Here is a 144179-nt window from a genome sequence, read left to right as displayed (position 1 = left end):
TTCTATGGGAAATCTTTTCTGTCCTGTTACATAGTCTCCATAGTTATTCTTTTTAATGGTAGTACAATAGTCTGTAACTTACTTAACAACTCCCCTATTGTAAGCGTTTAGATTGCTTCCAGTTTTCTACTAATGAAGACACTCCTGCAATGAATACCTGTGTGCACATTTCTTGTTGCTTCTTCTGTAATATTTCCTTAGGATAAATTCCTACAATTGACATTACTAGAGATTGAGGGATAGAATAAGCTTTATGGCTCATCCATGCTTTCACCAAATGTTTACTGAACACTTACTATGTACCAGAGGCTGTGCCAGGCACCAAGGATACAAAAATGGAAGAGCCAGTTTCTGCCATCTTGGAGTTCACAGGCTGGTGGGGACATAAACGCATAAATGATACAGTTCGATCAATTCCGCTATTGTGGTAGAGACCGAGCTACGGACCCCCAGGAATTGATTCTAAGGAGCTCAGAAAGAGGATTATGGTCAAGCAAGCCCTTCTGGAAAAGAATTTACTTGCAAATCCTTGAAAATTGTAGGACATCTCAACCTGGTAGATAAGGTGGGAAAAGAAATTTTGGACCGATAAAACAGCAAGATCCAAGTCATGACAGCACAAGAAAACCCAATATATTCCAGGACCTGCTAGTGGGTTGATAATGTTGGAGCATAGAAATGGTATGCAGAAGGTTCCCTGAGGCCGGGAGATGAGACTGAGTAGGTAGATGGGGCAGCCTGTATACCATGCTAAGGTGTTTGTGTTTTACCCTTCAGGTAGTGGGGAGCCATAAGGGATTTTAAACAGACGCTTGTGAAACATTTTTCCAATCTGCTTTCTAAATTGTTTGTACTCACTTAAAACAAGAAAACCTCTTCTAAAGTTTTCCTGTTCTAATTCTCCTTGGGATTCCTCAAGGCTCTATCTGCCATAGAAGGAGGGTGGGGCAGGGTAGGAGGAAACAAGTGGACTCAGGCCTGAGGCCATTATGGTTGAATGGAGACGGACCTCATCCCAGCAGTGGAAAAGGGAGTTGAGGAAGATCTTCTGGGACTAGAAACAGAAGCAAAGAATGGGATGTACAACTCCTGTCGCCTCTCCCAAAAGCCAGGCTAACAAAAAAATCCAACTCCTTCTAAGGTCTCCTAAACAAAGGCCTCCTGGTCCCCTCACTTTTCCCCCAGAATCTTCCCCTTGGTAGTGTGGCTTAGTCACATAGACCAGTGTGGGGCAGTGGACGCAATTCCTTTAGCCCAGGAACCTGGACACCTCTTGAATGCCTCTTCCATCCCTCTGCCACTTGTCCATGGGTGCCCTAAAGGGGACATCAGCTACTAGCCTCTCCTGGCTTCTTCTCTCTTGCTACTATATCCCCTCGTTTCCCCCCAAACATACCATGCCCATCAACTCCAAGGCTTTGAACAAGGCTCTTTCTTCTGCTCGGATTGCCCTTCTTCTCTCTACCCATCTGGCTAACTCCGCCTTGTTTTCTGGGTCTCACCTCAGAGGCCACGCTCTGTGAAGCCCTCTGAGCCCTCTAGACAGAGCTGGGCCTCTGCTGGACTTTGCACATATCACTTTCACTGTGCTTGTCAGCCGCGCTGAATCTTTGCGGGTGTGCCTTTATCTCTTACTAGACTGTGAACATCCTCAGAGCATGGACCATGAGTCACCCAGAGTCTGATACCTGTAGCTGCCATCAACTACTGTTGAATTTTCTCTACTAAATTTGTTCATGTGACAAATAGACTATGTGAAAAGGGAAAGAAGGGAGGAAGGGCAAGCTCCCAGCTACAAAGGGCCCTGCACTGGGTCATCTTATTGGGAGGCATAAAGGATAACGGAAGCTCCTGAGGGTGCTAGCAGCTATTTTCCCCTTTTTCTCTTGCCTACATCTTCTCTCTGCCTCCTGTTATTCTTCCCCTCAGCTTCCAAAGACACAATTGGGCGTCCACCGCAGGGGCCTGCCTGCTCACCTCTCTCCCCACCCCTGGGCTGAAGTAGGGAGGGAAGCCAGGCCAGCAGCCATGCATTTCCCTGCCTGACTCTAATTCCTTTCTCTTATTACATTCAGGGCTGATCTTGGCTGTGTGAGCTTTCTTGGACCACCCGCTATCTGACCAATTCCTTTTCTTTTTCTCCCCTGGTGACTAATAGCTGCTCTTTCCTTCAGAGTCTCCGAGTCTCCTTGTCTCTCTTCCCCCCCCCCCCCCCCCCGCCCCCGTTCAGAGGCAGTCGAGTCTTGATGCCTTCTCACCCACTTGACTCCCTGAACTCGAATCTGGGAAGCAAGGACAAGCCCTCCAGGCAGCTCCTTCAGGGTGGAGTTCCTCTCTCTAGGGAGGTGCTGCTGTGGAAATGAGTATGGCTGGGAGGGGATGGAGACCTGGGGAAGGAGTAGGAGGACTAGAGACGCTGGGCCGCAACTAGGAGAAGCTTCTAGAAAAGGAGACAAAGCCTGAGAAGGACAGAGGGCCCAGGACGGATAAAGGGCCTGAGAGCAAGGGAGGAAGGAACACGGCAATAAGATGAAAGTGTGAACAAGGATGCTGAAGAGCGGGGTGGAAGGAGGCAGTGTAGTGGGCGAATCCAAGAGAGACAAGCGGCTACAAAACAGCTTTTTCACACTCGAGAACTTGCAGCCTCCTGTCATCTTCAGAGCTGGGAAAGCACCTTGGAAACAGTGCTGGGGCCCTGCGTAGGGACCCCTTGCCCGCGGGAGTGAGCAGAATGGGATGGAGGGACCAAGGCCTCAGCCACAGAACCCGGTGCCAGGCAGGACCTCCTGGAGGCTGAGTGTGCTCACACTGACACACGCGTGTGCCCAGGGCATGAGCCTGAGGCCAGTTGGAGGGGTCAGTTCATCACTCTAATATGGTCCAGCCTGCAGGCTGGTGGCTGCAGAACCTCAGACTGTGCTGGTCACCTTGGCCCCAGGTGAACAGGGCCGCAGTGAGGCAAACATCTGACTAGGAGCTGGGAACCCAACATGTGAGTCCTGACTCTTAGCAGTGTGCCCCTGAACAAGCTACTCAACATCACAGAGCCTCTGTTCTCACCCGTGTTCACAATCCCAGCTCTGCTATTCGTCATAACTGACATGGAAACTGATGAAAAACAGACATGGAGGCATTTTGCAAACTGTAAAGTGCTCCAGAAATAGGAAGAGTGTCACCTTTCTAGTCAGGAGCTCACAGGTGGGACCGGAAGGAGAACGTGGATGATCCCAGGCTGCTGGCCGCCTCTGTGTTCGAGGATCTCTGGCACTCCGGCTCCAGCCTTTCTGAGCTTCTCTCAGTTCCGGACGCCGGGCAAGCTGGCTCTCTCCCGCTCACCTCTGGGCCTTTGCACGTTGTTCCCTCTGCCTGGAATGCTGTCCCACTTTCTCTTTGCTTGGCTAACTCCTACTCTGCCTTCTGGTCTCACTTTGTCACTTCTTCCAAGAGGCCTTCTCAGAACCACACGTTAGTTTAGTGTTCCTTTTCTTTTATGGAGCCCTGTATTTCTGGGAGTGTGTGCGTGCGTGTGTGAGAGAGGGAGAGATGGAGAGAGACCGTGTCTGCGTGGGTGTCGGGGGGAAGGTGGGTGTGAGTCCCTCACGATCCCAATTATAGCCAACTCCAGAGCCCAGGACCACTGTGGAGAAGAAGCATGGCCGAGTGTGGGTGCTCTGCCACCTGTCCACCAGCTGCCACTCTCTTCAAACTCTGAGGGAGAAGCCACAGGCGTCTGAGGCATTTTCTGGGTCACTGCCTCGCAATTGGTGAGCTCGGCCTTTCTTCCCCACCCTCGTCTCTCGCTGAGGAAGCCCGGAGCCCCCGCACACACGGCTGAGCAGCCGCTTCCTCCTCATCAGGAGGAGTCTGTTGCTATGGTGTGAGGGGCGCGTGCCAGCCCAGCCGAGCCGGTGGAAGCTCTGGGCTCATGCCTGCCGTCAGGGATCTCAGGCACACCTACAGTGGCATTTCTCCTTTTGGGAGCGGCCGTTCTTTCCTAGATGGGGTCTGCGTCACGTGTGGGGTGGGGCTCATCACTGGGTCCAGCTCTGCCCGCAGATGTGCAGGGGGCGCTCTGCGGAACCAGCCTTCCCTGGGGTCCACATCACTTTTCCCCATGAGGTTCTCGCTCCCCTCCCTAGAACCAGGTTGCCTGGCCCTTAAGTGGGGCCCAGTGGCCAGTCCCTCACCTCATTCGGATCTCTGCACAATGGCACCTCCTCAAAGAACCAGTGACCACTCTACTTAAAACAGCTCCCCTTCCACTCCCAACTCTCTGCCTGCTCTGTTTTTCTCCACAGCGCTCATTGCTATGTTATTGTACCATCCCTCTCTCTCTCTTTTGGAGGGAGAGGGGGGTTATCTATTGTCTAGTTTCCTGGTCCATGAAAGCTGGAGGAAGGCAGGGATTTTGTTCCTACTGTGTTGGCTGTTCTCCTTTTGCTCCCTGCTCCACTCTGGCCCATTCTCCACCCTCCTCTGCCCTGCTCTGGCCTCAGGAGGCTAACCTCCAGGCATTGCACCTCCCAGGCACTCTTCATGCTGATTGGGTGTGGCCAATGCAGCATCAGAGAGATCAGAAGGCAGGCGGAGAGGGAGGTGGGGTGATTCTTCCCTACTCCCTCCAGGCTTTGACACTGGGAATCTGGCAGAAGGGTCCCTCCAGGGCCACAGCTCTTGCCAGACAGCCTCTCCCTGTGATTCTAGTGTTCTCGAGCTCCAGGAACTCGACCTCTTCTGGCTGCCCTGTTTTTCCTGGTTTCGGATCCCTCACCATGCCCGCCCACGTCTCTGTGACTAGTCTCTCCTTTAAAGCTTCTTCCTCTGAACTCTCTGGGGTGAAAACATCTCCTGCTGAGACTCTGATAGCATGATTCAACACAGCGAATATTGTTGAATGAATGAGTCAATGAATGGCAGGTGCCCTGGGCTGACCGCCCTCTGCTCTGGAAGGATAGGAGGGCAGGCAAAAGGAACTGCAAGGCAGACATGGGCTCTCTAAACAGGACAATCTCAAATTCTCCCCAGACCATGAGTGGCACTCACATTTTTAAAGGTTATAAGTAAGAAAATTCCAGAGTCTCCCCCAGTGGCCTATTCTTATAACTCTCCCTGGCAGAAATATCTTCCTAATGTCTAACCCAAATCCCTTTTATTATTGTTGGAAACTCCTTCTTCTTGATCTAAAGATAAAGGTTGTCTCTCTCTGTTCCAGTTCTAGGAATCACTAAACTACATTAGCACGGAGTATTCTAGCATGTTAATATATTAAATGGGAAGTGCAAAGAACACAGGATTTGAGTCCAGGAAAGCTAAAGTATTGGTTCTGACACGTTACGCTGAGTGACTTCCAGCAACTCTTTTAACTTTCAAAGTATCTTTTTGCCGTCTGTGAAGTGGGAATAATGGCGAGCCTTGCCCAGCACATCTCCTGCCCTGCATTTGTGAACAACAAATGAAAAGACTGTGTAAATTGCAAAGCATTCTATATCCAAATGTTAGCTGATAGTCTCATTCTCTTCGGAATATTTAATCCCAGGAGCTGGGATTGTCTTAAAATTCTCTTTTTCAAATCCTCCTGAAACTGAACCAAATTTTCCAAACGGCTTTTCCTGGTATTGGATATGCCTGGGCCATGGGAGGGAAGAGGGACCCTAGTTTCTCTTCCATGGTCTTATTGTATTTGTGGCCCAGCTGAGCATGGTGGGGAAATGGCAGCCTGATAAGGCAAGAGCCTGGTTAGGCCACTTGATCTCCTAAGAGGATGCCAATTCCACCGCCCACTTGGTAGATTTATGAAGGATGTGTGCTGCCTTGTGTTGACAGCACAGAATGCCAACACCCCACACCCTCATTGGGAAACATAAACTCGAATTGTCTGCTGCTGGCTGCTATGAAAAGCCCAGTGCAAGAAATAATATTCATGGAGGATTATCTGAAGGATATGCAGCCCATCTCCTCTAGAGATGCTAGATTTTATCCCTGGATCAAGCCAGGCGATCAGAGAGCCTCATATCTGGACCAGATAGTTTTGGCTCCTTGTGGAAACAGATTATTGACCTGTGTTTAAGCATACGGTTTTAAGTTTGCGTGGAAGAAATGCTTCAAGGGAAAGTTACGCACCTAGCTATTACACATAACAGTAGAGTGGTATTTTTTAAATTGCCTGTTAGATCTCTGTGTTCCTGTTTGAAGTCCCACATAGGAAATTTCCCTTAGCTTCAGCTTCTCCAGAGAAACTGGTATAATTTTGAATAATGGACAATGCAAAATCTGTCACTACTGGCTTCCCTTTTGTCTTTGGTTGCTAGGAAGCTCAGATTTTATGGCATGAATTTGTATGTTCTAGCTTTTCCTAGCTCTCCTATCCTATTCCTCCTCAATTTCACTTTATCCCAATCTATATTTCTGTTTTATTGTAGTGTATCAGTATCACAAGCTACCTCAATTTCTTTTTGCAGTTCTGTGGGGAAGAAAAAAGACTAGTGGCTCAGATTATTGTGAAAGGTTGGCCAAGGCGTCTGAGCGGTGTAGACAAAAGCAAAATAAACATATGTTTCTATTGAGAGATGGACACCAAAAAGCACTTCTTCGTTAATTTGTCACACATCCATTGTGATTTTCTGAATGTTTAGGATGATACAAGGCCCTAGGGATATAAAAGCAAGTCATATTCATTAATTTAACAAATATTTATCAGGACTTGCCAGATGATAGAAATATAGCAAGGAACAACATGGCCCTGACCCGTGCCCTCATGAAGCTTACAGATGGTGGAGAAGGCAGATGATTTAACCAGATACTACCCTGAAGGGTGACGAACATGTTCGTGGAGGAAGCACTGGGTGGTGACCTAGTCCTGTCTGGAGTCTTAGGGGCCTCCCTTGGGAAGGGCTGTTTAAATTGCTATCTGAAGAAGGATAAGGAGTTAGGCAAAGAGGAGGAGAGAGGGAAGAATGTTCCCATAAGAAGGAACAACATGTACGAATGTCAGGAAAAAAAGGGGCCATGTCATCAGGTGAGTGAATAAACAAACTGGTTTTCATCCATAAAATGGAATAGCACTCAGCCATAAAAAGGAAACAACGATTGATACGCACAACAGCTTGGATGGATCTCAAAGATATTACACTGAGTGAAAGAAGCTAGCCTCAGACAGTCACATACGGAATGATTCCATGGATATCACATCTTTAAAAGAAAACTGTAGGGGGCTGGCCCGGTGGTCTAGTGGTTAAGTTTGCACATTCCACTTTGGCGGCCTGGGGTTTGCAGGTTCAGATCCCGGGGGTAGACCTGCACACCATTCATCAAGCCATGCTGTGGTGGCATCCCACATACAAAATAGAGGAAAATAGAGGAAGATTGGCACGGATGTTAGCTCAGGGCCAATCTTCCTCACCAAAGAAAGAAAGAAAAGGAAAAAAGAAAACTGCAGTGATGGAGAACAGATCAGTTCATATTGGGGATTAAGGAGGGGGACAGTGTAACCACAAAGAGCAACACAAGGAGGATTTTTCGGGAGCAATGGGACTGTTTCGTATTCTGATTGTGATAGTGGTGTATATATCTACATGTGTTACAATTTATAGAACTGAACACTAAAAATAGAATTCAACTTTACTGTTTGGTAATTTAAAAAATAAAACTTAAAGTTACCAGAAAAGTTTATAGCCGAAGACCTCAGAAAAGAAAAATGGGGGTGGATAGTGGTATTCTCAACAGTATCTGCAATGTTTTGTTTCTTAAAAGATGTGAAGAAAAAAAAACCCAGCCATGCCAAGGCTGTGTTTGCACATTGTCCTGATGGCAGTGGGGAGCCATCGAGGGGTTTTAAGCAAGGGAACAACATACCTGAATTTGCATTTTCAAACAATTCCTTTGGCTACAGTATATAGAGTGGAATAAGGGAGCCCCAAGTGGCCGTGGGGAGGCCACTGAGGGGCACTTGGGGAGGTCCAGGTAGACAAAAGTGGCTTCGAGTAGGAGGATGAAGAGAAACAGGTTCACACACAGCAGTGGCCTCTGCACAGGTCCAAAGGGAATGTAAGGGAAGGAGACTGGAGACTCCGGGTCTGAGGGACCACGGAGGGTGACCGTGGGCCAGAGGCCACTCTGAGCAGAGCCCCGTGGCATCGCCCATCTGTGGAGATGGGATGCAAAGTCCTCTTCCTTCTCTGCTCACTTCGTTACAGCCCTTTGGCTCTCCTCGTTAGTTGTCCCATCTCCCCAGCTTTGGTTAACAGCAACCTCGTAGGGCTGATGGACACGCAGGTGCAGGCAGTGCCCCTGGCTTGGGGAGAGGAGCAGCCGTTCCCTCCAGGGTCTCTCATCTTTTCCCTCTCGTCCCCTCCCATCTCCTTCTTCTCTGGGGCCAGTTTAAATTGGGGAGAGTCAGGGGTAGGAGTCCAAGGGCCGAGAAGGGAGGAGGAAAGGCAAGTTGTAATACTGTTCCCTCCAAGTCCTGCTGAGAAATGGCTTCCCAGAGCTTTATCTGCCCTGGATATCGGCTGCAAGGATCTTATCAAACTGTAATTACCCAGCCTGGGTCTGTGCTAATTGGTTCTCCCGAGTAAAGTTACCTCCAATCTGTGTGTTATGGGTGCACAGCAGGAAGTGATTTGAGCCAAGGATTTGTCTGTGAGGATATGTCAGGGGATCACTGTGGTGGCTGCAAGAATGCGGAGCTGGGACCCGGCTTAGCAGGAAGGAATTGTTCCATGGGTCCCAATGCAAACCTAAGATGACCAGCCAGCCTCGAGTCATCCAGTGCCCAAGGCCCTCTTAGAAGACAGCCAGTGTGAGATAACTTTCCTCCGTTTTAAAATGAAAGAGAGATGAGGGGGGCGGGGGGGGGGGGGGAGGGGGCGGCAAGGAATGAAGGAAAAAATTAAGGAGGGAGGGAGAGAGAGAAAGACAGAGAGAGAAAGACCAGTGGAGGAGGAAGAATTGAAGGAAGGAAGGAAAGAAAGAAAGAAAACAGAAAAAAAAAAAAACCCTCTTTGACCACACTGACTTCCCTAGTGATGAGATTCTTGACAATTATCTCAATTACAAGGTCTCCAGCCGCAGCCTCATTACCTTATTGTAACCTGGCTTCTTTCTCAATCTGCAACAGAAATCCCATTTGCAAAGTCCTCCAAAGACCTGGGAGGAAGGAATCTGAGGATCGGCAAGGATCTTAAAGATCATCTGGTCCAACGTGTATCTTCTGCGTGACACCCTCACTGAGGGGGTGCCCAGTTCACGTGCCCTCAGACGGGAGATCATTAACCCATGGGCAGCACATGCCATGCTCTGAATCGCTCTATTAGAAATGTTTTCTGCTGATTTTTTTTATATTGAGCCCAAATCTGTCTCCATAGAATTCTGTCTGCCCCTTGGCTGGCACTAAGCAAGCATAATGCTTCTTCCCCCTGATGCACTTTAGCTAAAATATCAGGGCCTGACACCACCATGTATCCTGTGCCTCAAGACAAGATTCTGGGTGTCACACGCAGTCCCCCTATGCTCACCTTCCATGTGCATAGAGTATCCTGTCAGCTCTCTGCCTCTGAAGCAGGTCTTCAGTTCGACCACTTCTCTCCATCTCTGCTGGCACCGTCATCTCAACAAGACCCCGTGATAGACAGCACCCCACTGGTCTTCTGCATTTCCTCCCTCACGAAACCCCGCAATCTATTCTCCACACAGCAGCCAGAGTAATTCGTTTGCAATTTGTTTTTTTATTGTGGCAAGATATACGTAACATAAAATTTACCATTTTTAAGTGCACAATTCAGTGGCATTAAGTACATTCCCAACGTTGTGCAACCATCACCATTGTTCATCTCCAGAACTTTTTCATTACCCCAAACAAAAGTTCTGTACTCATTAAACAATAACTCCCCACTGCTCTCCCCCGGCCCTTGGTAATCTCTGATCCACTTGTCTCTACAAATTTGCCTCCTCTAGGTACAACACAAGTAGAAGTATATGATATTTGTTCTTTTGTGTCTGGTTCATCTCACTTAGTATCATGTTTTCAAAGCTCCATCCATGTCGCAGCATTTATCAAAATTTTATTCCTTTTTAAGGCTAAATAATATTCTATTGTACATATATACCACATTTTGTTTACCCATTCATCTGTTGATCTGTGTGGTCTTAGGATGGTTACTTGATCTCTCTGAGCCTTAATTTCCTCAACTGTAAAAATGAAATGAACAATTTCTTCTTTTTAAGATGGCCATAAGGGCTAAATGAGATAGTATATCAAAAACACAATTGTATGCAGTAGGAGCTTAATAGATGAGCAGTATCATTATTATTACATTTTATTGAGGATTCCATTGTCATCTTCAATGCTTTAAGCCCATGAATCCCTCAGTACTCACCCAGCGCCAACCTTGGCACATAGTAGGCAGTCAATAAATATTTGCTAGATGAATGAATAAGTGAAATTCAACTAGCTCCTAAATGAACATAACATTTTCCTGTTCCTATCCAGCTTTCCCACTACATTTCTTTATTTTTCTGTCACTGCCATTTCAGTTCTTCCAGTTAGTCTCTCATGACCTTTTAGTCCTTTTTGATCTCTCAGTATCTTTATCCTCTAAATCCAAAGAATATGTAAAGAGGTCACTGTCATGATGCCTCCCTTAGAAAAAGCTCTAAGGCCCTCCCTACAGCATGTGGGGTATCGCTTCTTATCATGTGACTCAGATTCTGGCCCCACCCCACCCCCACCCGACCTCCAGGCTACAGCTGATTGGACGAGCAGTGGGCACCTGAGCTCAGACCAGTCAAGCCATGGGTTGGCTGGAAACCTATGATCCTGTAATGTAACCGGTACGGAAAACTGAGTCAATCAGATGGCCTCTCTCAGAAATGTGAAGAGGCGAGTATTGAGCAGCTGAGTCACACAGCAGTGGGAGAGCTTGCAGGGTGTGGTCAACCTGGAAAAGCTGAAGTTATTGAGGGAGAGGAAAAGGTATGTGATCAGAGAAAGCCAGTGGGTAGAGAGAAGAGAGCGGAGAAGCTGGGCAGGAAGAAAGATTGATTCTAGGCTCCAAAGAAAGACCAACCTTGTGGCCCAAGAGGGAGAGAGACACAGAGAGAGAGAGAGGAGCTGGCCCCCGGGTGTCCCTGGGTTTCTCAATGACTTCTAGGTTCAGTTCTAATTCTCATCATCTGCATCCTTTCAATAGCTACCCACCCGTCACCTTTTACTTTAATCTGTGACTCACTGTTGAATGGTTCGACTGGTCTGCAAGTTATCCTGATTCTTCCTTCTTAGGGTCTCTTACTCCTGTCCATTTCATTCCATCCTCCTTGCCATCACGTGGCCCTGAAATCCAGAGTCTCCGGTTCTCCTGGTTATTCTCGCTGGAGGCTCTTAACTCCAGCTGCCTTCTACTCTCTGCTTCATACTCTCTAGTATCTGTCATCATGCTACTTCCTTGCTCAAAAGTTTTGGTGGCTTCCAGGGCTTATTAGATAAAGTCTAAACTCAACAGAGAGTCATGGCCTTCATCTTTTAGTTCTCAGACAAACCTGTAACGTTGCCTCTCAACCTCACAAACCTCACCCCAGGCAGTCGAGACTCCTGCCCACCATTCATGCTCTACTCTTCCCTATTCCGCATCTTCCCTTGGCATCCTAAATTATCTCTTTTTCTCCCTCTATCTCTTCTCCTGTGCTTCTCTAGTTCCCTCTTTTCTCTTTCCTCTTCTTACCCAAATTCGACTTCATCTTTGAAGGCTCAGGTCAAATACTCCCTCACCACCCCCGACCACTTACTTATATTTCAAATATGTTGACCTTGTCCTCCCCACTGAACTCCAAGCTCCCTGAGGGCATAGACTTTGTATTCCACCACTTCTCTGCCTTCCAAGGCACCTAGCAATGTTCCATGTGCTCAGAAGATATTGAAAACACTCTTGGTCAATTAATTTCACTTATAAAATTAATGAATGTGGGTATGAATGGATTCCTTATTTGAAGAACTGACTAATATTGGAATGTCAAGTGAATTACTGTTTGTGTGAGAGAAGGTGGGGGTGTAGCTTTTGGCATCTCACAAAGCGTATTAAGAATTTGGTTGTCTACTGCTCTGGTGCACATCAACAGTCCTGTTTATAAAGTTATTCTGCATATTCTTCAGCAAAACGTAACTTCAGAACCCACTTTTTAAAGATCTCTTTAAATTAAGGAACTATATCAACTTCTAGTCACACAAATTCAATTAAAATTCAAAAGCATTTATTGAGCACACTGCAGGAAATACAAAAATGAATAATAAGACCTAATGTCTTCCTTCAAGATGCTCACAGTCTGGTTGGGGGATCGGACAAGCGCACCAATGACGGTAGTCAAGGCAGGGTAAGACCTGTGTTATAAGAGAGGCCAGTGCGCTGTGGTGGGTCCAAGAAAGAGAGGCGATATAACGTAGGGAAGGGTCTGCAGAAACGCTAGAGGAGGAGGCAGTTGTGATGGGCAAATGAATGGAGGCACAGGCCACAGGAGGCACGTTGGGGAACCTTGAATGGTCCAGTCAGTACTCCGTGCCTGATTATCAGATCTCTGCCATTTGTGAAGGAGGAAAGTTCCCATGACCATGAGGTCTCATCAGTACACAGCCACCCAGCATTGTTGAGCACGTGGACTTGGGCATGACAGACAGGGAGAAGGCACCTTGTCAACCCATCCCTCTTCAAACTCTCTTGACGTAGAATAAATGGTCCATCTTCTCCTTCACAAAGGCACAAGAGCAAAGAAGAGTGTTTTCCCTTCAATGAAAGTTTGAATATGATTATTACATTTTATTAATAAATGTTCATTAAATACTGATATAAATAATGAACAAAATTTCTGTATTTTATTTTTATCTCATGTTGAAAACAGTTTCCTTTGCTCCTACTCCATCTCTGAGATGGGCAGAGCTAGACACTTTTCTTGGTACCTGCCATCCAATTTTAGCTTTAACAGCTGGGATATGTATTTACCTAGACGGGGAGAGAGATTGAAGGCATTCTGGATGGCCATCACATTATCATTCGATTTGATGATGGAAGAGAGCTCATCCAGTGCTATGCTGGAACCATGTCATGCCAGCTCATGAGCGCTGAGTGTGGGCATCTCTTCTCAATTCCTTGTTCAGTGACATCAGGTTGGCAGCTTGACTTGGGCCATTGTGGGAGTATTTACACCACGGAAATTGGCAAAAGCTATGATTAAGGGCTTTTCCTTCCTGGAGAGCTGGTTAAATATTTACCAGTATACCATGGATCTCATGGTACAGAAGAGGACACTGAAGCAGAGAGGTGATCTTCTTTGTCCAAGGTCACACAACCAGTGGGTCATGGAGCTGGCACTAGTCGGGTCACCTGATGCCGATGTATTATTCCTTTTTTCGCTGGGAAGCTGTAGTACTTATTAGGACATAGAGGGTGCTCTAAATAGATCAGAATGTAGACAACAGCACAGATTATTATACAAAAGAAACAGATGCCATGGTCTTCAAGTTAATAGCTTGCCAGGGCTAAAAGAGGAACTTGCAAACCTCTCTTCCCAGATGGCTCTTGTGTAGCCCTCATACTTCTACCCTCCTCAGGGGAGGGGTTCCTGAGGGTGGAGCGGCAGGAGAGGAAACTTCCATTTCTTCCAGCTTTGCATTGGAGGGAGTGACGAAGGCATTTCTCAGCCAAGTGCCTTGATGCTTTGGACTCCACTTCGCTCTGTAATTAGTGTCTATTTGTCTCCTTAACTTAAACTGGTTTTCAGCAATTTAGAGCCAGGGAGCCCATGTTATTTCAGTGAAGTGATAAAAAAAATGGATATGTAATTGAAATCCCGTTCTGCTCCTCTGGGAGCCTGGTATGTTGCTTCACTCAGCTGAATGATAAAGATTCGGGGCCCTGATCACAGGCAGATAAGGAGGCTGGCTGATTAGGATGAATCCCACAGGCAATCCCTAATCTACTAGTCTGTTTGTTAACTATCTGTCTTTTTAGGATATTTGGTTTGCATAATATGATAATATAATAATGCACAAGCTCTTCAAAGGTGGAAACCAACCCAAATTGAGGACAAAACAGCCACAGCTGGCGTCAGCCCTCCCTGCTGCCACAGATCAATTATCAATTAGCCACAGGTTTTTACTGAGTACTTATTGTCTGCCCAGCACTAGGTTAGGGAAGAAGAGGTGTCAAATGTCCCGTTCCTGGCCTTCAGGAGCTAGCAAAGGCAGCAAGGCATGCCCACAGGAAATTAATAAATGCTGGAAGAAAGTGAGTGCTTTGGTACTAAACGTGTGAAGCAGACCAAAGGAGCTGCTGTAACAGGGAATTTGGATCTTGGTGGGACGGAGCCGTGCCATTCTACAGAACTTCACAACGCCCCCAAATCCTCCCTTATACAAAGCTCTGAAGCATCTGGCCCAGGGTCAACCTCTGCAGTTAAATGGTATCTCTTCACCCCAATGTGCAGTGCTCCCTGCCCAGCAGCTTCCAGGCACATCGAGAACCCAACTTGGCTCCTCCCTGCCCTCCAAGGTGAGACCTGTGGATGTGGCTTGATGGGTGACTTTTCTGTCTTCTGTGTTTCCACCACACTTCAGTAACTATACCGAGAATGGCCACCACTCCCTGAGCTCCTGTGGCAGCTGACTCTGTGCTGGGGGCTTTACTCACGGAGTTCCAATGTCACTCCCACAAATGCATGAGCACATTCAATGATGAAGCTAAGTGAGATAAGCCCGACAGAGAAAGACAAATACTGCATGGTATCACCTATATGTGGAATCTAAAAAACTGTCAAACTCACAGGAAGTGAGAGTAAAAAAGTGGTTGCCCGAGGCTGGGGTGTGGGGAAGATGGGGGGAGGTTGGTAAGAGGGTGCAAACTTTCAGCTGTGAGAAGACTAAGTCTGAGGATCTAATGTGTAATGTGGTGGCTATAGTTGATGACACTCTGTTGTATAATTGAAATTTGCCAAGACAGCAGAATGCAAAAGTTCTCACCAAAAAGAAAAAAAGAGATAAAAATGTGAGGTGATGGATGTGTTAATTAACTTGATGGGGGGAATCCTTCCGCAATGTATACATGTGTCAAATCATCACCATGTACACTTCAAATATCTTACAATTTTATTTGTTCATTACACCTCAATAAAGCCGGGGAAAAAAAAAGAAATTAAGGCTCAGAGAGTTGGAGGCCCTGTCCAGAGTCACCCAGCCAACATTCTTCCTCCAAAGTGCATGCTTTTCCCATTAACCCCATCCAGGTGATTCACTAATTCCCCATCTAGTCACATATCATAATGTACAGGTGCTGGGGCTCCACCCCAAAGATGCTGATACTCGAGATCTGGGGTGGAAGCCAGGCATCTGAATTGAACCAACTTCTCAGGTGCTACTGCCCGCCAGGGCACAAGAGTAAGTGCTGTTAGATATTTACGTGCTGTCAGCTATTTACGTGCTGTCTCTTGTCCCCTCTCTTGCCCAGTCTAAGAGCATCTCAAGGTCAGGGATTGGGTCTGAGGCACCTCTGTCTCCAGCAATTAATGTAGAATCTGGCACAGTCCAAGGGCTCAGAGTGTGTGTCTGTGGAAACCTGAGGAGCGCTGCGTGGTTTTGCTCCCTTGCTGGAGTTCCACAGGTAGTGGCTCATCACACCTGCTAGCGGTTCTCAAGACTCAGCTCACATGGTGTCTCGGGGGGCTAGTTTGCAACATGTGCACGTGCCAGCACCTGCAGCATGCTCCCAATTACCCACTTGAGGCTCCCTCTCTGCCAGATCCCCTGCCACCTGCCCTTCCCTCTGTCGGGTGTTGCCTGCTCAGGGAAAGCTGGCTGAATGTCACCTAACCATAAAAAGCATAGCCGGGAAGAACGAGAGACAGACTCAATAGGACATTCTGAAAGAGCACCGCGTTGACTACTGGCCAATCCTTGTTGTGGGGCTGGATGCCCCACCCCATGTGTGGGGAATTGTTGTGTGAGTGTCATGGAGGCACGGAATGTTTGACAGGGAAGAACCCGAGAGACTCCTTTGTCATATGCACCCCAAAGCTTGTTCCCCAGAGCATCACCCTCCACAGGACGTTAATAAGGATTCTGCAAAACTTGGGCCAAACCAAGTGAAACAGAAACAGTTCTCCCTATTACAGGCCTTTTAAGAGATGCATTATGCAAATCTGCACTCTGCTTATATACTATGCAGCATTTCTCTAACTTTTTCTTGAATTTTTTTTTTCTGAAACTCCATTCTTTCTTGAAATGTTTCCTAATGTTCTAGGAATACAGTTTGGAAAATCACGATCTGGTACAATTCTCTTTGCTCCAATCCCCGATGCCCATTTTGCAGCTGAAGAAACTGAGAGTCAAGAAAGGAAAAAGGAGTTGCCAAGACCTCACAGCTGGTTGGAGCCAGGTGCAGGCCAGGTCTCAGGGATGCTGAGTCACTTCTGATCCCGGGATCTCACCTGAGATGACCACGTGCCTCCAAGATGATCCTTGCAGTCTTGATCAATGCTGGCAGCTTTAGACTTTAAGCTTCTGGAGAGCATCCTCTCCCCAGTGTCCAGCCTTTCACTACGCCCAAAGGCGAGAAACAGGATGAACAGCCATGGAACACTCAATCCTTTACATTCTACAGCTGGCCAAACTCTTTCTCACACAACGCTTCCCAGAGCCTCTCCATGGCCCAGGGAGGAGAAACACACGGGATTCATGGGTTTCAAGGAATCAGAGGCTGTGAGAGGTTAAGGAATATGTCTGAATCATCAGCTAGTAAAATGACATACTTGAATCCAAGGCTTCCGATTTATCTGCCATCCTCCCTTTGATGACAAGTCCATCACTGGTGCCAGGAAGCTAGCTCTCAGCTCACTGTGTGGTAAGTGAACACTGTACCTGGCCTGGGCCTCTTAATAAGCTGAGAAGCTCTTTGCTACCCAGCTCAGGGCAGGTCTTGCTAACCTCACCCTCCAGGGATGGGGACCGAGAGTGAGTGATACATTCCCCCTGGTGTGAGTACGTGTCTAATTCCTTCTCAGGGCCTTCTTAAGCCCTTGGCCTCAATTATGTTCCACAACCAGCAAGTGACACAAATTAATTATCTGCTGGGAAAAGAAGGGCTTTCTTTTATCTGTCTGAAAGTAGTCACCCTCTCATTTCCGGGATTGGCCTCATAAATTCCAAGGAAGGACAAAGAAGATGGCTGCCAGTAGGAGGGAGGGAGGGGAGAAGAAAGGAAGAAAGAAAGGCAGATGGAGAGGGGAAAGAGAGGAGCGTGGGGGCAGAGCATGTCAACGTTAAAGACATTATGATAGAGAAATTTGGACACCGGTGGGGTACAAAGGAAGGGGTGCTTAAATCTGCCAACAGTGGCTGGATGTCACGGAAGACTGTCATACTTAAGCTGAGTGTTAAATTGTTCAGAAAGTGTAAGCTCCACGAGGAAAGGAGATGTCTTTGTTTAGTTCTCCACTGTGTTCCCAATGCCTGTCACAGTGATTGGCACACGGTAGATACTCAATAAACATCCATCTGTTGAATGGATGGATGAGTCAGTAAACGTTGGCCAAGCAAATGGAGCAGGAAAAGGCATTCGGAGAAGAGAGAGCAGTGTGAGTGAAGATAGTCGGAATGACCAGCGTTTCTCCACGAGTGAAGACCAGTGTGTGTGTTGAGGGATGGAGCGACAGATGCAAGCAAGGTTGGATGCAGGCAGGAACTGAAGATCTGGCTGCTCTGTGCTGGGGGTCCTTGACCAGAATGAAATAACGGCCAATTCCTTTTACTACACATAAAATCTCATTTCATCCTCACGGCCACTCTGTGAAGGATACAAAGAGGCTCAGAAGGCTTACAAGATCACAGAGCAGGAACGAGTCCTGATTCTGAATGCAAACCCTTTGCTCTTTCCGTGACAAGGGCTCAGCCCTCAGGTATCTGCTCGGGGACAACACACATCTTCATGCTTTTCCTCCACCTACTGATTGTCCTCTGGGCTGGGTTCAGAGCATGGATGTGAGTTTTCATGGAAAATAAAGTGGCAAATATGCTTAAAAAATCCATATGATTCATTCCAAAGGCAAGTAGGTGGTCACTTCTTTCATCATACAATCTTTCCAACTCCTGTGTCCCTGAAGCTCCCCTCATTTGCTCAAGGGCGGGTTGTCCAAGGGTAGCTATAGACAAGGGGATGGGAGCTCTGTGTCATTTCCCTTGGTGCCCCAGCCTAAAGGGAAAGAGGAAGAGCAAAACTCTCAATAAGTCCATACTCAGGAACTGGGCACTCACCTGGGCACAGCCCACCAAAAAGTCTGTTGAGGACAGGGTGCAAAAGGTGTGGAGGACACCATCTCTGGCCTCAAGAGACCCACACCCACATGAGGCAGGAGGCTGAGTGGAGAATGGATGACATGGGAATAAATTGTTCTTCATGCGTGCTTCCTGCTTGGGCATTGGGAGGCAGCGATACAGAGGGCTGGGAAGCCAGATAGACTTGGGTTTCATCCAGGATCTGCCACTTGCTGGTTAGATGAACACAGCTCTCATAACAATATCAAATGCACGTAGAGCCCTGTACAGTTCAATACACAGTCTCATCTGGACTGCATAGTACTGGGAGATAGTGTAGGAGCGAGCACTTGTCCAAATCCCATTTTCTAGATGAGGAAACTGAGGATCAGAGAACGATTTGGCCAAAGTCATCTTGAAAGCAGTAGATCTGACTTCCACACTGCAAATCCATGGCTCCCACTGTGCCACATTGAGCAGGAAAAGCCGAGTTCCCTGAGCAGCACCAACAAGGAAACTTAGCAAGAACCAGACATAAAGCCGTGGTATGGATTTTAGACCCCCAAGGTCTTGTGCCACGGGACCTGGGGAAGGGAAACTGGGGCCTCATTAACATAGAGGTGGGGACCCCAGGACTCCCAGGATACCTTCCCAGGTTCCTCGATCCTTTGCCCACTGCCCTTCTTTCCCAGGCTGCTGCCTAATTATAGAGCTGTTGATGCAAATTATTCTAATAACTGGTGCTAATTTATACACATTTACATATAATTTGCAATTCATTTGCTGTCCACATTTAGTCAAACTTCACTAATTCAGACCAAAGTGGGGAAGCCTACTCTGAAATGAAGAGTCTAAATTCTATAATAATTCAATAGTTTATCACAGGAGAGTCTCCTTTAAAGTCAAACACACAAGGCAAGAATAAGTATTGTCAAAATTCTCCTTGGAAATCCTTAAAATCTCCAAAACATGGGCTCTCAGAAGTTCAAAAGCCCAAAATTAATTCCTTTTATTTATCTTTAAATATGAGCTATGGAAGAGAGGACAATAGGTAAATAAAGCTTCTCTCTCTCTCTCATTTTCTCCCTCCCTCCCTCCCTCTTGGACTTTTTATGATGGAATTCGGGAAGTTGAAGTTCAATTTTGTGATGTGGTTCCACCTACTGCCTCAGTTTGAACTAGTAAAATTTTCCTAGTGCAGAATTCTCGAGCTCTCACAACACGTTGATTGGAATTACTTAATTGAGCCATGAGAAAGCATAGGGTAAATTGGGCTTAGATGTGTGTGGGCTATGCAGTTAATGAACATGATTCAGGGAGTGCAAATGTGACAACAGGGTTTGTGAGGTAGACACTGGATGGCAACATTGGAGAAAGAGGTATTGTGTTAAAAGGTAATAAATACACACAGACATGATGTATATATTGTCTTAAGTTGGGTAGGAAGCAGACCTGAGTAGGAAGTCTTGCTCAAGTGATTTATTGCGGTGGATCACTCGTAAGAGTGAGGGAAGTAGGAGAGGGCAAGGAAGGGTGAGGAAGCTGAGTGGAAATGTTGTCTCAGCTGGGAAGTAGCTTCAGACTGATCCCGGGAGAAGCTCAAATAGAGAGCACTAAATGCTCCACAGAGTTAGTCCCACCTTGAGGACATTTGTTCCTGGTGCCAGTCGGTCGTTGGCTGAGATACAGCTCCTGGGTCATCTTGAGATCAGCCTGTCATCTCCCAAGTCAGATGGCCAACACTCACAGTGGATAAAAGGTGTCTGGGTTGGGCACAAACAGCATCTACTACAGTCCACCTTTGCACAGCTTTGATCCACTTACTCCTCCCATTAAGTTTATCTCATCTGGACGCTGTGTCTCCAGGATTCTGATAGGTCACAATTTCCAGGAAAACATACAAAAGGAGGGTTGATAGAATGAACCACAGCCCTGCCGCTTGTTCCCAAGGCCATGACTACTATTCTTTATCTTCTACCTCCACCACTCATGCTAGATTCCCCCTCACACTTAGCTAGCACTTCTATTGGTCTAAGTGACTGGCCTGGTGGGTTGACCTAGCTTGCGCTATCCAGGCTAGGGGCCTTCCAATGTCACCTGATAGATGGGTTGTAGCGGCATTCCCAACTGTGACATATGCTGCCTCCAAAATCCAAAGAAGCCTACTACATGTTATGCTTCTTTCTTGTTGATAGGAGGTACAAGGATCAATAACTTGTCCTGGGGAGGGAGTCTCCCTAGGCCATTAGCCCCCTAAAAATTTCAGCAATGTAGCAGAATCCTGTTACTAGGGTTTATCGCCAAACCTCTGGAAAGCATGTACCTTTCCATGGCATCCAGAGTATCTGTCACTTCTTCTCATTGGGTCCAAGTGGACCATTCTGATATTTTGTGGAATGCCCAGATGGTCTAGGATGCTTTGGACTATATTATGAACAGAGAATTAACATTCCCCTTAAGACAAGATGGTGAATATACACTGTTGTCTGTTCCATGTGAATGCTAACTGCTTTTGATCCTTCTTACTTATGGATATGAAAAAAAGAATGTATTCACCAAATCAACAGTGCATACCATTTATCCAAGGTCATGCTAATCTGCTCTAGTAAGTATAAGATGACTAATATAGCAGCTACAATTAGGACTACTACCTGGTCAAACTTGCAGTAGTCTACCAATATTTGTCGTGATCCACCTGAGTTTGTCAGGGGCCACACTGGCGAATTATATGGGACTATGACAGGGAGCCACTACTTCAGTATCCTTTAAATCAGTTAGGGTGACACTAGTCTTTCCCATCCTCCCTGGAGTGTGATATTGTTTTTGATTTACCATCCTGGTGGAGGGAGGGGACTTTCAGGGGGTTTTACTGGCCTTTCTTATTCAGTAAGAATAAGGTCAAAGAACCAAGTAAAGATTATATCTTCTGCTGTCTATGTCTGTTCCAATTATACTTCAGCAATCAGGGAAATGACCACCAGGTGGATATTTGGAGACACTTCTGGGCCAGAACTCCATTTATTACCTGGCCCCTCCTTAGCTAACAAAGGCAACATAATTGTGCATTGTGTCCCCAGGTATCAGTGTCAACTCAGACCTTGTCTCCAACAGACATCAGAAGGCCCTGGGTATTCTTTATTCCCAGTTATGCAGATAAATAACTCTAGGTCCTTTGCAGAAGAACTGGAGGAACCATTACTGTGTACATATACTACTGTATACACTTGTCATGGAGTTGTAGGATCCTTCTTCATGAGAATTGGCTTCTCCCTTAGTAAGTATGTTCTGGGTTTGAGAACTGGCTCAGGTATGGAAACCAGGCAAGGGATCATGACTTTCTGGAGTGGCTGAACTTGGCCTTATGTTCATCCATTCTTGCTCATCCACTCATATATATATAAGTATCCTTACTGGCTGCCCATCTATCTTGCCTCTGGGAACACTGTGATCTATGTACCATTTCCAGAAACCCCTGCTGGCCAGGCTCTTCTGGCTGCCATTCCAACCTTGTTGCCCATTACGTAATTGTGCCCACCTTGCCTCTGACAACTATGTGCTACCATCTGGCCTCTGCTAATCTGGGACATCTCCATTTCTACTAGGGAGCCCAGTTCTGTAACAGGATCTCCATCAGTCCTACCACTGAACCCTCTGGTGATGTTGGTGCCCCTTATCACCTTAGTAGTCACAGTGTCATCCAGGCCCCCCTGCGGAGCACAGTTAGCTGGTGGGTTTTCCAGATCATAGGAATGATCTGTAGGAATGGAAGTTCTCTTTAAATGCTGCAAGTTTGCTTTAAATTGTTAATTAATAGATCTGTGCCTGCCATTTTCTCTCTTGACAAGTCAACGGTGCTCAGCAAAAGCCACCAATTCCATAGTCTTTACAGTTGTTGTTTTCCCCTACCTTCTGTTGTGGGTTGAATTCTGTCTCCCTAAAATCTATATGTTGCTGTAACCCCCAGTGTATTTGGAGACAGGGCCTTGAAAGACGTAATCAAGGCTAAATGGGGCCCTAATACAATATGAGTCATTTCTTTATAAGAAGAGAGAGAGAGAGAGACACCAGGGATGCACTTGCACAGAGCAAAGGCCATGTGAAGACACAGCAAGAAGGTGGCCATCTACAAGCCAAGGAGAACGGCCTCAGGAGAAACCAGATCTTCTGACACCTTGATCTCTGACCTCCAGAACTGTGAGAAAATAAATTTCTGTTTTTTAAGCCCCCAGGCTGTGATATTTTGTTATGGCAGCCCGAGCAGACTAATACACCTCCCAAATTCTCCAGACATTGACCCCGCTAGAGCATCCCCTTTCCAGTTCAGCTAGGTAAAGACCTGAGCCATCACACGACTCCAGCCTGCCAGGGACAATCAATCCACCTACTACACACAATGGGGTCTCCATTGCAATCCAATTCCAGAATCCCATACTTAGTCCCTGCTCGTGTTTTTTGTTTGTTTGCTTGCTTGCTTGTTTTTTCAGGACCACGCTTGATACCAAATATATTAGGTCAGGCTCTCCAAAAAGCAGAGCCTAAGACAATGACTTTTGTTCAGGTTATTTATTGGGGAAAAATACTCAGGAAACGGGTATTGAGGGAAGCAAAAAGGGTGAGGAAAGAAAAGCTGAGCAGGAGTGTGCTCCTTGCTGGAAACTAGCTTCAGTTGATGTCATGGGGAGCTCTGCAGTGCAAATTCTACTGCAGAGTTGGTCCCATCTTGAGGCATGAGGGCTGCCCTTTTACCCGCATGCCAGTCAGCCAGTGGCTGAGGCCTGACACTGGGGAAGGGGAGATGGGTGCACAGCCTCCACGATGAAGCAGCTCCTGTTTGGCCAAAGGAAATTCTCCAGAAAAGGGTGCAGCTGTGAATAGTTATGAGCCAACAGTTACAGCTACTGGGAGATGGGTACACCAGCCAGCAAAGGTGACCTGGGTGGGGCACCAACAGCATAGATAGATAGATAGACGATAGATAGAGAGAGAGAGAGAGAGAGACAGATAGGCAATAGATCACAGGCAGGTTGGTAGGTAGATAGTATTTTGTAGCAGTTACTAGAGCATGAGAAGTCTGGAAAGAATCATATCGACATCTCTGTTGGACGAAAAATCATAAATGGCCTCATCGCATTGTGCCCCTCCTAAAATGCCTCTTTTGGCAACATAGTACAGCACACTGCCTGTGATGGCCACAAAGGATACTACAGTAACACAGAGGAGGGTCACTGTTAGCTCCAGTTGCCCTGCGATCAGACCCTGATGTGGAGATTAGCATGTAGGAGGCTTATTAGGGAGTTCCCACAGGATCAAGACCTGTGGGGAAGGGAAGGAAGTGAGACTGGGCAGAGGGGGGAGTTGGGCTGAAATGCGGTCTCATGAAAGGCTGCAGCCAACTCCACAGGAAAGTGAAGCTAGAATGGGATCTCAGAACCATACCAAGCTGAACGGAAGGGCCGAGGCCTTGACAACTCTGCATGGACCAATCATTGGATGCAGGTGGCCCCAGGAAGGGGCATGACTTTGGACAAGATAACTCTCTTCAGCAAGGGCAATGCCTAAGAAGGGTTAACAAGTGGTGGGTCTGCTGACAACCTTCCCAGCAGCTAGCAGTGTCCTTCAGTTTTTCAGAAGGTCCTGGACACAGCGTCCACTATAATCACCTAACCTAGTCTAAGGGGCAGGAGGCTTCCATGATGAGACAGCATGTGAGCTGGATCTTGAAAAAAAAGTGGGAGTTAGGTTGTGGGCCCCGCACAACTCCACTCAGTTCTTCAGTGCCAGATTAGGAAGTACTCAATTAGGCTGTTTTATGCTGAAGATTTTTCGGGAAAGAAACAATTAGAAACCATTAACTAGGATACCTGTTCTCTCTCTTTTGTTTTCCCTTTTAAAAACAAGCTAGAAAATATGCCTTAATTAACCTGCTTTTCATTTGGAAGACAGCAGCAAAGCTTCTGAGCATGTCAGCTGCTTAAAGATGAAATGGAAGAGAGCTTGTCAAACATCTCTCTGCAAGGGCAGGAAAGCGAAATCGGGAGGTGAAAGGTTGGGTAGGCGGATTGCTCAGACTCAAGAAACGATCTGCAAGGCACTAATTGGGCTGCCAAAATGTGCTGGGGCAGAGAGGAGCGATGTGGATAAACAGTTTTGCAGCAAGGGGTCAGTGATGAGGCCAGGGAAAAGGTACAGCAGGACCCCCCACAAAGCACGGTCCTGGGGACTAAGTTGGGTTTCAGAATGAGGCTGGGGCAGCTCACAGGGGCTGATGCCCATTGGATGACCTACTTCAGGCTCAGGTCCAGGCCACATTTCTCCCCCGATCCTACCTGCACCCTACTCATCTGCAACATCACTGGGGGAAACTGATGGGGACCTGGGGTGGAGGTGGGGGGGGATTGCTGAGTGTGGCGTTCCCAACAAGGAGGCTGAGGAGGAAGCTCAGGGAGAGCAGACTCCTGGAGGCTCTCCAGAGGGCAATGCCAAGGTCATGGAAGAAGGGGAGGGAAAGTGGCAAATGCTGCTCAGGGCAGGCAAAGAAGGTCACTCATAGCTTTGAGGCAGAAGAGAGAACTTAGGGCAGAGCACAGGGTATGTGAAAGTAAAGAGAAGAGCTTCTTTTCCCAGCTCATTCTCTGTTTGCTCTTTTCCCACTTTCTACTTCTCAGTAGAGCTTTCTTAGCAGGTTAATTGGGCCACATAAGGGGGTACCTCCCATCCCCAACCCCACTGCTCCCCACTGTTGCCCTCTGGCCTCTACCCAAAGTGAGTCCCCAGAGGACAGCAGGCAAAGCTATAGATCTCTTCAGCCTCCATGGCTAATTCCATGGTCTTCCTGCTCCCTGGTTCTTTCAATGAGGGAACTCCCTAAAAGCCAAGAGTGCATTTCCTTGATGGCCTGAACATTCTAGTAGAGAGAAGCTCTGTCCAAGGGTCTGGTGTCACTCATTCATTCACTTATTCATTCATCTTTTGTGCATTTATTAATTTCTCAGACGTTATTCAAGCACCTAGTATGCCAGGCATCATGTTAGAAATGAATACAATACAACTCCTACCCCTTTGAGCTCATATCTAGTGGGAAGGATAAAGCCATAAGCCGGTATGCATGCTGAAAGTGATATCATGCTGTAAAGTGAATAGAGAAATCACTTTTGACTAGGGTTGGAGGGTAGAGAAGGCTTGATAGGAGTTGGGGCTTTAAGGGTGAGGGAGGCATTGACCAGACATTAATGGAGATGACGAAAGAGATTTTGGGCAGCAGGAACAGCATGTACAAAGGTATAGAGGCATGAAAATATGTGCCATGTATGTAATCAGAAAATGGTGAATAATCTAGTAATGTCAGAGTATAGCCTGTACAGGGAAGTCATGGAGGGTGATGTGGAAGGCTGTAAATGTGAGCCTAATGTTTTAGATGTGCCCTAGTCTGCTTGGACTGCCATAAGAACATCTCAGACTGGAGGACTTAAACAACAGAAATTTATTTCTTACAGTTCTGAAGTCTGGAAGTCCAAAATCAAGGTCCTGGCGTGGTCAGTTTCTGGCGAGGCCTCTCTTCCTGGCTTGTAGGTGGCCACCTTCTCACCGTGTCCTCACGTGGTCTTTCCTCAGTGTGTGCATGAAGGCCGAGAGAGCAGGCTCTCTGATGTCTCTTCTTACAAAGGCAGTAATCCCGTCATGGGGACCCACCCTCGTGACCTCATCTAGACCTAATCACCCCCCCAAGGTCCCGTATCTGAATACCATCACTTTGGGGGTTAAGGCTTCAACTCATGAATTTGGGGGGCACACAAACATTCAGATGTGAAAAACCAATGAAGACTTTTAGGAAGATGTTTAGGAGGTGATATAGTTACAATTGAATTTTTAGAAATACCAGTCTGTCAGCAGAGGGGATAATGAAATAGAAGAGGCAAGAGTGGAAGCAGAGACAAGTTAGGAGGCTGTTGAAATAGACAAAGCAAGAGATGGTGAGGGTTTCGCAGCAAATTCCAGCAGTGAACGAAGGTTTGTCCAAAGAGCACAGAGTGGGCTTTGAGAAATTTTATGGCTATCCCCAAGCTGGAGGATGGGTAACAATGTTTGTAATATTGATGCTACAGTCAAAAAAGAGAAGTGTTCAGTTTGTGAGCTTTCCCTTCCCTTATATTCATTATTTGGGTGCTCTCCCTCCAGGAGATGGGGGATTTGGGAACACAAATGGCAAGACGTTACGGTCTGGATGGCACTTGCATTAGACGACCTCTGATCTGTGACTGCCCCTTCCTCTCAACTTTTTGGTGGACATGAAAGGCTGAGCTTGCCCCTTGGGAGTGGGAATGAGAAGAGAAGACCTCATAGAAATCACAGAAATAAGTCAGAGCTGACATATTCCTTGCAGACTGGCAACCACCACCTACCATGTCACCCACACACCTAAATAATACATGATTCTCACTGAGGTGACCACTTCTCCTGGTTCACCCAGGACAGTCCCCGTTTACACTTGTTGTTCGGGCATAATTATTAATACAGCAACTTTCACTCAAAAGTGGCCCAGCTTGGATGACAGATATAAGTTTACCTTATATACCAACTGCAGACTTCTTTCCCACCAAGCCCAGATGCAATGTCAAAATGCTTCTCAACTCAGCCTACTTTCAGAGAAACAACTATCAATCAATCAGGTATTGAAATCTACTTGCCACCTTCGATAAAAGAAAAGAACTTTGGTCCAATGTTTGCTGGGCCATCTCAGGCGTGCGATTTGTCCTCTGGGAGCCTCTATTTCTTCATCTGACAATTGTAATAACAGCATTACCTACTCACAGGGCTAGTGTGAGCAGTAAATGAGGTAGTTCGTGCAAAAGTGCTACCCAAATGGTGGTGTTTTTATGATTATTCAAGGGCAGGAACAGCTGGCATTGTAGAGTCTCAGGGGTCTTGGCATCTTCCTCGCTTCTGCTCTAGGAGGAAGCCATGATCCTCCTTAAGAAGGATGCTGCTGAGGCCAGCAGCTCCTCCTGGAGTTTAAACCTCTCCTCCCCGAATCCTCTCCTCCTTTGGAGACAAACAACAAACCCCTCCATCACCCCCGCCCCTCAGATCAACTCCATCAAGAAGCGAGGCTTCTCTTTGTACTACAGCAAACACATATCCCATATTGATTCTCCCCTGGGACCTTCCGTGGCAACACACAGCTTTGAAGTTGCGAGTGTGTTTAATGTGCGAGGGTCCTGTCTCGGTTCAAGGACAGTATTTTAAGTCCCTGAGAAGATGGAACAAAGTTTTGAACGCAGAAAGAAACAGATTCTTAACAGACTTGAATGATGATACTTCACAATCCCACCCCATTGCAGCGGCCAGCTCTGAAGAGAGAGCAAAGGAAGAAACAATTGATTGGGAAGCCTGACTTCCTTCCCAGCCTGGAGCCAGATGCCCGACTGAAGCTGCTACCACCTCCTCGACTCGTGATAGGCACGGGGCTAAGCAGACAGGATGTGGGCTGCTGAGGACAGCGAGCAGAGCGGCGAACCTAACCGAGGTATGGAGGCTTAAGACGTGGTGTAGGGAAACGACCTTTGAAAGATTACTGCCTGGAGGAGGTGCCACCTGGGAAAATCATAAAAACCCAAAGTGGGCAGAGCTCATCACCTGACACCTGACCTAGACACATCGATAAGAGCATAGGCATCTTTTCTCCTTTTCAAATGAGCTACATTATTTCAGAAACAAACCATAAATTTAGCTGCAGGTGCAAAGGGAATCCAGGCTTCAAGAAGGAGAAAAAGAGTTAGACTTCTGGGAGCTCCTGGAAGAAAGAAATATAAAGCAGACAGCTCCTGAGACTATGGTCTCCCCATGGATTCCAGAAGGACCTGGCCTAGAACCTGAACGGGGAACAGGCTGAGCCTCACCAAACCATCTTCACCATCTGTGTTGCAGGCAGAGGACCTAGGAGATGCCTGGGCAGGGAGAGAGGCCGCGTTGGTTGGTGAAGGTGAGCTTAGTGGTACCTGAGATTTGGGAAGTGCCTGTTATTCTGAGGGAGTCAGGCCACAGGCTGGGCTCATGAGGGAGGGGTAGATGGGAAGATCATTTTGTGGTGTCATCAGGAAGTTTAAATCAAGAATGTAATCCCCCTATGTCTCCCAGGGGTGATCTGGTGCTAGGGAGATGGTTTACATTGAGTTAGGAGCATCTTATTCATCTTCGTATCTGCTGGAGGCAAGCACAGTGCACAGCATACACGAGGTCAATGATTTCAGCCCTGCTGCTCATTAGAACAGCCTGGGATGCTTTATAAAAATATTGGTGCCTGGGAGCCACTTCCAGAGTCTCTGAATTAATTGATCTGGGGAAGGGCCTGAGAGGTTTTTATAACTCCCCAGGTGATCTAAAATGGAGCCAAGGCTGTGAACCATGGCACTAGGTCATCCGTGAATGGGAGCTGAATGAATGAAAGAACCAACCAATGAACCAAAGAATTGGAAGTGAAGGCCAGCACTCATTCACAATGGCAGCTTCCCTTCTAGGATGACTGGCACTGCCATAGGTGTCGGCTGGTGAATAGGTCTGCTCAGGAGGCCAAATTATCTACCAGAAGACTCTTCAGAGAACCCAACATCAGCAAAGGGAAATTGGCTGTTGCTGAAAGAATCTTCACAACAAACCTCTATAGCTGGGTGTGTTATCCTCTCCTGTCTGCCAAATTCTATTTGGAGTGCTGCTATGCATCTCTCTCCATTTCATTCTTATAACAAACCAGGGTCACAGGCAGGATAGGTGTTTTTATCTATCTTTTAAGGTGAATAAAATGACACCCTCTCACCAGGATGATATAGGTTGTCCCAGGTCACTCAGTTCCCTGGTGCAGAACCAAGGATTCTTTGCACTGGATTGGGTTAACCTGGAAGCTGACCTCTTCTTCCCAGCATCTAGCCTACCCTTTTCCTCATCACACAGGTGCACACATGGGCTGGGGCAACACAATCAGGCATCCAATTAGGCAGATATCAAACTCATTTCCTCCATTGTGACCTTGTAGAGATGATAAGAAAATGCAGGAGCCCGAGGGTTGAATCACACATTTAGTAAACTTTTCCACCATTGCCTGGAGCCTGATTTCTGTCAGGGCCCAATGACTTCTTGAACTAACTTGTTGAGTGGTTGCAAACTTTCTTTGAGAGCCTCATGGGAGATAATGCTCAATGCAGGCTGAGTATTCGCACAAGCACAGGCTCCCTTGGATGGGTACCCTAGCTCCTTTTCTCTCTCTCTCTGTCTCTCATGTACGCACGTGCACACACCCTCCTCACAACGCCATAATGTCTATGTAAATTGGATCTTTAATATCCTTCAGATAAATGGCTTCAGAAAGAACATAGATACAATAGCCTGTCTCTGAGTTAACGTGATAGGCTCTGCCTCCCAAATTGGCTCAGAGAAATTAGCAGGAAGGAAGGAAGGATCAGACAAAATAATAAACCTGCTTACCTGCTCATTAATTTAATCTCCCCCCACCCTCCCTTCGCCTTTTGGTTTCACTACCCATAAAATAACTAGATAACGTCGAAGTCCTAGATGAAAGGGAAACTAGGTCTGGAAGCTCTAAGATTAAAGGAAAATTTTTAGGATTAGTCTTTGATTTTCTCCTTCTCTCTCTTTCTCCTTCTCTCTTCTTTCATTTTCTCCTTTTTATCTCAAAGGTGACTGAGGAGGCTTCCCCTTCTGTTCTCCTCTCTGCTGAGCTGGTCAACCCAAAGCCTCCTGGGCTGAGCTCACAGGCCGTTGAAACCTGGGACAGAAGGTGCAGGTGGGGCTACTCTTGGGAAATTGCCCACCAGAGGCTCACTGGAGGGCAATTTGTGTCTGTTGTTTGGGTGACGCGTGGCTGCAGGGTACTGCTCCCACCTCATAATTTGGGTGGGACTCCATCTTGCAGATTCTTGGTCCCCCTTCTCTATACCTCCCCTTCTGGGTATCTCTGGCTCTTAAAGGGCCTGAGATGAGATAGGAGAGACCCCCACCCATTTGGCCTGCTGAATCTTAGGAGATTTCGATGATGTTGTGATGTCTGCCTAATCATGGCAGCGAGACTGGACATCTCCAACATTGCTCAATGGGATGTGTTTCAAACAAGTGTTACCTAAGTCACAAAGAACCCTCCCAAGGTCAACCCCTGCCCCTCCATATAACTAGCAAAGATAAAATAGCCCGCTCCTATACTTTAGCTCCAATTCAGAGAGTTTGTTCTCTGACTTTTCCAACCCTCTTGGGAGCTCCTGGCATCTTGAGTAGTGAGCACCTCCCTACGAGTGCTGAATAAGCAGGTCTTTATTCATTACTCTTGCTCCAAGGGTATCTCTCGCATACTCCCCAAAGTCTAGCAAGAAGAAATCAGACAAGGTGCATGGATGCTACATTGAACTGGGAAAAGGTGAAAGCAACATACTTAAAGACAAAAGGGAGTCCAGATTGTCATCACCAGGCTCTGTTCACTAGATGGGAAGCCCAGAGTGATGAAGGGAAGAAACATGAACCAGAGCAGCCGCATGCCCTGATGCTCACATGGGGTGTCCCCTAGTTTGACAGAAGCCCCTTCATACAAGCTCATCCACTGCTCCCTTTCAGGTCAGACTTCTTCAGAACAACAGAAACGTCTCCACTGTAAGTGCTAGGGTTCAACAAAGGCACAGGCACGTGACAACATTAATAGAGGCAAAATTCCCTGGAATTTTGTCGTGCTGCCCTGTGCTATGCTGTAAGAAATGAAACAGGAGACGTTCCTCTGCTTCTTTCTGAAGCCTCTCCGGGCATCTGAATGCAAATATTTATGAATTTTTAAACTCCTGATACAGAGGTGTCCCCATGGCTGAGACACCACAAGGTCCCACCTGCTCTTCACTTTCAAGATCAGGGACCTCACATTTGGAAGGAAAGTTACTCCAATCTAGAGCAGCAGCACCCAGGATTTTTGATCTTAAGGCCTCTTTATAATCTTAAAAATTATTGAAGACCTCAAAAAGTTTTTGTTTACATAGGTTATATCTATCAATATTTACTGTACTAGAAATTAAAACTGAGAAAATTTAAAAATATGTATTCATTCATTTAAACGTAACAATAATAAATTCATTACATGTTAATATAAATAATTTTTTTTATTTAAAAAAAATTTTCCAAAACAAAATTAATGAGACCAGTGGCATTGTTTTACACTTCCATGAGTCTCTTTAATGTCTGCCACACTAGAAACCAGCTGGCTTCTCTTATCTGCTTCTGAATACATCCTGTTGTGATATGTTGTTTTGTTATATGAAGAAAATATGGCCTCACACAGATATGTAATTGGAAAAGGGAGAAGCATTTTGATTGTTTTTCTGATAATTGTGGATATTCTTGGAAATTACATCAAAACTCAACAAACAGTTGTTTCTTAAAATTTAGTTGCAGCCTAGAATTGGAAGCCTTTTCATTCTTTGTTATATTAAAATCTATGGGTCTATCTTCTACTTTGAAAGGAATTTTTACGTCCTGCATTGATCACTTGGAAATATTGGTCCACTGAGTTACGCAGGTCTCGTAAATGTCAATGCATTTCACTATAAAATTTTGGGAAATCACATTCATTAATATCACCTCTGATCTCATCTGAACAGTCTTCAAACATTTGGAAGTTCACAGTGCAAGTTCCACTTGCACTTTCAGACCTCATTGCAGAAGGTATGGTTGCGGCCCACTGGATGGTATGGAAGTTTGCTGAGTTGCCCAGGACCAAAGCTGGACCATAGATGGTGGGCTGAGCTGGCAAACAGGGAAGTGGAAAACAGGAATTCCCCAATGGGCTGCTGACGAAATCTGCAGGGAAGCCATCTATGAGGGTGTGATGAACACACTGGTAAGCCATCTGGGGAATCTATGGAACTCACCAGAAAGCTGTCCTCTGGGATGCTGTCTATAAAGAAGTGCCACACCAGCCAGGGCAACTCACCCTCTGGGGTGCCAAAAGAAGACACCTATGGGGAGGTGCCAGGCTGCTGGAGATGAGCCCTCATTATCATTTTATGTATAGGTTTTCGGACATTAACTTTATAATTTAGTCTTTAGGTATTATTTAGTGGTCTTGTGGCTCTGTTTAAGGAGAAGTTAATATAGCCAGCAAGGAATACAGTGACTGCTGGCACTGTGCATCTCCTTATTTGGGGAAGAGGTAAGAACTTGACTTGTTCAAAGAACAGCTGTATCTTATTAGGTGGAAAGAGAGTTGTTTCAGTGTTGCTCAGAAGTCCAACTGTGTGCAGAAGCTGAGTAGGCAAAGGGGTGGACTGTACCAGTTATCAAGTTATTGTTGCTCAGCTCCAAGTTCATCCCTGCTTGTGATACTGGAACATTTCTTCCTTGCCACTTGGCCAATTAAGCTTTGTCAGTCGACAGCACTGGAAGGACACTGGAGGAGGGAAGAGTGTTTCTTCCTGCTTCCAGTGATCTTCTCAGCTTGCTCCTATGGCACATGGTGGCCAGCAGTGCAAGTGACATTCAGTGGGGTCACACCCAATGGTCTGGCGGCTCCCTGTTAGCAGCTTCCCTTGCACCCCAGTGGCTTCCCAGGAAGTTCTGCCCACCAGTGTGGCACTTGCCTGTGGCCAGCCTCCCTGGAACCACAGAGAGGATCTTCCTGGTGAGTTCTATAGGTGCCACAGCTGGCTTTCCAGCATGTTCCGCATCCCCTACAGACAGCTTCCAGCCAAGTTTCATTGACACTCCCCAGGCAGTTTCCTGCCTTCCAGCCCTGGCTCACTGGCTGTGGACCAGCTACAGCCCAGGACAACTTCATCATCCAGTGGGCTACAACTATATCATCTCCTATGAAGTCAGAACCCCGGCCTTGAGGAAGGAACCCCTTCCCAAGTTTCCTCCTTCTTTGGGTACCTTACCTTGGTTATAGGATATTCTTCAGGTTTCTTTTACTCTTATAAATAGTTTACAATTCTTCATATTTCACCTTCCCTATTCAAATTGTTATGTGGTTTCTGTCTTCTGACTAAACTATGACTGATACAGTACAAATTCAAATTTTCCCAAATTCTAATATTCTTGAAAGCATGAATCTTGTCATTGACAACAAATGCCATTGATTGTTTTCCTTGAAGCAATAGTCTCACTGTGTTCATTTGCAAAAATCCAGGTATTTGGATTTTCCAAATATTCAAGTCTGGATATTTATAATATCTGTCAGTCATTCTTTCAAGTAAAATGGTGTTTTATGAAAAAGTGGCTATAATTCAGCTCACAACTCAAATAATGACACGTGTTTTTCCTTAAGACAACATATTTAGCATACGTGATTTTTGCCTATTTCCCATTCTATTACACAAAATGTTAAATAGTCACATATTCAAGGGTCAATATTTAATAAAATTACATTTTTATTGCTTCGTCAGGGCATTCTTAAGTAAAGTAGCTTTTTTTTCCTGCAATTGTGTCCTGGTGAAAAATACAATGTCTAGTAGTACAGTATGATGGCTCTGCCTTGGTTTGGGCTAAGAAGCTACCAGTTTTACCCACTATTGATTTTGAGCCATCAGTGCAAATGTCAGCACAGTGAAAAAAGGCAAATAACATCATGAAAATGGTTTTTTATCTCAGAGAACCCTGTAAAGGATCTAGGGAACCCCAGGCATTCATGAGCCACACTTTGAGAACTGCTGGTCTTGAGGTTAAGCAATCATGCTTTAGCGTGAAATGGATCTGAGTTTGAATATTGACTCTGCCAATTTTCAGCTAGATGACCTTGGACAATTTGCTTAACTTCTCTATTCCTTGATTTCTTCATATGTAAAATGAGATTAATAGTATTACCTCCCTCACAGAGATAGGTAAGGATTAAATGAACTAGAGTATGTAGCATAGTTCCTAACATATAGTAAGTTCTCCATAAAGGGAGATTATGGTGATGGATAAAAAGAGAACAAGGAGTGGAAGGAGAGACAATGTGGAGTCCTGGTTATCTCAAAGTGGGGACACTGGGAGACAATTATGGCAAAAGCGAGGTTACAGGGCTGTGGTAGCTAAATCTGGAGTCCTGAGTTCTCCTACCTTGTCCTCAAAGATTCCTGGAGAAGGAGTAGCCAAGTGGGTGAAGAAAGCAGGTTTCAAGGGCGGTCTGCTCAGCAGCCCACCCACTTTTGGCTCCTCTTTAGAAGGTAGCCCCAGAAGGGCTGTATGTCCCCTCAGAGAATTTCCCTTTGCTCTTTAATAAAGACAGACAGCATGTGTGTGTATGAGAGGGAGAGGGCAAGAGAGAGAAAGGATGACTGAGAGACGGGCCTGGTTAACTTGGGACCTGTAACGAAAGTGCTTTGTGTCTTCACTAAGGTGCAAAGCTGGTGTCAGGGCAACAGGCTGGTTGCATGAAGTCTCCTCTTCCGTTCCGCGGTATCCCCTCTGGAATGCCAGGAGACACGGCACTGTTCTCTCGGAGAAGTCAGGGGAGAAAAACCTACAGCACAAGGCAAAGACACCTAGTTCAGACTCCAGAATTACATCTTACCTCTTCAGGAGTTGCTTCCATATTCGCCATGCGCAACTCCTAGATTTTAGCACTGTCTTATAGCTGCATGACAGGCTAGCCCACCAGCCTGTCCCTTTTTCTTCTTCAGTCTTCTGAGAAAAGGACACTCCAGGGCAATAAATGTTACTGTTATCAATTGATCCTTAATAATAAATATGACAAATAACCCTTACTGAGAATGTGCTTCATTCCAGGCGTTATGCTAAGCGTTGCACATATCTTACTTCTTTTCAGCCTCAGAACCACTCTATGAGCCCATTCTAAAGACAAAGAAACTGAGTCTCAGAGAGGTAAATTTACATGTCAAATTTGCATAACTAGTTAATGTCAAATTGTGTGTCTGTCTGAGCCCAGAGCCTGTAGTGGTACCACTGAAACGTGAATTTTCATAGCAGGTGAATGAATTTGCTCCTCCTTTAATCTGATATTTGGGGTCACAATCTTCTTTGCTAGTTTATCTTGCTTCCATACCACCTCAAAACTGAGTGGTTTCTCTCAGTGCCCATGGTTCCTTGAGTAGGATAGTTTTCTATATATTCCTCAAATCAAGTCTTACCCCGAAAGTCCTTGGACTTTTCTCGTCATTGGCTTTCCTGGCTTCAGCTGTTCTCTTGTGAGGCATCCTCCACGCTGCTGCCATGTCAGCATTTCTAACATCCTTCCCCAGCTTCAATGCCCTCCTCACTGTCCCGTTTCCCACCCGATAAAAACTAAGTTCTCCAGCGCGGTGTTCAAGGCACTTCATTGTCTAACTCCAGCTCACCTCTCCAAGCTCATTGCTTCTTCTTGCTGTCTTGTTTCCTATGCTTCAGAGTCTTGGATGGATCCTACAGCCTCCACAACAAGGATTGTGTCTTGTTTCTCACTGTGTCCCTGGTGCCTGACACCATTCTTGGCACCTAATAGCTGTTCAGAACCTGCTATTGAAGGAATGGATGATGGATGGCTGTGGAGACGACTTTACAGCAGCATTTCCCTTCTGAGTCTTTGAAGCCCGCTCAAAGAACATTTCCTGAATGCTAACCTCCAAAAATTTTGGATTCACTTTATCACTGATCTGAGCACCCTGTTTCCAGATTAATAGCAAGGGCCTGCCAGTCATCTTCTCCCCTTCCAGCTTTCCTAGGGAGTGGGTAGCCACAGGCCCTCTCATCACGACAGCTCCTCATGCGCTCTACCCCTGGCTTCACATTTCCCCATCCCAGGAACCCTTCACGTCTCCCTATACTCGGACTGGAGCAGGTCAGGTTGTAGAATGATCACAGCTTTCAAATTCTCTGCCATTGACTTCTCCATGGAGCTCTCATCTCCCTGCCAGAGGCCCCCAAACCTCCCTTCCCTCAGAGACACTCCTTTCTGAGTCATCATCAGTTTGAAGGCAGTTTTAACACAGTGCACATCCACAGCTTAATTCCACTCCAATCCCTGGGGCTCCAGCCAGGCTGCGAGTACTCCCAGGTCCACTTAGAAACTTTGCCTTGGGTTGCATGGAGGGAAGAGCAGAGAGGTGTTGCTGCAAGAAAGGACTCAGTAAAAGCCGCAGAGATGCAGAGAGCGGGCAAGTGACTCGTCCACATCGCACTGTTTCTTTGCAGAGTTTTGGCCAAGGCCTTTTCTAGAGGCCTCATGGCAAGGGCATTTCTAACCCAAAAGGTTTCCGCGAGCCTTTTATAATTACTTGGAATGCCTGTCTATCAATCAGTCAGCACCTACCACAAGCCCAGACCTGTGCTAGCTTGGGGGTGGGGATGGATGAGGAGAACACCAAAGTGTAAAAGGGGTAATTCTGTCCCAGAACTATCCAAAGTGAAGACTTCGCACCTGACGTGAGGCAGGGAGTCAAGCAATGGGCATTATTCTAGGAAGAGCGAGACCACTGTGACCCACGGGGTGTGGATCTCCCTTCCTGACAGAGAGTCAAAGAAAGGGCATCGCATGAAGGGCTTGCATGCAGGGAGGGCGTCTGTCTGGTGTGAGCCTTGGGTATGCTCCAGCAGTAGAAGGTCAGCTTTATCCAGTGATCACAGCTTTCATTCACATTCTCTTCGGAGAGATGATCTTATCCAGTCTCACTGGCCAAGATGCAGCTCCCTCTCAATGCAGCCCTCAGACACCGCTGGCAGTCGTTGTGAACGCCAACCTGAGATGGAATTTATTTACAATTCTTGAACCCACAGCAACAAGAACAGAAAAGAAGGAGAATTTGGAAGCTATCTCAAGAGTCGAATAAAGGCAAGTGAGAAGGCGCATCTGGGAGGTGAAGGAGTAGATAAAACAGGCCCCTCCTCCTTTTATGCCTCAAGGACTCAAGACGTTTGCCAAACAAAATGTTCTAACTGTTTATTTTATGCAGTTGCTTGCTATTTCACTTAACCATAAGTCCTTCGAGGGCGACGAGTGTCTTATTTTTCTTTCTATCACTATAGCAGTTAGCACAATGTCAATATCAACAGACAAATGTCAACGAACATGTATCGAATGAACAAGTGAAGGAATAGATGAATGAATAATTGATGGTTCTCAAAAAAATAGTGGTGCCACTGACAGAAAGGGGAGATGAAGAGCTGGGCCAGTGTAACAAGGAAGTTGTTAAAAAAAAAAAAGAAAAAACAGGTCTTATCTCAAAATAAGAAAGAACTTTGTAGAAGCCAAAAGCTTCTAAAGATGAACTCTGCTTCAAGAGCTAATGATGATGAGAATGAAGATAGCTACTGTTTATGTCACGTTCATCTCATGCAAACTGCACCACAGCCCAGTGACACAGGAACAGTGACCACCCTCCTTGGACAGATGAGAAAACCTGGTCTCAAAGAGGTTCCATAATTTACCCAAGCAACAAAGCTGGGAAGCGGTAGAGACAGGCTTTCAAACCCAGGCTCATCTAATTCTGGAACCTCAATGCACTTACTGCCTCTCAATGGCAAAGTTCTGTTCGCTGGGGATGCGTATCTGAGGAGCTCCATGCCTTAGCCCAACACTCCCCACCCTAGTGTTTGTTGACCTTCCACCACAGTCGGCTTCCTCTCTCAGACTTCTTCCTTGGAGACCAGCGTATCCCAGATGGAGAGGGCACCACAAGGCTTTCTCTGGGCTCAGATGCTGGTGCTCACCCCAACCTGTCCCTGAGGAAATGGGAGGGGCAAAGGTAACTGGTTTTTTCTCAGGCAGACCTACACCTCCATGCCCTCTGGGGCTGCCCTCCTAACACTTCCTTGGCTTCCTCATTGGATTGGATATCTTTCTAGGTAAGAAACGTTTGGCCCTTGCCTCGCTCCTGGGAGGCAACCTCTAAGCCCTTGGAATGTCTGCCTGGTAAGAGTCTTTCTTTACCTGGAGGCCGTGGGCCACTCAATAGCAGCTTGGCCTCTGGAAGGGCTGAAGACTAAGGCTCCCCAGGCAGGCGTCCCATGACTACATGACTGACCCCAATAAAACTAGATACCAGGGTGAAGGTAAGTGTCCCTGGTTGGCAATACTTGTGAGTGTTGCCACATTTTGTTGCCGGGAGAAGTAAGCACTGTCTGGATGACTCCATTGGGAGGGGCCCGCTGGAAGCTCGTGCCTGGACCCTATCTATGTGCTTTTTTCTGTCGCTGATTGTAATTTGCATCATTTTGCTGTGATAAACTCTAACTGCAAGTTTAACAGTTTTGCTGAATTCTGTGAGTCCTTCTAGTGAACGATTGAACCTGAGAGTGGTCTTGGGAACTCCTAAACAGCATTCCTCTTGACCCGCATTGCTCCTGCCTGCTCTCTCTCATCACTTTTTGCTTCAGATCTCGACCTGGCTCTCTACATGTTCCCTGGGACCTTCCCCGTTGAACTTCTTAGTCTCCAAGTTTGCATTGGCCAGGGAAGGAACATGCAGCACCCAGGAATCAGCCCCAGCCATGCCCATAACTCATTCTTGCTCCTAGAGAACCCAGCCCAGGCTGGAACCCTGAGCTCCTTCCTCCCCAGGGAAGGGATGTCCCACAGCACCCCATGGAAGCTGAGCAAGTGTTTGGTAGAGGCTCCACAGAGACAATCAAGGGCAGGAGGTGAGAGATGAACCAGATGACCTTTAAGCTTCTCTCAAATCCTAAAGTGCTGATTGTTAGATGTGTCCACTTGGTTTGGATGCCTTCGATTTGAAGCAATGACAAGATTTTCAAGTGGAAATGTCCTCTTGAATGCCCATGGAGAGGCAGACAGGTGTGAGTGGGAGAAAATATTCTCAGGACTGGGACCTGCTTGGGAGGGGAGAGGCAAGCAGGGAGCCCAGACTGCAGGCAGAGTCTTGGGAGCCCAGGAAACAAACTAGTCAGGCTGCTTTTCAAAGCCCAGCTTTGGCTTTCCAGAACTTGCTGGGGAAGCCTCCCCTTTCCTCCCTGCCAACTTCTCTTTCCCACCTGGCACCAAAGGGCCTAGCCTCAAAGTCACAATTATGAAAGCTATGCAAGGATGCTAATTGCTGTGTCTGACCTCCCTTCAGATAACAAGGGAATCGCTCTCCCTAATTAGCCCTGCTGCCGGTAGACCAGCAAAGCCAAATGTTTATTATGGGATGAATGCACTTACTGTAAATTTTGACATATGCTGTGGAAAGATGTTGGATAAATAAGACTTCAGAGGCATGGGTTGTTTAAATAATGAATACCCACTGCTGCGGGTGATAAGGGTGGAGGGGAGCCAGGCAAAAGAGAAGCAAAGGATCCTGGAGCAGGACTCAGAGCCTAGGAAGAGACTGGGCTGGTGAGGAGAGAAGCAGAGGGAGGTGTTCTGGGGATGAGGACACGAGGGCTCAGGGACGGAGGAGAAGGATGCTGGGCATCCTCACCTCACCCCCTGGAGCCTCAGTCTCCCGATTTCACGCAGAAACCCTTTCCCTGTGTCACACCCACTCACGCCTATTGATAGGCCCTAGGAAAGGGTTCTTGGGAACAATGACAAATGGTTTCTGGAACAAAGAAGAGGAAGGGTCAGGAGAAAAGTACCACTCTTCCCCCGTGGACTCAGAAGCCAGTGCCTGTGTGGACAGACCCTGCATTTGTTATTGTTGATGTCTTTCTTCTTCCCAGGGAAGAAGAAAGTGAGTACATGAGAGCCTGATCCTGTGCCTGGACTCCCTGGGCTGGGCCAAGCCAGGCGGAGAAAATCGCTCCACCCAGTCAGGAATCCCATCCTGTGACATTTGAGGCATTTAGGAATGGAGCATGATGGTTTTCTGGGTTCCCCTTAACTCCTGTAGGCCTAGTCCTGGTGGAGCAGACCACATACTATGAAAGAAATATACCCATGCCTTGATTAAGAAAGAGCCCGCACCTCCCTCCATCCCATGGGGCTCAGGCCCAGAGGGCTGATCCAGAAGCAGGTCTCGCAAAGATTGCTAAGTGTTTCTCTCAGTTCAGTGTGTTCCATTCCACCAAAGAAAGAGACATCCTCTCATCCCAGTGGATGTGGGTTTGTCGGACAAGTATACTCAGGGGGCAGGGAGGTAGCAGGACTGCCAGTGACTGCATAGACAGCCAGCCCCATAGAGACCGTGACCCCCGCTTGTCAAGTCTACACCTTGGTTTCTGGGCCTCTGCAAATAGGGTGACTCACGTCCTTCACCTCTGCTTCTCTTTCTCTTTCCCTCCAGACTACGTAACTCTCAGTTGGGTCTGAAACTGAACTTGCAGGGTCTGTACGCAGCCCTGAAGGAGCTGGCTTTTCACCAGTTGGTGGGCCCTGGAGAACCACTGAGGGTATGTAAGAAGGATACACATATCAGATCAGTAGCAGTGAGGCAGCTGAGCCAGAAAGGGTGACCCAGGAGACAGAATTGCCCTTAGGAAGCTGTGCAAGTGCCCAGAAGAACATTCCTGAGGGTCTGAACTCAGCTGTGCGTTGGGCAAAACAGATGGTTATGCTTCTGAAGGGAACAAGCTCACATGGCAGAGTCTTACAGACAACAGAGGTTTACTTCTCATTCATGACACTTATTCCACATGCGTGGGTGGAGGTCTCTGCTCCACTTGGTCACTCGGGGACCCAGGCTTTGGAATTTGTCACCCCAGGGAGGAGACAGCTAAAAGGTCATTTGTTCGCTCTTCTATGCTTCAGCCTTGAAAGGCGACATGAGCTGCTCACGGCTCATTGAGCAGATCTAGTCACATGGTTTCACCAAGAGGGTGGGACAAGTGGAGGAATGTTCAGGGAGCAGCGCTATTTATTTATTTATTGAGGAAGACTGGCCCTGAGCTAACATCCACACCCATCTTCCTCTATATAGTGGGTTGCCTACCACAGCATGGCTTGCCAAGCAGTGCCGTGTCCGCACCGGGGATCCAAACCGGCGAACTCCAGGCTGCCAAGAAGCCCAACGTGCGCACTTAACCGCTGCGCCCCCAGGACGTCCCCGGAAGCCTCAGCTCCTGTCAGGGGGAATAGCAGAAATTAGCATTCCTAGTAATGCCTTCAGCCCCACCTCCCTCCATTTCACATGCCGGCACAGGCACAGAATCAGAGACCCACAGAGGGTCACACCTAGAGAGCTCCTCCATTTACAGATGGGGAAACTGAGGCCGAGAGAGGGTTTATGATGGGCTCAGCTTACGCAGGCAGCCCCTCGCTGGGCCGCCTCGCCAGCTGCTTTCCAGAGCTATCCCCCCATCTCTCTTGGTTTGTTCACCGGCTCTTTCTCTCTTGTAATTTTTATTTCATTCTTCTCCTCTCCTCGTTCTGAGGCGCTTCCAAATGTCATTCTTTCTTTAGTTTTTCACCTCCACAGAGCCCTCCTTCTCTTTGTCTCCCTCCCTCGGGCCGGCTCTTGCGCTGTGAAGGGTCTTTTTTTCTCCTCCCACGGAGCACGCTGACCTTTTCCTCTTCTCGGCAGGACAAAGCCCGGCCTGGCGCGCTCCGCACGGAATTGGCTCTGGAAGTCCCCGTAATTGCTCCGTCCTTATTACCGAGTCTGCGGAGCCGGGTTTGGCCAGGGCGGCCCCCTCCCTGCTAGGAGCTCACTTGCTAGAATCAGGCTGCAGAGGGGCAGCTAACGAGGTGACCAATTAACAAACGCTAAATAACCCCCAAGGACATTTTCCTCCCTGGCCTGATTTCCAGGCCCCTTTGTTCCTCCTTGGGAATCTGTGCTCTCTGACAGGACCACAATGGGACTGTTCCCAAGCCTGACCCTGTGAGAGGCTGACCCACTCCATCCACAGTCACAAGACCCCATTCCCCGACTGTTTGCTTTGCAGGGCATGGGAGCAAGGAGGGCTCCTTCCTCTCAGGGACAATAATACAACCACCCACACTACTCACCACTCACCACGTGTTTAGAATCCTCATGAACTCTTTCATTCACTCATTTATTCAAACGACATGGATTGAGGACTACTGATGTGCCAGATGCTCCATGGGGCAGTCCTGACCTGAGACCCCCGCAAAAGGGGCCTGTCCCCCAAGGCCCTGGGCTTTGGAGAGTCTTCCTGTGACTTTTCTGAGTCTCTCTATGGTGCCTGGTAGCTGCTGGAGCTGGCAATGCTGTCCAGGTGGGAAACCTGTCTCCTACATGAGCTCCATCCCTATTTCTCCCCTTCAGAGCATCCCCTGAGCTTCCAGCCCACCTCCCCACCCGACTCCCAGACACGCACACATACATGGGGTTGACCAGATGCTCCGAGGAGACTCACCTATGTATGGAATCTCTTCCAGGAGTGGGCACTGGTGAACAGACCCCTCCCTCCAGCCGTGGCAGTATTTCTTTCATGGAGTCCCACATGATGGGCCTGCCAGAATGGTGCTGACACACTGATTTTGTGTGACTCAAATTGATTATATAGACAGAGGCCTCACAAAGAACATTTGCCTAGGACTCTACAAACCCCAGGGGTGGCGCCGACACTAGAAATATGGTTGTGAGCAATCCTTGTCCCCATGGGAGTTAGAGTCACACACATTAATTAAATGAGGACCAGAAAGAAGAACAGAAGGTGTTTGAGACTCCACACAGGGACCTGACCTGCTGTATGAGGTAGGTGCTATTATCAGCTTCATTTTACCAGTGAGAAACTGAGGCACACAGATGTTGGATTCCTGCCCCATGGCATACTCCTAGTAGAACCAGAAAGAGATTGAGGAACTTGCTTGCCTGGCAACCCATTACATGTAGGACTTCCCACATCTGCTGAGGCTGAAGGAGGAATGCTCTGACCTGGAAGCGGGCAGATGATAGTGGTGAGGACAATTCTAGTAGTAAGTGAGAGAAAACCAAGCACAAACTGACTCAAGCCAAAGAAGGGAATTAATTGGCTCCCAAGAGGCCCAGGAATGTTTAGCTTCAGGCATGGCTGGGTCTAGGTGCTCAAATGATATCATAAGATTCAGTCTCTTCCTTCTCTTCACTATCCTTGGTCTTAAATTGGAGTATAACTTACATACAGTAAAGGTACTGAAGTGCACACATCAGTAATTTCCTACACACAAAGTCACCACCCAGATCAAGATATAGAATTTCCAGCACCCCATAAGGCTTTCTTTTGCCCCACTGTAATCAATAACCCCTTAACAATAGCCACTGAGCTGACGTCTATCACCATAGCTTAGTCTTTCCTATCTTGATTTCATGTAAATTGAATCACACAGTAGGTGTTCTTGTGTGGCTGACTTGGCTCAGTCAAGATTATGATCGTGGAATTCATGCTTCTTGCTGTGCGTAACAGGAGTTTGTTCTTTTTCATTGCTGTGCAGTATTCCATTATATGGATATACCACAAATTATTGTTGATAAACACATAGATTGTTTCCAGTTTGGTCTACTATGAATAAAGCTGCTATGAGCATTTTTGTACACATCTTTTGGTGGACAAAAGCACTCATTTCTGTTGGGTATATATACTCAAGAGTGGAGTTGCTAGAAAATAGAGAGTATGTAGGCTGTCTTAATAGATACTTCAGAATAGTTTTCTGAGCAGTTATCTCAACTTACACCCCCACTAGCATTTTTTAATTGGTTTGTCTGTCGTTTGCTTACTGGTTTGTAGGAGTTCTTTATATATTCTGAATATTGTAGTCCTGTTTCTGATATATAAGTTTCAAATATCTTGTCTCCATCTTTGGCCTGCTTCTTCTCTCTCTTCACAGTATCTTTTTGTGAATAGAAGTTCTTAACCTTAATAAAGTCTGATTTAACATGTACTTTATGTTTAGTTGTATGTGTGTGTGTGAGTGGGTGTGTATATCCTGTTGAAGAAAATTCTCTCTCAGAGGCATGAATATATTCCCCTTTGTAAGAAAACGTGATTGTTTTAGCTTTCATATTTAGATCTATGATCCTTCGTGCATTAATTTTTTGTGAATGGCGTGAGGCAGAGGTCAAGGTTCATTTTTTCTACATGAATATCCAATTAACCCCACACCATTTATTAAAAAGGACATCCTTCCCCCCCACTGAATTAGAGTGGAGCATTTGCTGTAAATCAGATGATTGTATATGTGTCTCCACTTTCTTGGGTCTTTATTAGCCACTGTGGGGTCGTTCCATGTGGTGTCAAGATAGTCAAGTGTGGCCGCAGTCTTACCTGTAATCAATTTGGCAGCTCTAGGTAGAAAGAACGCCTCTTTCCCATGAGTATCCCAGCATTGCGCTTGGGTTTCCACACTGATCCTTAGATAAATCGCTATAGTCAAATGTTGATTGGCCAATGTTTGGTGGTACGTCCATCCCTGAAGGTGGGGTAGAAGGTACAGAGAGGAGCCCACCCAAACCTCTGGATTGGGATAGGAAAGGCGTGGCTCCTCAGAGGAAATGGGATTCTGTTTCCAAAAAAAGGGAATGGCCTTTGGAGGGCCCCTTGCTCTTTCAAGCTGTCACCCTCCTGCACTGACTTCATAGCCCAACATTCCTGGGCACCAGGCACTCTGTGAAGCGCTGTAGGTGGTACCGCGATGTTTTAAGACTTGGAGCCCCGCCCCTCCCCACCCCCCACCTCTGAAGAGAAGTAAGATTAAGGAAACCTGAAGAACGATCCGGTGTTACTGGATCTCGTGGGTTATCCAGGGAACCTGGGCAGTGCGGGGCACCTCCAAGTCGCCACTGTCAGGCTGCAAAGAGAAGGCAGGTCTGTCGAGCTGCACATCGCGCCTCATTTCCCCAGGTGTGATTTCCAATGAGACATCGCTCCACTGGGGACTAATGACATGGGGAGAGCCGAGCAGGGAGGCTGTGATTTCCAATATGCACCAGCCAGTCATTACTAGCAGGAAATGGATTTTTTGCTGGGTAATCAAAGTCAAATCCCTCACTTTCCCCACCCTTCAGTGCCCCCACCAGCAGCCCCCATCACACACAAGGTGCCCTCACTGTACCCTGCGTCCTGATCCCTCAGTAAACAAAGCCAAGCCAGGCTCCCCGCCATTCCCCACTCCCAAGGAGACCAGACACCATCCTCTCCTGGGACACCTGAATTCCGTGTGGGAAGGGGGATGCATGGAGAAGGACAGAGGAGTAGGAGGGGTGAGGTCACAGGAGGGAGGTCTTCACCTGGCGGGGAGTGCAGGAGAAATAAAGCAACAATGTCAGAGGTTTAATCAACCTTTGAAGACTTCACAGTGTTTGGACAGAAGTGTGTGAATAATATTCATTTGGATTGGCACCTGTGCACACCACTGAAAGGAAAATAGCATTTTGTCGCAGTTGTGATGAGGAGCAAGCAGTCTGTGGAGACAGGCTGCACATCTCCTGGAAACTGTGAAGATGGGTTTTTTTCCCTTTTGTTTCCGTCTCAGTGTGACCCTGTGACTCCTTGAAAATCCAGTGGCTCAGAGTCAATGCCTGACATTCTTCTTTCTGCTTCTCTAGACAGAGAAGGAACAAGAAAATAACTGGCAAGGGCGTTCAAACAGGATGGGAGAGGCCAGGTTTCTGTTCTGGGCCTGCCGCTGGCCTGCTGGGTGGCTGTGGGTGAGTGGGATTGTCCCTCCGGGCCTCAGCTTCCCTCGGTGCAATCTGCAGAGAACTTGCCTGTCCTTCCGGATGTCCCGGTTTGGTGTGAGGATCCCAGTAGGAGAGGCGACCCTGAGAGTCCAGAGGGCTGTTTGAGGGTGAGGCCATTCCCTTCTCTTGAAAGAAGCCTGGAGACATCCCATTGCTTTTAACCAACAAGACAGTCACATGGAGTGGTATCAGGGACTGAGTCTTTGATGAGCCCTCACCCTTCTGCCTCCGTGTGAGTGCAGCTTCACCCATCCATCCTCCTTGTTTCTCTCCCACCCCGGACAGTCCAGTCTCAAGGGGAAAGAAGACTCGCTACATTCCAACCACGGGCACTGTTGGAAGTTGGGCTTGTCAGCCTTTGCTCTGGGCTCCTGGCACAATGGGACTCTGGCAATCAGGCAGGTGACCAAGCTGCCCCAGAGACCCTTAACCCTGTCTCCAGGGACACCCCTACATCTGTAGATCAGAGCCCTCCTGTCTACTCTTTGGAGACTCCTGTCCGCCATGGTCATGAGGCTGCCTTGACAAGAGGTCTGGTGATGAGAGGTCCCAGATGCTCCAGGCCTCCCCAGCCTGCCCCACCAGGTTCGCTGGAGCCTTGGTCTCTCCCTCTCCAGCAGAGATCTCTCTCCTCCTCAGATTCAACACCCCCCTTCCCCCGATCTCTGTCAGCCTCCTCTGTCCTGTTAAAAACCTTCTTCTGCGCCCCTCTTCCTCTCTTCCCTCACCTTCCCTTCTTTCTTCCTCTACCCTCCCCTCTCCTTCTCTTCTCCTTGCTTCCCCCTGCCCATCCCTTTTCCTCTCATCTTAGCCCTTCATTCCTCCTTTCTTCCCACTCCAACTCTCCTCTTACTTATCTTCAAGACACTCATCCCCAGGGAACAAGGACGGTTCCTCCTCCCAGCCAGCCTCCCCAGCAATTCTAGTGTGGAGGACTTTCTAAACTATTGCCACTGAAGATTTCCTAACCATGCATCTTAACGCCACACACACGGGCTCCTCTGCCAGCTGGGAGGTCACCCAGTTGGTGGGGACACATGTTCCAAACACAGCACAAATGAGCCCACCACACTGGTCAGAGGATGTGGCCACCACCAGCCCCTGCTTTCCTTCTGTGGGCAGCAAAGTGGAGTCAGTGAAATTTACAGAGGATGGGCCCTTAGAAGTCCACTTTCTGGCCCAGAATCCATTATGACCCCAGTCATTACCAACAATATAGCTTGTTTGCTATTCAAAATAATATACTATTAGATATTAATGTCTATCTTATATTAAATATTATGTAGGATCAATATTATATTATCCGTAGTATAGTGTAATAGAGTACAGATAGTATCTATAACATAGTATAATTGTATTATAGTATAGTATAGTATAGTAATATACTATACTATAGTAATATAATATATAGTATATATTATAGCATAGTATAATTATAGTATTAGATAATATCTAATATTAGATATTAATGCCGATCTAGAGAAAGAACTAAACTGGAAGAGCCAGAAAAACTCTAAGCAAAAAGAATAAGGTGGAAGAAGTGTTCCACAAGGTATTAAAAATATTTTAAAGCTCTCGTAATCAAAATAGCCTATTACTGGGTTGAGAAGGGAGATACATTTCCATGGAAAAGAACAGAGATCAAAAACAGGCCTAAATACACAAAATAATGTAGCGTCTGATAGAGGTGGCATTTCAAATCAAGAGAGGGAAGAGGGCTTGGCAAATGTTTTTGGGGTTATCGTTTAACCCTGTGCTGTCCAATATGGTAGCCACTAGCCACACCTGGTTGTTGTGTACTTGAAATGTGGCTAGCCCGAAATATAAACTGGATTTTGAAGACTTGGCATGAAAAAAGAAATGTAAAATAACTCATTTATAATATTTATATAGGTTATATGTTGAAATCATATTTTGTATATGGTGGGTTAAATAATATACCTTATTATGATTTCTTCCACCTGTTTCTTTTTACATTTTTAAATATAGGTAGTAGAATGTTTTAAATTACATATGTAGCTTGCAATGTATTTCTATTGGACAGCACTAGTCTAACTATTTATAAACAGTAAAATTGAATCCCTATCTTACTCCTTATACCAAAAATAAAATCCAAATAGATCAATATTTTAATGTAAAATATGATATCTGGAAGAAAATATGCATAATTTATTTTATGATTTTATTTTATGATCCTGGAGTAGGGAAGACCTTTGAAAACACAATGCATCTCAAAAGCTATTTCTTCAAAAGATTGATAAATTTAATGTCATAAAAAATAAAATTGTCTATACACAAAAACACCTTTAATAAGGTCAAAAAACAATTAAGTTTAGTAGGAAAAATCCTTGCAACGTACAATAGCAAAAAGTTTATGTAAGAAAAGCTCTTACAAATCCATTTAAAGAAAAAGATGAAAAACCTATAGAATTGGCAAAGTGTATAAATAAGCTGTTCAAAGGAAAAAAAAGAATTAAAAATCATCGATACACGTATAAAAAATTTTCAACCTCACAATTAAAGGCATGAAAACTTAAAAACAGGACACCATTTTTCTTCTAGAAGATTGGCAAAACTTGCAAGATCATGAGGACAGCAAGAAACTAGCCCTCTCTTTGGTGGGATATGAATTTGGGCCACCTCTTTAGAAGTCAACTTCGACAATAACTATCAGGTTTTAAATGCATATATCCATTGACCCAGGAATTCTAGTTCTAGGAATTTAACCTACAAATACACTTGTATAAGGAGGCATAAATAAGTGTAAAAGAATGTTTGTTGCAGTACTACAATAGCAAAAGCCAACCAACCAACCAACCTAGAAACAACTCATTCAACAATAGGGACTGGGGAAACAAATTGTCAGCCATGCCATGGAATACTATGCAGCCATAAAAAGAATGAGGTAAGTGTGTGTATACATTGATATGGAAATATCTCCAATCTGTATTAGTAAATGACAAAAGCAAATTACAAAACATTATGTATGTTATAACTCTGTGTGTAGCTTTCAAAGGTATAAATTGTATATGTTGCAATCACATAAAACATTTCTGAAAGGATCTGTAGTTACCTCCCAGTAGTGGGAAGAACTCAAGAGTAGGGAAGGAAATTGCTTAATTTCTGTTTTTATCTTTTCGTGCTGTTTGAACTCTTTTGAAAAATACCATGTTCATCTACTACTTATAATTTGCAAAATATAGATTTAAAAATTGTCAAGTCTATCCCTTTATTTTAAAGAAGAAAATTGAGACTGAAGAGGAGAAGTGTTTTGGTTATTATTAAGAAATTGTTCCAGAATGTAGCAGCTTATAAAACCATTTTCTGGGCTCATAATTTTGCAGGTCAGGAGTTTGGGAAGGTCTTGGGGTGGGGGCCGTTGTTGTCAGATGTGCGCTAGGCTTGCAGGCATCCAAGGCTCCACTAGGTTGGATGGACAACAGAGTTCATTGGCACAGCCAGGCATCAATGCTGGCTGTCAGCTGGGAGCTCGGCTGGACTGTGGCCTGGACCACTTCTCCAGCATGGCAATCTCGGGCTAACTGAATTTCCTACATAGCGCCTGGCTTCCCCGAGAGAGAGTATCCCAAGAGAATCAGGCAGAAGCTGCATGACCTTTTCCAACAGGGCCTTGAAAGTCACACAGCATCAATGCCACCACTCTGTATTGGTCTACACAGTCACAAACCCACGTATACTCAAGAAGAGAGAACATAAACCCTCTCCACCCCCCAACCACCACTACCACCACCACCACCACCTTCACTGGGATGAGTGTTAACGAATTTTGTAGCCATGTTTTAAAACCACTACAGAAAGTAATTTGCCCAACACAATCGGTAGAAAGTGGTAGAGGTCAATGGAGAGCAAGGGAGGAGTTGTCTGGCCCCATCTCTGTTCTGAGCTCGTTCTGAATGTGACTTCCCTACCTCCAATACCTGCTACCCCACCACCTCCCACGCACAGAGGACTCCCACCCCCAGTAGCTAATCTCACCTAGGCCTAGTAGCTAAGTTACAGGCTGCCATTCTTCCACAGTCCCTCCCCGAAAAAGGTCCAAAGTGGGACTTTGGCCCCGCTTTGTACAAATTTCTAATTGTTCTCCAAAGGTGTCCTCTGGGGCAGACACATAGGAGCAGCCAGTCTTGCAAGTGCCTCCTAATGTCATCTACTTATTCAGTCAAACTGAGTGAAGCTGGGGGCCGCCTGGGCCTTCTCTGTTGGCTCAGGGTGATAGCTTAATTACTGCAGCGATTCCTGCCTCGCCCTCCCTCCCTCACTGTCCCCCTCCTCTGCCCCGTCTCTGCTCACCCCTCCTCTCCCTCTTCTTCAGGAGCGTTGGCAGAAATTGTCAGGGAGTTGATCAGATTTATTCAATTTAGACTTAACAGACCTGGGACTCCTATTTCTCCTTCAGGTTCATAAGGTTTTTGATTCCATTTACAGGTTTATTCATTTATCAGATATTCGTTTCAATTCACTTTAAACACCGGGCATGGGGAGATGAGTTCAGGGGAGATGCTCATCATTTATTGCTCGGCTCCTCTGAGAGCTGCTGGGCTGGCCCATTTCCATGTGGGCCATGGTGGCAGGCGGGGAGTGCTTTAAAGGGACAGGAAACTGAGCGTGCATATTCTGGGCAAGAGTGGGCCCTTGGGCATGCCTCTTTCCTAGATGGCTTGAGACACTCTGGGATGCCCTTGGGATCCCCCAGGTGGGACGGCATTTGTGTTTTCTGGCTTAGAGAATGCTGTCTTTCCAAGCTGGGAGCTTCCTCCTGGTCTCGTTTTTCTTGGGGCTAAAGGTGAAAGTCCTAATAGTATCTTCTTTCACTTTCTCAGAAATAAAGAACCCCATCCTTCAGCCACTGCCCACCTGCCCTCCGTCATCAAGCCCCTCCATGTATCTCCAGGAAAGGATGCTGCCCTAGACCCTGTGAGAGAGCAAACAGGCCTCCAAGGGGTGGGGGGCGAGGCAGGAGGGAAAGAGAAAGCCTGAGGGATCTCCCTTACTCCCCATGGCAAGGACCCAGCACCCTATAGTCATCCACCCCAGGGCCCAGAAGCCCCCTCGCTGCCAGGAAACCCCTTCCCACGTCTAATCCCCACTCGCCTGCAGTGCTTCAGGCCCACTTCATTCTCCATTTGCCATCTGTCCATCATGCTCTGAGAGCAAGGAAAACCTTTCAGTTATTTAAAAAGAGTTATTAAGCCTCTTTCAGTCTCGTTCCTCCACTTAATTCTCCCACAAAGAAGTGCCAGATCTTCAGCATCTCTCTCATGGACGTATGTCTTCCGTCTCTCTGTCCCATGTCCCACAACAAAAAGACAGACCCAGACTCGCCCACTCCCCACCCCTGGGATGTGGCCTGGGCCCACCCAGTCACCTGCTCCCACCTGGGTCCCCAGCTCTGGGGTGGGTAAGGCACAGACAGTGGAGCTACAGGACCCTTGGCCCTGGAGAGGGGGTCGCAGGGAAGAGGTGTCCAGTGACAGTGGCCATACAGTGTGGCTGCCAGAGGCCGTGGCCGCCCCATGCATCAGCAGGGTGATGTCCTGGCCAGACATCTGCTTAAAAGCAATTGTTGTCCTCTCTGCCTCCTGCTCTCCAGGACCGCCTAGTGCTTGACCATTTCTCAGCCTAGTCAGGCAGCCTTCCAAACATTTAGCAGGCCCCTGATATCCTCCCCAAAGAGCCCTCTTTCTCTTACTCAGAGCCAGTTTTGCCTGCTTGCAACCAAGAACTTGCCCTTTGCTCCAGAGGGACAGGAGGCTGGGCCATTCTGTCCCTATGACCTGAGCAAGCAGGTGACAGGCGTTGCTCCAGAGGTGCCCCGCCTGCCCCAGAGCAGCTCTCCTGAGAGCCAGGCATCCTGTGCACAGGCCGGCAGCAAGGGCACTGGAGGCCAGAGCCCCATGAAGCTGTCCAGGCAGCTCCATTGTCATTCCTGCGGCTGTTCCCGCTGCTCGTGGGTTGACACTGTGACCTTACTTGAGGAGGTCCTGGGGCTTGAAGAGGCTCAGAATTTTTGACAAGATGACATGTACAGAGAGGAAAACAGCTACATTACTTCCTCCTTCAACCTTGAAGCTGTGTCACGTATCCCTTGAAAACACACACACACACACACACACACACGTCTTTCCTTAGAACAGAGACAGAGGCAAGATTATGGGAGGGCAGCAATGCCAACCTTCTGAGAGGGCGACCTCCTTCATATTCTCGATCTGTGAGGAAAGGCTGGGATGGAGGAAGACGCTGTCCTCAATGCTGTGTACGGTAGATGCTGCGCCCAGCCGGCCCGCCTGGCCCACCCTAGGGCTCTGCTGGAGAAAATGAAAGTCCTTGGAGAGGCTGCATATGAAATGCAAACAACTGCTCAGTCTCGCTGACCTTCTTATGGAAATAGAGAAGACAAAATTTTTTTCTTCTTGTCCCTGAAGCAATATATATGTGGGTCCAGAAAGAATTGCAATGTGACTATTTTTCCTTTGAGACAGCTTATTCCAGAGATGCCAAGAAAAGAAGAAGGAAAGGGGAGATCTGACCACAGGAAGAACTTTCTGGAAAGCAGCATTGCAGAAAACGGAATGGGAGGGCTCATTCAATTCTAATCAGGAGGTGCGTCAGGATCCGCCTCTAAGCAATTTCATGACCATAAGCAAGTCTTCGAACCTCACCAGCCCTCAGTTTACACATTTGCAAAACTGGCATAATGGGTTTGCTGTCTGGTTTACAGAGCGTTGGGAGGGGGGTTCTCTTTGAAGGCCGCCCCTCCTTTGTCTGTGCAGAATCCTCCTCACTCCCCATGGTGCCCATCAGAGCAACTTGCACTTTGTGGCTACTCACTATGTATGCATATGTTTATCGAGATCCTGCTTACTCTAAAAAGATTTGAAGTGCCTCATGTGTTCAATAAATGTGTACAATGAAGGAATCAATTAATGGGCTAATGGATGTGAAAGTGCTTTGAAAAGTATAAAATGAAAGAGATTTCTATCATTGGAATAGTGACAGAGGGAGGCTGAGTGGTACTTTCAAGGAGCAGAGACCCTCCTAGGAGCTCTCGTCTGAGGAAGGGAGAATTCTCTCATAAGACTGGGTGATGGGCCAATTGACCTGTGAAGGGGACATCTATTCAGAATTACTTTTGTAAAGGGGTTCCAATAGCCGGGTTTTTTTAAATGCAGCCCTGAAGCTCCTGGCAATAAGTCATAGGTTGTTTTTTTTTTTGGAGGAAGATTAGCCCTCAGCTAACTACTGCCAGTCCTCCTCTTTTTGCTGAGGAAGCCTGGCTCTGAGCTAACATCTGTGCCCATCTTCCTCTAGTTTATACGTGGGACGCCTACCACAGCATGGCTGCCAAGCAGTGCCATGTCCGCACCCGGGATCCGAACCAGCGAACCCCGGGCCGCCGAGAAGCGGAACGTGTGAACTTAACCGCTGCACCACTGGGCCGGCCCCAATAAGTCATAGGTTTTTGTAGGGCGTTCAGCCTCCAGACTCGAGCTACATGCCATACTAAGAGAGGAGAAAGATTTCTCCAGGTACCTTCCTTCATCTGCCTCAGGGGGGCCCGCTACTCCCAAACATTCTCTGGGGTCATTGCCTGCCACCTAGACCTCTCCGTTCCTTGCCCAGGATGAGCCCACCCTAGTCTTTCTCTGAAGTCCCAGAGCCACAACTGAAGGGTTCACGCTGAGGATTCAAGGAACGTGGGTTGGGGGCCAGGGGCCCCGTGATAGTGGAGGGGAACCGTTTGCAAGGCCCGTAGTGAGGGTCAGTTCCTCGGAGTCAGTGCAGTACGCAGCCAGGCCACTCAGACACGGTGCCACAGCAGGGCCCTGCAAATGACTTTATAGTTATTGTTCCTCAAATTGGACAGCCCCTCAGAGCTCACACAATATGGAATGAAACAAGCTGCAGGAGGCTGCAGAGAAATGGAACACGGGGGGAGGGGTTTGATTTGCCCCCTTCAAAGAAAATGCTCCAGACACAACTTCCTTCTCCTCCCCCACCTCTATTGCCGTCAGCTAGTCTCCAGACGTTTGGACGGGTTCGCAGTGTCTCCGGGATTGAAATGCACTAGTTTTCCAGATACCTGGCCCCCTAACGGGTGAATCCAGCACTCTGGGAAAGAAGGCGGGGTTAATTAAGGGGAGAGGGAGGGTTGTTGCTAAATGAAGCTGTGTCTGCATCTGTATCCACACGGGGATATGTCTTTGCACACACAAACCAGCATCCATGTCTGTGCGTTTACACCGTGTATGTGAATTTGCATGTGTACATTATATGTGCACGGACATGTGTATGAATAGAAATGTGTGGGATGCAGTATGCGGATGTGTGTGTAAAAGAAACAGACAGACAGACAGGTAGAGGGAAAGATGGAGAGAGAGACAGAGACACAGAGGGAAAGCGAGCATCCCGCCCAGGACAGCTGAGTTCTGTCTTCAGCTCTGAGCATTGTGATTGCAGTTCAGCCAGAGCCCGATCATTACCACCAGCTGGAGACATCATTTGGTGTCATTTGGCTTTTGCAGAGCTCCTGTGCCAGTGAGGAAACCCAGGAGGGAGAGTTCTTTTGGAAAAGAACAAAGATGAGAGAAAAAGAAAGCAGAGGAGGCAGAGGGAAAGAACTGCAGGCTTCTTCAGGAGATGCAGAGACAGGAAATGTGTGTGCGCGATGCCATAGGTAAAGTGAGGCAGGCCTGAGCAGGCGGTTGGCTGACCTTAGGACAAAGTAAGGCCTTCACCTCCCTTCAATAAAGAAGGATTTCTATTGTCTTTTTTTTCTTTTTTTTGGTGAGGATGATTGGCCTTGAGCTGACATCTGCTGCCAATTGTCCTCTTTTTGCTTGAGGAAGATTGCCGCTAAGCTAACATCTGTGCCAATCTTTCTTTATTTTCTATGTGGCATGCTGCCACAGCATAGCTTGATGAGTGGTGTGTAGGTCCACGCCTGGGATCCAAACCCGTGAACCCCAGGCTGCTGAAGTGGAGCGCACAAACTTAAGCAGCATGCCACTGGGCTGGCCCCTCTATTGTCTTTTGAGCCATTTGAAATCCCACTTTACATTTCAGAAAATAGCCACGCTTTTGGAAAAGTTCTCCAGAATTTAGGAGAAAGGGTGCTAGGGAGCATTCCCTCAGGAGAGAGTTCTGGGTTTGAATCCAATCAGTTCTACATTTAATTTGCTTTGGCCCGGCCTCTGTGCATGGGGCTTGGGGGAGGGGAGGGCAAGGAACATGAGGGACTCCATACTCCTCAAGCAGACATCACTCTGAAAAGGTATGTGAGTCTCCCTTGGTGAGCTCTGGGTTTCGGGCCACTGGATTCCCTCCCTACCCTACCCCGCTGCATCCAGTTAGGACAATGGGAGAGATTGGCTGATTGGCTGGTTGGATGGAGGATGGACAGGCAGGAATTGGGGGTCAGTCAAAGAGCACTCACTGGGTGCAGAGGCCCCTGTGATTTATCATGGAGTCAGGGCTGGAAATAGTGTCTTCATTGCTCTGATTCAGAAATCTCTCCTGCCTTTGTAAATTCCCAGTTATGGAGCATTCCTAACTGCCTCATTAACTTAGCCTTGACAGCCAGGAGTTCTCTAGTCTTACTCAGTTAGCTAGCATTGGTAAAAACAGACAGCCAGCGCTTTACCCTGGTGGTCTCTAACATCCACAGAGCACTGGTATAAAATGTGGGGTTAGACATGGTCTCTTATAATATTTACCACACACTCAAGTCTGTTCTCAGTTTCCTGCTTGTTTTCAGTAAAGTAACATGGAAAGTAAAGTATAGTCCTGCATTAAAAGGAGGAAAATTCACTGAAAATACGGCAGTGGGGATTAAAGCATAGTTGACTAGGAAGAGCTGATGTGCGTAAGCTGTGGCTTGCACATAATTGGTGCCCTATAAATGTTGAATAGATGAATGAATAAATGTAACTCAGAGGAGGTAATCAAGAAAACACACACACACACCACTTCTTGTGTATTTTAAAGGTACTGTGCTGCTGAGCAGATGAATGAACTACACGCTTGGTCCGTTAAACCACCTGCATTGGAACAACCAAGGTTCTTGATAAATACATGATGGATCCCTGGCACAAAGCCAGACTAAAAGTCAGAAGTTAGGTGGTGGGGCAGTGCTAATGAACTTGTATTTTCTAACTAGCATCTCAGGAGAGTCGGCTGAACAGCCAGGTCTGGGAATCACTCGGTTAGATGTCTGGGGTACCATGTGAGACGAGCATGGGGCATTGAAACCAAGGACACTGGAGCAAGAGGCAAAAGATCTCAGTTCATACCTGGCAGCCAACTGTGTGTTCTTGGGTGAGGACATACGATTGTTCTTTCCCTTTCTGGGCCTGTGTATGGTCATCTGTAAAGGGTGAGAGCCAGATGACAAGGTCACTTCCAGCACGAAACTTCACGTTTTCATAACAAGTTAGCAGGGAGAGAACTAAGACGGGTTCAAGAGCACATTGGAGACGTCCTTGAGGTGATGAGACCTCCCGGCCTCCCTGCCTGCTTGGGGAAGAGGGTGAAGAGGCAGCAGGCCCCTGGATGCAGATCCCCACAGCTGTGTCACCTACAAAGCCTCCTGGAAGGTGACAGGAGGACGGAGCCCCAGATCCCAGGTGCCCTGGCCCTCTTACAGTCACCTCGGTCTCCCGGAAATGGCACCGAGGGGAGCTCTAAATCACGTGCGGATTACAGTCGTTCTGTTTGCCTTTTTCCGCAGTAGATCCGATGATTTAAATTAGGTCTCGATTCTTGTTTAAATTATAGTTTACTGTTCTGCACCCCGCTCAGAAGTGAATTACCTTAAGCAGCGGTATTAATAACATGGTTATAATTAAGCCTCATTACTGCAGGCAGTTTGCTGAAACAAATTGCTTCTTCATTATTATTATAGCACCTTTGGTAAAAAGACATTTCCCCAGAATGCGACCTTGATGCTTTATATAGTAAAAGCCGAGATATGATAGAGATGTAAGGATGAATTAGCATCTTTTGCCTTCTCTATCCGGCTCATTAGAAGGAAAGGAACGCAAGTCAAATCCAAACAGCCTTGATGGCAATTTTAATCTGTACGAAATGGATAATGAATAGTTTTGAACTTTCCACGACATTTTTGTAATGGTGTTTTATTTATATGATGCTACTATTAAAATGAATGAATAAATACAGAAATACAAGCAGAGAAGTAGAGACAAGAAAAGCCAGGAAGGTCTCACCAGAGAGCCAATGGCATTGAACTTGAGCTTGTTATCATCAATTGGTTTGAGAGTTTCTGGCCCAGAGCCTGTTACAGTGGGGGAGAAAAGAGGGAAGGAGGGTCCGTCTATTTATTCTAATTCTGCTGCCTTTCTCTGGCCTCGAGGCCTGGGAAAGAAAGGGGCCCGAAAGGAATGACCTAGAAACATTGCAAACCAAGTTTGAAAGGCACACAAACTTCTGAGAATGTGTGGCGCCTTAGGAAATGTGTGATGCCCGCTGGGGCTCCGAGTGTTGGTGAGGCACAGCCCCTCCACCCGCTCCCTCCCATGCCCCGAGTCGATGTGTACTAAGGAGGGAAGCGCATCTTTGAGGGCGACAGGACTCCCTCGGTCATTTCCTTTTTCGCTTATTAATTACACTTTCTGGTGATAATTAAGACTCTGAAAACTAATTTTGTTTGGTGATTTACTCTTTTTTTGTAATTAGATGTGGTGATTAGAATGTGCTTTGTTATCACATTAGTGTTTTCTTAGAAGGAGGCAGGCAGAGGCTCCCACACACGGCCGTTCACAACCTGAAGAGCAGCCCCGTCCAGGAACAGGAGACACAGCCCCCGCGCTCTGCCCATCCTGCTCCCACAGACAAGGGGGCTGAGCTGAGCCCAAATCCATCTCTCCTGACTTCATCTCCAGCTAGAGACATTCCAGCCCCTGTCATCAGTGGTGCCATAAAGGCATTCTATATTGGCATGCCGTGTTTCTGTCACACAGGCTGCCCCCAACAGAACACGCGGCAGAATAAGTAGAAGAAATCCTTTCTCTCTCTCTCTCTCTCTCTCTCACACACACACACACACAGACACACACACATATATATCTGATACCCAAGGGATGAGAGCAGCCCTCACAAACCAACTGGGACCAACTTCTGGGTGACAGAGGTCCTCCTGAGGAGCAGGCCGAGCTACAGGTGCACTGTGCCACCCTGAGACTGTAAAATGCAGGCAATGAGAACAAGGACTTCCGGAGTCAGACAGATATGAGTCCAGATTCTAGCTCCCCCAGTGACTTGCTGTGTGGTCTTAGGCAAGTGCCTTAAGTATTCTGAGCCTCGGATTCTTATCATTCCTAAGTCAACAAGGGTGTGGTTAAGGAGTAAATGGGAGAGTGTACCCAAGGTGCTTAGCAGAGTGCCTGGCACATTGTAAACGATCTGTAAGCTATTATTATCATCCCTCTCGCGTGCTTTTTCTTCTTCCTCCAGCGAAGGAGTTCATGAGCCATGTACGAGCTGATAACTTAGCCTTCAGGAGGCCTGGGGAAAGGGCAGAGGGCCAGTCAGGGGACTCTCTTTATTACACAAAAGCTCCCAAGAATAGCTGGACCCATTTGGAACAGGCCTCCAGGCCTCAAACTCTATCCCTCTGTGGCAGGGCTGCTGAGCTCAGCCCAGCAAATGAATAATGATAGTAACGGAAAAGAGACACGTGCTCCCCGCTGCTTCTCTGCTACCCTGCCCTTCCTGGAAGAACAATATCTGTGGTTCATTACTGCTCACCTCAAATGAGGGCTTCTCGTTCCTTTATTCACCATCCACTGGCCACTTGCTATAGGACTGGCACTGAACTAGGCACTGTGGATAGTACCAAATGACTTTCACACGCTTCTTGACTCCAACAGCTTGCAACCTCATAGAAGTGGGTGTGTCTCTAGCTAGAGTTAAAGTCAGGAGGATCAAGAAGCCAGAAATTCTCACCTGAGATGAGGGATGGCTTCATCTCATGCTTGGAACATAAGTAAAATGTTGATGGGTGAAGAAGAGAAGACAATCGGATAGAGAGAAGCTCACATGAGCCAAGGAGGATGGGCATGACAGTGCTGGTGCACTAAGAAAATGGAGAAGTAAGCGGGCTGGGCGGAGCTCAAGGTGTGCAGAGGGATGTTACAGGAGCTGAGACCTGAAAGGTAGATTGAGCCCAATTCCTAGATGAGCTTAACAACCAAACACAAAGAGTTTGAATTTATTCTGTAGGCCTCTGAGACTTGTTGAAGGATGTGGGGGAAGGTGACATGGTTCTGCTTATGTTTTACAAAGGTTACCGTGACAGCAGTGAAAGACGAGTGGAGGCAGGGGCAGGCCCCACACTGGAGCGCAAGCTGAATGTAGGGACTGGCTCTTCTGTTCTCCCTGGGATGTCTCTCAGCTCAGTCGGTTTCCCACGATGATGTGATAAGGACCCTGCCATCTGCCTGTCTTGCTATTTTCAGACTAATACTCATGAGGCAGCTGGGCATTTGCCATCTCTCCCTCCGTTTTGCTTCCTCTTATAAGGACCTGCCCCACGTTCTTCACTCTCTGACTTCCCCACAGTCAACCCCTCGGGTGAAGGCACCCCAACACGTGGACACAGCCTGATTGCTGTTCAGGTTCTGATGCCCTTCTCAATACCTCCTTTGTGGCAGCTGGCACCGGAACCACATCCTCAGGGGGTCCCCCTGCTCTCTTCCATCTTTCTCTCCTTCTTGCCAAGCTCTGACCCCCTGGTACTCCCACAGTCAGGGCATTTAGACTTCGGAGCCATGGTTGCATGCTCCTACTGCAGGGGCCTGGGTGGCATTTGAGGCAAAAAGCCACAAAGCCAACGGCTGAACTTTCACGGCCCTTCAGTTTCTTGTCGTTTTCCTACGCTGCAAAGAATCGTGAGTCCAGCTGAATGATACCGAGTGCAATTAGACCAAAGGTTACTGCAGAGAAGAATCTTTGCCATTGTTAAGTGAAGAGATAGGTCAGCCAGAGCCTCCTGTAACCTTTTCCTTGGGAGTTAAACCCCTCACGGGCTGAGTTGCATAGAATGCCAGAGTATGCTTCCCTCAGGTCTTAGAAAGCTTCTTGCCGAGAAGCCCCAAGACCAGCAACCTCCCTGGCCCCATACCCCACCTGCCCCTGGTGAGCCAGGCACAGTCCAAACCAAGGTAGAAGGAACTAAGCAGAGAAGGGTGATGGGAGTTACTCTGGATGGTTTTCTGATTTTCTGGGAACCCCCAGACCATCCTTTCTTACTTGTGGAGCAGATCACCAAGCTGTGGGGGAGAAGAAGGGGCAGCAATGAACTGAGCCATCTAGTTGGCTGCCTGTAGGCAGCTCTGGTCCAAGTAGGGACAGGGAGGGGGTAAAGCAACAATAGCAGACAGAGAATGACAGCAACTGAGAACGCTGGGTTTCCCAAAATAGCCCTGACTATATGTAACGGTAACGTTAATTATATAGTGAAATGTCATTTATGATGTTTATGACATTTGTGACATCTCATTGCATTTATACATCAGAAAAGAGACCCTGGGTGATAATGAATTATACCACTTAACATACTTTTTTTTTGTATTTATTTATTATGATCTTACCCCCTAGACTGAGAAACTGTGTCATATTCATCTCTGATTCCCAGCATCTAGCATGGTGCTAATATTCATGGTAAGTTCCCAACTAATATTTACAGAATCAATCAATACATAAAGGGAAGGGAGAGTAAGAAAACATGCTAACACTCTTGTGCATACATTCTGTACCAGGTGGTAGCGTAGGCGCTTATTACTCATGAATCTCATACCAATCTTGTTAACCAGATAGCATCATCTTATTACTCTCAGGAGGAAAATGAAGTGCCGAGATGTTTAAGACATTTGCCCAAATCACGCAAGTATTTGAATCAGTAGCCATTTGGCTCCAAAGTTCATTTTTGAATCTTTTGTCCAAGACAGAATTTGCAATGACTGTTTTTCTGGTTCCTGAGCATAAGTTCCCTCTTCTTTTAGTAACAATACCCCAAATTTCCCTTCAAGAGACACCCTTCTCCACTCTCAGTCCATGTGCTCTGAGTGGAATTGACTCAACTCCCAGCTTCAGGAGGTCTTATGACTCAGGTGGACTCTTAGAACATGGCAGATCCAGGCCCAGTACTTTGTTCGGGATAGTCACCAATCTAACCAGAGCTAATGAAATACAATCAACTCTTTGCAAGAGAATTATTGAGAGAGGGGCTATTTGCTGACCCTCAGTATTGTCCCCACCTCCTCAGCTCTTTCCTGGTACATAGGACTGAAAATCAGGAAATTATCGTTTCCAGACTCCCTTGCCAGCCTGGTCTGTACAAGAATCCACCAAGGAGAGGCACTCGCACAAGATGTGGCAGGTGGAAGAGAAGCAGCAGCCATTTGTCCTCCAGCTGAGTGGAGTTTTGTGGGCTTCCAGGCATTCCCTTGTAAGTCACTTATTTGGTACTACAGTCACCTGAGACTACTAGTGGCTGCCATCCTCAGAGTCCTGCATTCTAGATTTCCCGGAGGTTAGCAGCTGCCTTCCTGGCCTGTGCTCCCCAGTCCATCCAATGGTTGGATAGGTTTTACTCCCTGTATTAAATTCATTGTTCCTCCATATGCCTAAAGCAGCTTCTGGTTTCCTGATCAACGCTTGAGTGAAACATGCAGGGGTGCGCCTCTGTTATCACGGGGACTACTCATAGCAATGATGATTTTATTCCAGAACGAAGCTCTGGAGGGCAGATCTGAGAGATGGAGATGAAATGAGACTTGATGACATCATTCGAGCCTCTGAGTCGGGCTTTGTCTGAAGCCAGTGCTAGCCTAGGGCTTCTCAATGCCCTGTCTAACAAGATTTCCCTTTGCAATTATTTAAACCCATTTCCTCTTGCATTTGGCCAGGGGTGTCTGCCGCTAATGATTCTCACTGAATCATCCTTCAGCCTTCTGGCAGATTCTTCCGTCCTCCTCAGTAGATGTCTGCTCCAGCTTTGAATCTCCTCTTGAGCTCCCCGCTAGACCTGCAGAGCGTCTAAAGCTTCTCCAAATTCCAAAGACCCGAGTGCAACAGTTCTTTTCCTGGAACCCTGCAGGCCTCAAGACCCACCTCCTTAGCCCCCTCTTATTCTGGTTGAGATTTCATCCTTCTAAGTCAGTTTAGAGCATGAAGAGTTTATGCCTGTGCGCCATGATTTCAGAAGCAGCAAATTTTTTCTCTTTCCCTCCCTGCTCTTCTCTCCCAGAAAACCCTCCCCCCTTCCCCAACTCACTACCTCCCACTACCTACTTCCACCCATCTGCATAGGTGGTATTTTAAGATTTGACAATTAGATATTCATAGTTCTGTGCATTAACAAAGGACCTCTGGCCGCCATTAAAATGTAAATCCCTTGGGAGAGGCAACACAGTGAGGTTTAGCAGTCAGCTCCAGTAATGGAAAGAACAGGATTCTAGACTCCCGGGATGAAGGCTTGATTCCCACCTCTGTTCAGCAGCCAATTAGAAATTGGGCTAATTTCTCTGAGCCTCAGTTTCTTCACTGACACAATGGCCTCCCTACACCAGATCATCATGAGGGTTGAGTCAGGCCACACATTTGCTCATTGTGAAGTGGCAGAATCCTGTGACCTTCAATGAGGGCTTACTGTGCACTAGACAATTAAACCTTTGCATGCACAGTCATTTCATGCTTACAAATTTCTAGCCAAGGAAGCTATAATTGTCTGCATATTACAAATAAGGAGACCTAAGAACCAAGAGGTTGCGTTACTTTACTAAATAGAAGGGGGAGACAGTATTTGAACCCAAGCAGACTGATACCAAAACCCACACTCCTAATCTTTACTTCTATCGTGCCCTGGTCAAATATTTCACTGAAGTATTTCTCATTTTTTAGAATACAAAAAACAGGTGGCCTCTGGGGACCAGAAAAGGGGGCTTGGCTGGGGAGAGAGTGTGAGGAGTTGAGGCCCAGGAAGATAAGCTGCCTCAGGACTAACTCCCATCCCCAATTGACCAACACTTTGGGATCGTATATTCTCTTTTTTTCTCTATTAATTTAAGTGAAAGTGTATTGAGCAACTATTCCCCTAGATTTTTGTGGGAGACACACATATGGCCACGTAAAAGAAAAGAAAGCTTAACAATAAGAATTTTTTTAGAAGAAGAAAAGACGTCTACTACATATATCCAATAGCTGCTAATTTATTTTTTATTATGTATATATAAACTATTTCATGCATGCAATAAAGTATATAGAATATATATGGACAATCCCTTGCAGTTCTGACCTGATTCTGAGCAGCAGCTCCCAGAGCAGAAGGTGTCACATGGGAAGAAGGAAGCCCAACGTGGATGTGCTGTTGGCCGTGGGGCCTGGGCAGGCAGCCCCCTTGTCCTGCCCCTGGTCCAGCTCTCCCAGGGCAGGGCATGGGCCAGCCGAGGAGCCTGAAGGGAAGCTGTTCCTTCAATTCATTTCTGGGCCAGTAATGGTTTCCGGCCTCTTCATTTGCATCTGTAATTGACAGCTCCTTAGCAGCTTATTAGAAAAGTAGGGCTCTTTGTGACCAACAAAAGAGAGGCAGGAATCCCTGGGGGTGGGATTTGAGAACCTGTTTAAGAATCTCAGAAAGACAGCAGACAGATTCCTGGGGACCAAGAGCACAAAGGAGGTTTGCAATAATGGCTGGCAGTGAGCTGCAGCTTCTCAGCACCCTACAGTGAGCCTAGAACTGTGCCTGCCCCTGCCATGGAGACAGGGCAAGCAGGAACAATGGCCTGGAGAGCAACGGGTCCTGTCATCCGGACACTCAGGGGTCAGCTAGCACTCTCCCTGCCTGCCTCATCCGCGCCCAGGCTGGGCTCTCAGGTCCTCACAGCCTCAACGAGCAGGACCTGGCCCCTGCCAATACCTGAACCCTCACACTGAAGAAGCATTTATTCTATAACCAGTTATTGGGCACCAACTGTTTATTAGTCATATCCTACACACTAGGTTGTTTTAATCCTCACAGTGGAATTATAATACAATAAGACTCTGCATTTATTTACAAAAAAAGAAAATCACAGCACAGAAAGATTTACTAACACATTAAAAGTCAAACGGGCTTTGAAGCCAGATTTCCTGAGTCCAATAGCCTCTTCCCCACAGCAGCACAATGAACAACCCCAAGATCATGTGCTAAGTGTGAAAGGAGATGCACAGAGAGCCAATTCTATAGACATTCAAGAGAGGTAGAGGCTGCTCTGAACTAAGGACGCCAGGGTAGGCTGCCTGGAGGGGGTGGCCCTTAAGCTAGGTCTCAAAGAATGAGTTGGATTTGGAAAGAAAGGAGGGAGAAGGGCCACGGGTGATGGGAGGAGGCAAAGGGTGGGCCAAGCAGTGGTTCCACAGCAAGACGTCTCTGCATATCCTGGGAGTAGGCAAAGACTGGGACACCTGTAGCAGAGGATGTGGGTAGATAAGAGCAGAAGACGAGGCTCCAAAGGTAGGCTGGGGCCAGAGCCTGGACAGCAGCAAATGCCAGAGTAGGAATGAAGACCATGGCATCTAGGAGTTGGAAGTCATAAAAGATGCCCGAAAAAAAAAGGTGAAGCTTCAGAAAGATGACTCTCAGCAAGGACTGGGGGGTCTCATCCCTTTGGGACCCAGGCGACCTGACCAGGGCTGGGGCTAGGGCTGGGGCTAGCTCTGGGCTTCGGGGAAGGGACAAGCTTCCCTGAGTTATTTGGACCAATTCACTCCCCTCTCAGAATCCTGCAGGCTTAGGCGTCCTTGCCTAGTGGTGCCCCCTCCACCTGCCACTCAGATCTTCCTTTCAGTCACGCAGTGCCCAGAGTGGCACCCAGATACACCCACCTTGTGCCAGGGCTTGGCTTTAGATGCCACATTCCCTCCCAGAATGTGCTTCTCTGCCCACTGCCCGCTGACTGGAGCATATTGCTAACTCCCCATCCTGCAGACACCGCCCTCTTCCTCCAGGTTCCAGGGTCCCTCCCTTCAACCCCGGGATCACTGCTCCTGGTATAGGATCTTCCTCTGTCACCCCACTAGAATTTGTGGTGGTTCTATTCACATGTCCTGATATATTTATTGGTTTAAATTATTCCATCATTTTTCATATATATCTTCTCTCGCCAAGTGATGATCAGCCTGGCGTGAACAGGGCCCGAGTCCTCCTCTTCCCTGCCAAGCCTTTTCTGACAACCCCTGTCCACGGGCATCTTTCGTTCCTCAGAACCCTCCCCACTCCTTTGCACATTGAAGCTAGCTTGCACCATATTTGTTTCCCATTCATTTCTTCACTCGTTAATTCAGTGGGGGCAGCAATGGGTCCAGTGGACTCAGCTCTGCATCTACCATCTTGAACAAGTCAGTGGACGACTCCAGATTGCAGTTGTGTCCTGTGTAGGATGGGGGCCATAAGGACAAATCTGGCAGGGGATTTTACAGACTTTAAGTTAGGTAATGTTTGCAAATGCACCAAGCAAAGTCCCAGGTGTCTAGAGCCAAGTGTCCAGTGACTCTCAATTAGTGAATTTAACTAACCAGCATTCTTTGAGACTCCATAAGGCAGACCAATTTGGAAGCCCTCGTCACATCCACTCTTCCTTTTGTTCCCTTTGCCCCCTCATTTCCTTTCCCATCTGCTGGGTCCAGCACACTGTTGGGTACAGAGTAAGCTTCCATAGACATCTGCCAACTTCACAGAAGTGAGATTGCATCCTTAGGGCAGCTCCCAGTGCACTTGGTCCATGTCAGTGGCTAAAGTAGCCCTGGAAATCCTGACTCAATTCTCCTTCTCAGTGGTCTTTCTCGTGCTTTGACTGACCTGTAATCACAGGACAGAAGGTGGCGGCAAGCAGGTGGTGGCAGACCATCTTGGCTGCATCCTTGCTAGCATTTTCAGGCTCAGTGGCCTGGAGACAGCAGGAATGCTCTGGCCCTTCAGCAGGGCAGTAGTGTCAGCACTCAGGTTCCCACCAAACATCTCACCATCAGATGGCCTTACTGCCAGCCCCGAGCTCCTTCTCCTGACGTCTGCACAAGCCCAGCTGAGCCGGGGCTTGCCTCCCTGCCTCCTCCAAGATGCTGGTTGTGCTCAAGGCCATTTGGGGGCCTTGGCTAGGTAATTGATTCCTGGGGACCAACCCAATAATCTGAAATTAATCCTGGTGATATTAGGGCAGAGGAGGTGGGCAGAGAACTGTGATAGACAATACCTGGGCTCCGGGCCATGTTCTGCTGATAACTAGCTAAGCAGCTGTGGACAACTTACCTCCCTTATCAGGCCACCCTCTTCTCCTCAGTGAGCTGCGAGGTTGTCCTGACTGCGCTTTGTGCCATCTTCCAAGTTCAAAGGTAAATAATGCTGATGTTCCAGGATCAACAAGGCCCTGCTCAACCAGCTTCCAGCCAAAAAGTTCTTCCCCTTATTTAACCTCAACACTTCTTCCTGCAAATTACATTCAATCTTTTTCTGTTAATCTCTAGATTGGAAGCAAATTGTCATAATCTTTCACTCTTATTCCAGTGTTCTTATCAAGAGAGGGGGTGAGGAGCTTGTATTGGGCCAGAAAGAGGAAGAGAAGGAAGTGTAATATGGATGGTTCCTTTCATCCTTCAGGACTCAGATTAAATGTCACCTCCTCAGGAAGACTTTCCTAAGCACCCAATCCAAATCGGGTCTCTCGCACAGCATCACCCACACCCTTTATTCTCCAGCACTGCACCATTTATACTCTTTATTTCATCTGTAGCAGTTACCACTATCTGTAATTTATTATTTGTCCATTTGTTATTCGGCTCCATATTCATTTCCTATTGATGTTGTAACAAATTACCACAAATTTAGTGGCTTAAACAGCACAAATTTTTTGTCTTAGAATCCCAGAGGTCAGAAGACCAAAACCAGTTTCCCTGGGCTAAAATCAAGATGTTGGCAGGCTTGTGTTCCTTCTGGAAACTCTAGAGAAGAATCCATTTCCTTGCCTTTCTACCTTCTAGAGACCACCTGCATTCCTTGGCCCATGGCTTCTTCCTCCATCTTCAAGCCAGTGGCATAGCATCCTCAAGTCTCTCTCTGATTATGATCACTGCTTCTGTTGTTATATCTCCCTTTCTAATTCTGACCCTCTTACCTCCCTCTTGCAAGGACCCTTGTGATTATACGGGCCCATCCAGACAATCCAGGATAATGTCCCCATGTCAAAACCCTTAACTTAATCACGTCTGCAAAGTCCCCTTTGCCATGGAAGGTAGCATATTTACAGGTTTGAGAATTAGGACATGGATAACTTTGAAAGCCATTATTTAGACTGCTCCCGCACCAGAATATAAGCTGCAGGAGGTTACAAACTTTGCCTGTCTTGTTTATCACAGAATTCTCAGTGCGTAGAAATAACAGGGCACTCTACTCTGTAAATGAACAGAAGAATGAAGAAGGAAGAGAGCAAAACACATTTGGTAGAAAGGAGAAGAGTGGCTCTTGCCCCTGCTGTCAACTCAGGTGGAGAATAGAAGTTTAGGATTTTTTGTCTTCCTTATCCAAACAAGAAGCCAATATGCCATAAAAAATATAATCTTGAAAGTGGAGTATGACAGAAGGAGAGGGCTCTGGGAAGGAACAAGCCACTCTCCAGCACTGGGGAATAAACTCTGGGCATCCTTGGAGGACCAGCCCAAACCAATTCACTTGCTGTCACTTGATAAGATGTGCCAACACACAGCTCTGCCCCTCTTGACACCACAGCCACTGTCATATCTCAAAGGACAGAGTGACCTTCTCTTTCAACCAAGATGAAGTAATGAGGAATGGATACAAAAATATTCAACATCTAACAGGGAAAAACTCATAACATCTGATGTTTGATAAAAAAATTACCAGGTATGCAAAGAAGGAAGAAAATATAACCCATACTGAGGAACAACGTCAATCAATTAAGTTTAACTCAGAACTGACATACATGTTAGAATTAGCACACAAGGATATTAAACCAGTTATTACTTTGACTGTATTTCGTGTGTTGTAAAACTAAACAGAGACGTGGAAGATACAAAGAAATATCCAGTTGAACTTCTAGAGATGAAAACACCAATGTGTAAAATGAAAAATATACTAGATATAATTAATGGTAGATTAGATATCGCAGAAGAAAAGACTGGTGAACTTAAAGAAATAGAAATATAAACAAAACAAAACAAAACAGACAGAAAAGAGAATTTTAAAAATAAACAGAGCATCAATAAGCTGCAGGGCAACTTCAAGCACCCTAACATATACGTAATTGGAATCTCCAAGGGAGGAAAGGCAGAAAAAAAATATTTAAATAATAATAAATATTTTTCCAAAATGATGAAAACTATAAATTGACAGACCCAAGAAGCTCTATGAACCCAAATCACAAGGAACACGAAGAAAACAATAGCAAGCCACATCATAAACTGCTCAAAATCAGTAAGAGAAAAATATTAACAGCAGCTAGGGAAAAAGACACGTTATATGTAAAGGAAGAACAATAAGAATGAGAATAGATTTCTCATGGGACACTAGGCAAGTGAGAAGACTGTGGAGAAACATCATTAAAGTACAAAAGAAGAAAATGGTCAACCTGGAATTCTATACCCAGCAAAATATCTCTCAAAACCCAAAAACAACATAAAGACTTTTTCGATGTAAAAAAAGCTGAAATAATTCATCACTAGCAGACCCACACTATAAGAAATGCTAAAGAATAGTAGTAACTTGCTCATCTTGGTTATCGTGAACAGAGCTGCAATGAATATAGGGGTGCATAAATCTCTTTGAACTGTTGATTTCAACTTCTATGGATAAATACCAATAGTGGGATAGCTGGATCATATGGCATTTCTATTTTTAATTTTTTGTGAAATCTCCATACTGTTTTCCATAGTGGCTGCACCAGTTTGAAATCCCACCAGCAGTGTATGAGGGTTCCCTTTTCTCCACATCCTGTCCAACATTTGCTATTTTTTAGTCTTGGTAATTATAGTTATTCTGACAGGTATAAGGTGATATCTCGTTATAGTTTTGATTTGCATTTCCCTGATAATTAGTGGTGTTGAATATGTTTTCATGTGCCTGTTGGCCATCTGCATATCTTCTTTGGAAAAATGTCTGTTCACATTCTCTTCCCATTTTCTGATCAGGTTGGTTTTTTGTTGTTGTTGTTGAGTTGTATGTGTTCTTTATATAATTTGGAAATTTTCTCCTTGTTGGATATGTGATTTGCAAATATTCTTTCCCAGTTGTTGGGTTGTCTTTTCATTTTGATCATGGTTTCCTTTGCCCTTGAAGAAGTATTTTAGTCTGACGCTGTCCCATTTGTTTATTTTTTCTTTTGTTTCCCTTGCCTGAGTAGACATGGTATTCAAAGAGATGCTGCTAAGACCAATGTCAAAGAGTGTACTGCCTATATTTTCTTCTAGGTGAGTTACGATTTCAGGTTTTACACTTAAGTCGTCAATCCATTTTGAGTTAATTTTTGTGTATGGTGTAAAATCATGGTCTACTTTCATTCTTTTGCATGTGGTCGTCCAGTTTTCCCAACATCATTTGTTGAACAGACTTTTTCTTTTCTCCATTATATGTTCTTGGCTCCTTTGTTGAAGATTAGCTGTCCATAGTTGTGTGGATTTACTTCTGGGCTTTCAAATATATTCCATTGATCTGTGTGTCTGTTTTTGTGCCACTACCATGCTGTTTTGATTACTACAGCTCTGTAGTATTTTTTGAAGTCAGGGATTGTGATGCCTCCAGCTTTGATCTTTTTTTTTTCAGTATAGCTTTGGCTATTCAGGGTCTTTTGTTGTTCCGTATAAATTTTAGGATTCTTTGTTCTACTTCCATGAAGAATGTCATTGGGATTCTTATTGGGATTGCACTGAATCTGTAGATTACTTTAGGTAATATGGACATTTTAGCTATGTTTGTTCTTCCAATCAATGAGCACGGAATATCTTTCCATTTCTTTATGTATTCTTCAATTTCTTTTAATAATGTCATAGTTTTCAGTATATTACAGGTCTTTCACCCCTTGGTTAAATTTATTCCTAGATATTTTATTCTTTTTGTTGCAGTTGTAAATGGGAGTGTATTCTTGACTTGTCTTTCTGCTAGTTCGTTATTAGTGTATAGAAATGCAACTGATTTTTTTTCTAAAGATTGACACCTGAGCTAATAACTGTTGCCAATCTTTTTTTTCTCCCCAAATCCCCCCAGTAATAGTTGTATATTTTAGTTGTGGGTCATTTTAACTGTGGCATGTGGGATGCTGCCTCAGCATGGCCTGACGATTGGTGCCATGTCCACGCCCAGGATGCAAACCAGTGAAACCCTGGGCCACCGAAGCAGAGCGCGCAAACTTAACCACTCAGCCACGGGGCTGGCCGTGAATTTTTTTTTAAAGATTGGCACCTGAGCTGGCATCTGTTGCCAATCTTCTTTTCTTTTCTTTTCTTCTTCTTCTCCCCAAAGCCCCCCAGGACATAGTTGTATATTCTAGTTGTGAGTGCCTCTGGTTATGCTATGTGGGATGCTGCCTCAGCATGCCTGATGAAGCCTCAGCGAGAAGGTGAAGTCCTGAGCAGCTGAAGTGGAACACATGAACATAACCAGTCAGCCATGGGGCTGGCCCCGAAATGCAATTGATTTTTGTAAGTTGACTATGTACCCTGCAACTTTGTTGTAGTTGTTGATTATTTCTAATTTTTTTCTGGTAGATTCATTAGGGTTTTCTACATAGAGAATGATGTTGTCAGCAAACAGCAAAACTTTTATTTCTTCCTTTCTGATTTGGATTTTTTTTATTTCTTTTTCTTGCCTTATTGCTCTGGCCAAAACCTCCAGTACTATCTTGAATAGGAGTGGTGAGAGTAGACACCCTTGCCTGTCCTGTTCTCAGAGGGCTGGCTTTCAGTTTTCCCTCATTGAGTTTGATGTTGGCTGTGGATTTGTCATATATGGCCTTTATTATGTTGAGGTACTTTCCTTCTATACCCATTTCATTGAGAGTTTTTTTCGTAAATGTGTCTTATCAAATGCTTTCTCTGCATCTATTGAAATGATTATGTGATTTTTCTTCCTCATTTTGTTAATGTGGTGCATCACACTGATTGATTTGCAGATGTTGAACTATCCCTGTATCCTTGGTATAAATCCCACCTGATCATGGTGTATGATCCTTTTGATGTATTGCTGTATTAAATGGCTTGATTTGCCAATATTTTGTGGAGGATTTTTGCATCTATGTTCATCAATGATATTGGCCTGTAATTTTCCTTCTTTGTGTTGTCCTTGTCTGGTTTTGGGGATTACAGTAATGTTGGCCTTATAGAATGAGTTAGGAAGCATGCCATCTTCTTCAATTTTTTGGAATAATCTGAGAAGGATAGGTATTAAATCTTCTTTGAATGTTTGGTAGAATTCTGCAGAGAAGCCATCTGGTCCTGGACTTTTGTTTTTGGGAGCTTTTGGTTGCTGTTTTAATCTCTTCACTTGTGAATGGTCTATTCAGATTCTCTATTTCTTCCTGATTCAGTGTTGGGAGGTTATATGAGTCTAAGAATTTATCCGTTTCTTCTAGGTTATCCAATTTGTTGGCATATTGTTTTTTAATAGTATTCTCTTATAATCCTTTGTATTTCTGTCGTATCCATTGTAATTTCTCTTTAATTTCTAATTTTATTAATTTGAGACTTCTCTCTCTTTTTCCTGGTGAGTCTGGATAAGAGTTTGTCAATTTTAGTTACCTTCTCAAAGAAACAGCTCTTAGTTGCATTTATACTTTTTACTGTTTTTTTTAGTCTCTATTTCATTTATTTCTGCTCTGTTTTTTATTATTTCCCTCCTTCCGTTGACTTTGGGCTTTGTTCTTTTTTTTTCTAGTTCTGTTAGGTGTGGTGTAAGATTACTTATTTGAGATTTTTCTTGTTTGTTGAGGTGGGCCTGTATGCTGTGAATTTCTGTCTTAGAATTGCTTTTGCTACATCCCATAAGAGTTGGTATGTTGTATTTTCATTTGTCTCCAGGTATTTTTTAATTTCTCCTTTGCTTTCTTCATTGATCCAATGGTCAATCAGTATCATGTTGTTTAGTCTCCACATATTTGTGACTTTCCTAGCTTTTATCTTGTAGCTGATTTCTAGTTTCATAACATTGTGGTCAGAAAAGATGCTTGATATGATTTCAATCTTAAATGTATTGAGGCTTGCCCTGTTTCCCAACATATGGTCTATCTTTGAGAATGTCCCAGGTGCACTTGAGAAAATGTATTCTGCTGTTTTTGGATGGAATGTTCTATGTATATCTGCTAAGTCCATCTGATCAAGTGTTTCATTTAAATCCACTATTTGCTTGTTGATTTTCTGTCTAGACAATCTATCCATTGATGTAAGTGGGGTGTAGAGGGCCCCTACTATTTTTGTGTTGCTGTTAGTTTCTCCCTTTAGGTCTGTTAATAGTTGCTTTGTATATTCTGGTGGTCCTGTGTTTGGTGCATGTATATTCATAAGTGTTACATCCTCTTGGTGGAATGTCCCTTTTATCTTTGTATACTGCCCCCCCTTTATCTCTCATTGTCTTTTTTGTCTTGATTTCTGCTTTGTCTGATATAAGTATGGCAACATCTGCTTTCTTTTGATTGCCATTTGCTTGGAGTATTGTCTTGCATCCCTTCACTCTGAGCCTATGTTTGTCTTTAGAGCTGAGATATGTTTGCTGGAGGCAGCATATTGTTTGGTCTTGTTTTTTAACCCATCCAGCTATTCTGTGTGTTTTGATTGGAGAATTCAATCCATTTACATTTAGAGTGATTATTGATATATGAGGACTTAATATTGCCATTTAATCTCTTGTTTCTGGTTGTTCTATATTTCCATTGTGTCTTTTCCCTTGTATTTCTGACTGCTATTTCACCTTGGTGGTTTTCTGTGATGGTTTTCTCTTCATTTATGAATTGTGGTTCTACCTTAATTTTTTGTTTGGTGGTTACCATGAGGTTTGTACAAAAGATCTCATAGATGAGATAGTCCATTTTCTGATTGCCTCTTATCTCTATTAGCCTAAGCAGGTTCCATCCTCTCCTCTTCCCCTTCTGAGTTATTGTTGTCACAAATTATTCTGTTTTGTTTTGTGAGTTTGTGACTAAATTTAAGTGTTAACATTTATTTTTTATGCTTTCCTTCCCTTTATCTTTTATGTTATAATTAAGTGTTTACTAACCTGTTCTGATAAAGAGCTACAGTTTTCTGATTTTGTCTGTCTATTTATCTCCTTGCTCAATGCTATGTAGACCTTTGCCTTTTTGTTTCAGGTATGAGGCCTTCCTTCATCATTTCTTGTAAGAGAGGTATAGTGGTGATGAACTCCCTCCGCTTTTATTTATCTGGGAAAGCTTTTATTTCTCCATTGTATCTGAAGGGTAGTTTCACTGCATAGAGTATACTTGGCTGAAAGTTTTATGTTTCAGTATTTTGAATATATCATTCCTTTTCTCCTAGCCTGTAAGATTTCTGCTGAGAAATCCACTGAAAGCCTGATAGGGGTTCCTTTGTAGATTATTTTCTTCTGCCTTGCTGCCCTTGATATTTTTTCTTTGTCATTGACTTTTGTAAGTTTTACTTTATATGCCTTGGAGAAGGTCTTTTTGCACTGATGTAACTAGGAGTTCTATTGGCTTCATGTACTTATAAGGCCAGGTCTTTCCACAGGTTTTGGAAGTTCTCAGTTATTATTTCTTTGAACAAGCTCTCTGCTCCTTTCTCCCTCTCTTCTCCCCCAAGAATACCTGTAATCCTTATGTTGCTTTTCCTAATTGAGTCAGATATTTCTTGAAGAATTCCTTCATTTTTAAAAAATCTTAGTTCTCTCTCCTCCTCTACCTGAAGCATTTCTATATTTCTATCCCCTAAATCACTAATTCTGTTCTCCATAACATTAGCTCTATTTTTTAAGGATTCTAGATTGTTTTTTATCTCATTGTGCTCTCCTTATCCAAAATTTCTGTTTGTTTTTTTCTTATAGTTTCAATCTCTTTGGTGCAGTATTCCTTCTGCTCATTAATTTTATTCCTGAGCTCATTGAATTGTCTTTCTGAGTTTTTTTGTAACTGTTGAATTTCTTTAGGACAACTATTTTGAATTCTCTGTCATTTAGATTATAAATTTCTGTGACTTCGTGGTTGGTTTCTGGAGACTTGTCATTTTCCTTCTGCTCGGAAGTGTTACTGTAGTTTATCATGGTGTTTGATGAATTGATCCTTTGCTGGCACATTTGTGGTAGTATCAGGTCATAGATTCCACCTGCCACCACCGGGGGGAAGCAGGAGATGTGTTTCTGATCCCTCCCCCCAATCTGCTGGAAGTTGTGCAGGTATGGTAGGCACTCCCGCAGCCCGGGATAGTGTTTTGTTTGCATGTGCACCGGGCTGCTGCCACCTCTGCTTACAGTCACACTCATGGCTGTGCTTGGTGGGTGGGGCTACCTCACAGACTCTGAGCCAGGGCCACTTGTTGGGGCTGCGGTAGCATGGTCGGGGCTCCTGCGGGCTGGGATAGTGTTCATGTGCATGTATAGGGTTGCTGCTGCCCCTCTTACAGTCGTGCCAGGGTGTGTTCCCACTAGTGGGACCACTACAGCCTAGTGGGCACGCCCATAGGCTGGGAGAGCATTCACACCCAGGCTGGGCTGTCCCTGCCTCCTCTAATACATGTGTGAGGAACCATGACCTGGCTCACTGGGGCTGGAGAGGGGTAGGGGAGCACTCACCTATCTCCACTGCTTTCTGAGGATCAAGTCCATTCCCCTTCAGTTGTATAGCTGTGTGGGTCTCTCAAGTGCCCTGTTCTGCTCTGTGGGTCTCCTCCATTGGTCAATGAATGTCCATTTAATTATAATTCAGATGGGGAGAGACAAAGGGAACAGCTCACTCTGCCATGTTGCTGATGTCACTCTTATTGAGTCTTCAGAATATAATCTTCCATCCAGATGGCAATGTTCCTCTGTGAATTAAAAGTATAGTTCTCTCTGTGTGTGGCCATTCCCATTCTCTCCAGAAAACTCCTAGACTTTTCCCTCTCTAAGCCTTCTTGACTTTAAACAAATAGACAGCCAGTTATTTCCCCAGCACAAATGGGTTTATTCAGGATCAGCAAAAAATTGCAATTTGGGATCTGCAACCATGACTAGCCATGTGCAAGACCAGATCCTTACATTTTAAATAGTATAATAAAAAGTAAAAAGTAAAAAAGTAAAAAGTCACTAAAAAGTAAACTATGATGAGGAAAAGATATTGTAAACCCTAAAGTAACCAATAAAAAAGTAAAGTTACAGCTAAGAACATGGCAAGTGAGATAAAATGGAGTTTAAAAATATATGCAATTTATCCAAAAGAAGACATAAAAAAGAGAAATATAGATGGGGCAAATAGAAAACAAAAAGTGATGCAGTATATTTAAACCTAACCATATTAATAATCACTTTAAATTTAAATTGAGTTTAAATATCTCAATTATCAAACTGGATAAAAATGATCAGATCTAACTATATACTTCCAACAAGAAAAACATGTCAAATATAAAGACACAAATAAGTTAAAAGTAAAAAATGGAAAAGGATATACCACACTAACACTAATCATGAGAAAGCTGGAAACAGACTTCTGCTGGGAAGAAAGAGTAGATGTACTTTTCCCTACTCTTCCTGCTGAGTACAACCAAATATTCTGGATGTTGTATATAAAAACATAAGACAACTCTGAAAAGTAGAAAGAAAAAGCAGATCAGCTAGGGAACTCAGGACTCCAGGAACAATATGGAGTTAATTTCCTGGGATTTCTTTTTGCCTCATGATCCCAGCGGAATATATGAAGAAGCCAGCAACCTAGAAATGCTGATGGATACAGACAAAAAAAAAAGGGAGAAAAAAAAAACCCTCTGTTCTTTCTTGCAAAGACCAAGAAAGGAGCATCTTAGCAAGACAGAAAACTTTTAGACAATAACCTCTTTACTCTAGCCAAATATCACAAAAAAAACTGTGGCTTCATCCCAACGTACGCTACTAAAGACAGAATGGGGAGCCTACATTTCACCCTCCTGAGGCTGTAACAAGGGCCCCCAACATCTCCACCAGTGTAGTGTCAGAGAAGGCCAAGTAGGAGTCAGAGCTTTCATTCCCACCAGCTGGTTTAAGTCCACTCCTACTCCACGATGTCAGTAGTGACCACATGGAAATTCTGAACTTCCACTCCCACTTGGCAGTAATGAGGGACTCCTCCCCTTCCCCACTGGGGCATAGTCAGGACTATGTCAGGACTTTCACCATTGCCCAGCGGTAAAGGGGCTGCTTCCACTGTAGTATCAATGGAGACCAGTTGTAGATCTGGAACTCTCATCATTGCTCAGCTGTAATGAAAAGCCTCTTTCCTTGGGTGTCAATGGAGGCTGATTGGGAAACCTGAACTTCTACCTCCACCTAACAGTAACAAGGCAGCAACACCCTCTCCCCATGATGGAGCAGTGTCAGAGAAAGACAGTTAAAACAGAAAGTGTAAATAAGACCCAGAGTATCAAAACATATTATTAAAGTTTCCAAGGTTTGATCAAAAATCACTCATCCTACCAAGAACTAGGAAGATCTCAAACTAAATTTAAAAAGATAATCAATAGATGCCAACATCAAAATGATAGAGATGTTAGAATAATCTGCTAAATATTTGAAAGCAGCCATGGTAAAAATGCTTCAGTGAGCACTTATGAACATGCTTGAATCAAATGAAAAAAGAGAAAGCCTCAGCAAAGATATAGAAAGTCACAGCAAGAAGAATAGAAGATAAAAAAAATAACCAAATAGACATTTTGAACAGAAAAACACAATAACCAAAATTAAAACTCAGTACATAAACTCAACAACAGAAGAGAGAGGGAAAAAATCAGTGAACTGGAAGATAGAACAATAGGAACGACTCACTCTGACCAAGTGAGAGACTATAGACTGAAAAAAAGTGAACAGAGGCTCAGGGATTTGGGGGATAACAACAAAAGATCTAATGTTTTTGTTATCAGAGTCTCAGAAGAGAAGAAAGAGGGTGGGCTGGAAAAAGTACTCCAAGAAATAATGCCTGAAAACTTCCCAAATTTGTCAAGAGACATAAACCTGTAGATTCAAGGAGCTGAGAAAATCCCAAACAGGATAAAAACCAAAGAAATCCATACTAAGACATCATAATTAAACTTTTGAAAACTGAAGACAAAGAAAACTCCTTCAAAGCAGCCAGAGGAAAATGACACCTTACTTGTAGTAGAGAAACAACCCAAATTATGGCAAATTTTTCATCAGAAACCACAGAGGCCGGAAGGAAGTGGCACAATATTTTTCAAGAGTTGAGAGAGGGGCTTGCCCCATGGCCGAGTGGTTATGTTTGCGCGCTCCGCAGCAGTGGCCTGGGGTTTTGCCAGCTTAGATCTTGGGTGCAGACATGGCACCACTCATCAGGCCACATTGAGGCAGTGTTCCACATAGCACAACTAAAGGGACCTACAACTAAGATATAGAACTATGTACCAGGGGAGATTTGGGGGAGATAAAGCAGAAAAAAAAAAGAGAGATTGACAACAGTTGTTAGCTCAGGTGCCAATCTTTAAAAAAAAAAAAGAGTTGAGAGAAAAGAACTGTCAACCCACAATCTTATTGCCCAGTAGCATATACCCTATATCCTTCGGGCATGAAAGGGAAATAAAGATATTCTCAGAAGAAACAAAATTGTTTGCCAGAAGACCTAACCTTAAAGAGTGGCTAAAGGAAGTTCACTAAACAGAAAGTAAATGATAAAATAAAAGAACCTTGGAACATCAGAAAGGAAAAAAGAACATGGTAAGCCAAAATATGAGTAAATTCAGTAGGTTTTCTTTCTCTTGAATGTTCTAAATTATATTTGACAGTTGAAGCAAAAATTATAAAATTGTCTGATGTAGTTCTAAATGTATGCACAGGAATTATTTAAGACAATTATTTCACAAATGTGGTAAAGAAATGTAAAGGGAGGTAAGGTTTCTACACTTCATTTGAACTGGTAAAATGATGACATCAGTAGTCGGTGGTAAGTTATATATATATAATATAATAATTAGAGCAACCGCTAAAAGCCCATACAAACAGATACATTAAAAAACACTATTAATAAATCAAAATAGAATTCTAAAAAAATTTCAAGTAACCCAAATGAAAGCAGAAAAAGGAAAACAGGGGAACCAAAAGAGACCAAACAAAAAATAAAATAAAAAACTTAAGCCCTGACATATCAAAATCACATTAAATGTAAATGACATAAATACACCAATTACAAGAGTGGTTTAAAAAACTGACTCAACTATATGCTGTCCATAAGAAACTCATATTAAACATAATGATATAGTCAAATTAACAGTAAAAGGATGAAAAGTTTTATATAATGCAACCGTTAATCTATGAGAAGTAGCTATGCTAATATCAGATAAAGTAGACTTCAGAGCAAAGAAAGTTACCAGAGATAGAGAGAAACATTATATAATGATAGAAGAGTCAATTTACTAAGAAAGACATAGCAATCCTAAAAGGCTATGACCCAGACAACAGAGCTGAAAACTACATGAAGCTAAACTTATAGTGCTGAAAGGAGAAATAGAAAAAACACAACTACAGCTGAGGTCTTTGACACTCTACTCAGCAATTGATAGAACTACTAGATAAAAAACCAGCAAGGATATAGAAGAACTCAAAAAGACCATCAAACAAAAGGATCTAATGGATGTTTATAGAACACTCCACTCAACAGTAGTAGAATACCATTCTTTTCAAGTGCCCTTGGAACATATACCAAATAGATCATATTCCGGGACATAAAACAAACTTCTGCAAATTTAAAACAATTAAAATCATACAAATTTGTCTTCTGTCCCCAATGGAATCAAACTAAAAATCAATAATGGAAATACGACAAAAATCTCCACACACTTGGAAACCAAATAACACATTTCTATATAATCCATTGGTTAAAGAGGAAGTTTCAAGGGAAATATTCAAATGTATAGGAAACTGAGTGAAAACAAAAATACAACATATCAAAATCTGTGGGATGCAGCTAAATTAGCACGGATAGAAAAATTTATAGAACTAAATGCATACATTAAAAAAGAGGAAAAGTTTCAAATTAGTGATCTAAATTTCCATCTTAAGAATCTAAAAAAGAAGAGAAAATTAAACTGAAAAAAAGAGAAAGAAGGAAATAATAAAGATAAGAGCATAAATAAATGAAGTTGAAAATAGAATAATAAAATAAATTGCTGGTTCTTTGAAAAGAAAATCCTTAGCAGGACTGACAAAGAAAAAAAAGAGAAGACACAAATTACCAACTTCAGGAATAAAATGGGATATCGTTACAGACCCTGCAGACATTAAAAGTATAATAAGGCATTACTCTGAACAACTCTACACACATACATTTGACAACTTAGATGAAATGGACCAATTCCCCAGAAAACACGGAATACCACAGCTCACCTAATATGAAATCGATCATTTGAGTAGCACCATAACTATTAAGGAAATTGAATGGGTAATCAAAAAATTTCCAATTTCAGGCCCAGATGGTTTCACTGGGGAATTCTACCAAATATATAAAGAAGAATTAATGTTAATTTTACACAACCACTCCAGAAAATAAAAGAAGAGACAATATTTTCTGATTCATTTTATGAAGCTGGTGTTACTCTGGTACCAAACAAGAAAAAGACAATATACAAAAAGAAAACTACAGACCACCATTCCTCAAGAATATAGTTACAAAACTTCTTAACAAAATATTAGCAAATAGAATTCAGCAACACAATAAAAGAATTATACACCCTGACCAAGTTGGCTTTATTCTATGGATGCAAGAATGGTTCAATACTCAGAATTTAATCAGTGCCATCCACAATATTAACAGGCTAAAAAGAAAAATCATATGATCGTATCAATCAAGGCAGGAACTGCACTTGACAAAATTCAATGCCCACTGGTAATTAAAAAAAAAAAAACTTTTGGAGAAATAAGAATAGAGGAGAACTTCCTCAGCTAGATAAAAAGTAACTACAAAAACCCTACAGCTGACTATTAAAAGGTGTATAATTGAATCCTTTCCCCCAAGGTTGGATATGAGGAAAGGATATCTTCTCTCACTGCTCGAATTCAACATAGTGCTGAAAGTTTTAGCCAGTGCAATAAGGTAAGAAAAGGAAATGAAATGCATACAGTTGGACAGGAAGAAATAAAATTGTCCCTATTCGTAGGGGACATGATTGCCTACGTAGTAAATCCAAAGGATCTACAAAAAACACTTCTAAAACTAATAAGTGAGTTCAACAAGATTGCAGGTATAAGATAAGCATCCACGAATGAATTATATTTCTATATACTGCATGGAACACATGGAAACAAAAAGTGAAAACACAATACTATTTACAATCACTCATTAAAAAAAGAAATACTTAGATGGAAATCTAGTAAAACATATACAGTACTTGTATGTTGAAAACTGTACACAGTCAATGAAAGTAATCAGCAAGATCTAAATAAATGGAAAGACATCAGTGTTGGTGAATTGCAAGACTCAATAAAGATGAGTAAAGGTGTTAATTCTCCCCCAATTAATGGAACTGCTATCAAAATCCCAGCCAAATTTTTTGTATATATGGATGATTATTCTAAAATTTATTTAGAAAGACAAAGGAATTAAAATAACTAAAACAACTTTGAAAAAGACAAATAAAGTGGGAGGAATCAGTCTACTTGATTTTAAGACTTAGATAGCTACAGTAATCAAGACTGTGTGATACTGGCAAAGGAATAGACACAAAGATGAATGGAATAGAATAGAGAATCCAGAAATAGACCCACACAAATATGCCAAAGTGATTTATGACAAAGTTGCAAAAGCAATTCAATGGTGGAAAAATAGCCTTTTCAACGTCTGGTACTGGAGCAATTGGACACCTATAGGCAAAAAAAAAAAAGAGCCTCAACCTAAATCTCTCATAGCTTATACAAAAAGTAACTCAAAATGGATCACAAACTTAAATGTAAGACTATAAAACATTTAGAAAAAAATAGGAGAAAACCGAGGGCTAGGCAAAGAGTTTTTAGACTTGACACCAAAGCAAGATTGAAAAAGCAAAATTTGATAGGTTAAACTTCATTAAAATTAAAAACTTTTGCTCTGTAAAAGACCTTGTGAAAGGTTGAAAAGATAAGCTACAGAGTGAGAAAAAATGTTTGCAAACCACATGTCTAACAAAGAACTATATCTACAATATATAAAGAACCCTCAGCTGACAACAGTTAAGAAACAATGCAATTAGAAAATGAGCAAAAGACATGCAGAGACATTTTACCAATGAGGATATATAGGCGGAAAATAAGCACATAAAAAGATATCCAACATCCTTAGCCTTTAAGGAAATGCAAATTAAAACTACAGTGAAATATCACTACACATACGTCAAACTGGCTAAAATAAAAAAAAATAATGGCAACATCAAATGCTGGTGAGGATGTGGAGAAACTGTATCACTGTACATTGCTAGTGATAATGGCAAACCATATAGACACTCTAGAAAACTTTTTGGTGGTTTCTTGAAAAACTAAACTTGGAACTACCATATAACCCAGTAATTGCACTCCTGGGCATTTATCCCAGAGAAATGAAGACTTATGTTCACATAAAAACCTGCACATGAATGTTTATAGCAATTTTATTCATAATAGTCAAAAAGTGGAAACAACCAAGATGTGTTTCAATGGATGAATGGTTAAACAAGTGTAGTGCATCCACACCATGGAATATTACTTAGCCATAAAAAGGAACAAATTTATTCCTACATGCAACAACCTACAGCCATCTGCAAAGAATTATGGTGAGTGAAAAAACCCAATCCCAAAAGTTTACATACTGCATGATTCCATTCATATAACATTCTTGAAATGACAAAATTATAGAAATGGAGAATGGACAAGTGGTTGCCAAAAGTTAAGGAGGGGATGGCTGGGAGATGGGGACGGCTATAAAAGGGAAACAGGAAGGATCCTTGTGGTGATAGAAATGTTCTGTATCTTGATTGTATCAATGTGCATATCTCGATTGTGATACTGTACTACCATTTTGCAAAATGTTACCATTGGGGGATGTGCTCTCTCTGTACTATTTCTTATAACTGCATGTGAATCTACAATTATTTCAAAATAAAAATTTTAATTAAAAGTAATTTTTAAAACCCGAAATACAAAGACCATACATTCTTTGATTCCATTTATACGAAATGTCCAGAACAGGCAAATATATAAAAGTTGAAAATGGTTGCCTAAAGCTAAAGGAAGAGTGTGAATGAGAGTAATTGCTAATGAATTTGAAGCTTCTTTTGGGGGTAATGAAAATGTCCTAAAAATTAGATTGTGGTGGTGGTTGCATAACTCTGTAAATATGCTAAAAATTGTGGAATTATACACTTGGGTGAATTTATGCTGTTTAACTTATATCTCAATAAAGCTATAAAAAAGAAAGTTTGAGTGGCTATATTAATGTCATGCAAAGCAGATTTCAGTTCAAAGAATATTACTAGGTATTTTTTAAAAGGTTATTTCATAATGAAAAGGGAGTCAACTCATCAAGAGGACATAACCATCCTAAATATTTTTGTACCTAATAACAGAGCTTCTAATGACATAAAGCAAAAACTGACAGAACTACAAGGAAAAATGAGCAAATCCACAATTATAGTTAGAGACCAAAAATACTCCTTTCTCAGTAATTGATAGAACAAGTAGACAGAAAATCATTACAGAGATAGAAGACTTCAACAGCACTATCAAACAAATTGACCTAATTGACACTATAGAACACTCCAGCCAACAACAGCAGAATGCAAATTTGTTCAAGTGCACAAAGAACGTTTCACAAGATGGAACATATTCTGTATCACAAATAAGTCTCACTAAATGTAAAGAGATCAAGTCACATGACATATATTTTCTCAATTTAATTGGATTACATTAGAGATTAATAACAGCGACATCCCTGGAAAACCCACAAATATTTGGAAACAAAATAACACACTTTTAAATGACCCCTGGGTCACAGAAGAAATCAAAAAGAAAATTAGAAAGTATTTTGAACTGAGTAATAATGAAACACAACCTAATCAAAATTGTGGGAAGCCGCTAAAGCAGTACTGGGCTGGTAGAATGACGGGGAGGAGGACTCAGAGCACTAAATGCCCATATTAGAAAAGAAGAAAAGACTAAAGCATCAAATCAAAGACCTAAGCTTCTGCCTTAAGCTTGGAAACAAAGAGCAAATTAAGCACAAAGTAAAGTGTTCTGATACTAATAAAGATTAGAACAGAAATCAATGAAATAGAAAACAATAGAGAAAAATCAATGAAATCAAAAGTTAGTTCTTTGAGAATATCGATAAGATTGACAAACTTTTAGCCAGGCTGATCAGCAAAAACAGAGAGAAGACACAAATTACCAATATAAATAATGAGAGACATGGCAACCATACAGATTCCACATATATCAATGAATAATAAAGGCATATTACAAACAACTGGGGGTTGGCCCAGTGGGGCAGAAGTTAAGTGCGCACGTTCCGCTTTGGCAGCCTGGGGTTTGCTGATTCGGATCCCAGGTGTGGATGTGGCACGACTTGGCAAGCCATGCTGTGGTAGGCGTCCCACATGCAAAGTAGAGGAAGATGGGCACAGATGTTGGCTCAGGGCCAGTCTTCTTCAGCAAAAAGAGGAGGATTGGCAGCAGTTAGCTCAGGGCTAATCTTCCTTAAAAAAATAAATAAATAATAAATAAATAAATAAATATTATAAACGTCTGTACGCCAATAAATCCAACTTAGATAAAATCAATACACTGAAAATACAAATTACTAACTCTCACTAAAGGAGAAATAGATAACCTGCATAGATTTATATCTAGTAAAGAAATTGAATTAATCTGAAATTAAAATCTCCCGACAAATAAAACTTCAGGCCCAGATAGGTTCATTGGTGAATTCTACCAAATATTTACAGCAAAACAATACCAATTCTGCACAGGTCTTCTAGACAACTGAAGAAAGAGCAATACTTTCCAACTCATTCTGAGGTCAGTATTACCTGGATATCAAAATCATACAAAGATGTGACAAGAAAAGAAAGCTATGGAACAATATCATAGATGGAAAAATTTTAAACAAAATTTTAGTAAGTTGAATTCAACAACATGTAAAAAAGGTAATAATCACAACTAAGTGGGATTTAACCCAGGAATGCAAAGCTGGTTTAACAATTTATCAATGTAATTCACCATAGGAGTAAATAAAAGGAAGAAAAGCCATATGATTTTCTCAATACATGCAGACAAAGCATTTGACAAAATGTAACATCACACATGTCAAAAATTCATAGTAAAGTGGGAAAAGAAGGGAACTTCCTCAATCTGATAAAAGGTTTCTATAAAAAAGATTAATGCTCACTGCTCAAACACACCAAGACCGAGAGCAACACAAGAATGTCCACTTCTGTTCAACATTGTGCTGGAGGTTCTAGCCAGTGCAATAAGAAAAGAAAAAGAAACAAAAGGAATCAAGATTGGAAAAGAAAAAGAAAGACATGATCATCTACGAAAAAAATGCAATAGAATCTATTAACAGCTCTTAGAACTAATAAGTGAGTTTATCAAGGTTCAAAGATACAGGATCAATACACAAAAATCAATCGCTATTATATACTAACAACCAATAATCAAAAATAGAAATTAATAAAGTATGATATCATTTACAATAGTTTAAAAAATATGAAATACTTAGGGATAAATCTGCAAAAGATGTGAAAGACAGGCACACCACAAACCATAAAACATCACTGATAAAAATGTTTAAATACCAAAATTAATGGAGATATATACTGTGTTCATGGGTTGGAAGATTCAATATTATTAAATGTCAATCCTCCACAAATTCATCTATAGATTCAGTGCAATTCCAATCAACATTCCAGCATGATTTTTAGTAGAAACTGGCAAACTAATTGTAAAATGTATATGGAAATTCAAAAGACCTGGAACAGCCAAAACAACTTTGAGTAAGAAGCGCAAAGTTGGACAATTAGCATTACCTGATTTCAAGAGCTATTACAAAGTTGCAGTAATCAACATAGTGTGATATTGCTATAGGAAAAAAAAAATCAATGTAACAAATACAGTGGAGAAATAGACCCAAACGTATATAGATAAATGATTTTTGACAAATTTGTAAAGGAAATTCAGTAGAGAGAGGATATTTTCAACTAATACTACTTAGAACAATTGGATATCCACATGCGAAAATAGAAACTTTGATTGTTTCCTTGCACCATATACAAAAACTAACTCAAAAGGGAACACAGATCTAAATGTAAAATCTAAAACTTTAAAACTTCTAGAAGAAAACATAGGAGAAAAGCTTTAGAAGCTTGGGTTCAGCAAAGATTTCATAGATACAACCACATAAAAGAACAAATTAGTGAATTGGACCTCATTAAAATTAAAAACTGGTTTTCAAAGACACTGTTAAGAGAATGAAAAGACAAGCCACAGACTGAGAGGAAATATTTGCATATCATCTATTTAATGAAGGAATTGTGTCTATGACATATAAATAACTCTCAAAATTCAATAATAAGAACATAAACAACCCTATTTAAAAATGGGCAAAAGATTTGACTTCACCAAAGAAATATACAGACAGCAAAGAAGCATATGTAAAGCTCCTCAATGTCATTAGATGTTAGGGAAATGCAAATTAAAACCACAGTGAGATACCACCCTCCATCTATTGGAATGGCTAAAGTTAAGAAGCCTGACCATACCAAGTGTTGTCAAGGAAATGAGGCAACTGGAATTCCCCTACACCTCCAGGGGAACAAAAAATGGCACAACTAACTTGGAAAACAGCATGGCAGTTTCTCAAAAATGTAAACATACACCTATTATATGGTGGAGTCATTCCTATTTTAGGTGTATGTCCAAAAGAAAGGAACGCGTATGTATGTACCAAGACTTTTTTACACAGTGTTATTTGCAATAGCCAAAAATTGGAAGCATCCCAAATGTCCATCAACTGGTGAAGAGATAGACAAACTGTGGTGTATTCATTTAATGAAATACCATCAGAAAGGAAAAGGAGTGGACTATTGATATATACTACAACACAGACGCATCTCAAAAATAATTATGCTGAGTGAAAGAAGGAAGACGAAAAAAAGAATGCATACAGTACACTTCCATTTATATAATTCCAGGAAATGCAAATGAATCTATAGTGACAGCAGACTGCTGGTTGCCTGGGGATTGGGGGCGGGGGGTGCAGGAGTGAGAGATTATAAAGAGGCACAAAGAAACTTTGGGGGATGATGGATATATTCATTATCTTGAACATACGTATGTCAAAACTCATCAAATTGTACACTTTAAGCATGTTCAGTTTATTGTATGTCAATTATATTTCAACAAAGCTTAAAAATAAAATGATCCAGAAAGAAGTGCAGGAGTAATAGGGAAGATTATTGTTTTGTTTCTTCCTTTTCTCTGGTTCTAACTCCCCAGTCAAGGCCTGGAGATGATGGAGGGAGAGAGTAAAGGTGAAAGGACATCTGGGCTCAAGCCAGCCCCAGGGCAGCTAGTGCTCCCTAGACCTTCTACTACTACCCTCCACTGCCTGGTTCTTCAATGGATGAGTGTGAGTGCTGGCAGGGACCTGACAGATGATCAAGTCACAGGCAATAGGCAGCAAATACTTACTGAATACTGTGTAAGGGTTCTCCAGAGAAAAAGAACCAATAGTGTATATACATACATATATGTATATCATATATAATATAATATAAATACACTCCTTCTGTGCCCCCTTCCTCCCTCACAACTCCTTCCCGTGTTTGTGTGGATCCCTAATGCTCAGGACCACGCTGTTGAGATGGACACGCTGTCTGTAACCCCTGGGTAACTGTCATGATGCAGGCTTCAGGTTATTCCGTATAAAATGCAAAATAAATGCTTTTATTAACAATGAAAAAAAAGGGAGAGAGAGAGAGATTCATTAATTGATTTTAAGGAATTGGCTCACATGATTACGGAGGCTGAGAAGCCCCAAGATCTGCAGTCAGCAAGCTGAAGACCCAAGAAAGTGAAGGGTGCAAGTTCCAGCCTGAAAACAGGAGAAGACCAATGTCCCAGCTGAAGAGTCAGGTAGGAGAAGGTCCCTCTTATTCAGTCTTTTTGTTCTATTCAGCTCTTCCACTGACTGGATGAGGCCCACTCATTTAGAGAGGGCAACATGCCTTACCCAGTCTACTATTCAAATGTTAATCTCCTCCAGAAACACCCTCGCAGGCAAACCCAGAATCAAGTTTGACCACATGTCTGGGCACTGCGTGGCCCAGTCAAGTTGACACATGAAATTAACCATCATAAACATCTACAGCCATGTGTCACTTAACAACCGGGCTGCCTTCTGAGAAATGCATCATTAAGCAAGTCCGTCATTGCGTGAACATCATAGAGTGTACTTACACAAACTTGGGTGGCATAGCCTTCTACACACCTAGGCTATATGGTACTAATCTTATGGGAGTATCACCGCATATGCGGTTCGTCATTGACGGAAATGTAGTCATGAGGCACACGATTGGACTATGTGTTGGATCCAGGAGCAAAGCAGCAACCAAGATAAGCATTCAGTCCCTGGCCTCCTGGAGCTTCCAGTCTACAAGGAGATAGACATTAAAAACATCATACAGTAATTCACTGTGATCAACAGAATTCTAGGACAGGCCCCATGATCTCTGCCCCTGGTGTTATGTCCTGTGTATCCCCTCCCCTTGAGTGTGGGCAGAACCCATGACTTGCTTCAACCCATATACTATGGCAAAGGCGATGGCATATCACTCCATTGATCATATTACTTTACATGGCAAAGGTGAAGGGATTTTTTTTTTCAGATGTAATTAAGGTCCCAAGTCAGCTGATTTTGAATTAATCAAAAGAGATGATCTTGGGTGGGCCTGACTTAATCTGGCGAAACCCTTAAAAGAAGAACTAGGCCCTTCTTGAGAGGGGCACTCTCCAGCTGGCCATGAAGGAGCATGCAGGCGTGTTGTGAATTGTCTCTGGAGGAGGGCAGCCTTACGGGCCGACAGCCTCAGGCTTACTGCCGCAATGAACTGAATTCTGCCGTCAACCTGAATGACCTTGGATGAGCACCCTGAGCTTCAGGTAAGAACACAGCCCAGCCAACACTTTCATTGTAGCCTTGTGAGCCTCAAGCGGAAGACCCAGTTCAATTTCTGACCCACAGGAGCTTTAAGATAATAAACGTGTGTTGTTTCAAGGAGCCAAAGTTGGGGAAATTTATATGCAGCAATGGAAAACCAATGCATTCACTCGCTCCAGATATATTTTAGAGAAAAGAGCACTGAGGCCCAGAAAAGTGAAGGGAGTTGCCCAAGGTCACACAGCTGGTTACTGACAGAGTGGTAATAACTAGCACTTCCCAATCTTAGGGATAACACCGTGGAGCACACACAGGTAATAACTATATGATAACCTGTTAGCATCCTTGTTTTACAGATGAGAACCTGAAGGTAAGGAGGTGAGAGAACTCCCAAAGCTCACATGGCTAGAAAAAGGAGGAGCTGGGATTTGGGCCCAGACCTACTGGCCTCCAGTCCTGTGCTCCCGACTTGTCTGCCTCCAGCTCTACAAATGCGCTCAAGTGCAGAGGGGCGCTGGGGTGGGGGCCGCAGCTCGAGCTCACCCCTCACTAACAGCTTATTGGAGGACAGTTCCCAGACGTCTTTAGTGACTATGTGCTGGGACCTAAACCCACACACCTGAGTGTCATGTCCCCAACCCCTCCCTCAGCAAACAAGCAGAAGACACAAGCCCTCAGGAGAACAAAAATGCAACATTCGTCCTGTCTCACAATTGCATAACACGTAGCATCTCACAAGGCACTTTCACAGATCCCGGCTCATCTGAGCCTCAGAACGGCCCCGCGAGATGGGCAGGGCACAGGCAGAGCTACACGATCTGCCCTCACAAAGCCAGAGAACCAGGAGAGCTGATGGTGTCAAACTGAAAACCGACAGGCTCCAGATCCACGAAGAGCTGATGTTTCCGTTGCAGTCTGAAGGCAGGAAAGAACGAATGTTCCAGGCTTGGAATAGCTTGAAGGGGATCAGGCAGAAGGAGTTTCCCTCTACTTGGGGGAGAGTCAGCCTTTTTGTTCTATTCAGGTCTTCAACTGATTGGATGAGGCCCATCCACACTAGGAAGAGCAATCTGCTTTATTCAGTCTACTATTCAAAGCTAATCTCATCCAGAAATATCCTCAGAGACACCCCCAAAATAATCTTTGATCAAATGTCTGGATAACCCCTGGCTCAGACAAGATGACACATAAAATTAACTATCACGTCCACTAAGGGGATGCTGCAAAGATGTGGGCAGGTTAAAGGAAACTGACAAAGGATAGTTAATCATCTCAAGGTGAGCAATAGGAGAGAGCCATTGCCACTCCTGGGCTGAGGGGACCTGGGAGGGAGCAGTTGTCGAAACCTGGATTCAGTAGTTGTGGGAGAGGAACGTGAGACTGGAGCGGTGACCTTTTAGAGAGGGATGCAGACAACCCAGGGCCCAGCAGGGTGGGGGCAGGGGAAATAAGTACTTGACCTCACTCTCCTCCTGCCCGCCAATCTCTGCCCTGGTACCTTCCATCAGCAAAGCCAGCAGAAAGGGAGCCTCTTGATACAGTCCAGGCAGACTAGCCTCCCAGGGCCCAGAGCAGGGCAGAGAAAGGTGGAGAGTGGCTCTGGAGGGGCAGCAGGAAAAACACAGTGCACTCATTACAGGTGAGGACATGAGAGCTCAGAGCAGTGAATTTCAGAAGGACCAACTAGCAGAGCCAGAACCAAACTGGCCTTTCTGTCCTGGGTGCACAATTCTCCCCAGTTCCTCTTGCTTCAAGTATACACCTTTCTTCCTCTACGATGAGGCATGAACTTCTTTGGGACACTCAGCCTGGGTATTGATGGGCTTCCTCCTTATCTGTGAATCTGGTCAGGACCCAGGCTCTGCATCTCCTCCTCAATGTGGCTCCCTATTGCCCTAAGACCTCCCCACTCTTGACTCTTCACCAAGCTCACCTCAGTTCTCCCTTAGTCACTCCAGCCACTTAGCTTCTTTCAGTTCCTCAAAGGCACCAGTCTTTTTCCTGCCTCTGAGCCTTTAAGAATACTCTTCCCTCTGCCAGTAATACCCTTCCTCCCGTTCTTCACCTAGTTTCCCCCAAAATTGCACAGCTAGGAAGTCAGGAGGCAGACCGTGGAGTTCAAGCTCTGACTCTGCTCTACCTCAGCCTGGAGTCCAGCTCCCAGACTCACCGTGGGGATGCTGCTCTTTCTCTGGGGGGAGCTTCCTTGCACCTCCCCAGATAGCTTCCCACCCTTTGTGGTCCAGCGCGGCCCCTCCTCCTTCTCTGCACCACCTCGCAGCCATGTGGGCAAACACCCTCCTCTCCCCAGGCAGGGGACGCCCGATTTGCATAACTTAATTAAATTCTGCATTCTAGTTTTCGAAGGAGCAGGCCTATGAAGGATGCTGAGTGCATGGTCTTAAGGCAAATCAACGCAGATGATGAAAGAGCCTATTTCGGTTAAGCAAATTATGAGGAGGCGGGCGATGTCCTCACTCTAATAATTTCCCGTGAATTATTTATATGGAAACTGCAATTACATCGGGCAAAACAGTGTTGTGTGCATAAAGCTCACTTAATTACCCAACCACCTGTTGGGACACAGGGTCTTCCACCCGCCCATTTCTTCTTCCAACAGGTCCTTCTTCTGGGAGAGCAGGGGCCCCGGGGCCCTGAGGCAGGCAGGGCTGGGGGGAGAACAGCAGCTGCGAGCTGGGGAGAAGAGCAACCTAAGCACTCAGACCGGAGTCCCCATCCTGGCTCCTCTGGTGCATCCTGGAACTAGACCCCTTATTCTCTAGGGCCTGAGCAGAGCCTGGCCCATGAGTGCCTCCACTTCATCCATGAAAAGGAGACAGGAAGGTGAGGAGTAAGAAAGGGAAACGAGAGAGGAAGGGAGAAGCGAGCCCCACACTCTTCCCAACAAACCCTTTAACCGAAGCAAACGAGACTGCTTTCATCAGGGCCCGGTTGTTTAACTGGAAATGAGGGTTGCCATGGAAACCATCCTGTCACATAGTATTTCTTACCACTTGCCAGTGGCAGAGGCGTTGATGTGTAGAGGAGAACCCCGGCTGGGTGGGGAGGGTGGGCAGGTGGCGGTGATTGTTGGTGATCCATTTGTTGAAACACAAGTCACATAGGCCAGTCCCTAACCTGGGGCACCTCGAGTTCATCTCTCCCTTTCCTGGATCAGGGGGTGGGGTGTGGGGTAAACATCTCCTTCTACTCACCCTCCTGGGAGAAAAACATTGTAAATGTCAGAAATGTGATGGAACTGTCAAAAATACATGAAGTCGGTTATATAATAAATAGTGAAACATACGTTCTTCTTTGTTTGGTGACTGTAAAATCATGAAATTTCTTTAAGAGAAAGTAAAAACAAAGAAAGAATACGACCCCTGGGAGAGGTTGGAAGTGAGTCATGCACGTTTGTCCCAAGATTGGGGGACACAGCCCTCCCTTCACACGAGAATCTTAGCCAAGGTGGGTCCAGGGCCCAGGCAGTAGACGCGGGTCTGGTGAAGAGGCAGGCAGAAGGTCAGCAATGCTCTAGACTGGAGGGGAGAGGACGTGTGGAGATCAAGGGCTGCCTAACAGTTCCTGGTTACTGGAAGTTGCAGGGGCCCCAGAATCCTGGGTTCTAAGCCCATCTATCACTCACTACTGTGTCACCTTGAGAAAAGGGTTAACAGAAAGAAATTTTGGCTAGCTGTGAAATTCAGATACAGCGATTGCAATACCCTGATTAATCTCACAATTAGTGACACACATAGTAAGTGAATAAAAGAACATTGTATTTAATTGTTTAAAATAACGATACTAGCTCACATCTGTGTGGAGCGCTAACTACATACTAAGCACTATGTCGAGCTTTATATGCATCCATCGCGAGTCCCATTTTACAAACAAAGAAACTGAGGCTGAGGGAGGTTAAGTAGTTTGCTACAGCCACAAAACTAGAAGTGACAAAGCCAGCCTTCAAACCCAGATCTTTCTGACTCAAAACTCATGTTCTTACTGTTGGAAAAAAGTTGGGGGATCAAAACCCAAGTTGTCGGAGAGTCAAGCTCCCGGTCCACGTCGCTACCACAGTCCTTCTCCATCCGGTCTAGAACCAGCTGCTTAACAGGGGTAAAATGGAGTGTTTTTTCTCCTTTAAAGATTTACCATGTATAAATGTATGAGAATATTAAAGGCAACAATTAACTTTATTGGAAACCTTATATTCTCCAGCCTCATTAGAGCTGCCAACAAGATCTATTATTAGCATTACTATGCAGATACTGTAATAAAAAGGGTATTTAAAGTGGATAGTTTGGCAATGAAATAAAATAGCTTTTCTCTCTCTTTCTTTGCCTTTTTAAGATATATGTGTGTATCAGGGATGGTCTGGAGCAAGGCAAAAGCCTCGTGGGACCCGAGGACTGAAGAACTCACAAAATACCCCTGTACCACCATTGCAGACAGCGAGAGCAGTGGGGGCTGCTTGGAGGTCGGCAGAGCCCTCCCGGCCTCTCAGGAGGATTATCTCCAACCACAGCTTGGAAGAGCAGAATTTCTGCAGGGGAGAAGACCCTGCTTGTTGGAGCAGAAATGTGCCATGGAGTCCAGCTGCTGCCCTTGCATAGTTGTGAGCATCTAACCCAACCCCTTGTAGGAGCGTCGGCCTCTTTCTTCTCAGCCTCTCATCTCAGAGATGGTGTAAACTCAGGGAATGGTCCTGCTCGCCCTTCCTTCTCTCTTCCCCTATTTACCCCACATCCCTGCCTTGGGTTGAGGAAAGTCAGAAATAAGAGGAGTCTGCCCCCTTGCCTTCTTTATCCTGGCTTGCTTCCCCTGCCAGCTCATAAGCTAAGTGCCTTTCTCGAGCTCTTATCTCAACTCAGAAGGCTTCCTGGACGAGGGAAGAATCTCTCCCAGGCCTTTCCCAGAAACATGTGGAGCACGGGTGCTCAGGTTTTTCATTCCTGGGCCCATTTGTTTTGATAACACAGAGAAGTCACTGCCCTCCCTCCCAAGGCACCTGTTCCTCCCCGCATGCACTAAGAAGTCTGGATGGGTGAGCCAGGAGGGGTGCTAGGAAGCACTGCTGGACCTGCTGAATGGAAGCATCTCAGCTTAATTAAAGGCTGAGTCCTCCCCTGAGGTTCCGGCTATGTGAGCCCCAACCCCCACCTCCATCATCACACTTACGATTATTACTCTTTTTACTAATGCTAATAGTTACCATTTATTGCGTGCCATGTATTTACTCATTTAATCTTCACAACCGCCCTGTAAAGTAAATACTATTGTTATCTCCATTTGGTAAGTGAGGAAGCGGAGGTTCAGAGAGCTGATGGAACTCACCTCAGCCATCGTCATTGTTGGCTTGGACCTCCGCTATAGCCTTCTAACCAGTCTCCCTACTTCCATTCTCGACCCCTGCAATTCACTCTACATAGAACAACAAGCTGTAAACCTGGGGAACTCATCAGCTGTCTTTGTGCCCCAGGGCCTTTGCATTGGCTGCTCCCTCTGTCTCAATAGAATGTTCTTCCTCCAGATTATCTCTTCATCATTATTCAGGTTTCCACTCAAAGAGGGCTTACCTGACCACCTTCCCAAGCATGCACTTATCTATCCTATTCTATCACTCTACCACCACATGTCCTTTACCACCACATGCCTGGAATAGTACCTGGCACATAGTAGGTACTCAGTAAATATTTCTCAGATGAATGTTGGCAAACTCGCCCAAGGTTACATGCTCCAGGGTTGGAGCCGAGAGTCAGATTCAGTACGGTCTGGTCCTTAACCACATGGTGTGTATGTGTGAGGCTGAAGGACGAGTGGGATGGGGCTTCCCAGGGCCACTCACAGACGACTCACCAAGAGTCCAAACGCAAATCCTTCACAGGACCTGCCTGGGGGCCCAAGCAGAGAGAAGGCCAGGAAAGGACCGACCCACACCGCAGGATGACAGTGAGCCCCAGGAAGGAGGGAGAGAAGAAAGGTTGGGAGCCCAGTCCCAGGGCGCCGTTAGATGACGTGGTGAGTGCTAGACTGAAGGCCTGGGCCACCAGGGTGAGCACTGCTGACCTATCTGAACCCACTCCGGGCTGCCAGCGCTCACCATTCCCAGATGCTAACCACTGACTCTTGTTGCTTCCCCCCAAGGGAGGGACCTGGACAAGTGCGGCAAGCTGCAGAGATTCCTTGGGATCGGGTCTCATAGCTGGATGCCTGGTTTGAAGGGGCAGGCTCCATGGATCGTTTAGGTCCAGACTTCTCTGGGAGGACCCTTTTACCCTAAACACCAGAGCTCAGGCTACCTGACGCTTGCTCTGCTCTGCCACAGCGCCTGAAGATCTCACACACTCATCTCCTGCACCCACGTAAAACTAGAGGTCCCTTGCGCCTTCGATCTGTGACCTGGGGCAGGCTGTCCTGGCACTTTCTTTCCCTCTACACTAAAGTATCAGTCATGTCAGCAATAATCATTGAGCTCTCACTATTGACCTGCGGGGGACAGACAGAATGCAGAAAACACAGTGCCTTTCCTGGGACGTCCACAATCTAACGAGGAGAGAGAACGCACACAAAAACGTACACTCAGCCGCCTGAGAGCGTGGGCTACCGCAGACCAGACAGACATACATCCAAAGCCTGACTCAGCTACTTAGAATCTGGTCAATTGTTGTGAACCTTCTAGTCCCACGTTTCCCATTTGTGCACAGATAACAGTGCACATCTCCCCCATGCATGTCCCCCCGCACTGCTGTGAGAGGGAACGGCAGGGTCCTTTGTGCGGTGTCTGCAGCTGCGTGCTCTATAAGTGGCAGCAGGAGTGGGGTAGCAGTAAGGGTAACCATTGTTAGCGGAAACAACCCACAGGCCACATATTAAGAGGTACAAATTAATTAATTTCAGGCTAAAGCAACGCATAAATGCATGAGAAAAGACCATGACAGAGAAACGTCATTGAAGGATGTTGCAGGGGCAGAGTTCTTGGAAGAGAAACATTTTGAAGCTAGGAGATGCCTCACAGAATATTAGCAATGTTATCCCAGCGGAGGCTTCAAGGGGTGGTTTCCAGAACTTCTCAATTTTTTTGAATCACGGCACAGAGAAAAATGGTAACAGCTGTTCTGCACTTTGGAGCAAGTGGCACTGGCTACTCCCAGCTGGAGGAGACCCGGCCAGGGGCCGCCCCCACCCACCCAGACATGTGGGGGGCTCCCCATTTCAACCCACTGGCTACCTACCTGAGGCTCACCTGTTGGCGGCAGCACACCTGCTGGGAAGTCCAGATTCGGAACAAGCTCACCCACTGACAGATGAGAAAACAGATTTGGGGAGCAAAAGTGACTTGGCTGAGGTCACACACTTGGGCTAGCACCAAGCCGAAAACGAACGTCTCTGTACTATGTTGTCTGCTCTTAAAAGATGGGAGGACACCAGGTCATGGGAGAAGGTCAAGGAGCTCATTCAGGGTCAGGGAGTTAACTAGTGTTAATGGAGGAGACCTGACCCAATAAATAATGAGGATAGCAGTAGCTAGACCGCGCATCTAACGCATCTCAGACCTGCATTAAGTGCCTTGTCTCGTTCAATGCTGGTCACCTGAGATGGTACTATGAGGGCCTGGGAGGGGGCATAGTGTTAACCAAGTTGTTATGCCACCTTGGATGAAAGCTTGGGGAGGTCCCTCTCCAGAATGCACCCATCACACTCATCTGGAGCAGGAAGCAGGCTCACCTGCAGCCTTGGACCTCCACAGCCAGGGCCAAAGGAGAGAGCTCCCCAAGGAAGGAATGACAGACCCTGTTCCTTTTAGCTGGAAGGAAGCCCCCACCCCATTCTCCTCCCCTACCTTCCCTCCCTGCTGCATCCATGGAAGCAACCTTTGAACTTGGCCCTGCCACCTTGCCCACATGTACCCTTCTGCAGCCCATCTCCCAGCTAGGAGGTATGTCAGTATCACACACTTTACCGGTTAGGGTCACTGGCCAGTACTCTCTGGGCATCAGTAACCTCAGGGAACTGAATCATAGACTCCCAGATTAAGCACAGATTCGCTTGGCACAGCCTAAGGCCCAAGTCTGGCCTCTCCCATCAAGAGCTGTTAAGTCCCTGACTGGCCAGACCACCCACCTTGGTCCCAGGGCTTAGATGCACCTAGCCTGTTCTGGTCAAACTGCCCTCTCAGTTGCCCCCTGACAGCCTCCTGTGCCAGCCTCAGAGCCCCTCCTCCAGGACCTCTTTGCTTGTGCCTTCCTGGGCATCCCCACCCTTGGCTGAGTCCAGCTTTACCAGCAGCCCCCACCTCGAGTCCCACCAGTGCCTCACCACCGTGAGGGCCCTGCCTTCCCAGATGCCACAGTCAGCCTTTGACCTTTGACAGAGCCACCTAAACGCAGATATCACATTCCAACTGCATGGTGGAAATAGGAGTAAAATCCAAAGTCTTTAGCTTGACTTAGGAAGGCCTGCTGCGTGATCTTGACGTGCCCCTTCCCACCGCCGTCTCCTGCCACTTCCTCTTGCATTCACCCTGCCCAACACACTGACTTTGGTTGTCGTTGCTTGGTTTTTCGAGCATATCAGAGCTTCCTACTTCAGGGCTTCTGTGCAGGCTGTTGCTCCCGCCTGGAACACTCCTTGCCCGTATTTACCTGCCCCTCCTCCTGCAGATCTGAGCTTATATACTGCTCCTTCACATGAGATGCCTCTGGCCCCCCAGTCTAGCGAGTAACCCCCACTCTGCTTTCCTTTCTCCTGTCACCCCGTTCTGTCCTCCATAACACTTATAAAAACCTAGAATTATATATTCCTTCTCCCCCACTCCAAGGCCAGCTCCTTGAATATAAACTGCATCTTCTCGTTCTCCATCGTCTCCTTGGCTGGCACAGTGCTTGGCATATAACTAGGTGTTTATTAAAAATCTATTGATTGAGAGACTGAATGAGTTAGACGTCCTGAATTTCAATTCCAACCTTGCTGCTGACTAGCTGTGTGACTTTGGGCAAGTCACTTCCTGCCTTGGGACCTCGGTTCCTCCTGGATCAAATGTGGATGGAGAGGGGAAGGGTTGAAGTCAACCCTAAGGTTCCTCCAGCTCTGCTCCTGCCTTAGCCAGGTGATCAAGGAGCCAGCACTAAGGGAAGAAGCACACCAAATCTGAGGCAAGGTCTCGCCTTGCCCAGGCCCAAAGAGAGGAGCTAGCAGGCAAGAGGCTTAAGAAATACTTCCACTCTAGGAGAAGTCACTCCCACCAGCATGAACAGCCTTACCGGACCAACCTGAAAGGGAGGCAGCCCCAGGGCTGGCAGGCCTTGGGTAGAGCCCCTAAGACCCCAGTGGGCCGTGGTTGGGGGCCCAGCTGGGGGCCTATAGGAAAAGTGGCCCCAAGCCTTTGTCCAGTGCTGGCTGGTGAACAGAGGTGGCCTGCGTCCCCCCGTTGAACAGAGCTCAGCACCTCACGGAGGAGAGCACCTTGGGATTTGCGATGGGCACCGTGCTTTTCATCAGAAAAAGGAAGCTGTTTAATCTGTGTTTTAATTTTAAATGACTCCACCTGAGACTAACTGCTCCTGGCCCTCTCATCTCCCAACCCAGTACTCAATGCTTCTTTCAAATTCTATTTCTGTGCAGACAACCCCCTGGAGGCCGAGTCCATGGCAGGGCATCCTCCACTATTTTTCACTTTGGGCCCCCACCCTGCCAATCTCTGCAAAGTTCCTTGGTGCAAAGGCAGCTCCAAAAGCCATGCTGGGACACCCCATTCACTGTCTCACTGGGATCCTGGGCACTCTACTGGTCCACCTCCCACTCCAATAGGGCATCTGAGAGGCTCTGAAGCTCTCAGGGCCCCCAAAATCTGGGCTCCCCATTTACCTCGTGCCACATGCACCAGTTTGTCCCCTTCTTCCATAGCCTGACTCTAGGAGTTCCTTTATCCTGCTGATGTTTGGGGCAGACGTGGCCTGTAGGGTGTGGGCTGGGCCCAGAGTAGGAGTAACGTCGCAATAAGGTCTCCTCCATGTTAGTCCTCTAAGCTTCAAACGTGGGCCAGACCTCAAAGCTTGGTCCTGAACGGTTGCTGTGGTTCCTGCCCGTGGTTTCGCCGGCCACCATGGTTCCAGGAGGCCCAGGGTCTTAGACACAGTTTTGACTCTCCAAAGATCTTCCTTTCTTTCTCCATAATCGATTCCCACAGCACCCCGAGCAGTAGCCTGCTGTGGCCAAAAAGCCAGGGAGTAGGAGTAAAGGGCCTGATGCTGCCCCCTCCTCACTGTGAGGCCTCTGCCCCTCCTCCATGGAAGGAGGAGGTTGGGCCAGATGAACACTAGGTTTCTTGGTTCTAATCTTCTAGAGAGGCAGAGCGGGTGTGAAGAATCTCATTTTACAGAAGATGAAACTGAGGCTCAAATCGCAGAAGTGATGTGCCTGAGATTCCTGAACAGTTGACTCACACCTAAGCCTGGAATTCCCTCTCCAGAACCCTTTTCTTAAGATATTGCCATGGCACCCTAGGAAGCTAGTGGCTATCACACTGGACAGCATGGATACAGAACATGTCCATCACCACAGAATATCATATTGGACAAGGCTGGTTTAGAAATGATCTTCGTCCACATTTCTCCCCTTGATTGGGTTGAGCTCCTCAAGGATGGAGCCTCAGCATCTTCATCTTTGTTTCTCTGGTGTCTGGCACTGTGGCCGGTATCAAAAGTGCTCAACATTTATCAGACGGATTTGTTTGTTGGCAGAAAGTCTTGCCACCCAGGTGGGACCTGGGTCCAAAGTTCAGGCTGCGGAACAGTGTGGTGGAAAGTGGAGTCTGCATGGGATGGAGAGACTCCATCTCAGAGGGGCCGTCCAGAAGCTCAGCTACTGGGACGGAAGTCTCACTAATTCATCTGTACTCTACAGGGACAGGGGAGGGGAGCACCTGGTGCCCAATGAGGAGGGAGCAGGCAGGAAGGGGCAGACGCCACCCAGGAGGGAAGCCAGCAGAGGGCGCCTCCTTCCCCACCGCCAAAGATAGTTCCGGCTGGGCAGCTGCCTCGTTAGCACCAGGAGGCAACCCTGCTAATTACCAAACCCAAACTTGGGATTTGCATTTTTATGAAATGCTCACGCAGGAGGCAAATCTTTTTCTTTAAAAAAAAAAAAAAGAAAGAAATCAAGATGGATAGGGGGAGAAAAAGCTCATACCAGTACATACTAATTCAATCTAATCTTGGTCATTTCAGTTTCCATAAGAAAGTGCTTTCATAAAGCTACAAAGCTAACATCCATAACTCTCCAGTTTCCCCAGACAGGATACCTCTGCATTAAGTTTCCCATTTATCTTCGGAGATGGCAAATCATCCATTTATAATGGGATCTAATAAAGCGAGCTGCCGTCACAGTCCCAGCTGCCGGAACGCGCCTCAGATCCAGAGACGCCGCTTTGGGGCCCACGACTGTTTCATCTTGTTGGGGGCTCCCTGACTAGGTTTGTCCGGGTACCCAGGGCCTGGGACAACAACATGCCCAGTTGTGGTTGTGGTGGCATATGTGTGTCGGGGGAAGGGGCATGGCTGTTTGAGAAGTGGGTACCCTACTCCCACCAGCCTGTCCACATACATCCCTTCCTTGAGAAGCGAAGATGAAGACCAGTGGGGAAGGAGCTGGACCTGGCCCAAGACTCATTCTTTAAGGTACATAGAGCTTACTATAGAGATGACAATCTGGGAAGGAACAGGGTTTAGCAGATTGATTCCAGAGGCTCAACTGAGCAGGCAGAGATGAGGTCCCACTGTCACAGAGTGGGCTCCTTGGGAAGCAGCCTCTGACGTGGAGTTTAGCCAGAAGGGTGTTTATTAAGGGGTGCCCACGAGATCCACACTAGCGGAAAAGCAGGATAGGAGGTAAGCATGGGCAGAGGGAAGAATGCTGCTTTTATGCAGACCAACAGCAGCCTCGGCCAAACCTGTAAGGAGTTCTGGAGCCTGGAACGGCCCTTCAGAGCTGTCCCCTATCCAACGGAGATGGCCAGGCCTTCTTATTCCTGCGTCAATCTGTCATTGGATGTGGGCCACCCCAGGAGGGGGATAAACTTGGGCAGGAAGCTTTCTGCAGCTGAAGCAGTCTCTGAAGGGGCCAATTGCCGAAGTCTGTGTGCTGACCACTTTGCTAGCAGCTAGGTCAACAAGTCCTTCACGGAAGGAGGACATGGGCAGCACATTATACAGTGTCCACCACCCGTACTGAACAGCCTGCATCCCTCTCCCCTCCCCACCAGAAGATACGGTTTAATCACCCCACCACTGGGCCTATGGTGCCTGGGCCTTGTCAGGTAGCAGGCAATGCGCCCCACTTGCTGCCTGCTCAGTCCTATGTCCTGGTCTTTCTCTGGCCAGGTGACATAGAAAAGCCTGCTCCCAGGGGCATTAATTCCTTGGCACTTCCAGCCTACTGAGTGGGCAGCAAAATAAACTCTGGGGCCAGAGAAAGCTATCAGGCAAAGAACTACAGGTACCGGCAGTTGGCAGTTGCCCAGCATGCAGCAAAGAGATAAGCGCTGGGGAACCTGGCCAGGCGTCCATAACCTGCCTCATCCCCTCTCTGTATCCCCTGTGTATGCCTATGTAGCCTCTGCTCCTACTCTTCCAGTGATGGGGAGCTCACTACCTCACACAGCAGCACATTCCATTGCTGGGCAGTTCTAGTCATCAGAAACGTATTTCTCTGGTTAAGCTAAAATCTGTTCTTTGTCCAGTGTTTGTCCAGTACGTTCCACTAGAACAGGGGCAGGAATGTCCATCTCTATGTTTCGCTGCTATATGTCCAGCATTTAGAAGGAATGTCTGGCATATGCTAGGCTCAGTAACTATTTCTTGAATGAATGAATGCTTGTATGCACAAATGACCCCTGCCTCCACAGAGTTTACAGCTCTGTGCTGTTCCTAGTTGCTTTTCCACTTCTTCCCTGTGGGGTCGGGTCCTCATTTTCCCCACGTGTTTAGGTACATTACATGGTGCCTGGAACAAAGCTGAGCTGAAGTGCTGGAACTCGTCCATTCAACAAGCACTTGATGAACCCCCACTGTGTCAGACACTCCTTCTAGATGCTCTGGGCTCCGGCCCTCAGAAGAGTAAAGTGTTCAGGTGGAGGTAGAGGGCAAAAAGCTACCAGCAATTATGATGATGTTAGAAAGAGGTCCGAGGTGTTGAATCAGGCACGATGGGCAAATGCACACACATTCACTCTTGCTCACAAGTCACCAACCCCTTTCATGGAGCCAACTTGCCCAATGCAGATGTTGAGGCTGGACAACCCATTAAACAAGGTTCTTAGGACAATCAACCACCTCAGCTCTCGTCCAGCCCCCTCAGGAGAAGGTACAGAGGGTTTGATGCACAGACCCCAGGGCACCATTCCTGCTGCCCATCAGGTCTGGGGGAACTGGGTCCTCACAGCCCCTCCCCAAGGAGCTGTGGCCCCCTCTGCCATTCGTATTTCCTTTGAAATGTCTCTGTGTGCAGAGTTGGTGGGGGAGTGGATTAGCTGCCCTCCCTGAAAGCTGCTCTGACGCCAGGAAGAGCGAGCTCGAATCAGCAGGGCGAGCTAAGCTTTCTGCCTGGAGCCTCGGGCTTAGCGGTGCAGATTACAACAGCAGGTGACGAGCCACGTTAGCCGCGGCTGTGGAGACTGTGAAAATCCTGTTACAGGGCAAAGGCGTTTTAGCTACAGCTCCAAATTTCAAAGAATGATTGAGTTGGAACGTGGCAGGCAGGAGGCATCCAGGGACCGAAGTTATTTGACTTAAACTGAGAACCGGGCCTGAGGGGGCTGCTGGGGTAGAGAATTCCAGAGGGACCCAGGGGTGCCACCCATCCCCCAGCGTCCCCTGGGTAGAGCCTCCACCCCCCGCACACACACACCCTCCCTCCCACCCGCCTCCCGTCCCTCCCTGCCCATGCAGAAGCAGAAGGAGCTTCCATCTGCCTCAAATCCCGTCTTCCTCACCACTCTGTAAGCTCCTGGAGATCAGAGCGCGTGGTTTCTTCAACCCCGCCGGGCTTAGCACGGCTCCTGGCTCCCGTACATATTCAATAAAGTTTGCCGAATGATCGATTGGCTACCGCCTTGAAGCCACATCTTCCTTGCCTTGTTCTGCCTGATTTTAGATTTGCTTCCCCCCTCACACACACTCCCCACTGAGTGCTCCTGGAAACCCACATCTTTTATGCAGCCATCCCTGGTTCCTTGGAAAAGAAGTGGCGCCTGGCTAGCAGACCCGAATCTGACTACAAATGAGGCACTGAGGAGGAAAAGATTTTAAAAACCAACCTAGGAAAAGAATGAGCCTCGAGTATTTGCTTTGCCCTATTAGTTGGGAAAGCGATAAAATCGCAAGATTTAGAGTCCCTTCTAGAGTCTTCGAGTCCAACATCAGTCACGACCCCGGGCATTGGTCCTAATTTGCTTTTAATGGGAAGTAGCTTGAGGCCATAGAAAGAGCATTTGGGCTTGGAGGCCATCAGGGATCTGGGTTCAAATCCTAGTTTTCCAAGTCACTTAAGCTTTCTGAACCTCTGGAAAACTTCCCACCTCAGAAGCTATGTGTTGAGACAACGTATATAAAGAAAGTTCTCAGCGGTCAGCACACAGGAGAAATTAATCAAATCATAACAGCGTTGTTATTGCTGGAATCACAGTTCTCCATATGGTAAACCTGAGCATAGACCTGCACACCTAAGGAAACCCCGTTTACAGAGGGCATGAGGTCCCTCCATCTGATTTGATCTTCACAGCAACCCTCTATGAGGTGAGTGATTATTATTCCCCTTTTACAGACAGGAAACTGGGTCTCAGAGAAGTAACTTGCCCAGGGTGGCTTGGCTAGAAATACCAAAGCTGGAACTGGAACCCAGGTATTGAGGCCAGAGCCAGGAGCTGTTCCCCATACCAGGGTACCTCCCAGACAAGATCAACCAACTCTCGTAGGGGATGGACCCAAGGCGGGGATCCTTTGTCTAGTAGACAAAAAAGATGGGGGTGACTCTTTCTCTCCTCCCTTCCTGTCTCCCTCCTTCCTTCCTTCCTTCCTTCCACCAGGCAGTGATTACATACTTGCCATATGCTCAGCCCTCTAGTAGTGAATGTGGGATATAAAAGATAGAGACGATCTGGTCCCTACTGAAGGCAGCTTACAGTCCAGCTGAGGAGATGAAACGACTTTCACAGGAAGTAATTTCAGAGCATGGGCCACATTCCTGCAGGAGCATGATGGTACTTGAAGAAAAATGCACATGTGGGTCATAGGACCAGCACAGGCACTGCAGTGCTACAAAACAAGGAGGAGAGAAGGTCCAGGGCTCAAGAGACCCCAGAATGATGAAGGGAGGATACTAGGAGACAGGGTTCTGGGGCGGGAGCTGAGCAAAGACGAAAAGGGCTGCCCTGGAAGAAGAGAGAGGTCCCTGTCTCCGCAGATGTTTAAGGAGTATCTGGGTGATTAACTTAAGGCCCCTCCAGCCCCAAGATTCTTCAGATTAATGATGGTTCCTTCAAAGAGTCCACTGTAAGAGAAGCAAAGATCCAGAAAGGTCAGCTCACGTTCTCTTCTCTCCTGAGCAGGGCGCAGATCAGCTGCTCCCTGGCTCAGCTTAACACAGCTTCAGGCTTCTCATCCCACATAAGCTGCCCCCCTCCAACTTCTAGTGCCAGGCTCCTCCAGGCCAAGATTTAGAGGGCCTGTCGCGGTTGCCTTTCTCTCCACGGGAAAACAAAGGAGAAAGCGCGCGGAGACCATCTGAAAATCCCCTTGTTTGCTTTCCTCTTCCGAGTCACTGCAGAACATGGGCTGGCGGAGTCCCAGACAAACAGGAAGCCAGGCTCCACGTCTGCTGTGCCCTTTGCAAAGGCGCCCGTGCACACCTCCTCCCTAGTGCAGCCCTGCTCTCGCAGAACGGGGGAAGAGACTGCAGACCGACCGGGAGGCACTCTGGGGCAGCTGGCCACTTGTTCCTCCACCTTGCCCTTTCCTCAGTGCCACCAAAATGAAGGAGCCTTAGACTGCCTGGTCTGGGCTTCCTCATGTCAGCTGAAAGGCTTTCATCCCCGGGATCTTGGAGCTGGAGAAGGTGGCCCTTGGCAGCCATCTCCTCCAGCCTCCTCCAGATGACACAGCTCAGCAGTGTCAGACCTGCAGTGCCTCCCTTTGCTGGCTGATAGCTGCGCTGTCTGGCCACCTGGGTGGGACTAAATTACCGTGTTTGGAATTCTGGGAAACCTGAGCGTTGCCCCCAACCCTGAAGCAATACAGAACCTGCACAGGCACATGACATCCCCAGGTGCAGCAGCAAGAAGAGGTTTCGAAGTACACTAAAGCTGGATTCACATCCTGCCTCCTGCAGTTGGCAGCTACATGACTCTGAGCTGGGGACATAAACTCTTTGTGGATCAGTCTCCTCGTGGTTGAAACTGAGATGGGATTTGTCTGTGCTGCGTTTTCAGGCAGCTTCAAGGACAGGATGCATGCAGGGCCTTTGGCATTTAGGTAGCCCCCTTTGCCTCCTTCTCTGAGGCCGCTGGTAGGGGTGGGGAACAGAGATGGAAATGAGCTTCCTTATTTCCTTTCTCCAAAAATCTCCAAAAATGTGATTCTCTCTCTCTCTCTCTTTTTTTTTTTTAGGAAGATTAGCCCTGAGCTAACTACTGCAAATCCTCCTCTTTTTGCTGAGGAAGATTGGCCCTGAGCTAACATCCATGCCCATCTTCCTCTACTTTATACGTGGGACGCCTACCATACCATGGCTTTTGCCAAGCTGTGCCATGTCCACACCCAGGATCTGAAGCAGCGAACCCCAGGCCGCCGAGAAGCGGAATGTGCGAAATTAACCGCTGCGCCACCGGGCTGGCTCCCTAGGATGTGATTCTTATTGGTTCCAGCCACCACTCCCTGTGATTCAGCCAGAAGCAGGGAAGGACATGGCAGGGAGGGGCCGTGTCATTTTCTCTAAGATAGAACCAAGCACAGGCCAGCCAGCATCCCCCACCCTCCCCAGAGCAGCACTGAGATTTCCAGCCAGGCACCACAGCTGGACATGCTGGAGAGAGGGAGGGCAGGGCCCGGGCTGGGCTGACGTTCCCTCTGGCCCAGTTAAGACGTGGGGAGCTGGCAGCTCTACTGTGCAGGGGCAACCTAAAGGGAATCAGAGGCATCTTCTCGGCGGGGTACTCAGGCCCCTTCCCAGGAACAGTAGACTGGGCCAAACACTTTGAGCCCCCACTGAGGGGCTGACCCCTCCCCTACAAGGTCAGATAAGGAGGACCAGGCTAATGGGGAACAACAGAAAAGAAGTGTGATGATTAACTTTGTGTGCCACCTTGACTGGTGCCAAGACATTTGATCAAATATTGTCCTGAGTGTGTCTTGAGGGTGTTTCAGGATGAGATTAACATTTGAATCAGTAGACTGAGTAAAGACTCCTTAATGTGGGTGGGCCTCATCCAATCAGTTGAAGGCCGAGTCAAAGAAAAAGACTGACCCTCCCATGAGTAAGACAGAACTTCTCCTGCCTGACTGCCTTTGAACTAGGCTTTTTTCTGCCTTCGGCTCAAACCAAAATATTGGCGTTTCTTGGGTCTCAAGCCTTCAGACTGGAACTACACCATTGGCTCTCCAGCTTGCCCACTAACCCTGCAGAACTTAGGACTTGTCAGCCTTCCTAATTGCATGAGCCAATTCCTTTTAATAAACCTCTTTCCATGCGTATATGGAAATATATCTATACATATGGAAATGTATATATATAAATGGAAACACATAAATATATATGAAAATAGAGATATATATACACATACACACCCTATTGGTCCTGTTTCTCTGGAGAACCCTTGCTAATACAGGCAGAATCCTACTCAATATCTGAAAACCTGTTCTCACATGCTGAGTTGCCCAGCCAATAGGATGGGAGTGAGACAGGAAGAAAGCTCCCCGTCCGTGGATGCCAGAAAGCAGGGCCCGAGCCAGCATCCGTGCACTCGGATGGAGGTGAGTTCTACACTTTCCACAGACCCTTCCACCTCTCAGAGTCTGTGATTTTAGGACAGAGACAGGGAGGCCATCATGCAGCCCTTCTTCTCTGCAGACATCGGCCAGGATGGGCAGAACCAGGGTAAAAGGCGCCATGTGAACTCCACCTTCTCCATAAGCATTTCCTTTGTGACCCCACCGCCCCCAACCCGCTTAGACCACATGGCAAGTAACGTGGGTTCTTCCAGCTCCCAACTCTGTGCTCTCCTTGCACCACGATGCCAAGAGCTGCATGGAGACGGTGAGGAGGAAGGTGGGCAGAAGCCCTGGAGAGACCCAGAGCTCATCGGGCACAGGAGCAGAGACAAGAATTCGTGGTCGGCTGAAGGGAATGAAGAGGAGGCCCGGTACCCTTACCCCGTGCCCCAGGTCTGTAACTCAGAAGGCCGGCATGGCTGGAGGGCCTCCTGAGAGCAGTGGAGGCCTGCCTCTCTCTCTCCAGAAGGAGATGATGGGAGAACGATAAAGATATAAGGGGCTACCTAATCTGGAAAAGAAAATTCTGATCTTTGTGTACTTTAACTAAAGATTTCAAAGGAAAACAGCATTTCTCTCACTTGAAATGTTTTTGGAATAATCCTATTATGAGGAAAAAGTGTGGGTAAAGGTTTTCTCCATGGCCGTGATGGCAAGTTTGGAATGAAGGAGACTCTAATTCCCATTCGTCTCTCTTCTTGTTCTTCTGCATCTCTCTCACTTCTCTGACTCTCCCCACATACCCCATCCCCAAATCCTCTTCGAATGTGCTCCCTCTCACTCTCTGGCTGGCTCTGTCCAGACGTCTCCAAGAGACCTGCAATGGCTGCCTGAAGGCTGTGGTTCCTCACCTCCGCGACCAAGAGACAAGTCAGCCAGGGTGGCATGGCCCTCGTGGGCCAGCTGATGATATGGGAAATGGCAGCTGTAAGTAAAGCTGGCAACTCAAGAGGAGGGACTGCTGAGCGGAGCCTGGGGTGCCCTGGGTGTCCTGGTCTCAGAAAAGGGAGCCGCCGAGGGGACTATTCCCATCCCTTGCCCTCAGAAAACCAAGCAGACCCGTCAAGGAAGGAGAACATTCTCGAGGAGCCATCAGCCTCTTTTCTAATGGATTCCAGGGTGGCAAAGTGAGCTAGGTGAAGCTGAGTGTTATGGGTTGAATCGGGTCCCCCGAAGTTCATATAACTCCCAATACTTCAGAACGTGACCTTATTTGGTGATAAGGTCTTTACAGAGGTGATCAAGTTAAAGTGAGATCACTAGGGTAGACCCTAACCCAACATACCTGGTGCTATGGACTGAATTGTATCCCCCCAAAATTCATATGTTTAAGCTCTAACCCCCAATGTGACTGTATTTGAGATGGGGCCTGTGAGGAGGTGATAAAGGTTAAATGAGGTCATAAGGATAGGACCCTAATCTCATAGGGCTGGTGTCCTTACATGAAGAAGAACACTGGAGCTCTCTCCCTCCACCGGCTGAGAACACAGTGGGGAGGCCGTCTGCAAGCCAGGAAGACAGCTCTTACCAGAAACCGCACCCCGCCAGACCTTGAACTTGAACTTTCCAGCCTCCAGAACTATGAGAAAATAAATTTCTGCTGTTTAAACCATGTAGCCTGTGGTATTTTGTAACGACAGCCTGAGCTGACTAAAACAACCAGCATCCTTACACAAAGGAGAAATTTGGGCACAGAGACTTACCCAGAGGGAAGACGATGTGAAGAGACACAGGCAGAAGACGGCCATCTGCAAGCCAAGGAGAAAGGCCTGGATCCGATCCTTCCCTCACAGCCCTCAGAAGGAACCAACCCTGCTGGCACCTTGAGGTTGGACTTCCAGCCTCCACAACTGTGAGATGACACCCTTCTGTTGGGTTAGCCGTCCAGTCTGTGTACTTCGTCACAGAAGCCCTAGAAGACTAATGCACTGGCTAGCCAGGTGATCCACAGGTCAGAGGCAGGTAGGGCCAGGTCAGCCCTCCATGGAGCCCTCTGCTCAGAAATCTCCCCTCAGCCTGGAGGGGGACTCAATTCTCGGACCCCAAGGTCCTTCTTTCCTATGGACTGTGTCCTGTGCCCCTGGAGTTCCAACTCTTCATCTCATTTAGGGGGTAGACTCCACACAAGACCCTATTTTGCTTTGCAAGAAGGAATCATTTTTAATCAGGCAACAGTGACTCTCTAAGAGAGAAATCCGTGGAGACGAGCAGGCCTGGTGCCAGTGGGAAGGCTGCTGGTTGCCAAAGCCCAGTTCCCTGCTTTAATTCCGTGGCTCGTGGGGGAGGGCATCTCCGCCGCCCCGCCGAAGGGTAGGGGAAAGACAGGGGTACTTATCAGCAGAAGCAGATGCCCTCTCAGAGGGCTGGCTGGTGCCCTTCTCTCACTGGGGCCTTCCCCAGCATGATCGGAAGCTGGATCAGGAGGACTGGAGGCAAAAGAAAGGGAGTAGATTTCAGAGAGGAGAGGTGGTGGCCTGGTACCAAGAGACAAGTTGTCTGCCGCCCCCTGCATCTCCCGCTCCCCCAGCACACAGGGAAGGAGTCCCTGTCATGCAGTTGCAAAGAGAGTTGAGAGACAGGGCACGGAGGCACACAGGCAGGAAGGAATCTGGTGGGCGTCCAGAGAAGGTTGGCATGAGAACAAGGGACAGAGACAGGAGTGAAACACACACACACACAAAGCTTCCTCCAAAGGCTGTTGAGTTGCTTAGAAAACACATCAGTCCAACTTCCCAGTCTTCTCCACACCGCACCACCAGCACCTTTGGGATTTTCGCATCGCTAGAAATTAGCCACAATGTGGCAGACCGTAGCCCCAGCCATCTGCCCCTGCTAGGCTGAAATGCTCCTCCACTCAGCCCTGAATGTGGTCCATGTGACAGGCGGAGAGAGGCGCCTGTTCCCCAGGGTAGGGAGGGGAACAAAGGGGCCACAGTATATATGGATTTCCAGATCATAGGATGAAACACTCAACCATCACATTGATTTCAGATCCTGGCAGACAAGCACATCTGCTGATGAGAAGATGCGAGGGCAGCTTTCAAACAAATCTGAACCAGAAGAGACTGCCTTGGAACAGCCACTTCCCACAACTGGCCCTCTTATGAGAGCTTTGAATTCTCAGTGACGGATCCAGAAGATGGACCAACATCTCAGCCAGCCGTGGCAGCAGCCCGTGTTTTCACGAGTCAAGCATGTCAAGCTCAGTTCCAATAAGTGCACTGAAGAATCTGAAGCTTAGCATGGTATTTCCAAGTCACTGTGGAAGGCAGACGAACTGTGGAGCAGACAGACCTGGGTTGGATCCCAGCTCCACCTCTTACTAGCCGGGTGGCATGGACCAGTTCCATGAATCTCTGAGCTTGCTTTCTTTATTTTTAAAATAGGGATAAGAGCCTCTCCGTCTTGGTGAGAGGGTTTGGTGAGTAGATTATATGAGTTTGTATAAGAGTCAGGAACAGAGTAAATGCTCAATAAATATTCTCCCGCTCTTCCTACCCAATACACCAACCTCCTGGACAAGATTCATGGGAAAAGGTTGCCTAGGCTCGGTTTGAAAATCTCCAGTGATGGAGAACTCACCACTATGCAAAGAGGACCATTCCATTGGACTGCTCTCATGGTCAGAATGCTATTTTACTTATTATAAAGTAAATCAAAATCAGCCTGTCTGTAATGCCTCATTGGCCCCATACCCCGTCACAAATAAGACGTATGAAGAGGAGTATGTTCTTTAATAACAGCTCCTGTCATCATCTGTACCTTATCCATTCATCCACCACTTCAACCACTTACTCACTCACTCATTCACTTAACAGGTGACTAAAGAGCTCCCCCAAGTCACAGCTCAGGACACCAAGACGACAGCTCTGAATTCTCTCTGAATCACAGTGCCCAGCTGGCTAATATCTCAGAGGAGCCCTGTGAACTTTTTTTTCCTCCAGAGGAATTGGGAAAGGAAAGAAAGGAATAAAAGGCTTTGGGAATGCCACTGGATGGAAGGCCATGCGCTCGGGACTTCTAGAGAATCTGAAGGTTGGTGGCAGAGGAGGCACGGTGATCCTAATTCCTGGTTCCCAGTAGGGCCTAAATCCCCCGTACACAGCAGGAAACTGCTCTTGACTTTGAGATGAGCCAGCTCAGTCTTATTTGCAAAGCTGTCCCCAAAGCCAGCATAGGAAGTATAATATCACCATAAAGAATGGTTATCTTCTCCTGTGACTACTTCTCTCTCTTTAAAGACATCATCTGAGTTTGCAGTGAACAAGCTTCCTCCTCCCTCCCCACCACTGCCTAATATTATTTTGGCTCCTGATAATTACATTAGGTATAGAAAGCGACTTTATGGTCCTAATAATTATACGTGCTTACAAAACAGATGGGTCTGGGGACCTGGAGGGGGAGCGTTTATGGACTCGGAAATGAGACATTTTGTTGTAGGAAATGGATAGTTATTTCCAGGTTTTATTGCTGTATTTCGTAGGACTCTTCTTAAATCTTGTGGATAATACTTTGCCTGTATTGCCTTGCGTGCATTTTATAAGACTTAGCTCATCAGTTCTGGCTGTGCTGGGAAAATGGCATTAACTACCTGGAGCAGAAGGGGAAGCCGGAAATGACAGCGGACAGGTCAGCGCCTGGGAAGAGGAGGAGTGCTAAATTGGGAGTGAAAATCCCACAGAATATCTGGCTCAGAAGGAATCTTAGAAATCATCTGGTCCAGCAGCTCTCAAAGAGTGCTCCCCCAGACCAGCAGAATCAGCTTGATCCAGGAACCTATTAGAAATGCAGATTCTCAGGTCCTGCACAGACACTCTGGGGGTGGTGGGCGGGAATCTGCCTTTCATTCCAGGCGATTCTGGTGATTACTAAAGTTTAAGAATCTCTGATCTGGTTCAATCCTTTCATACTAAAAATGAGTAAACTAAGGCGCAGAGGGACAAAGCGATTTGCCCCAGGTCACCCAGCCAGTTAATGGAGTCAGGGCTAGAATTTCAATCCACCACAGTAGCTCTCTCCCTGAAGCACCATGTTGTCCCCCTAGGAACTAGGCACATGATCTAGCCAACTTGTTCTCACACTTTAGTGTGCAGAGAAATCACATGGGATCTTGTCAAAATGCAGATTGGGATTCAGTAGTTCTGGGGTGCAACCCAGGATTCTGCTTTTTCTTTCTTTCTTTTTTCTTTTTTTGCTGAGGAAGATTCACCCTCCCTGCGGTAACATCTGTGCCAATCTTCCTCTATTTTGTATGTGGGTCACCACCACAGAATGGCTGCTGACGAGTGGTGTAGGTCCGTGCCCCAGAACAAAACCTGTGCTGCTGAAGCAGAGTATGCCACATTTAACCACTAAGCCAAGGGCCTGGCCCCAGATTCTGCATTTCTAACAAGGCCCTAGGTGATGGCTATTGGCCCTGGGGTCACACTTTGAGCAGCAAGATTCTGGCCAACACTAACTATGGGACCTTGGGCAAGTCACTGCCCACCTCCCTCTTTCCCTGTCTGCGCAGCAGAAGATTTGGAGAAGGGGCTATAGTCCATCATGTCCCGTAGTGAGATGAGTCTCTGAAGTGGTGACTTTGCATCCCACTGCTCTGCCCCTTCTCCTTCTCTTTGGAGCTTTGGTCAGTGGGCTTCACCCAGCTGGTCCTTTGTCATCGCTGACCTGTCGACTTCTCACCTCCCCCAGACTGGCACACCATCTTGAGGAGAGCTGGCCTTCTCCCATTTTTTCCAAAATTCTACATGATACACGGATGATGGGATCCAGGAAAAGTGAAATATGTCCCCCTTCCTTTCAAGGAACTCTGGTAAAAATCCCAGAATCCTGTCTTCGTCTTTCTGGTTCCTATTTCTCTTTGCTAATTGGCAGTGGGTTCCTCATGATCTAAATCCCCCTGGCTGCCATGGAAGCCATTCATTTATTCACTCAAGAAGCACTTTTGGAGGGCTTTTTAAGTGAGCACTGGGGTGGTTATTAGATAAATGGGCTTCATCTGTTCCTTATCTTCTTTCCCCCATCATTTGTGACTTAAAGTGAGCTAGGTCCAAAGCTAAAAATCTCCCAAAGACCACTTGGTGGACATATTTACTGAATTTTTCCTGATTCATTTGGCTTACCTCTTCCCCTGTCCAACCAGGTGGACTTGCCTCATCCTTCTAATTGGGAACACCCCATCTCCAGCCCCCAAACACACCTATTTTATCAGCTGCCAGCGGCTTCGGCTCTGCCTCTTTCATATCCTGTCCCTCTTGGAATCTCATTCCCTCCCCACCGGGTGCCTCTCGCAGACAAACATTGATAATGAATAAATCTCTTTCAGAGAAGAGAGTGGGCTGGCATGTCCGTGGGGAAGGCCCCGCAGACACAGTCAGGATGGATGGCCAGTGGGAGCGGTGCCGTCGGCTGTAATTAACGTATTGTTCTCTGGGCTCCAGCAGGATTATGGATGAGCTCCACAAAGCAGCCCACTTAACCTGAGCATCCTAGTTCCAATCTATTACTTTCTCCACTGGCTTCAGCCTACAGTTTGGCTTGGTGTGGAGGGCCTGAGTGTGAGCAGAAAGCTGAGAGAGCCCAATTCGAGGAGCTCCCCAAATGCATATGCCCAACTCACTTCTACCTGACGGGTTAGCCTGTCTGAAGGCCTGGGTTTATACCCCTTAGTGGGAAAGAATATACACACCAAAGTGCCACGAGTCTCTGATCTGTGGTCCCATCCGTATAGCCTTGAAGATAGACCCAAGGAAGTTACCAGCCTGCCAAGTTGGTGGAGCTGCCTCACCATGCCTGCCTGGCAGAAAACAATCAAAACAACTTTAAGGATGGCTCCTAGGCCAAGTCTTTCGTTTGCATATCACTGAAAGTCTTTGCTCTCTTTTGACTATTTTTTCGTGCATAAGCTATCGTCTAGGGCTGTTATGTCCAAGGGTACAAATTATACAAGACTTAGCTCTCACCCTGATGAAGCTCACAACCTAGTGAAGAAAATAAGAAACTTTCTCAGAAGACAGAGGAATGCATCAGGTGATGGGCATCAGAATTACCTATCTCTAAACTAGACCTCCTTGTCTCTTCTGGAGAAAAGATTCAATTACTTTACCTACATTCCCGTGCCTCCATTTCCCAACCCAAAACACATCCATACAGAGATTTCTTATGTCTGCTGGGTGGACCCGGGGCAGGTGCCAGACTGGTCCTACTGAAGCCATTGCATCCTCAGTCTGGGGTAAGCCAGGTACCCTTCATTCATCTTTGCAGTGAAGAAACCGCAAGGTGCTGTCACTCCAAGTTTGATGTGTTCATTGAAACAAAAAAAGTCAATAAGGATACAGACCATCAAGTCCCTCCACCTCCTCAGGGCAGGAAGTAGAAGTTGAGAGTGGACACAGGTCACTGGAAAAGGCACTGGTGTAGCCCTGAAAGGTAACCACAAAGAAGAAAGAGCATGTGCATCTGTGTGTGTGTGTGTGTGAGAGAGAGAGAGGGGGGCACGTGTGTATGTATCTGTGTGGGTCTGTTAGAAGGGTGTACACACGTGTTTTCGTGTGTTTGCAGGGAGTGCACGTGTGTGTTTGAGGACTACGTGTGTGTGTATCTGTGTAGATGTGTTTGAGGTGTGTTTGTGCTCACACATGTGTGTTTGTGCTCATGTCCATGTGTGTGCGCATACATGAGTGTCTGTCGGGGGGTGGGAGGTACATCCCCACCTCCCCAGAAGAGGAAAAGCCAAGGGGCCATCGTTAGGGAAGGCCCTCCAGGCGGCTCACTTCTAGAGGAAAATTGATGGGACACGTCATGACGGTTTGGAATATTCTTGATCTTCCCTTCCTAAGCCTTTCCTGGACATTTCAGAACAGAAACTTTTTTTTCCCTCCACACCCTCAAGAAGGCAGAATCTTCTGTTGATTCTTCTGCTCTCTCACGTATTCACTAAATATTGTTCTTCTTCTCCCTGCACCAGCCCTGGCTAGGCTCTGGGCCCCAGAACCCTGGGCCCCTCAGCCCGTCCAGCCTTCCCTCTCCAGCTCTGGTTAAGGAAACAGGGTGCAGGAGAATTCTCTTCAGAACAAAGAAGGCTAGGAGGCCAGGCTGGTGGAGAGCCGGGGAGGGAGGAGGTCTGCGGTCCCTCTGGGCAAGGAGGGGGACAGAGCTGGGGACAGCAAAGCCCAGACTGGGAGAGCTGCAGGGGAGGCCCTCAATTCTCAGCCCCGCGGGGAGCCTGGCGGGGCTGCCTGGTGAGGAACAAGCCCTTGACACAAGGGGTTTGCACAGGCGCACAAATGAAAGAAAATCAGGGGAGATGAAACCATACAAATTTCGGGTAATAGAAAGAGAGGCAAGAGATGTGCGTGTGGCCTGGGTCTCGGCTCAGAAAGGTCGATTCCAAGAAGGCGCTGCCCAACTTTATATTACTTTTCAGAAAGCCAGTGAGCTGAAAAATCACTCTCCCCTTTATATATATATATATATATGTATGTATTATTATTCGTTTCTTCAGAGTTTCTTCTCCACATTGTTTCGTGCTTCTTGGTGGTTCGGCCGGCCTGATTTCATTTGGAGATTTGGCCTGGAGCCTGCAGGGGAAGACAGTCCTTCTAAGAATGCATTTATTTCATACCCCCAGCAGCCCCTCCTGGTGTGGGGGATGGGGTGAGGGCCAGCCCTCTCCTCCGGTTCATAGAAATGTTCATGTCGTTCACGGGCAGATACATGTGTGCACACGTGTGTGTGTTTGAGTGGGCATGAGAATTTGTGAAAGGAGAGGTACGTGAGTCTGCGCATATGTGGAAATGCACACACGTGGGCTTATGAGTGGTTGTGAGGGGTACACGCGAGTGCACATATGCGAGGGAGCATGCATGGGCGTTTATGTGTGTGGGTGCACGTATAGGCCCAGGGCCCCTCCAGGTGGGAGGCCTGTGAAGCTGGGTTTCCTGTTTCACTTGCATCTACAGTGGCAGTGACAGTGGCAGCGACAGGCTCCTTCACCTTTCGCCAAGCTCAGCGAGGCACAGATGTTGTTTGAACCAGAGAAAATGTCAGCCCCCAGGAGGAGCCCAGCTTTAACTTAGAGTGAGCCCCAGGAAGCGTGGCAGTGGATTCTGGGTATTGTGCTTTGGGCCCATTTGCATTTGCTCTTTCCAGTAACTAAGGACTGGTGGGTGGGTGTGAAAGGAGTGGGGGCTCTTCCTCGGTGCTCGCTGCCTCTCCCTGCTTCCCTGGGCTCCTGGTGAGACTGGCACCAAGGGAAGCAACAGAGTAGCAGGAACAAGCGCCCTAATCAACCCTTGACTTCTCCCCCACTCCGTTGGCTACCCAGACGGATTCTTCCGGGCCTGGAGAGCCATCCAGTGGGTTTCAGGTGGGAGATCTCACAGCAGAAGCTGGCTGATTCAGTGTGTGCCATGCCCTTGAGCAGGTACATCCAGAAACAGCTCCTGATGTTCAGGACTGCATGCTCTACGGGACAAGCGGCTGAGTGTTTGAGATTTGCTGCAGCCAGAAGAGTGTCCTTCCCTCCTTCATCGCCAGCATGAGCCTTCACCAAGCCCCAGAGGTAGGGGCTCGGCACGATGACCACTCCTTCCCCAGGAAGTGCCCAATGGGATGTGCAGAAGGCACGGCACCTCCAGGGCCCCATCACCCCTGGGGCCATGGTTCATTAGGATCACCCCATTACTTCACTGTTTAGGTAGATAAGGAAACTTAGGCCCAGAGAGGCTAAGTTACTTATCTAGGGGCACACAGCCATAAGCAGAAGAGCCAAGTCCTGTCTCATCACACAGGGAATTGACATGCAGAGCTCACTCCTGGACCAGGCAAGCTGGGAGGAGACAGAGCCCAAAGAGAGTGAAAAGAAGAGACACTTTAACCTTGAGATCTACCAGGTCACAAGCAGACCTGGGCTCGGCCCCAGGGAAGCCCAGTGCCTGCTGAAATAGGACCTTCCGTGGGCCTGCGGGGTCACTGGTATCTGGGCCGATGGAGAGCCCACAAGGCTGCTCTCCAGTTTAACACTGGCTTATTGTCATCAATCTACATCTGCTGAGAGCTAACGGAGGCAGTGAGGTGTGATGAGAAGATTCTGTGTGACCACGTTCAAGCCACTTAAACTCTCGGCACCTGCAAAATGATGATGCAGATGGATGCCGAACTCACAGGGTTGGTGCGAAGTTTGCATGTGCCGATAGGTCTGGAAATACTTTCTGTGCTGGCCGGCAGTGTTCAGACTGGGTCCATTTCCCTCCTGCTTCAATGGGTCAGAGGAGCTTGAAAAGCTTCCCCACGTGCCCAGAGGTGGGCTCAGCTTACGGCCACCTCTCAGCTCAGCCCCTATCAACCCCTGCCCTCTCCACCACCTCCACCACGGAAAGCTGGGGGGTGGCAGGGGGGAGGTCAGCTCCCTGGGGGTGACCTGGTCCCCCTCCCTCCCTGTGCTGAATCTATTGAGTTACAGAACAGGGTATCTTCTGCCGTCCGTTTCCTCTTTGTTCAGGACCAGAAGCAACTGACGGGCTTGCGCTAGAGCCAGTTCTGGTTTGTCTAGAGAAGATCTTAAAGGGAGGACAGCCTAGGAACTCTGCCTTTTCCGTAGCACCCTGGGCCTCCAATTCACTCAACATGAGATTCCCTTTGGCAGAAACCCCCAACATTTGCAGATAATAATAACTGACACTTTTAAGCCCTTTGCAGTTGAAAAGCATCTTTGCAGCATAACATGATGGTAAGGAGTGTGGGCTCGGGTGGCTGGGAACCTGGGCTAGTACTGCTGGGTTCTGTGTAAAGTAGGTGCATTGATACCAACCCAGAGGGATGTTGTGGGATTAACTGAGGTAATAGATGAGTTCAAGAGCCCAGTAACCTAATTAGCCTAAAATGAACATAATAGCTGTAGCTGTGTGACCTTGTGCAAATTGCTTAAACCCTCTGTGTCTCAGTTTCCTTATCTGCAAAATGAGACTAATAATAGTCTCCACCTCATAGGGTTAAATGAGTATTAAATGAGGATTATGGAGGATTAAGGGAGTTAATATTAATAACATTCTTAGAATAGTACCTGCTACATGATAAGTGCTCGATGAACTACAATAAAAATCTTTACTAGGATATTTCACTATTGCAACTGCCCTTTGAAGTAAGGAGCATTGTTAGTCCATTTCATAGACGAGGAAACTGAGGTCAGAGAGGCTAAGTCACTGGCCCAAGACTTGGACTTTAAGCTTTCTGATGCCAGGTGAGGTTTTCTTGTCCTCCTCTGCCCCCAGCAGCTTTTTGTCTATGGGGAGATTGTCCAGGACACTAGGCTCCCTCAGCATGCCCCTCAGCCAACCTAAGACATGCTCTCCCTCCAGGCTTCCTTCCAGCAGAGCCACCCCCATCCAGAGGCTGGGTGGCTGGGTGAGGCTTTCCCTCAAGGAAGGAAGGACACCTGCTTTCTCCACAGACAAAGGAGCAGCCTCGGAAGAAAGGAGCCATGGAGCTGAGCTGGATGGCTCCTGCTCTCCTGTCAGCAGTGCCCCTCTGGATCTCTGTCCTTTGGCTGATACAGCTATCACTGCGGGTGTGTGTGTGTGTGTGTGTGTGTGTGTGTGTGTGCTCACGTTGGGGCAGGGGAGGTGGGGAAGTGGGGCGCTCTCTTCCCAAACCACCTCCAGCTCTCAGCTGCAACCAGAACAGCAGCGAGGGTCTGAATGACACGGTGGCTTTCAAAGGTGCCTCCTGATGCGGCCTGAGGACCCTTCCCTGAGCTGCCCGCACACGCCCCCCAACTCGCGGGCGCGCGCGCGCGTGCACACACACACACACACACACACACACACACACACACACACATATACAGACATAGAGGAAATGATCAAGCGCAAAGAATCCTCATGTGCTACTTTATATGGCAAATAATTGAGCCGTACCCTTGTGGTCTCAGTGAGGAGTTTCATCCATATTCATGCCTCGCGTTTCCTGTGGAAACGAACACGCCAGACATTCCCGCACAACGGCGGGAGCAAGAAATCTTAAGCACTAATTCAGTCTCTCCACTCCCCATTCCCGGCTCCGGCTCCGGGGAGAGCCGATTTAGATCGTGTGTAACCAGCCGGGAGGCAGCGATGGAGATTCGTCCCTCCTTCTCTGCCCTGCTCTCCCTTTCTCCGGTGTTGTTGCCTTCTTCCTTCCTCTCTTCTCCCGCCTTCTCTGTCTTCTCTCCCGGCCTCTCCCCATCTTCCCTCTCCTTCCCTACCCCTCCCCTCCTGACTCCCCAAGCCGTTCCCTTCCTTGTCGTTCCTCTCCACACGTCCCTGCCTTCCAGGCCTCCTTCTCCAACGCTGCCAAAGTTAAGGTCTGCGTGCGGAGTTTCACTTGCCTTCTCTAGTTATAATGGGGGGCAGGGGGGGGGGGGGGGGCGAGGGGGCTGGGAAGCCGGTTTGGAGAGTGCGTGTCTATGAATACCAAGTATGTTAATAGGTTAAAGTAAATCTAAAGTAACATTTGAAAGCAGAGAGATGAAAGCAGATCACAGGCCAAAGATCAAACAATCTAGAGCCACTTCTAAGCCTTTTACAGCTGGAGATTATTAGCATTTGAAAGTGAAGAGCATTAGAGGGAGAGAGGGAAAAAAAAAGTTGGAAGGAATTTTTGTTGTGGAGATAAAAACTGAAATAAATGACAGTGGAAAGTGAAAACTAGAAAGAGGCTGACTTATTTTAAAAACCACGTTAAGAAGGTGGGGGAGGGGGGATACCTATGGCTGTATTTTTCACTCATCAGCCAGCATCATGGCTCAGTGCAGGGGTCTGCAGCCTTCCTCTCCCGCTTCCTGCTCCTGGCCTTCTAGGGTAGGGAAGAGGTTTCCAGTCCTTGTTGACAGCTTCTTCCCTCCAGCTGTGAGACAAAGCCCTACTCTAGGAGAGGAGTGTGGGAGGGGGAGAGTGGGCCAGGCACGGAGGTGGTCGGGGCTGGGGACTAGAGCCAGGCACCCCAGGACCCTGGCCGGCACCTGTCCAACCAGTCTTTATAATGCTAGAACGTTTGAGTCAGTGAAACCCAGAGATTATGCACCTGGGGTCTTTCTTTCCGCCATCACAGTCATGACCCCCTCCAAACCACATGGATAACACCCTAATCCAATTCAGCTTCCTCGTTTTCCAGAGAAGACTGAAGACCCCACACTTGGTGCAGTAGACATTGTTAAATCAGAGAACATAGAAAACTTTCCCTCCTCCATACTTTTAATTTAGTCAATATCTATTTTCTAAGAACCTAGTATGAGTTAGGCACTGCTAGGTGCTAGCCCTATCAATGGGGCTCTTATAATCTAGTGTGGGGGACAGATATTAAATAAACAGACTTCTGGCTAAACATGGTGGATTGACCACACTCATTTATCACTGTTCACTCCTGTAATCACTCTGAAGTAAGATTCAAGTCACTGAAAACCCACCAGGAAAAAGAAAGTGGAAGAGATGACAACTGCACAGGAGAAATGTCATCAAATTTTTGGAAGATGAAAAGCAAATGGAGGAGTGACAACCGACTTAACAGAATGGAGGAAGCTTTGAACGGCCCTGCCTGCAGAGGGAGGCATCAGGGAGGAAGAAGATATGGCCCCCTACCCCGGGGATCCCTGGAAGGCCTGAGGAATCAGAGGCATGGGGCAAGGCAGAAGGAGGATGTTATGGGACTACAACAGGGGCATTGGTTAGACCTCCAGGGTCCCTCACCTAGCCTGTGTGCTGGCCTCAGGGATGCCATGTGCATTGACAGATGGGGTTAAAGCATTGGGCATAAAACAGGATGATCAGGTTAAATTCTGCATAGTGAACAGACAGAGCCTCAGCCTCCCTCCCAATTGAGTTTTCATAATGGTAACAGACAGGATATCACTCAACTCCCATCCCTCCCCCTGCCCGAGACTGGAGGCAAGAGAATTCTTCTCTGGAAAAACTGAATGCACCAAGGGGGTAAGGGGCAATACTGAATTTTGGGTGAACTCCAAAGAAAAAGCCAACCTCCTGTCCATTCACCCTATGGTGAAGCCCACCAGCCAACAGGACCCACCCACACCCACAGAGCTGCCAATCAGGGGTTTTTTAGTGACTCACACTCTTAAATATGGATAACTAAGGATCACCAGACATTCTAGGAAAGCCTCCACCATTAAGACCAGACAAGTGAATAGGGAGGGGAAAAAAAAGAACTTGGAAGAAACAGAGACAAGTCAGAAATAGAAGAATACTTCAAAAATATATATTATTGATATCCTCAGATAGATATAAGCTGATATTTCACCTGAAACAAGAGCAGGAGAAGATAGATAGATGAGATAGATAATAGTAGATATAGACATAGGTATATAGATAGATATAGTTATAGATATAGACTGCAGAGAAAGTCAAAGCACAAGGAAGAACTCTTAGCTATTAGGAAATGATAGTAAAAATTAAAAATTCAATAAAAGGTCTGAATGATAAAATAGAGGAAATTTCCCCAAAAATGGAACAGAAAGAGAGAATAAGAGAAAGATAACGGGAGAGAAAATGAGAACTTATTAAAGGATCAGTTCAGGAGATCCAGCATTTGACCATTGGAAATTCTAGAAAAGTTTGGAGAAAATGGAGGTGATAATTATCAAAGAAATAATGGAAGAAAATTTCCCAGACCTGAGAGACGTTGGTTTCCAGATTGTAGAGTCACTAAAGGTCCAAGGCATATGATTATGACGTTTCCGACACCAGAGATGAGAGGCCCCTAGGAGCTTCCCGAAAGGGAGTAGCAGGGGTGCCACCTCTATGGCTTGGAGGGCAGACTCCCTGGAAAAAATAAAAGTGAGTTATAGATTATTTGATACGCTTTCTCATGGGACAAATAATAGTGATAGAGGTTTTCCAGTTCTGTTGGATCATAACGAAAAAATTAGAAGAGCACAAAAAAGAAAGCAGACCAAAAGTGAGGAAAAGCATAAACGTACATGAGAAAGGAAACATAATCATTGTGTAGGACTGTCTCAGGAGTGAACAAGTTTTCCTTGTTGTGTGAGAAGAGAATATTGATTTAATTTTTAAAAGTGTGATGTAAGGACGTTATGGGAAGGCAAAGCTATGAGCTAAGACTCATGCTGTAATTGCATGTCAATAGACAAGGTCAAAAATTGTTTTGTCAAAAAATAGAGTTAAAAAGAGCGAGAGAAAGAAGAGTAGCGGCCTGTGTGAGTAGGAAGGTGTGTTAGGAACTCCCTGGGGTTATGGGAAAGTCCTGAGTTTGGGGGTGGTTTGGTTACATAGTTGTAGGCACAGATCTGAACTCGTGGATTGGTACACTTAGATCTGTACATTTCACTGCATATAACGTTTATCTCAAAAGGAAATAAAAAGAACTACAAATAAATATGGAACTCTAGTGATAGACTTGGCAAAGTGTTTGGGGATAAAGTGCACTCACATCTCCAACTTACTCTGAAACGCACCGAATGATAAGATGGAATGATGGATGGATAGAATGATGGAAAATTAGAAAGTTACACGATAGAACAAATATAACAAATTGTTAATTGTAGAGTCTGGATGGTGGGTGTATGGTATTCATTGTAAATTCTTTCAACGTTTTCATGTATTTGAAATTTTTTGTAATAAAACATTGGGGAAAAAAGTAGCAGTCTGAGTGTGTTATTTAGGTGAAGGGATCTAAACACGAGTAATAACAGCCAAGAGTTGACGGTGGTTCTCTCCGGAGGGGAGAACGAGGTGTGATGAGAGCCTGAAGCCTTTCATGACACATCTCTTGACGTTATTTGATTTTTAAATTCTGTGTATGTATTACTTTGGTTAAAAAAAAAATAAAAACATTTAAAAAGAAAAGAAGGACATAATTATAGATAAGTATTTTAAAACATGAAAAGTATTTGTACAATGTATATAATTTCGTAATTTGGGAGGTGCCATGAAAGATGAGAACAATATGGCAGAGTAGTGAGAGGGGCAGGGTACTCCTCAAGGTTGGGAGCTGAGGAAGGCCCCTCTGAGCTCCAAGGAGGTGGGACCCCAGGCAAAGGGAAGAACATCACAAAGGCCCAAAGCAGGAACTGGAAGAAGGCCAGTGGTCCTCCAGGTAAGGAGTAGGCAGGGGTGGAAAGAGAGGAGAGGAGAGGAGTAGGGAGGAGGAGGGGGAGGGAGAGGAGAATGGGGACCCCCACATTTCCACACTCCAGATAGAAAGTCCCAAGTGCCCCTGGGACTCAGAGCATAAGCAGTCTCATAAGCCATTTGCTTCCTTTAATTGCTGCTCTTTCGTCTTCCACCAGTTTTGCTCTATTTTTACAATGTCTGTGCTGTGGACTCCCGGGGAAGGTGTTCAGGCCCAAGTTACAAAGGTTGGAGAGGGGGCAACAAGCCCAGGTACTTGGGGTGGGGGCTCCCGGGGATGGTCTCTCCGTCTGGCCCCAGCCTCCCGCCTGCACCACCCCAGCCCTCAGGTCTCCTCGGGGTTTCGCCGGGAAGGGCTTGCAGTTTGTTGTTGACAAGGGCGGCGGCCGCCTCATACATCTCCACCCACGTTGTAAAGACTCATCCTCTGCAGATGTGTTAGGTGCAGCATCCAGGAAAGCGTGTCCCCTTGCTCTTGAACAAGACACAGGTCCTCATCCCCAGCAGTGCTTCACAGATGCCCTCTCTCACCCTGGATAGGAGAAGTTGGGGTGGAGACAGGCATCCTAGTCAAGGGGAAAATGAGTTAGGAAAGATAAATGCGGGCTAAGTGGGAGAAATTAGGCTGAGTCATGCTGGAAGAGCAGAATTTTCCTGTCAGAAAAGAAGGGGAGACTGGGGCCTTAGGGGCCCTCCTAGGGACAAGGAAAAGCTGGGGACAGAGGCAGAGACGGTATTGCCCTCTGGGGATGGGGCTCAGAAATGCCTGAGCGGGCTGCGGGGTTGCACAGAAAGCTTCCACAGGAGCCAGAGAGCAGGAGATGCCCCAGTCTTGGAGCCTGGCATGAGAGACAGCCATGCACCTCTGGCTGGCAGATGCCCGCCTCCGGTGACAGTGAATGGCACCGAGCAGGGATGCCCAGGGCTCTGGCACAGAGCAGGCAGCCGCCACTGCAGAGGTTTTTATGCTAATGCCACTTGTCAAGCCGTCAGCACTCAGGGCAGCTGGACTTGACAGGGAAGCTGCTGGGTCCCCTGGGTTTTGCCTCCCCTGAGCCTCTCCCAGGTCCTCAGAGATGTCCAGCAGGAGCTCAGCGCTGACTCTCCAGGAGAGCTGGAGGTGGGGGAGGGGGATGCTGGCGGAGGGCTGGGGCCTGCAAAGGGCAGAGGGGTCCATTGGGGCTCCCCAGGGCTTCACAAGAGGACATTCCATCCTCTAAAAATCCACCCGCTCTAACGTGGGAGCCCAACAGCCAGAATGGATGGCACAGTTGAGTTTTCCCAGTGGGAAGGGAGCAGAGAATTCATTCTAGATCGATTAGTTCAGCCCCCAGGGCCCTGCCTGAGGGCATCTGAGAAGAGACGACAAGTTGTATAGGGCAGAGCATGGGCACAAGTGATAAAGACCTGGGTCTTAGTTCTGGTTCTGTCACAGTCACTATGTGACCTTGGCTAAGTAACTGTACCTCTATGGCCTTCAACTTGCTCCTCTGTCAAGTGATGGTGATGGAGGAAGTGTAAATGCACGCATTTATTTAGCATATATTCTCCGAATATCTCTCACGTGCCAGGCACCATGTTAAATGATATGAAGATGACTCAGAGAGATTGCGTTCTAGTAGAGAGGATGGTGCATTCTTCAGATCTCATGGTCCAGGACTTGAGTGCAAGGGGCCTAGGGGATCCAAGGTCAGGGCCTACCTCACTGAACCTGAGACAGGATGGAGGCCATGATCTCCACCCCAGCGCACACAGGGGGGCCTGACCTGGGCCTGAAGTCTGCAAGATTCTGGAGAGTGACATTCAAAGCTGTGTGGCAGGCAGGATGGCTGGGGAAATCGGCTTTCTGCCTTTGTCCAAGGGAGGTTGGGAGTGTGGGTGGCCTGAAAAAGCACTGAACTTGGAGTCCGGAGATCCGTTTCTAGTTCCCAGGAGCTGTGTGACTGTGGGCAAGGACTCTTCCTGTCTCTGAGCTTCCATGTTTTCATTGGTAAAATGGCCCCCTTGTGAGAGTTCGCTGCTTCTAAATACAGAGCACACATGCTGAACCTTTCCTGGAAGTAGCCCTGCTTCTGAGGCCTCCTGTCTCCTAAATAGAGCCGGGCAGTGTGCCACCAGCAGGTGGGACCCTCAAGAATGCCTGACGGGTACAGATCTCTACTTACTCATCACCCACCAACCGTCTACCAGCCTTGCCCGAGACGTGTGGGAAGTTTCCTGTAATTGGTTTATGGACGGTGCTCTCAGCATTGTGTCTGGCCATAAAATATACTCCCTTAATAGTCTCCAAGGAACTGCCAGCCTTCCAGGCCATAACTCCAAGCCCCCGGCCCCTCCTGCCTGGGCTGACACCTTGTTTGGTGAATCTGATTTGATTTTGCTCTTAAATCTGCCCTAAATGCCTCAGAGCAGTAGCCACAGGGAGCGGTGAAAGTGGGGGAGAGGAGGATGGTTGCTGAGAATTATGACCCAGGCCCATTAGGAAGGGATGGCTGCTCAGCACAGCCCCTTCTAAATCATGCCTGAGGAGACTGTCCCTGGGTGGGGAGCGGACCTCCTGCTGGCAGGCAGAGGGAGTGACCTGTATGGCGGAAGTGCAGGGACTCTGTTGGCCTGGTGGGGCTCTCCTGTGTGCTCAGGGCCCCCAGCATTCTTCTGAGGCCTTCTAGTGGCTGCTGTGTCCCGGACACTCTCTTTCTCAGCCTTGCACAACGGTTCTTCCCTGCTTTTGTAGGACTTCAAGAAGTTGGTGCCCAAAAGTTTTGTAGGGGATGGGAACCCCGTGGTGATGGAGGTAAAAAGTACAAGGATGATAGTTCCTCTGTGAGAGTCACTTGGGTGCTCCTCTGTCACCTCATCTCTTTTTCTCCAAAGAAGAGGTCACTGAAGAAAGATGGAGAAGTGGAGTTGCTACTGGCTTCCTTTCCCGGTAGACTGGGCCATGCCAGGTGTTGGCCAGTGCTGAGGGCCCTGGTCAGGTCTGTTTGCAGAGTGCAGCATATTTTCCTATGCCAGGAACTCTTAATCATGCTTTCTAACTCTACTACAGCATCCTTCCTCTATGAAACACTTCCCAATCCTCCTTGGTAAAACCAACCCCTCCCTCCTCTCTTTTCTCTTAGCATTTGGGTCAAAAGACAGTTTAGTACAGTGGCCGAGGGCCTGAGCTCTGAAGTCAGACTGTGTAGATGTGAATCTTGGTTCCACCACTTACTGTGTGACCTTGGACAATTAGCTAACCTCCCTGGTCCTCCGTTTCCTTAACTAGAAAGTGCAGGATAATGAGAATGCACACCTCTTAGGATCATTGTGAGAATTATCCATAAACAGCTCTCAGAGCAGAACCTGGTACATAGTTGGAGCTTAATAAGTGTTGGCTGCTGCTCTTGTTAGTTAGTCTTCCCTGGGGTGGATGGGTGGGACTGGATGGGCTCAGTAAGCATGCTGAACATTCACTTTCCATTAGACCACGTCTTCCCTCTGTGTCCAAGGCATAGGAATGAATGAATAAATGAGTATCACTGAGCATGGGAGTGTTGGGGATGCAAAGACCCCAAGGCATGATGCTTGCCCCACAGTGCTGACGTTCTAGTTGGGCAGCCAGTACAGAGAGAACATTCCATGGCCCAGCCAGGCAACAAGAACTTAGGGGCCGGATCCCAGGTGGGCACCAGCCCCAGGAGTTCTGAGAAGGAGTGACCAGCCATCTGAGGTTAGGCCCAGACACCCCCCCAAACATCACAGCACTTTAGGGAGCACTTATGGGACTGACGTCCAAAGGTTGCTGTGCAAAAGAATATAGAACCACAACTCACTGAATTTACCCTCAATCAACTCTCCCAAGTTGGACTTAGAGTTAAGATTTCCTAGGTGACTTTGGTCCCTGAGTATTAACCAAAGGCTCTTTTAGTGTTAGTGGCTAGGGATTCAAAAAGTCACAAAGCCAGGATTTTTTTTTTTTCTTAGAACCGGAGGGGTTCTAAGAACCAACTAATTTCACCCCATTATTTTATAGAAGGGAAAACTAAAACTCAGAGATTTGAACTGGCTTTCCTAAGTCTACTGAGCTTCTCTCCCAAACGTGTCCCTGTGTTTCTTGTCATGGAATCCCCATCCCCACTGTTAGTAGGGAGGAATAGAAATCATGCTTCCGGTTTGAGGAAATTGAAAGGAAGACTTGAGACCCAGATTGGTAAGATGGCTTATCCAAAGCCATCCTACAGGTAAGGAACAGAACTAGCCGAACCGGGGCTTCTGACCCCCAGGCCAGGCTTTTGCCCAAAAGTTTAGCTGCTCCCCTCCCTACTCAACCCCAACTGGCCCCCGCTGTCAAGAAAACCCTGATCATATGTGGCTGAGGCTTCCTGCAGCTGAGCACGGTGCAGGCAAAGATGCTCCTACTCGGGATGGCGGGGAACCATACCCCCTCGCCCCCACTGAGCACCTGGCAGGGAACCTGACCTTCCAACCTGCCCTTTGTCAGCTGCTCCTCTAAGCAGAACACATCGCAGCCTGAGAAGGAGCCTTGAGTGCCAGGGAGGCTCCAAGCTGGTATCAGGAGGATTTTCATAAACACGACTGTCTGTGTCTGGGCAGCCATGTGGAAAGTTGCAATATAACCCACTGATGTCATGTGGCAGGGGAAACAAGATTTCCAGAGGCAGCCGCGCTGCTCTTTCCAACCTCTGCGTGGAGCAGAATCCCAGACAGGCTTCTGAAAGAAAGGGAAGGAAAAAAACCCTGCAACAAATTGCAAAACAAAACCCTGATTCCAGAGGTCTCGGGAAGCGGGGTGGGGAGGGTCTGGAGTCGCTGCGGAGCATGCTGAGCTGGGGCTTCTGGGGTAGGGTACGGGGTCCCCTTCCAGGGCTCTGTCCCATGGTCTGGGCCAGGCTTTTCTGAGGGAGGCATGGGCGGCCTGAACTGGAGGAATTGGTCCATCCCCTCGGATCCCTAGACTTCAGAGAGCGCCTGTCTGTCCTCTTACCTCAGCAGGATTTACTCCGAGCCTCAAGCAGATACTCACTCTCCTGGTCTTGAGGTCTCCAGGTTTCAGATTTCTGCAATCCATTCTACCACCAATTCTGGGATCACATCTAAAGTCTAACTCAAATTCATCCTGCTGCAGTTTAAACACAGTCCTGGCCTCCACTGAGGCGAGACCGCCCCAGAAAAAGGGAGTGCTAGTGGCGATGGGGCGTCCTTTACCTTCTCTGTTGGTGTCTCATAGAATGTTGCCTTATTTCTCCCTGGTCTCCATCAGCTGGCAGACCCTGGCCAGTCATTCTCTGAGCTGCAGTTTCTTCTGTTCTAAAACGGGGATCCGGGAGTATATGATATTTAAGTTTCCTTTTAGCTCAAAAAGTCTATCATTTTGTGACTATTTACACAAAAGACTAGCAGGGTAGTGCAGATTACATAAAGGATATTTTGTAGCTTTATTACTACTTACTGGGATTTTTTTCAAATTATGAAAGTAATCATTCCAATCGCAGAAAACTTGAAAACCAAGAGTAAGCATTTTTTTAAAAAGAAAAAACACCCATTTCCCAAGTACAACAAGATATAACCTTTTGGAATGTGTTATTTTAGTCTTTAGTCTTTGCATATCCTTCTATTTTTTGAATAAAAATATCATACTATAATAATATCCTACAGCCTGCACTTTAATCAGTCTGGAATGCATGGTAAACATTTTTTCATATTGATATTCCTCTACAACATGGCAATTGCTTATATTGGTACTTTTTCTTATGATTTTTAATAGTCAGGCAAATTGCAAATGAAGAAATACAAATAGCCAATAAACATATGAGAAAACATTCCACCTCAATAATAATCAAAGAAAAGGAATGGGATTATTTTTACATATCAGACTAGAATAGGTTTTTTTAAAAAGCTGACAATCTAGTTTGTTACCCGGATGAAGAAATGGACAATCTTTCATACGGCTGGAAGGATGCTAATCTATCTATCTGGAAGACAGTTTTATGTACCAAGAAATAAAATGTGTATGATTGCCCACTGAGGAGTTCTATTTCTAGGAATTTACCCTATGAAAGTAATCACTGAAGTATGAAAAGATATAAGTACAAGGATGTTTGTTGAGTGTTACTTATAACAGCAAAATCTTAGTGACAACCTAAATGTCAACCAATGGGGGAAAGCTTAAGAGAAGCATGAGATATATAAAACAGCAAAATACTATGCAGTCATTAAAAATGATAAAGCATTCCCTATTTATTGACTTGGAAAGATGTGTTTGATATGTTGTGGAGTGAAAAAAATCAGATAACAGAACAGCCTGCAAAGACTGAGCCCATTTATGTAAAGTCATACACACAAATCTGCAGGTGTGTCTTAGACAACTAAATGCCTGAGGCCTTGGTGGCTTCAGGTAGGAGGGGCTTAAAGGTTGCAATCTGGTCAGAAATGGGAGCTGGGGGTGGGAAGAGGATTGGGGTCTCTCTCTGAAGCTGCATTTACTGACGAACCATCAAGTTTTTGTGTTTATTTTTTCTTAGAATGTGTGTTCATTGGGATGGCAGGGAGGGACACTGATGGAGATCATGAACACCTCCATCTGCCGATAGGTGTTGACCAAAATGTTAATAGTGATTATCTCTTGGCGGTGGGATTTGAGACGTTTTAATTTTTTCTTTGAATTTTTAATATTATTTAAATATTTTACAAAAAAAATATTCTGTAATTAGGGAAGGCTCCCACATGCTGGTTTATTTATTTATTTTACAATGTATCCCGATAGCTTGGATTTCTCTGTCCTGCCTGTCAATGCCTGCAACCTGATTAACTTTCCTCGCCTTGCTGTTCCCTTTCCTCTGAGCCCTTCAGTCACCGCTTGCCAGGTTTGGGGTAACTCAGTAGATGCAAGTCTGTGGGAAGCTCCATGCTCGGAGTCCGCCGGCATCGCCCTCCCCAAGCCTGCCTCCTCCACTGCCATCGGAAGGTGGCACTCAAAACACTTCTGTCCAGGCTGAGCAGGGGTGCTTCTAAGTTTTGATCTCTGCTTCCTCACCTTCCTCTGTCACCCTGTTCTCAGGTTTGCCCCTTGGATTCTGATTCCACCACTGGGCTCTCATCAGATGTGGAAATCCCTGCCATCCACTGTGCTCCTGACCTCCGCGCTGTTTATCCTGATAATACCCTGTTCTGTCTTTCATCTTTGACTTTGCTGCTCCCTGGACGTTTCAAGTCACCCCTACCACAACGCTCTATCCTACTGGGTTCAACAGTTCAAAAGAAACACCTACCGTGTGCTCATTATGTACTCGGTCCCTGGGCTGGGTCTTGTGGACATAGACACCACGAATGTAGGTCCCCACTCTTGAGAGGAGCTCAGTGTGTCAGAGGCGACTGAGGGTAGGTAGCTACTATGATGGTAGCTGACACTGAAGGTTTATTACTGCCAGGCACTGTTCTAAATGCTTTGCATATATTATCTCATAATAACCCTATGACGTAAGTACTATTTTTATACCCATTTTGAAGAGGAGGAAACTGAGGCATAGAGATAACTTCCCAAAGGTGATAGAGAACTGAGTAGCAGATCAGGGATTTGAACCCAGGTAATCTGGCTCCAGAGGCATCAGTCTTAAACATCACGCTCTATGAGAAAAATGAAGCCACCTGCTGAGCGCTGGGATAGATACTTGTAGAAAGAGTTGCAGGAGTTCAGCACAAGTGAGTCATGAATTCTCCTGGCTCTCAGACCCTTGGCTTGTGTGAGAGCCAGACGTGTACCCAGCTCCCTCTGTGCTGCTCATCTAACCCACCTGCTGCTTTTATCTCTGCCCTGGTGTGACACTTCCTCTGACTTAGACTCAGCATCCATTCTGAGTGACCAACACCTGCTGGGCTGGCCTCCAGCCCTGTGTCCACCTGAACTGGACTGGCAGGCCCAGACCCTGCTCCCTGTCATCTCAGACCCGGCAGGCCAAATGCCTCATCCCTGCCCCAGGGCAGAGAGACACGGCTGGCCCCAGAGCTCTCCCACCTGGGTCTGGGCGTCCTCCCAACGCTCCACGAGCCCTCTCATTGGGAAAGGACTAATGAACATTCCCCCATGGCCCTTCTGCTCCCACAGGTAGACCATAAATAAAGGTGTTCCAGAAAAGCTTTGATTAAACTAGACGTTTGTTGATTGAATCCCATTTAGAATATACTGGAATAATCAGCTAATGATACGACAGCATTAACTAGCATTGAGTGCTGACTATATGCCAGGCACTTTGCTTGTAACATCCATTTAATTCTTAGAACATCTATGCAAGGTGGGTACCAGTTTCATTAGCCCTATATTACCAATGAAGAAAACAAGCCCAGAGAAGTTAGTTGACTTGCCCAAGATCACACAGCTAATAAACGGCAAAGCTGACTCCTGGACCAGCACTCAGTCTTAACCCATCACTCTGCCCTGTCTTCTCAAAGGAGCCCTCAGTGACTTCTTAAGCAAACAGTCTCTAGGGGATGCACGTTTTCTAAGTTCCAGTTCATTTTTTTGTCAGACGGGGCACACCTCACTTTCCTGATTCAGTCCTCAGCCACCAGGCTGGGGTGAGAGGAGATCCACGAGCCCGGCTGGACAGTGTTAGGGCAGGGACTATGGAAGTTTTTCCCCACCATCCCCCAGAAGGGGAAGCTCTGAAGCTTCCCCACCTCCACCCCAGCATGTGTGTGCACACACACACACACATACACACACGTGTGCCTTCCTGGTCCAGCCCGTGACCATCTCCTTTGACCAGGCAGTTGCCTGGGCACACGGGACGGAGCCACCAGGAGCCAGGACAGTGAGGAGCGAGAGAGCTGAATAAAAGCCGCTAACAGTCTCTCTGTGATATGCAGCTTTGGTTGTAATAAACACTGCGGCTGAGTATTCCCACGGGGCCTTCCTAATGGAGGAGATGGATACAGTCCAGAGCCACCCCAGGGGTTTTACATGCGGCTCTGACTAAACTCCCTATAAAATCAATCCCGCCTTTTCACCAGTTGTGACAGGGTGTTCTAATATTAATCCACTCTCCTTGTCAGTCAGCTCCCCCAACAAAGGCTTTAATGATCTTTAACCAGGCATAATAAACACTACACATCAAGCAGAGAATGCCTGCACCCGGGGAGCCCCCGCCCTTCACAGCAATCCTGTCGAAGTTTCAAGGGGGACAAAGGCGACCCTCTCAACCCTTGAGCCACCTCCTGCCTTCCTGCAGGACGGGCTGTGGCAGAGGGCAGCCCCCATGAGGGCAGGGCCCCAGCAAGCTCAGGCTGCCGGGTGGGTGGGAGGGGTGCAGACCTGGCCCCGGCCTCTCTGCAGACCGCTGCCGGTCTGGACAGCCCCCGGATGCTGATGGTTCTGGGCAGCATGGCTCCTGCAGCTCTGCCACTTACTCCTTCATCTCCCGCATCTGCTCTGTGCGTCTGACAGCTCCCTTCTCTCTAGAGGAAAGCCGGGCCTGCCGGAGGATCCAAGCAGACGGGGAAGGAGCGGAGGGGCCTGGGGTTTGGCCTCTGCGCCTGGCCCTCCCAGCACCCCCAGCCCAGCATGCCCAGATCTGGCATCCCCCCATTCCTCTCCCTATCCCTCTCTTGCTCCCTCCTTCCCTGGACCCTCCATGCTCCAAGATGCCCCAGAGAGGGCTGGACCTGGGACCAAAGGAGACTTCAGGAGAATCCCCGGGGCCGGGGTGGGGGGGGGGGGGTGTTGGGGGTGGCGGGGAAGGTGGGCAGACAGGTGGTGCAGGGCCCGAGGTGAGGAGGAAATAATGGGTGGATGAGGAGGGTCTGCTCCACAAAAGCCTCGTTCCATCTCCTTCTAAATCCACCTCTGAGGCTTCAAGGCTTCATAGTCTTTGTCTGAGCTGAGCAGATGCCCTGCATTTTCTCTGGGGTGGCTCCGAGGGCTTCTCTCTCATACACCAACCTGTTTCGAAAGCAGCCATGTAAGCTGCCTGGCAGCCTCGGCCTGAACCTCCCAGCAAACTCCCTCGGGCGACAGCAAGCCAGAGCCTGGAGTTTGGCCTCTGACTTCAGAAAACAACCCCAACAGGCCGGAGATGTTGAATGCGGTCAGCTCCTCATTGCTCCAGCCCGTGAGGGGCCACTCAGCAGGGCCCAGCGGCTCCCTGACGGCGGCCAGCCCCCCACAGCCACGGGCCCTAGAGAGCTGTGAGAAGCATGGGGAGCAGAGAGGAGCCTGCACTGTTTCCGTACAACTGAGTGTAATTTTTCCTTATTACAAACGAATGTATTTTACTTAAGAAAAATACGGACAACATAAAAAAGTAGAAAGGGAGACCATAACCTGTATAAACCACTATTAATATTTGAGTGCATTGCCTTTAACGTTATTTTCCTTAACAGTGTTGAATTCGCGTATGGCTTTAAACTTGTACCGGAGACCTGTACACGTTCTTCTGCCTACAAGAGACCCCCTGCATGCGGGAGAGGGGGATTCAAGCTCACGATTTACTGGGCCATCAGGGCCCTTCCTTAACTCTGTGCCTCCGTGTTCTCAACTGTAAAAAGGAGACAATAACAGTACTGACCTCGGAGAGTGGTCGTAAGGATTAAATGTTTTTATATGTACAAAGTACCTGGAATAGTGTCTGGCACGTAGTAAAGATGAAATAAATGTGGTGGTGGTATCACTGATAGCATCATCATCATCATCATCATTATTATTATTATTACTACTACCTGTACCATCTTCCCTGTGAGGAGTGGGGAGTAGGGACCGGTCCCCCTTCCCCCAGCAGCTTGGCTTCCCTGGGGAAAGTCAGCACCCAGCTGTGTAACAAGTGGGCAGGACAGTGCCTGAGAGAGAAGACTCTGGGAGGACAGAAAGCTAAGCATCACCAACCCAGGAGCCTGTGTTTGCCGGGGTGCAAGGGAAGAGCATGGCTTCTACCCCTCATGTGAGTTCTCATTGCCTGTGTGGCTCCCTGCTGGCACCTAAGTGGCAAGCGGCTCCTCCTTTCTCTCCCTTGCCCCTGCAGAGGTCATTAAACCACCACCTCAGCCTCTTCCACCAAGCCCAGCCCAGCTACAGGTCGTTTCCAACGGTGCAGCCCAGTGGGCCCCTCCGGCAGACCAGGGCTGGCTTACCCGACGATGCCTATTTGCCAGCTCTCATGTAGCCCTTCAAACTCACTGACCGAGACCATCAGAGTATCAGAAGATCCCTGGAAAGAACACTAGAGATCCTTAATAGCTCATGCCAAGAACAGCTCATGTTTATTCAGCACTTACTGTGTGTCAAGCCCTTTGCTAAATGCTTTAGATGTATTATCTCATTTAACCATCACAACGCGACGATGAGGTAGGAACTGCCATTATCTCCGTTTTATAGATGAAACTGCCTCAGAGAGATGAAGTCATCTGCCCAGGATTGATGCCCCACTTCGTCTGTCACCAAGGTGACTTGAGTTTAACTATGGGGAGACTGCCCTTTGTTCTGGGGGAGTGTCACTTTGGAGCTTTTTGTTTTCTACAGCTGTTCTCCTAAGGGGAAGCCTGATGCCCTTGTTAAGCTGAATGCTGATGAATAAAGTGCTTGTTTTGATCATGTAAGATGGGTATATCTCTTCTCTAAGACATAAAAAAAAAAAAAGACAAATGAGAAGAAGAAACTGAAACTCAGAAAGGGTAAGTCACCTTCCACGGCCACACAGCTAGAAAGTCCCTGAGCTGGAACCAGAACCCAAGACTCCCCAGTCTTGTGTTCTTTCTAGCACATCCTTCTCATCTTCTGTCTCCTTTCAGAGGACACTTGGCCGAGGGCAATGGACCAAGCCCCACGCTTCTCTGGTATTCCCTGCACAGTACCCGGCGCAGCCTGAGACACGCAGTGGGTACTCACTTAATCCCTGACTGCCAATTGACGTTAACTTGCGGCAGCTCAGTTGGCAGCACGCGCTGAAATGTAAACCCAAGCTTCGCTTAATGACCTGGTGTGGGTGACTCGTTCATGAATAGAAAGAAGCTGTAGAAGCTGTTTGTATGGCCGGCCTGAGCCCAGCCTAGCACCCCAACTCTGGAAGCCAAGTCTCCGGCAGCCAGTCAACCCTCCCTGGGCCCCGCGCTCTCTCTACCTGCTCCAAGCCCACCCTTTCCTTCCCCTCACTTCCCTTTTTCCTCTTCCCCCTAAGAACACAGCACATTCCCCACCAACCACATGTCCCTTGAGGAGCTAATATTCTACAAAAGAATCCGAGAGAGGCAGAGCTGGGTGGGGTTTTTGCAATGCTGATGCCTGATTTCCTCTGGGCCCCGCCTAATTTCTCTCATTCACAGGTTGGTGACTTCTTTCCCACTGCCTGACAGTGGCTGTCCCTGTGACCACCACAGACGGGAGACAGGCCACTCAGGCAGGCAGGCCTCCTGTGCCAGTGGCACGTCTGGGTGGTGGTAACCATGCATTTTTTATTGAGTAAGCGAGTTAATGGGCATGTAAAACATACACAACTTGTCACCCGTTAGCTGCTGCCATTGCCACGTCCGCTCTCCTGCCTCAGGCTCAACTAAATTGCTCATCAGCTTGCACTCTACCTCCCTCTCCCTCTCCTTGTTTTTTTTTTCTCTCTCTCTCTCCCCAGCCTCCACCTATCGTCCCCCCCCCCCCCCCAACGGCTAAAGGGTCCCTGCAGCATTTTTATTTATTTATTTTTAACCGTTTTCTTGGGCAGCCAGTGCCAGAGACGACTTAGCCTTGCAGGCTCGGCTGCCTCTGCTGAGTTAATGCTGTGTCTTTTGTCCCTGCCCAGGAAGCCGAGGCTCAAGGACAGCAGGAGCCCAGGGAGAGCTTCAGCTCAAGGAAGGAAGAGGCACACAGCTTAGAGCGCTTGCTGGATGCCTGACACCAACATCTGAGTAGACACACCTTCAGCTGTACACGTGGGCTCACGTGTACACTTTCATGCCCACGTTAGCCCTTGGCAGCCTATGACTGTACACGCCTCCACCTACCCACACCTCCAAAACCCCATGCCTGCATGCACACCTTCAGCAGTCCATGTGGCATGTAACAGACCCAAATGTACAAATATCCTCAAAGAAGCCGCATTCCAAATGGGTACTCCTGAGTATCTACCCTTGAAAAAGCCCACTTCTGCATATGCACCCTGCGTGTGGCCCTCTCTCTGTATCTCCCCGAGGTATATTCTCGAGCCTGCACACACGCTTGTCACACACACTCACGCTCTCAGTGGCACAGGTCTTTATGTGCACCTCCAAGTCTGCAGGCCCTAAACAATCCACATTTGCGTTCACCCCCTCAGACACCACATCACTGAAAGACCACTGTCCACGTCCATCCCCACGTATATGCACCCTCGGTACTGATGTTACAGTCACAACCCTACAGATGTGCTCACAATCATCTATTTTTGCACACCCCCCACCATTTACGTACACTACCAATAGCTGAAGACTACATGCACACTTCCAAAGCACATGCGCCTCTAACAGGCCATACTGCGTGCACACGCTCCAGTTACACTCAGCCTCAACAACCCATATCTACAATGTATACTCCTGCGTACATATAGTGTCAACAGCTCATGTCTGCAGGTATACCCGCTACATACACACCCCTGGGCAATCCCCAACGCCCCACGTCTGTTGCATAGTCATATAAACCAACACTCACACCAGCCTATCTATAAGTAGGCCTTTAATGTCTATTTCAGGCATATTCGCACACACCTCATGTACACATGCGCACTATATCCCATTCTACAAGCTTATATCCCATGCACATACACTCTTAACCCCTATGTGTATGTATATTCCATGTAAACATCCCACAATATTTTATTGTCTCTGTGTTCACACCATATATACCTATATGTCTCAACTCTGCCCGTGTTCATACTGAACATCTGCATGCATGTCTCAAGTGTACACCCCCAAATGCCCTATTTCACATGTGTGCACGAATGCCCTGTAAGGCTTCCAAGTCTGCTTACATACACTTCGTGCATGGGCAGGCACCCAAGTCTGCCATCCCCACGTGCACTTGCAGCCATGTACAACTCCCTCTAACATCTCATGGCCGTATCAAATGCCCACCATCAACTCAATTTAATTAAAACTGAACTTAACTATTGAGCCAGTATCTGACTCCATGCTAAGTGCTGGAAAAATGCAGATGAAAACGAACAGCGGCCCTTACCCTCAAGGAGCTCCCTGTCTAGGGAGAGAAATGGACAAGAAAGCAGACAGTTACGACAGAGCGTGGTTAGTTCAGTCACAGAAATATGTGCAAACACTAAGACACACCTCCAGTAGCTCCACATTTACAGAGACATTCCACACGCACATCTCGGATGCAGAAATGGACACAGCCTAATTCATATTCACATATATCCCCACTCTGTGCCCAGACCTCACAATTTTGATGATGGTCAGTTGCTTCAATTAGGCGTAGTGGCTTCAGGTATCCCCTGCCAGGCTCCTCCCTAATGCTACAGCTGCTCCCAGGGCCAGGCTGTTCTCCCCTGAGCACCATCATTCCTGGGACCGAATCTCCTCTCGGGCTGCGCACTGAGTGCCTGGTCCAGTTGTGACAGGGCTCGAGTGCAGGGAGCAGAGTCCCCAACAGTGATCTGGTGTCATTCTCAGCCTGACCTCAGACAAGCCACAGGCCTCGCCATTAACCTCCTCGTCCCTGCCTCCTACAGAGGTTGCTGTTGCCATGACAGGCCGACAGGCCGTTTCCTGCTCAGTCCTCCTTGCTTGGGTGGTTGGCATAGTAGTTCTCTCATAGGGTTATTTTAAAATGCTAATTCAATTCAGGTCTGAATTCCTGGAACTTAAATATCTAAGCAGAGGTCAGCAAATTATGCCTTGCAGGCCAAATCTGGCCCACCACCTATTTTTGTAAATAAAGTTTTATTGGAACATAGTCGCACCTATTTGTTTAAGTATTGTCTACGGCTGCTTTCAGGCTGTAACGACAGAGTGCAGTAGTTACAACTGAGACTATGGCTCGTTAAGCCTAAAATATTTACTATCTGGCCCTTTATAGGAAAAGTTTGCCAACCTGGTGTCAAGGTTGGAGGCAGTGGTCCGACTCTGGTCTTCTCTCATCAAAATGACCTGATATACTTTAAGAGGTAAATAGAGAAACTGCAAGGTGCAGAGGCAGAAGACAAGAAAAGGACCACTTCTTTAATTCATCCCCCAGATACTGACTGAGTGCCTCCTACCTGCCATAGACATTAAACCACAGCTTACACCAGGACTACAGAGTGAGAATTGTGATAAATATTGAGAAGGGGAAAATGGGGATTATTGAAGCCAGGAAAAGAAACTTAGAGGTATTTTGACAGGTGAACTTAAATATGTGAGGGAATGACATGGTAGAGGATCGGACAAGTTCTCTGGATACCCCAAGGTGGGGCCTGGGACCAGGACAGCACAGGAAATACAGGTAGACTGTCTCAGTGAGAGGAAGAGTTTTTAACCCTCAGTGCTGCTCTATGATGGGCTCTGTGCCACAGGAGGTTGTCCATTCCACATTAGTAAGGAAGGAACATCATTATCAGGGATGGACAGAGGGATCGATGCCTGGGGTTGCCCTACATGACCTCTGAGGTCAAGTGTGAGGCTTACCACGGCTTCTCAAGATGGTGCCAAGCTAAGCTTTGCCGACATTCCCTCCCTCCTTGCCAGCATCCTCTGTTCCCCTGTGGCAGGCGTAAGGGATGACCTCTCCTGACCCGGCCCTTGGGTGGGCCAGGAACAGCTCCTTTCACAGGGTTGTGAGGATGTCCACCTCTCCCCTGGTCATTATGGGCTCATACATTAAACCCTATTGGCCCTGAAAGTAAGTTTCCGTACAGCTGGCTTCTAGGAAGCCCCAAGAAGAACACTGTCTCCTTCTCACATTAGAGCCTAACCTTCCTCCACTTGCTCTCTCCTCCCAAGTTCCAAACTTTTCCATCCCTCTTTTGAGGCTTCCAGACCCTCAACTGGGGTCCACAGGGTCATGCCTGAACCATCTTGCAGAGGGTTCAAAGGAGGATGTCAAAATTCAGCCTCGGGGCCAGCTCCGTGGCCGAGTGGTTAAGTTCACGCGCTCCGCTGTGGCTGCCCAGGGTTCGGATCCTGGGCATGGACATGGCACTGCTCGTCAGGCCACGTTGAGGCGGCGTCCCACATCCCACAACTAGAAGGACATGCAACTCAGATATACAACCGTGTACAGGGTGGGGGTTTGGGGAGATAAAGCAGAAAAAAAAAAAGAAGAAGATTGGCAACAATTGTTAGCCCAGGTGCCAATCTTTTAAAAAAAAAATTCAGCCTCACCCTTAATCCAGGATTCTTGGTGCCCACTCCTTGTTCATTCCATCCCACCAGAGGCTTAGTTCCCAGCTCTGGACACCAAGGACACAGATAAGGGCAAGACAGAGGAGAAGCTGGCAGCAGGAAGGAAGGCGGGATCAGGAGAAAAAAGGAAGCAAGCAAAATGCAAGACAAAATAGAAAGGTGAATGGGGAGAGCCTGAGGAACTCTGATTTTAAGTGGTCTGATAATTAAATGAAAGTGTTTGGTAGGGGAGCCCACCTTTCAAAGTCCCCGCTGGTGGTGAAGCATATAAAATCCTGAATAGCAAATATTTACTCAGAATTAACGCACAGCACATCCCATCAAGCAACCTTGGAGCTGTTTCTGGAGTCTTACCCTAATGTCTTGTGTGGCATGGGGGCCCAGGCAGGCACTAGACCTGGTGTAATATGCTAAACAAATCTAATGGTGTGCTTTATTTCCCCCCTCAGCAGAACTCTTAATTATGTATCTTGCAAATGCACAGAGAAAATGGATTAGCCACAGCAGCTGTTTGCTGCTGGAGCAGCACCCTCCCCAGAAGGCTTTGCAAGGAGACCACGAGGCGGCCCCATAGGCTGAGCCAGGTTGCTGGCAAGAGTCTGGGAAGAGCGCAGATGAGAGGCCGTTGCAGGATCTGAATCTTTGGCCAGCAGATGTCTGCTCCTTGGCACTCCAATGGGAGGGGTGGGACATGCATTAAGGGGTGACTGGTAGCAGGAGCCAGGCCAGCCCTGTTGCTGTATGAGCTGAGGCAGGCTCTTTGAAACGCTTCTCTACTAAGGCCGTCACTCCTAGTCCACCCACTCAGAGCCATACCTGCTAAATGCCAATATGTCGTCTAGTAGGATAGTTCACTGCCGCTTTAGTTGCTTCTAGCAAATTGCAGGAACCTATGTGTCAGTGTAGCTGTCACTTAGGAGGGTCTGTGGGAGGAACTGGGACCTCTGCCGTGGGGAAGACAAGTCAGGAAAGTTCAGAGCTTGGGCCTCTAACTGGGAAGTCAGACCAAGGGAGAGCCACAGAAGGTGCTAGGTATAAGGTTATAAGCTCACTTTGAAGTAATGGTATGGGGGCTGTGCAGAAGAGAAGCATCCTGCAGATGGGCAGAGTACCAACAAGACATGAACTGGACACTGGGCAGGGACAGAAACACCACTGAGACCACCCATCCACTGAACTCAGATAGGTCAGATATGCTGGTTTGGATATGCGTGCACATGTGCGTGTGTGTTGAGGACTGTCTGTCTAGGACATAAAGGCCCTTCTCTGATGCCTTTGACACTGTCATCTCGAGCAGCAGCATATCAAGCAGGCTAACTGCAGGGGACTTACCCAGATCTGGATGTGAGTCCCATTCTTCCATCCCTAGCAACTGGCAACCTTTCTGGGCCTACTTTCTCCATCTGGTCTAGCATGTGAAAAACTGGCCTTGAACTTATCTACAATAATATTTGAATCTGAACATGTCCAGGGGCCATTTTACTTATAATGGATTTCTCCTAAGGTTGGAGGAGGAGTATTTATTGAAATTTGTGAAAGCGCTTTGTGAACTGGAAAGTGCAATTGTAATACCAACAATAACAACATTTATTAAGCACTTATTAAACATTTATTAAATGTTTTACGTGCATTATCTCATTCACAATAATCCTATGATACAGGTCCTATTTGTACCCTGATTGCTCAGATGAGGATGTTAATACACAGAGAGATGACATAAATGCCCAAAGGTGGAACAACTTAAAAATGGTTGGAGCCAGGATTCAAGCACTGGCGTTTTAATTCTATCCTCTATACACGTGTTATTAATTATTGCTGCAATCTAAGACAGTTATCCAGCACTGGCTAGGCTTAGCAGAAAGCAGGAGGAAGCAGTTCATGCACTGCCCAGCATCATAGGACATTGGAGGCTCCAGTCACGTAAACAACTAAGGGCATTTGGGAAATGAAACAGTCAGAATGAGGCTATAGCGTAGGGCCGGGGTAGCAGGCCAGCCTGAAGAGGAGGAGGAGGAGCACTAGAACAAGGACAATGAAGCCTTGAAAGCCAGGCTATGCTACTCCGCGTGCTCCCCAGATGGCACTATGCAGTGTTTCCCCAGCCATTCAATGAGACACACCTTTATGGAGCACCTACCACGCACCAGGCATGAGGGATAAGATGATTGAACAGCATGGTCCCTGCCCTCGTGTAGCTTATCGTCTGCCAAGGAAGGTTAGTACACAAGCAATTGCAAGCATGAGGAGTGTAGAGAAGAAAAAGGGTTGGGTGTCTATTAGTTAGGGTAATGCTAACTGCTAAAACAAATAGACCCCAAAATGTGTAGTGGCTCAAACTCAAGAACTTTATTCCTCACTCATATACCCCGACGAAACAAATGTCCCTGGTTGGTGACAGCTGCTCTCCTCTTCTTTGCTTTCAGAGACAGGCTCACAGCAGCTCTGCCATCTGCAACACACACCCTCCAAGGCCTGCCTGGGGGTCTCCATCCCAGGCAGCCGCAGGGAAAAGAGCAGGAAGGAGTGTGTGGGAAGGTTTCCATGGGCACACTTGGGAGTAGCATATGTCACTTCCACTCACATTCTAATGACTGGACCTCTGTCACATGCCACACCCAACTCCAGGGGAAGAGCGTGGTGCCCAGGAGAACACGGATTTGGTGAAGAGCTAGTGGACAGTCCCAGTGGGCTGCTGAGGATCTCTGCCCACTGTGTTCCCTCTGCTCAGAATGCCTCACCTGGCCCAACTTCCCCTTTTTCTACACAGCAAATTCTGTGGCTTTATGAACAATGGCATATCATGCTCAATTTTAATGTCTTTTTCTCTTCTTGTACATATAATGCCCCTCCATTCTCAAAAGCCCTATAAATATAATTGTCACTAAGCACATGTCTTGCACTAGTGGTGTCTTGGGAAGGGAGGAAGCCTTTGGTCACATGTGGGCAAATCTGGGCAGGCAGCAAATAATAGTGGAAAGCAACACAGCAAGAGGATACTCCAGAATCAAGTCAGGGGCAGGGACTCCAAACCACAAGGCCAGCAGACGTAAGGCCAACCCAGAGAATCCTCAAAACCGCTGGGGACAGCGCCTCTCCAGAGGGCTGTGGGATGGAGGCTCTGATTATTTTATTTAGACATTAAGAAAAAGGTGGAGGGTTATTAATAAAATCTGGAGGAAACCTGGAGAAACGAATGAAGAATACAACACAAAGTGCTTCATAAACGTCCAGCAGATCAAAGACTAATAGACACTACTCATCACAACACACAAGGTGCTCTGCTTCACAACAGCCCCATTAGGTCGCAATTGCTATGCCCAACTCACAGACAAGAAAATCATCTCAGAGAAAGTCGCACAGCCCATAAGCAGGGGACCTGGGTTCAAATTCAGGCATGTTCTTTTTTTGTTTTTTAAAGATTTTATTTTTTTCCTTTTTCTCCCCAAAGCCCCCCAGTACATAGTTGTATATTCTTCGTCGTGGGTCCTTCTAGTTGTGGCATGTGGGACGCTGCCTCAGCGTGGTTTGATGAGCAGTGCCATGTCCACGCCCAGGAATCGAACCAATGAAACACTGGGCCGCCTGCAGCAGAGCACGCAAACTTAACCACTCGGCCACGGGACAAGCCCCTCAGGCATGTTCTTAACCACTATACCCTACAGCCTCCTGCCTGAAAGAAAGGAGGAGGAGAAGGAGAGCAAGAGGACAGGGTTTAGTAGGAGCTTGTGATGGAGGTGGGCAAGCAAGAGATGCAATTGTAAAGAGGGAGCAAAGCTCCCAAAGGCTGGACTTCGTGGAGAGGGAGTGGCAGGCCAAGGAGGGTGGGAGGGGCCCCAGGCACCTGTGGGAGGGAGCTGGTGGGTCCAGCTTGCCAGCCTTCCCAAACGGAGAAAGGAGAAGCCTGCTCGCCCAGACGGTGGCTGCTCCTCCCTGCTGGGGCAGAAGGAAGGGAGCTCTTGGCAACGCTTGACTTGCTAAGCCTCAGGGGAGAAAAACCAGGGAGTTGGTGAGAGCAGCTCCCTAAGGTGCCTCAGGCGGGACGCAGCGCTTTCCAGCAGGGAGGGAAATCAGGAGGAAGTGAATCAAGACCAGATGGAGTTAGTGTTCCAGCAAGTGCATGTGGTTTTAGAAACGAAGGAGAAATGTGGATTGAGGCCAAATCCAGTCCTCAGGCTTCCACAAACCTGCAGCCTCTGGGGAATCACTCAGATACAGGTTGTTGGGGCTGAGGCAGGCAGCTTAGATGTGATCCTGTCCAGGCTGTTGGTTCTATAATGGGAGAAACTGAGGCATGGAAAGATTAAGTGAGTGGGAGGGCTGGGGTCATATCCCGGATCCCCCTCCACTATCACCAAAACAAAGAAGTCTCGTGGGTTTCTCCTGGCAGGCATAGCCGGGGCCACCTTCTCGCTCCCTCCCTCTGCACCAGCTCTGTGCAGCACCATTAACTAGAAGGTGCTAAAGCCCTGGGGGGCTGCTGAGGGGCAGGCGTGTCCTGCAAACTTCTCTCCATCCCTCCCCCTGCCCACCCCCTCAGTAGGCCGTCCCTATTCCAGGGCCTCTGTGCTTCAGGAGCTGTATGGCCTTCGCAAGACACTTGGCCTCTCTAACTCGATTTCTCCACCAGTAAAATGACACAGTAGGACAAGAACATCGTTAAGACCCAGTGCTTTTCTTGAAGTTTTTAGACCATTTGCCAAACCTTTTCTCTGTGCCTTCAACAGCTGCAATGTCACTATAAAGCCTGAGGTTGGGACAAGTCAACCAGCATTGTCAATGGGGATGAGCAGACCGTCTCCTAACACTGGGGGGCCCAGGGCAACAGATGCCCACAAACCAGGGTCTAAATATTTAAAAGGTACAAATCAAGATAACAAACTGTTTAATAAAGCATGCTTACCCTCCTACCTTGACAAATACACGTTACTGATGACAAGGTCAAAAATATAAGTGTAAAACCACGGATTTCTTTTAATATGACTGAAAGTTGGCAAATACCAAAGATAGATGAGTTTAATTACTATTGCACATGTTTGGGTGCTGACAATGTTTGGATGAGTAATAAAACAAAGATAAAATAGTTGTAAAACTATTGTAAATTTACTCCAAAATTATTTTTCTTGCCTTTATTTAAACAGAATCTCTAATTATGTTGTTATAATCAAGATGTTTACATAATTTGTGTTCTATTGAGATCAATGCCAGCTTAGGCATCTCTTGAGTCATTGTAGTTCTTTGATAGCTTTTTCATTAATTTCAATTTGGAGAAACTTCTCTGCTGAGGCAGGAGGAATTAGAAATGACAATAAAATTCTTAAAGCTGCACTTCTATGTATTCAGAAATGAGCATTGAATTTTGCTTATTTTCAAACATTATAATGCAGGCACAGATGATAACTTATTTCAGAAAATATTACTACATAGCTTCTTTTCATCAGTGATTCTCATAACAATATCTAGATCCATAGAGTAAAGCAGAAGATCTGTAT

The 144179-nt window shown here is 46.6% G+C and overlaps 1 long non-coding RNA gene across 2 annotated transcripts; it reads right to left on the bottom strand.

The window, feature by feature from the left end:
* Nucleotides 1-33674: 33674 nt before the first annotated feature.
* Nucleotides 33675-102302, bottom strand: LOC123279044 (uncharacterized). Of its 2 annotated transcripts, XR_011495682.1 has the most exons (7): nucleotides 63128-63327; nucleotides 56106-56179; nucleotides 51989-52118; nucleotides 44817-44903; nucleotides 42952-43014; nucleotides 41104-41233; nucleotides 33675-34763 (listed from the first exon to the last, which is right to left on the bottom strand). It is a non-coding gene; the product is annotated as an uncharacterized lncRNA (long non-coding RNA). The 2 variants fall into 2 exon arrangements; XR_011495683.1 differs by lacking the exons at nucleotides 33675-34763; nucleotides 41104-41233; nucleotides 42952-43014; ... (2 more) ...; nucleotides 56106-56179; nucleotides 63128-63327 and adding exons at nucleotides 81606-83703; nucleotides 87467-87659; nucleotides 102154-102302.
* Between the last annotated feature and the right edge of the window lie 41877 nt (nucleotides 102303-144179).

This window comes from Equus asinus, chromosome 20 (assembly GCF_041296235.1).
Source record: "Equus asinus isolate D_3611 breed Donkey chromosome 20, EquAss-T2T_v2, whole genome shotgun sequence".
Taxonomy (NCBI): Eukaryota; Metazoa; Chordata; class Mammalia; order Perissodactyla; family Equidae; genus Equus; species Equus asinus.
The sequence above is the reverse complement of the archived record's forward strand: the minus strand, read 5'-3'. Positions and strand labels throughout refer to the sequence as shown.